Below are 121,563 nucleotides of genomic sequence, written 5' to 3' on the forward strand. Positions count from 1 at the left end.
GGGTCGGGGGGGGAATCCCGGTACCGCCCCGGGGTTGGGGGGGGGGGGTCTGCGGGAGGTGGAGGGGTGCTGGGAGCCCGCCCCCGGCTCGGTGCTGGGGTGGCGGTGGGATGCGGAGCTGCTGGGGTTGTGGATGGAGCCCGGGGGGGGTCCGGGTCCTGCGGGATCCTGGGGGGTCCTGCCTCGGGGAGATGCTGGGGGGGGGCAGGTACGGTAGGAACCGCTGGGGTCCCGATCCGGTGGGGTCCTGTGCGCCCTGACTCTGGCCCTGCACATCCCCTGCAGGGTGCTGCAGCCTGGGGGAGGAGTGGGGGTCCGGGGGTCCCAAGGGCGCTTTGTGTTTCCCTGCTGCGACACACCTTGTCCCCGTGCTCATGGTGAGAACCTCCGTGGGCAATGGGAGCCGCTGGGTCCACATCCCCATGGAGAGGTGGGACCCCAGTGCTTCAGCACCCTCGGGTGCTGGGGGGTCCTGGGGAGCCCAGCAGCCCCCATGCCATCACTGCGCCGCACGCAGTTCTCGGGGCTCGGTGCTGCGGCTGGGGAACTTGCTTGGGACAGGTCGGGATCAGCCCTACAGCATGCTTACAAATGTCTGAGGGCTTCACCCCGCATAGGCAAAGCAGGGGTGCAGAGCCCTGTCCTGCCATGGCACAGGTACTGCAGAGTTTGTCGCCGCGAGCTTTTCCTGACAGCATCACGGTGGCTTTTTCCCATCCCACCACTCACAAAAGCAATGCACTGAATTTATCCTGGCCTGCAGGAAAATTCTGGTGGTTGCTTCGGAATCGTGCCTGCCTCGCACGGCGGTGCAGGGACCTCTCGCTCCCGTGCCGGCTGCTCGCCTTTTCCACCCCCTGCGGCGGTGGGGCCGGCAGCACGGCGCTCCGGCTGCCCAGCCCCTTGGCCCTCTGCAGCGCTCCCAGACGTGGTCAAATTGCTCCGAGGTGTGGGGCAGGCAGGGGGAGGTCACCCCGTTACAGATGCTGTTGCTTTGTGTGCCAAAATAACGACCCTGGGTGCCGCCGTCTCCGTCCTTTCTGGCAGAACCTCGCTGGCGTATGCGTTTCCCTCCGGCACCTGGAGGTTGCTGCTCGCTGCAGCAGGTTACGAACGACGTGGGTCAGGCGGTGTCAGCGCAGCAGGTTTCCGGGCATTGTGGTCACTTGTGTGCGTATGGGGCTGTTACGAGCTGGAGAAGACCTTGGGAGGTCATTCGGTCCATCTCCTGCCCCTGCACGGTGTTGGCGATGCCTGAGCCCTTCCTGACAGATGTTTATCCTATTCCCTCATAAAAACCGCAACGACAGGGATGCCTGAGCTCCCCAGACGATCCGTCTGACATTTAACAGCCCCACCGTTGGATTTTCCTTATGAGCAAAGCCGAGATGCCTTTTCCTTCAGTTTGGTCCCCTGGTTGCTCCTTGCCCGTTTTTCGGACACGTGCAGGGAAGTTCCTTCCCTCTTTAGGGAGCTGGTTTGGGTATTTGGACGTTGCTGCTGCGTCTCCCCTTAGTCCCTGCCAGTATGGATCGTGCTATGCCGGTTCCTTTGACCATTCCTTTTAGGTTGGTGTGCTTGGTCTGTGGTTATTCTCGTTGCTCTCCTCTGGGCTGTCACCGTCCTGAGGAGCAGCACTAACTGCGGTACAGGACCGAGCCGCCGCCGTGCCTGTGCTCAGAAGCGCGAGGGATTGCTTTAGATCCTTATCTAGTGCCAACTGTTTGCTTTTTACTTTTGCCACAGATGACTCACGTTTAATACTTTTTTTAATCCCATCTGCCCCCCAGCCATTCTTCTCCAGAACTTTTCCTGCTTTTCGTCCCTCATCATGTGTTTGGCCGGTTAATTATTCTTACCAAATCGCATTACCTCACGCTTGTCCTTGCTGAACAGCGTCCTTATTTTTTTTTTTTTTTTCAGGCTTCTGAAGTGTCAGGATGGTTTTGAATTCTGATCTTGTCCTCCCGCGGGCTGGCAGTCCCTCTCAGCTTGCTGTCACCTCCCGGCACCATCGGCACGTCGTGTGTGCCGAAATCCAAGTCCTGAACGAAAGCGCCGGGCAGTGTCCCGTCTGGGATGGGTTCCCTGTGCTTCATGCTCCCTGTCCGTTCTCTAAATGCAGTCACCAATTCACTGTCGGGTTTCCCAGCAATGAGACACCCCCGTGAGGAAGCCCAGACCCCTCCTGCCTCCCTAGCTTTGTCCCGGGGATGTCGTGCCCAGAAACAAAGAAATGCGGAACATTTGATGTGATTTGGTTTGGATAAAGAGGTTAGCTCTTGCTCGAGTCCTCATTATAGTCTAAGTACTTCAACTGAAGTTAAGCTGATTATTTTATAATATCCTGGATCGTCCCCGGCCCCTTCTTCTCCATGACAGGCCCTGTGCTTCCCAGCCTTCTGCGGCGTCAGCTGGGGATGGCTCCCGGTGCCCCTGAGCTGTGGGATGCTCACATTTGGGGTGAGGCAGCGAAGGTGCCCGCGCTGCCTCGGGTGGGGAAAAAAATGATTTTAAAGCACAAGGAAAGCATCGCAGAGCCTGCTTGTCTCTGCTACCCTGCTCTTGGGAGGACAAAACAATTAAGTGAAAGAAAATAAAACAGGTCAGGCCAGCGCCGGAGCTGCACTTCTGTACCCAATTAGGGTTTGTTTCCCCGCTAATAGTGTTTTGCCGCGACGTGGTTCTTAGCCAAGTTTTGACCTCTTGGTCTGCAAAACCAAACTGTGCCTCTGCACAGCTGTCAGCAGGCTCGAGACGCGGCACCGAGCAGGGCTGAGCAGGACCAAGCCGTGGTGGGGCTGAGCAGCGGGGGGGACGCACGCTGAACCCCTGCAGAGGTGCCTGCGGTCCCACCTGCTCCCAGCCCCCCCAGGATCTGCGACCCTGCATCAATGTGCTTGCTCGTGCCCGGACTGCGAGAGGTCTGGAGGTGTCCTCAGGTCTGGAGGTGTCCTCAGGTCTGCCGATGCCACCGGTGGAGCGAAGGCAGCGGTGGCACTGGGAGGTGTCTCTGAGCACTTGTGGTGCAGCGCAGAAAGCCGTGAGCTCGGACCCCCTCCAGAAGCAGCAGTCACACCCTGGGGGACGGCTCCATCAGCCGTATCTCCTGCCGCAGCGCGCGGGGCTTCCCGTTTCCGTGCTTTCGCTTCTGTTCCTTGCTCCTGTACCCACCTGGCTGCAGGGCCTTGTGGTTTCCCTTGGAGGCCTGGGGGCACCGGCTGCGCCCACCGCGCACACAACAGCCCTGCCCTGAGCTGGGGGCTTTCCTTGCCGCCTGGAGCCTCCCTGAAGCGTTCACCAGCAATCGCAGCTGGCACTCCTGCTGGCCGAGGAGGTGCAGTTTGGGGCTCGGTGCTGGAAACTTGACGTTAAAATGCATAACAAATAAAAAAGATACGAGTGTTTCTGAGAGCCCCTGCTTGGTCTGTGCGGTGCTCGTCAAAAGTTGTGTGCAGTGCATGGCTGCAAAGCAGCAGCATTTGCAGAATTACCCTGCCTGTGGTTTGACCAAATTTCATCCTGCGAGCGACTGGCCCCATGCAGTCTGTTGATACGCGTCTATCAAATTAAATCTTTCATTGCCTGGAGTCAGCTGTATTTCCGCTTATACTGCTTGGCGGTTTTTGTTGGTTTTTTTAACTTAATTTGTGCTGCACGTGCACTTGTTCGCGTCCCTTTGGTGCTCCGACACGACGTGCTGTTGTCGTGTGATGGAGTTCAAATCCCTGCCGATGGAAGGGGCCGTTCTCCAGACTGGGGTAGTGGGACGTGGGGGATGTGGATGTGGCTCCAGCTGTGCCATATCCCTCCCTGGGGATGTCAGTCAGCTGCATTCACGGCACCTCCTTGTCACAGGGGTCTGGAGGGCAGAGCCGTGCTTCCTGGAACACCAGAGGCTGCGGCAGGATGTAGGAGAGGAGCGGGTTAACACTCCCCCCCCCATTATATCAAGTGCTTCTCGTGGCTTACTTCTCTTACAGAACAAAACCATTTCTAATTTGTGATTCCGTTTGATTCATCTGAAAGAAATCATTGATTTGTGCTTATATCCTGGATGTTCATTGATTATTCACTTAGCGTTTAAGGTAAAGCACATCTATAGCTTGCTAGTTTAAGTGAAGCTGCCAGTCATCTCCGGAAAGCTTTAAAGCCTGCTAAATTATGAAGAAATTGCTTTAGTGATAAATTGGGCAAAGCCGCTTCGCTTGATGAACTCCGGTTATTCGCTGCGGGTATCGGGTCTCCCTGCTGAGCACTGGGAGCCCTTTGGGTTGGTGCCGTGCCGAGGCTCGGCCAAACGCCCGTCCTGTCCTGCCACATGCAGCACTGGGTGGAGAAGAGCATCTCCTGCCGGGGGAAGAAGTGGACCCAGAGTCAGGGCTGAAGCCTCTTTGGGGCTGAACTGCAAGAAAACCTCTGCACGGGCTCGTTGTAAGGGCGTGAACTCGCTTCCGCAGCAGTCAGCCAAACGCTTACCCGCTGTTGGCACCGGCCAACGCTCGCCGAGATTTGCATCTGAGTTAGAAATGAGTTGACAGAAAATGCCCCAAACTCCGGGGTGTTCCAGGCAGTTCCCTTTGCTCTTCTTCTCTCTCCCAGCCCTTGGATTTAGGTGTCCTGCAGGCTTGGATCAAGGGTTTTCACAAGTGGAAGCCTGTGGGGTCAGCGGGGCTCGGTGTGGGGAGGGCAAATTATGGGGTTATGGAAACTTAAAAGAAAGACAGGGCTTCAGCTGGGGCTCGGAGGTGAGCCCTGTTGGAAGGAGAGCCTTTCGGGGCCTGGTTATCAAACATCTGCTTAATAGCTTCCTGATCTGGGGAGAGGATTGTTTCCTTCGATGGAGGGAAATGCGTTTCTCTGCCTTTTTTATTTTAATCGAGGTGTCGGGGGCTTTTTATTCAGCGATGACCTTCTTTGTTTTGCTTTTGAGCCCTCACATAGAACAGCTCGCGTCAGGCTTCCCTTGCAAAGCAAGAAAATCTGGGAAGGGCGGGTTTCTGCTTCAGGTCATCCCTTTCTGCCTGAGTTGTGGCATTGGCTGCTTTTCCTCCTGTTTTCCTCTCGGTGCCGAGCCGCGTCCGAGCCTCCAGGACCGGTGTGGTAGCGTGGACGCACCGCTGACGCGCAGACGGCACCGTGACTGCGTCTGCCGTGGGGTGACCCTGCCGTGGGGCGACCCCACTGGTGTTTCATGTCCCTCCCCTCCTCTGCCGCGTGCCCCCTCAACAGGGGGCTCAGCTGTGTGGTGAGGTGACCGGGCACGTTTGTGCAAGTTGTTTTCGGTTCTGCTTATTTCAAAATGGGCAGCGGAGGCGTTAACATGTAAATCGTTAGGTTTTAAAGAGGCTTGTGTGCAAAAAACAATCTCCACCTGTCTTTTTTTTCCAGTATGAGTTCAGTCAAGTCGTGCTGTCCATGTGACTTTAGCCATGCCTGTCACGCTCGTGCCTTAGGGCCTGCTGGCAGTGGGACGGGTGCCGAGCTGGGGCAGAGCCTGGCCCGCCTCGCACCTCTTCCTCCAGGAGGTTTCAGGCCACCCTGACCACATCCAGGGCTCTGCCCTAAGGAACACGGGCTTTTCTTCTCTCCCCGTGGTGGTGAGAGCTTTCTGCAAACCGGGTGTAACACGGAGACCTCTGTCACTTGCTGCCTGTCTGCTGTAGCGGATCCTGAGCGTGCAGTCACTGCTCCGAGGAGTTTCATGCCTTAGGTAGGAGGGGTGGTACAAAAACATCGCGTAGCCTTCGAAAGCCCTTGTAAACTATCAAAGAAACACTTCCAATACCGAGAAGTGACCTGCGATAGCAATGCGTGTTTGTATAGTCTGCTTTAGTGGAAACGTGGTGGGAACACAACCCTGCCAGGACAAGAACTGGTGCAGCAGCGGCCAGGGCAGGCTCTGCACGTCCCCGGTGCGTGTCACCACGTGCACGTGGAGAGCAAGGGAAATATTTGACTGCATCGATTGCCTGGTGGACGGATGGACTCGGGTGGCGTTATGCTCTCAGACTTAGCAGCTGTCACGGAAAAGCTGTCAAGTGAATCAGTCAATTAGTGCTGGCGAAAGCGGCGGTCTCCCCTCCCTCCTCTCGGTGTCCAGGCTGATCTTTTTGCTTTTGTTTGATCTTGCCTCTCCTGTTTTAACTATTCCTTTTTTGTGCCGGCTCTCATTGCGCTTTCTCTGGTGTTGTCTTTGACATCTTTTCCTCTTTGTCTTCCATTTCCCTCATTCTCCTCTCTCTCGTCTTCCTTTGATTTTGTAGAAAATGACCAGGACGGACTTCTCACGTATCTCTCCCTCTCTTAATCTTGTCCAGTCTAAGTTACCACAATCCGGGAACTTTCCCGGATGCCTACCCGAAGCAGAACAGGCTGCAGGGGGAGGAGGTGGTGATGGTCCTGCAGAAGTCAGGGCTTGCTCCGAGTCCTTCCAGCATCCGTCTCCTCCACCTCCAGTCTCATGCCTGATGGTCCACGTGTGCCAGTCTCCCTGTGTGAGCAGCACCAAAACCTCCCTCACAATGGGGTCTGGGACAAGGGCACGAGATGCTGAGCTCTTGTGTCATGGACTGCTGTATCACCCTGGTGATAAAGCCCCCACTGGTTCATGGATCCCACCCCAAGGCAGCAGTAGGATGGGTTCTCTCCTTGCATGGGTATTTAAGAGTGATGGCGGGGTCAGGTGCAGCAAAATTTCAGCAGAAAAAAAAAACATTATAAGAAAAGGAAATGTTTTAATGTCGTGCTGCAGCTGAGCTGAACCCTCCAGGTCCAAGCATGTCGCGTGGAGGGGACGCTCATGTCTGTTGGGTGGCCTGTGGGAGAGTTTATCCCATACCTCGCAGGTGGAACTTGAAGTAAATCAAAGGACAAGAAAGTGTCATGTTTAAAAGCTGATTAATTTTCTGACTTTGGGGATGGAGAGGTATTAAACTAAACAAAAAGAAAAAAAAAAAAAAAAAAGGAAATGAGCAAATTCTAGCTGAATGCAAACTTCTTAGCTTAATGGCTGAAATCCTCTGCCTTGTTGTTCCCGGGAAGAGGCACGAAACGTGTTTTCCCTGAGCTAAAAGGCTGACCTGGGAGGGAGGAGAGGGTAAGTAACCAGAAGGGCTGATGAGCGTAATTAGGACATGGATTGTGGGTTGGCTCCATATAGATCAGTTTGTGTTTCATTAACGTCTGGTTCCACCCTGTCTGTCAGTTTTATTAGATTAATTTATTACTTTCTGAAAGTGCCTCTCCAATGAGCTAAAATATCTATTTACTGGAAGTATTTGGTTACCATGAAAAAAGTGTATTTGGCATGTCCTCGGCAAATATTAACTACTTTCGTTTCTTTTTGCAATTTAATTGTCTATTTATCTTGAGTATTGATTGCTGAAGGCCTCGGTAATTATTTGCTGATTTTGGAAATAATGATTTTAAAGGATTGGATTACATTTGCAATATTAATCATTGCCGTGGTGTGCTCGTCTCGGAGGATGGGACCTCGCTGACGGCTCCGGTTGCAATGTGAACATTTACTGTCTGAAGCTGTGCTGCTGTCTGAAAATAACAAAATCGTTACTGGGGTTTTGCTCCTGAAACTGAGCAGATATTTGCAGAGAGGCAAACCTGGCGGTTGCAATTAGCCTATAAATCCGCCGTTCCTGCTGGCAGTAGGAGTGGTCAGGCTCTGTAGTCAAAGAAAAAGACGATTTTGTTTTATTTACTCCGTGCTGCTCCACTCTTCTCAAAATAACGTAATGCTGTGTTGGTCCCTCCTCTGGTGCAGGGTTGGTGGGCAGAGGGACTGCCCCTGTGTGCTGGCGATACAGCAGCGATGCGTCCTTGTTCTGGGGGGGAGAAGAAACACCCTGCAAGGGTGTTACGCTCGCAGGGGAAATGCGCTGCTGTGCAGCGGCACATCTTGCTTTGGGGGAAGGTGAGAAATTGGAAAGTCTCCGCTGGGAACTGAGTAATTGGCACCTGCTATTATTGTGTCCCTCCTCCCCTCTTTAATAACTTGTTTATAGAGATACATCTCCTACAGATCTCATTACAAAGCTGTAAAAGACGCTTAAAAAAAAAAAAAAAAGAGGCATTTTTATTCACATCAGGTCCGCGTACCTACTTTCTTATGTTTCTACAAGGGGGAAAGAGCTCTTGTCTCGTCCAGGAGTCTCCGTTTCCTGCCGTGGGTGCCCATGGGCAGGTGAGAAGTGTCCCGTCCATCCCTGGAAGGAGATGTAATGCCTCCGTTAACACAAAACGCCTGGCTGGGAGGGGAATGTTGGCTCGTGGTGGTTTGTGCCTTGATGCAAGGGATGGTGCTGGCTGCTGGAATCACGCTGGGTGTATCTCTGTCAGCTCGCACAGTGACGTGTGGCTGGAGAGCACGGACGGCGACATTTAGCATCCCCCCAGGGTCTCTCCTTGCAGCAAATCCCACTTCTTCCTGTTGCACACAGTGAATTGCTTACTTGCTTTTAAGAGTTTCATCCCTTTTTGTTATTATTATTGGATTCTGGTGCGAAAGGAAGCTGGGAGCATTTCTGGATCCCATCCTGGGTCTTTGGATGGCCAAGCCCCGCTCAGCTTCATCCCCATGTGGGTGCCCCCACCTCAGCCTCCTCCCGAGCAAATGCATGGGGAAGGAGGAGGAGGAGTCATGTCCATGGCAATTGTTTTCTGATTCTTTTTGCTGCCTTGCAGAACAAAATGATAAAAGGAGCCTCAGAAAAGAGGGCATTGCAGCAAGCCCCGGCAGGGATGTAATCTCTTTTCTTCGTACCAAGGTATAAAGATAATTCCGATCGGGATTGAAACAGCGGATGGCAAATAATTCTTGAACAATCCGCTTATGGTGTTCCAGGACGCGAATGAAAACCACTAATGGGATAAAGAAGGATCTAGATAATTATCTCGGCTACGTTAAATCCTGTCGTTTCAGGAGAGTGCTCTTGTGTGGACGCTAATTTCATGTGTACAAAATGCTAAAGCTGACTAGACGTTTTCAGAAGTTAACTCATCCGAAAATAGAGACATTTCTTGGTGATCATCTGTCTTTTATCTACCTGATTGGTCCTAATAAATCTGGTTTCTGGTCCCTGCTATCCCATTTCCTTTTTTTCCAGAGACACACATTTTATCCAGGGCAAATTTGAAGCCTCCTTTATCCTTATCCTTTTTTTCATTTGGGCTGCTGTTGTGCGAGAGTTGGGAGAGTTTCTGCTCTTTTTTTTCCTTTTTTTTTTTTTCGGCTGATAATGCTGTTGTTTTAAGCCTGACTGAGGAGCTGCTTGCAATATTAAGGTACGCAAGACATTTTTAAATTTGATCTATTTTTTTCCCCCAGCAAGAGCTCTGCCTTGCAGCGCGGAGAACTGTGCTGTGCTCCAAAACAAATCCGGTTGCACGGTCGGTTTAATGAGGCTCTTGTTGCAGGCTCTTTGCTCCCTTTGTGTCTGCAGCTAATGGTTGCCCCACGGACGAAGCAGAGGATGGCAGAAAGAGAAAGGAACAGCTTTGTATTGACAGCAGCCATGACGTTTGGGTGAGTTTGGATCCGCTAGCAGTGTTCCCAGCCCTGTGTTACGGAACAAGAAGTGTGGTCTCTTTTTTGTCTTGGCGACGTGCTTCTAGAGCAGGAGATCTCGAGCTGAATTGCTCACACAGAAGCTTCGGCACCAGGATTCCTCCACCGCCTGCTCTCGGTTCCTGTGGCTCTGGGAGCTGGGCTGAATGTTAACCGCTGCGCCTGGCACAGGCTTCGCCCTCCAACCGCTGGCATTCTGCAAGAGGAACCTGGCAATCCTGCCAGTTGACCCCTAAAAGTCAATCGATTGCTGTGTAAGGCAAGATACCCATCTTATCTCTGAGAACAGCAGCTCTTGAATTGCACAGAAATCTTAACGGGGACTTACCTGGGTCTTGGTGTCGCTCTGTGTCCTCTGAATGAACCACTCGTCGAGGAATCTCGTGACTTGCTCATCATGAAGCCTCCCTCCTTGACCCCGCACTGAGCTGGGGACGGTGTGGTCCCCGCAGCGGTTAGCTCCCGAGAGCACCCTCAACTCTCTGCCATCTCCTGCCGGGCCCAGCTGTCCCCAGGGCAAAACATCCACCTTGCTGGGTGTCTGCGCAGCCCTCAAAGCTTGTGTTTGTCCTGCGTGTCCCTCGAGAAAGGTGTCACACCCTGGCCGTTTGAAACGTGGGTCTCCTGGTCAACGTGGCCAGGATGGCGGGTCCCCAGCAGGAAAATGGGAGATGTCGGCAGCAGAGGGCTGGTGGTGGGCGAAGCCGGGACTGCCAAGCAGGGCAGAGCAGGTCGGGAACAGCTTCTGTTTGCTGGCATGTGGCACGGCACAGAGGTGTGAATGTTTTTGTTTAGTTTGGCTTTCAGCAGAAGTCCTTATTGCTTCTCTTGCTGCCAGCTTCCTCTGGGTTGCCCTCTTTCCCTCTGCTCTGCCTGCGTTTCGTGCTGCGATTTCAATTATTTATAGTATTTCATTTTCCCTTAAACTACTCCGCTGCGTGAGCACTATTTAAACAGCTGTCACTTCCCGAGCCCCTTGTACCGATAGGCGAAGTGACAGGCCTTCTGCATACGACTCGCTAAAAGCATCTCAGGGCTCTTCAGGGTGGGTGACCATGTAAATGTGAGACTGCAATTGGACCCTGTGCTGTGGACGGCTGTGCCTGCGGTTGGTGAAACAACGATCCCCTTATTGCTCTTGAGAAATGGGAGAAAACTGCAGAGGGTAACAGAAGGGAAGGGAGAACGGCATCGCAGTGGAACGTGCCCCACTTCTGAGGTGAAACTTAAGCAGCCTTAAACACGAGGTGTGTTCCCCTCTCTGTTCCATCAGTGTGCATCCAGAGGCACCTCATTAAAATAATTCAGTTTCATTTAGGCACAGCCTGGTGTAACAGAGAAATCCTCGGTGGCAGGGCGGCGCAGGCCTCTGAGCTGGTTTGAATTTGGAGGCGATGCCGGAGCAGGCATGGTTAGCCCTTCAATTTGCTGCTCCCTCATTTCTACCTCTGCAGCCTTAAGCTTAGAGAATAAGCAGAAAATATTTGTTTAAATCCCTTTCTTCATTGCTGCCGTGTTCAAACTGAATTAACTCCCTTCCAGAGGAAGTCTGCGCCATAGGAAACATCTGCCACGGCCCAAATTGCGTTTGAGGTCGGGATTAAAATGTATGTAACTGTTCAGCGGTGAACAATGAATACACAAATCCTGCTCTTCGTCAACAATTGTTTGCAAAACATGATTTGTACGCTCCTCTTGTACCTGTGCGGCTACCAGGATGTGCTGCTGGAATACGAACCAGCACGGCGTGCCTCGGGAAATAATGATCGTAGGGTGAAGTGGCTCGCTGGAATGTCAAATGGTTTCTTATTTCACGCGCTCGTTTATTTATTTATTTGTCTCCTATTAGCAGCGTTTCTGAAGTGCACCAGTAATTTATGTGAGGATGTAATTGTATTGATGGAGGATTGGTGTCACAGGGCAATATTTATGTGCGAGTGGAATATTTGTTCTCCTCTTGGCTTCCCTCTCCGCGGCGTTGACGTAAGCTCTTGTGGAAGCGCAGACAATTTTGAGAGCTGTTCTCGATAAAGTCCTTATGGGTTTTCTGATTGTGTAACTGAAAAGAGCTCCTGAAAAGATGTAACAAGTCACAAGTACAGACCGGCCAGCGAAGGGCTGTCGCTTTGCCGTGTTTGATGTGCTTTCAGTCTGCTGAAGTAAGGAAAACCAAAGCTCCCGTTTTATGGGTGATTGTTTGAGGACCAGGACTCACGGGGGGGTACTTGACTGCCAAGGCTTCCTTCTGGCTTTGTTTGGGCAAAGACTGCTCAAGTTTGAAAGAAAATTGCTGAAGTTCTTTAAATCGTGTCAGCGAATTTCAGCAAAAACTGCAGAGATACTTGCAAGACGAGCTGAGGAGCTGTTGACGAAAACGAAAGACACCAAAGTTTGAGCAGTGCCTGCTGGTGCCACGTTTCTGGTGCACGGCGTTGTTACCGCATCTGTCCGGTGCTATTACACGATAACGCCACATTCCTGATGGATTTGGGGACGTTTCAGTTCAGATCGATGGCTCCTGCAGCCCCAGAGCAGCAAGGTGAGGGTGGCGGCACCTGGCTCCTAGAGACGGAGGAGCGCTGGTGGAAAGCAAAGCCCTTCACAGGGTGGGTGCCGCTGAGCTCACCCCACAGAACGGGAAGTCACGGCACAGGGGCAGTTCCCAGCAGCACCGACCTGCACTGTTAGGTGCACAAACCCCTCTGAAACCTCCCTCTGACCGTCCCCTGCAGCCTCTCAAACAGCAGAAGCAGCAAGGCCAAGCATGCCGAGGGATGGCTTTGTATTTTTCTGCTGACACGTTTGCAAGCAGAGGAACAGCTTTGATCAGGGTGCTCCGGGAGGTCCGTGGTTGCACTGGGTCTGGAAAGTCTGCAGGGCTCGGGGCAGGGACCTCGAGAGCGGGCGTGTAGGACGGATGGACAAGCAGCCGCATACCTGTGGTGCTGCAGAGGGGCTCGTGGCAGCACCTCGCCCTGCTCAGCTGTGTTTTCTCCAAGAAGACTCTCGGTGCCAGACAAAACACGTGTACGGGAAGGCAGCCACTGCCAAGGCAGCAAAGGGAAAGCAGCAGCAGCACACTGCCAATGTGCGGGGAGTTTGGGCCAGGAGGACTCATCCTGCTGCTTCAGGAGGGTGGAGGGACAGCAGGACAGCACCGACGGATCCGCCAAAGTGCTGCTGGTGCAGGAGGGGGAGAGAGGCTTTTATGGTTCGTGGTGCCGCTGTTCCCACTTTGGAAAAAGCTCCCTTTTTATGTGGCCGTGTAAATAAATGAGTTATAGCCCGAGAGCTGTGACTCTGAGCGGTTCCTACAAATGGGTGGTGGGTTTTGACCACGTTCAGTCGGTGGCTTCAGATTGCTGAGGGTTCTGCTCTCAGTTGGTGCTTGGTTTTTACTGCATTTAAATCAGTGTTTTTGTATAACTTTGGAGTGTTGGCAGGCTTGCAATCACTTTCTCCTTTGTTTTCTGGCTCAGCTTGTTTTTTTTTCTAAGTGAATGAAGCTTACATCCTTCATCCGAGTCTCATGGTCTCACTGTAGCCAGGTTGGGCAGTGGTTTGGGACCCCCAGGGGTGATTAAAAATCCTCCAAGTATTTCTGGAGGTAGCCAGGAGGGCAAAAAGCAGAAGGTCTGTTAGTGGCTTTGCCAGAGAAGAGAATGAGTCCCTCCATCAGGCTTTGGCGAGTCTGCCCAGGAGGCGTTATCTTCGTTAAGCCCCAGATACAGGGGCTGCATCAATCAAAGCTTGCAGTCAACCACAGGATGCCAAGACATGGAGCTCCCTGGGGAGGAGGCCATGGCCACCACCGCTCTCCGTGCCTGCCAGCAGCTCAGCCGGTCCCTCGTAAAGCCCTGCCCAGCGCAGGCATTAAGCAGGGCTCTTTTTTTTCCTTCTCACACCCGCAGCAAGCAGTAGAAGTTAGCACAGAAAGAAAATGGTAATGGCTCCATCCATTTTGCTCTTCCAACCTGTGCCTAATGCCTCATTCTCTAATTTTCGTTGCTCCGACTGCTTTGTTTTCCTTCCTTGCAATCAAGATAATGCAGTACAATATTGCACTAAGAATTTCAGCTATTCAATTACCTTTCAGAAGTTGGCTTAATTGGCTCTTTAAGTGATAGCTCTCTTTTGTATGCAATCAGCACGACTCAAGGAGGGAACAGGAAGAGGGTAAGGACTTTGTTTCTAATCAATAAATAAAGGTCTTTGAAATAATGCTACTTGCAATTTGTACCACCGGTTAAATTACACCGAAGATGATAGTCTGTGCGTTCGATGCAGAGCGCGGCTATAACAGAGCAATAAACCTTTGCTCTCAGCAAGCGTGCGGACTACTTTCCTGTATGTTTCCAGCAAATCCAATTCTCCCCTTGGATTTTTTTCCCCCAAGTATTAGAGAAAAGCAAAACAAAACTGCTGCAGAGGCTAGCACAGATGGTTTGGAAGAGGCTAATATGTTATGACTAATCATTTATTTTGCACCTTATAAAGTATGCAAATGCATGTGATACCTGATGATAAATAATTCAAAATGGAGATGCAAGGGGAGGTAATGGACAGAATGAATGTGGGATAAACCAACTTTTCAAAAATAAAAATAAAAAGAAACAAAAAAGCCAAACTCCTTCAAGCTGTGATCCATAGGCACAGCTTCGTGTTGGTGCATGTTGGCCTCCAGTGCTTGAATTCGGGGGACTTTTGGCCAGCAGGATGTCCGCAGCATGCAGACAAACATCAGCAGGAATCAGCAGGCTCAGCCCAAGCTGGGTTTTTGTTGGTGAAGATGCTTCCTCCTTGCTCCCTTCCTATCCTGGTATGAGCTGTTGACGACCCTTTGGCACGGCGTGCCAGCTCCTGCTGCGGGAGGTGGTGGTGATGCAGATTTACAGCGCTGCTCGGAGGGGCAGCTTTAAGGCCATTGCACGTGCCAGCTTGTGGGAGCTTCCATTAAACCGTGCAGGTAAATTGAGCTAGAAACAGCAGTGCTATAGCGTCCTGGCTCAGCCCCGTGTTCAGCACAGCCCCAGATGCCAGCAACCTCCTGGCAGCCGCTGGGCTGCTTTGGTGGGCGCTGTGCCCAGATGCCCCGATGGGGCTGTGACTGCCAGCTGCGGGCTGTGCTTGTCTCACCTCCACGAAGAAGTGGAACTGAGTGCTTGCTGCGATGGCAGCCACCACGGCATCAGTGTAGTTTTGCCATCCAGGTGTTTTCCTGCTGATCCCCAGTACTGGGTTGAGGTCGCACTGACTTTGCAGAGCACCGTGGTGAGCATAAAGGCAGCGTAGGGGAGATGGGGTGAAAGAATAAACTTTTTTTGTTATAAATTCTCTCTGTGCCTTTTGGTCTGGGAAGGGGCTGCTAGGGTAAAGCCTGATATATTTTAACACCTGCCTACAAAGAATGTCGGATTTATCTTTGAAATGAAATTTGCCTTGCTGCACCGCCAGCAGTTTTTTTTTGGAGTAGCTATTTTTGTGAAATATAACCTGAGAATTCGTATTGGCTTAGCGCTTAAAACGCAGCCGGGGGAAGATGGAATATTCATCTTTATTGTATTTGTTTCTCCTGTAATGAGACATTACTGTCTGTCGTAAAGGCAGCGGTCCCTGAGCCCAGAGAGCATGCCCAGTCATTTTCTGCTTGCTCCATTAGCTCGTGCACAGCTCCCAATCCTTTATGTGCGTGTGCTTTTCTACTTGCTTGAGCCTGCCAACTGCTCTTTTCGTCTGAAATCCGTTCCTGTGAGGCTGGGTATTACACAAATTTGCCGAAGCTCTCAGTGCAGACACCGAAGGTGAGGGTCTGGTTTGCCCAAAGAGGATCTTCCAACTTTCTGGCTTTCATCAGGCATCCTAAGAGCTTCATAGGGCATCTCACCCAGGACAAAAAGTGCATGCAGTAACGAAAAATAAACTTTAAGGAACAACTAGAGTGCCATAAAAGTTGCTTGAATTCTGATTTACATAGTCAAAGCACAGCACAAACCACCTGGCTCACTGTACCCTATGGAAATACCTCATGCCTGGCTCTCGGTGCTCAGGGCTGCAGCCAGTGCTGGGCGAGAGTCTTTCCCTTGCTGGCTTCTGCCTGCGATCTGCAGCATTTACCGAGCCTCTTCCCGCGGAATTTAGCACATCCCTATCCATTGTGTTGCTCTGCTTGGTTTAATCTATTGAATTTATCTCTGGCACTTTGCCTGGGGGAGGCCGGTGGGAATGTTGCTAGCAGTGGCAGAGCAGGATGCCACTCTGCTTTTTCTTGTTATTTCCAGCAAAGCCATATAAAGTCCATCCAGGGCCTCATGGCAAGGCTTTCAGTAACTCTCAAGCATGCACGTACCTCCTGTTTAGGCAGGGGATGTAGCCAGCCTGCTCAGAGTTTAGTGCGAGTTTATGTGCTTGTGTTAACTTCTGACTTAACTGTCCAGTTCTATTAAAAATAAAAGGAACCGAGCCATTCTGGCATGCTTTGATAGCTACAGCATTTGGAAACTCGTCAGCTTCTCTCTCTTCTCTTTCCTGATTTCTTCCCAAGAATAGTTGCAACACTTTTCTGTTTTAGGACTTTGCCTTAGTAATTACATCTGTGAAGATCCACTGGGATGGGTTATCCCACAAGTGGGATTATGGCCTTAAATGGAAAATAAGCTGCCGCAACAGCCAAAGGTTGGGAAAAATATTATTGTGGGAAAACAAAGTTGTTAGATGTATTCCATGTTGTGGAGCTGCTCGGTCAGGAAATGCTTGTTAGCGTGGAGAGGAAATACTTGTGCTGTCTAAATGCTTGTTGCATTCTTTTTTTAATTGCCCTTAAAATAGGAAAACATACCTCTGTTGAAATCCATCTGATACACCCTCTGTACAGGGGACAGGAGGCACAGAAAAACATTTGAGGGAGAGGAGGAGGAGGACAGTGTGTCTTTATGAATACTTCAATTTATTTGTTGGCTTCTGTCCCTCCCCACGCCCTACATCCCCCCACCAAAAAAAAAAAGATGTTTACTATCAGATCCTTTAGCGTTACTCAGAGCACTCCAAGAACAGACAGTTTCAGTAGCCTTGGAAATTTGACTCTTTCAAACTCTGAAATCCCCAGCCTTGTTGTACTGAAGCAAGAAGCACCAGGGGGCTTAGGTTGCTCCTGTGCTCACGTATCTCTTGGGCAGCTGTAACTAAATCTAAAGCAGAAGCAGGGGTTTCATGGCATGCCCTGGGTGGTGACCCCCAGCCCCGCAGGTGATGGAAGTGCCTCGGCTGCAGGAAGCGCCTGGCCGCGGACACAGAGCACAGCTGGAAGCCAAGAGCTTGGCATGCTGCTGCAGCCCCAGCCAGAGCGATTTGGACAAATTTACTTGTTGTGTGCACGAGATGTCCTCTGAGCAGTGAGACCTGAGCGCACGAGCTTGTTGCTGAAGAAGTGGAGGTTAGAAAACGCTCGTATCCATAAATTGCTGCCCTCTCCAGGAAACTGAAGCAGCTTTTCCCTTTTCCCTTCTCCTCTGGAGGATCATGTGGCCCTTTCTCTTACGTGTTTGTACATAAATTGCATGTACTTTTATGTATTTCAAAAGTGGAAAGGGCCTCCAGGACCATTTAGCCTGACTTCTGATGTGATACCCGTCCCAGGACTTGCTTTATATTTAATCTGAAGTATAACCGAAGGTGTAACTGGAACACAGCTCTGAAGAAACCATCAGGATGTTTTTGGAGAATTCATTATAAAATCGGTAATTTATGCTAATGGTTAGTCACACTTACTATTAAAACATGAGCATTTTGCATCAGCTTGAGGCTCGGGGAGAAAGAACCCGACAGCTCTGTGTTTCAGGTACCGTACCGCTGGCAGACGCCTGTTCTCCTCGAGGCATCCGTTACCCTCGTTAGGGAAGCTATGGGCATTAGCAGCAGGATGAATTTCCCTTCACATGCAGCAATGTGCTCTTACAGCTTCATTTCCTCGTCTGCTGCCTGGTGTTACAGAACGTATTTGTCTTACAGGTGTGGAAGGCTGTTCTGGCACCCCGGCGTCCCGCTGGCTGCTGAGCGCTTGCACAGCTCCAAGGGCAGTGACTTCCAAGGCTGCCAGAACATCGCTTCTCTAAGCAGGCTGTGGGCACGGCCATCCGTACTTACCTCCATGCACAGTCATGATGTTATAATTTATACATTTTGCTTTCCCATGGCTCCCAAACTAAATAATTAAATCATTTGGGCAACCTTCCTGCTGCCAGCACCGCAGCCGTCCCCCAGAAGAGGCTGTGGATCCAGGATTGCTCCTGCCCACCTGGCAGAGCTGGGGCTCGCCCACCTGCTGTGCTGTGGTCTGGTGATGCCTGTGCAGCTCTGCTGCTGCGTTCGGCAGGCTGACGGCCCTGTCTCAATGCTTTATCCACGAAGATGAAGAAAATTGGATTAGGTGTTTCGCAGCAACGCGCAGCAGTGATCCTTCAGTGCGAAGCTGGTCTGCACATGGGAAGCTTTGGGGAGCTGCGTATGAGGGTGAGTTATTAACCCGGGGTGATTTCTCGCATGGATGTCTCCAAGGGATGAGCCAGCTGTTAAATGCTTCTGTGTGTCCTCAGGGGACAGCCATCGGTACCAGAAGAGGTGCAGTGAGGGACCATTGCTAAGGCAGCATTCGGGTGCACCCAGGCGTACCCACGGGGCGTGAGTGCCGAAATGCCTCCCTGGGCATCGCAATAACATGAAACCTCTTTGTACAGAAGAAACAGAGGCTCTAAATCTTTGTGTTGCAGGTTTTAAGGGCAGTTTCCATCTGGGTGAGCCATGCTGCTTGTTTTCCCCTTGCCAGGCCGAGCCTTGCTTCCCTGCAGTGGTGTTTTCCCTTGATTTTTGACCTCCTGGCAGCCCCTGGGACAGCGGGACCACAGCGAGCCTGAGCTCCTCGCAGCAGCTAAACGTGTCAAATTGAATCTTTCTGCAACATAGCTTCCCTCTGGGCTTAAAGTCTGGAAAACTGAGCCACAGCAGCCCACATAGCAATTAGTGTTACCTTATATATGCCACCAGTAAAGGTAACCGTGTGTGAAATGCTGAAAAACCGAATGCATTTAAATAGACGTGTTCTAAGGAAATGAGATGCGGGAGCTTCATCTCCGCTCACAGAGAGCGTGAGGTGACTTCGCTTACAAAGCCCAGGACTAAACTGCATTTTAAGAGAAGTCACGAAATTAAGCATCGGTGCCGTGGTCTTGCAGTTCTGTGCTGCAGGAAGGGAAACATCCCTGGTTTTGGAGGTTGTAAGCAGCCTGCTGTAAGGATGGGTGAATTGTCCTAAAGCCGCTAGGTAAATGTGACCTGGCAGGAGAGCCACGCCTCTCGGGCTGTGGTTTCACGAGCCATTTCAGCTGCTCTCCACTCGGACTCTTGTCCAAAAGGGCATCCTCACTCCCACGTCCTTTGCACCAGCATTCAGAACCGTGTCACCGGGATGCTCTGGCCAAACATTGAGCCCGCAGTTAGGATGCTTCGTTTTCCATCTGGACCAGCTCGTGGATGTGGCGGGCCATGGGATGGCATGCGTGCTGGCACAGCGTGGGGAGTGCTCTGCACGTTTTGGGATAATAAACATTTAATAAACAAGCCAGGGCCTAGCAGTAAGACACCCACGTAGTCAGCATCCTCCTCCCGCAGCTGTTCATTGTCTACCCTTGAAACGTCCTGCAGCCCCCCCCGTGCTGTGCCATCGCAGCATCTGTGCTGCCTCGCAGCGGAGCCGATCTGCTGAAATAATGCTGCTGCTGAGATAATGCTGGCATGGGGCTGGCGAGCGTGTAACCGAGGCCTCGTGGCTCTGCTTCGGTCCCTGCGAGTGTGAGCAGGGAGCAGTCGAGTGACCGCAGGCTGCTGCTCAGGGCAGAGGCCGCTTGGGAGCACCGCCTGTGCTTCTGGGGCAGGTTTTCTGCAAGGAGAGGAGAGAAGGGTTTTCTGCACTCCTTTGCTGAAGCTGGCCGGTGTGGCTTTGTGGGAGGTGGTGTCAGCAGTATTTGATAACCCTTTCTCATGTTTTCTTGGCTGCTGAATGAGAAAAGGGAGAAGCAGGTCTTCCTCATCTCTTAGCAGAATGTTTTTCTTCCCAGGAATTATCCTAGCATATAAAATGAAACAAGAGACCTCAGATAGCATCAACACTTATAGCTGGTCTGTGTGTGCTGTTTAATGGCAGTGTCTTGTTTTTTCTCCGGAGAGAAGGAAATGCACCCCATTAAGTGCTCATGTTACAAGCCTGCACCCCGGGGGACAAATACTTCAAATATTAATGCTGAGTAATTTTTAAAAGGTTCTGTGCGAGTTTTATTTTAAGCATTCTGCAAATTATTTAAGACCACTAAAACAAAATGCAATTCAGATCAGCTCATCCCGTGATCAGTATGTGATGATGTGAAAATCCGCTTCTTCCCACAAGCACCATCGTGCATCTGATCAGGCGTCGGTACAATGGGGAAATTGTAATCTGCTTCTGCATGTCTGTAGGTAGACATGATGTACAATTTACATAGGCAGTGAGTGAAGGGAACACTCTAAATATCCTTTCACTCTAATACAGTCGTATGCATTGCAAATGAGTTACTCTTTTGGAAAAAAGAAGTAAAACCTGACTTGCATTGAAGTTTGCTGCTATTAACATAAATGGAGCCAGGGACTCCAGCCAGAACTTCTGTGATTTCCTTGATATCTCTGCGACTTAGTACAGCACTTTAACTTTTCCATATGTGTTCTCTGATTTATAACACAGCAGTACTTTATTTTGCTCTAGTAAAACTCTTTCATACGCTCAGCTGTGCCAAAAGCTTCATATGTTATTGATTAAACAAACTCCCCGTGTTCCAGGATTTGGGCTTTTGTGAGGCTGGTGGTAACTTCAGTGGAGCAATGACTGCGATGGTCATTTTTGACAGGAGCTGGGGAAGTGCCCCATCAACCAGTTACCAACCAGTTAGCCTCCAGTTTGCAGAGAGGAGCCGCTTTTCTCACCCCTACGCCCGCACCTCGCCCGTCCATCAGCTGCCCGCGGCTCGTGGTCATCTGGGGGGGGGACACGATGATCTTGTTGGCTTGTGGTGGTGCTGGCAGGAGGATTAACAGGAATTTCATCTCGACTCCTTCACAGGCAATTAGCGACAGCTGCTGCTAGAGAAAGGGCGTGATGATTAACACAGTGACCTTTGCAAAGATCAGCTTGCCTTCTTGGAGGCATTCCTGTCGATGGACTTGTGAGGGAAGCAGAGCCATTAGCGCTGCGGCACGGAGCGGAGTGCGTGGGCGCTTTGGGTTTCGGTGGAGTGAGGCTTGTGCTTCATTAATAACACAATTAGGTTGTAATAAACAGGGGTTTCCTGTTAGACTGCGAGGCATTTGCTGTGGTTCAGGTTTTTCTGTTTCTTTAAAGCACCAAGGATCGGCCTTACCAGCACCCGCAGGAACTCAGTCCTGCGCGCCCGGACATCAGCTCTTTCCCTGGGGTTGTTTCAGCTCACGGGGTTTTACTCACTGGCCTTAGCACTTGTGAGAACAAGGCAAAAAGGAAAGAAATGCACTTCTGTACCCAAGTGTGCTGTGTCCCCTTAAAAATCCTGTGGAGCTGCAATTACTTTGAGGTTTAATGACCCCTGATTTCTGTAATGCCTTATTTTGTTCACTTTCAGCATGTTTTTATTCCCCAGTCAAATAAAAACTATTAAAAAAAAACAACAAGAACAAAGCCTTCGCTTTCCATTTGAGAGAAAATGCTTCGAAAGCTCTATTTGTGCTACGCAGGTAAATAATTAGATTGCTGATGAATTAGCTTCACTTTGAAGAATAAAGCTGCGGTGTGGCTAATTAAGTTGTGATACGGGAGGGGAGGCGTGGAAGTTTGGGGCAGTTTGGGGATGAAGGGCACTGCCAGACCAGGGGAGCACGGGACGTGGCGATGATGCACCCGCACTGCTCGCAGCCCCATCTCCTGATACCTCTGTGCTTGCTGCATCTTCCAGCTCTCCAGCCTCGTCTAAATTCCCAGTTTCTGTGTTTTTCCATGGCAGCGAGTTCAGAGAGAGAATACGCTTTTTCTGCATAAGACTTTTCCTTTTATCAGTTTGAAATTAACAATATTTGAATCAAATGGCCGCTTATTCCTGTATTTTGAGACAAGAAGAATAGAAGTCTGAGATATATTTTCATTATATCACTCTATTTTATATGCTTTTCATCATGAGCCCTATTATGCCCAATGTAAGATGAATAATCTCATATATTTTCTTTCCTCACAGAGCAGGGTTTTTTCAGCCCTTTGATCATTTTCATCACCCTCTTCTAAAGCCCCTTTTAAGTCCGTAATAATACTCCTTTTCAGATGAGGTGAAGACTATTCTGGGATTAGGCAGCATCATTTTAATAATGTTACAATCTTCGTACTATTATTTTCCGTCTTGTTCACCAAGCAGACCAACATCTCTGCCTCCCTCTCCATCCCCTTTTCCCCCTGGATTGCCGCAGAGCAGCACCAAGACACTCTGATGCTCTGGTCTCCTTCTGAGTAAATGTTGTTAATTAAGAACCCTGTGAAAAATACATTGATTCCCCTCTCCTCTCTGATTAATATTTATCTGTCAGCTTTGGTGTCAATTTGCCATTCCATTGCTTTTTCTCCTGTTCACTGGGTTGCTCTTGGCTTTGACTAACTTCTCTCTGTGTCACCTCTATGTTTTGCTACCTTGCAAATTCATCTCTTTCTTCAGATCCTTCCTAAATCAATGAGACAGTGGTTTTAATACCAAACCTGATGGCCTCCTCTTAAATCTTTTGCTATCACGAAAATTTACTGTTTTATACTGTGTTCTTTCTCTTTTGATCAACGGCAGTATTTGCCCTCTTTCCTTCTCTCCCTTCACTGTATTGCAGCAAAACGAGTTGCCATCTGATGGGTCTGCCTCGTTAAATCCCTCGGACGGGTTGATAAACTCCCAGACAAATGCAGGACTGGTTTCTTCTGCAGAAACTGATGCTGGTTTATGCCTACTGGGGATTTCCTCCTTGTCACTGCTTTTGTTTGTGGTGTGGCAAAACCCCGGGGGACTCGTGCTGATCAGGGAGCGTTTTGTCTCCTTCATCATGGCTCACCCACGGAGCTGGGCTGCGGGAGCAGTGCCCGAAATCTGCTCTGCTGGAGTCTGATTGCTTCTGGTACCTCCCCTGCCATCTGACATGGTGTAGGCACAGGTGATGGGCCCGTCCCCGGGTGGTTTGTTAGTGCTCAGATTTTGTGTTTTGCTCTTGGTGCCTGCATCCTCACCGGGGCTCCACAGGCAGCACCAGGGCTGTGTGTGTTTTAGACACGCTGGTTTTCTTTCATCCCATACTGTGTTTTTGATCGCTTCTTTGGCCACCCCTGCCCACCGCGGTGACTCTGGCTTTCCCCATCAGTGACCATGGCAGCACCATCACGCACGACACATTTACTTTGAGCTGGGGACCCCTGTGCTGCTTCCTTTCTTCCCCATCCCCTGCCCTGCCCGCCTCTCTCTGCACCTACAGCTGTTGTCCCAGTAATAAAGAGCTTTCTAGTGCTGCTAAGGACTCTGCTTTCTCTGGTACTCTATGTCTTGGTGTTAACCACAAATTAATAACAATGCTAATGGAAAATGAATAAAGAAACTTGAAGTGTATTTTTATAAGCAGTGGCTAGAAAACATCTGTTGTGACTCAGTACCCCGGTGGTTTGGTGCACAGTGGTGTTCTGTCAGATAATGTTTGTTGAAGAAAGCAAGTAAAGCACCTGCGTTTGCTGCATGACAATGCTGGGATGCTCTTTCTGATTACCCTGGCAGCGACAGACAGGGCTATGGCAGCACTGAGCAGCCACGGAGCTTGGCAAAAAGCCTGCCTGGGACCACGGGCTGTTTGCAACCATGGGAGCCTTTTGGGATGTTCATCCTGCCCTTCCTGGTCCCACCTGGCAGATACAGCTCCCAGAAATTTGGCCCTGAAGGTGATTTGTCCCACTGGGTGCGTATATCCTAAGCTGTCAAAATATTTATGGTTTTAAAATACAAGCTTGAGGCTGCAACTATTAGCCTGCTGGTCCATGGAGCAGGAGGCTTCTCCCTGGGAGCGGGATTTCAACACCTCGCTCATCGTGCACGAGCACAGCTGGTGTTTCTTTAGACCTGAAGGACAAGACCTGCTTGATCTCATCCTGCCCAGCAAGGGCAGAGACTTTCTGGGGGTATTTTGGCTGCTGAGCTCTCCTGTCTTTTTCCCTCCCTGCCACTGAACTAAGTTTTTTTACCGTCTCTATTCATGGGCTGTCACAGCTGTCACCTGCAGCTCCACACAGCCCAGCAGTCCCTTCCTTGAGGCAGTTGGGGTTGCTTTGGGATTCTGTTGATGACAAGTCTCTACAGCTGGTTTCTTCCTTCCACAGCCAAACAAGCAAACGGCAAAATTTAGCTTTTAATGGTATGAAGTGTTAATGGTGGAGTTACTGCTGATGGCTGTGTAGCTGTGCAAGGGCTGTCCCAGCTGTGTGCCACAGCAGGACCGACCTTTTGCACATCTCAGCAGCTGAACCAAATTCGCCGATGCGGCGCAGTCACTCCTGATATCCCTTTTAACGGTCCGGTGAAATTCCATTAGCAAACACCTAACGAATTCAATCAGGGCAGTCCAGAACGTGATGTGTGGAGCAGTGCCAGCATAATATAAATCATTAAACATCAAAATGTAAAATTGACAATCGTCACCTGGGGCCGAGGGTGCCTGCACCTCCCTCCAGATGAGGTTGGGATGCTCACTGTGCTTGATAACATCTACAGAGAAAGTTTAGCTTTCTGCTCTCACTCCCCCCGTGTTGTGACTGACTGCGCTTGCTTTTGGCTGCTTTGTCCCTGGAAACTCTGGTGTTTGTGTTGATCTCAGCACTCGCAGCAGAAGGGTCAAAATGCGCCGTTGCGTTCTCGAAGCCAAGATTTTATAAACAGATTAGAGGCCTGGGAGTTGTTTTTAGTTTTTAAGCAAAGTCTCTCAAAAGCCTTCCTAATGAGAGGCAAATCTGGCTAGCAGAGGCAGTGCAGGCTGAGCGGGAGGGAGGGAGCTGCCCATCGCAGCCCTGCCGGCAGAGGTTATCTGCACACAACAAAAGCACGGGCAAACGCTCCTGAAATGTGGGTGTTTGGAGAACTTGCCACCCGCTCCCCAGGAGGCTGAACGCCATATGAGGGACAGAACACAGGATTATAGGACTCTTGACTATATATGTGTGTACACATGGATGAATGACCCTGAGATTTCAGAGTGGGGGCTTTGTCGGCATTGGCCTGATTTTGTGCCCATCTGCTGTTTTAGGCTGAGATTAGGTCTTTTGCTTTGACTCAAAAACGAAGTGGATAAGCAGGGTGGATGCGGGCATCTCAGCCCTTCCCTCTGCTGACAAACCCACTTCACCTCATCGTCACTTCAGCAAGAGCAAAGCCACAACATTCTTCTCTCTCTTGGTGCTAAGTGAGTGCCTCTCGGATGGACTGAAACCTCTGGGAAGCCCACAAACCTTGGCAGCTGCTGCTGGGCACAGATGGGGAGAGATAACAGAGCCAAGGGAGGAGCTGATGCTCGGTCAGCGTGATGCTCGGTCGGCACGATGCTCTGCTGGTGTGAGGCGCGGTTGGCCTGATGCTCAGCCAGACTCCCAGCTCTGTCCTGCAGGCTCCCACCTAACACTGAATTCTATCTTTATTAAAGCAGTGTATTTTAAGCCCGAAGCAATGTGTTATCTCTCAAGAAAACACAAGATGAGTCTTTTTTTAATACAGTTACAGCGAGGAGTTTCTGTCCTGCAGCACTTGTTGTCAGGATATTTTAAGAGCTCGACCCTATTGTGCTGGGAGGGACTACGGTAAATACAGAGACAGTGAGCCATGCTGCTTGGAAAGGTCAGGAAAGGCTCTGTGCTGAACTGCCACTACCTGAAAGATTTGTTCAGCCTAATTAGCAGCAAATTGCTTCTGCGTCCAGCCTGGCCTGCAGATGTGGGAGCCGGCTTCGCCCCGTCCCCTGCTGCCCTCCATGGTTTTTCAGGGCCCTCCCTGGGTTAGCAGTCAAGGGGCATGCAAGGAAAGCAGGCTTGTATTGTAGTGTCATTGCAGCCTGACGAGTGCAAAATGGCATTACTGGAAAGTCGTGAGGAGCTGCACGCTCATCTCGGGCTTTATCTCAGGCTGTTCAAGCCGTCACCGTAACTGGTCACGATCGATCAGCTTTTAAATTTCATGAAATTTTAATTAAAGAATGGAAAGCCTTCTAAGACATCATAGGACAAGAGCACTGGAAACAAATACAATTTCACTTCTAACCATTAGCCGGAAAAGCAGCAAATGGTTGACTGCACATCACCATCGCAGCCTAATGAAAAGTACAGCTCTTGGCTTCGGTGGGCAGGTCATTAGTGCCTGAATAATCAGTGACATTTCCCTTCTCGGTCTGACACAAACGAAGTTCAGTGCTCTGGAAAAAGCCATTAAGCACAAAGCCCTGCGTTCTGCTCCAGGTACTGCAGAACGAGGCCTGATGCCTGCAGCGGGGATGCGCTCGCAGCCGCACAGCCCTAACCCTAAACCCGGGTGTGCCGAGATCCCAAGGCTTGGCGCTGCCGTGTGCAGGTCTGCCCTTGTTCCCTTTGACAACAAACCTTCCAGCAACTTAGAAAATGATGCAGAGAGGGCTGAAGGCTGACAGGAGACAGGGTGCCTTGTGTGGCCTTGCTGCATGGGGCGAAGCAGTGAGTCCCCAGGGTTGTCTGGGGGGAAGGGACCCCATGGGGGGCGTTTGTTGTAGGCAAAAGCATTAGAGAGCGCTTGACTCAGAGGCGTTGTTGTCTTGGAAACTCTGTGCTTTGGAGCTGTGTATTGTTTGATCTTCAAAACACACTTTTTTTTTTGCTTATGGACCCCAGAATAGAAATTGTTGATGCAGTCGGTGTATCTTTTTTCAATGGCTCTGGTTTATATTTAGCCCCATGCTGGAAGCTCCAGTGCAGTATTTTTGGTCGTGTTAGCTGTCCTGGCTGTGTTTGGGCTGCGGGTCTAATATTCAGTGGATAAACATGTTTTGGTGTAGTTCTGTGAGCTATAACCTCACTGAAAACACATGAACAACCACAGATAAATGTGTGTGTTTCCTGAGTGCACAAGTCTCATTAATAATGTGGTAAAAGTGACCCAGGGAAGTTCATTAATCGGTAACCAATTTCACTCCCAGCCATTGTACAGTCGGTTACGGCTGAAGGCACTCAATGGTTTTATTGTTTAAAAAGGGCGTGCCGATAAGATGTTGTCTTGAAATAAGATCTTTATTACCCTATCAAAAGTTACTTGTTTATTTATATTACAGTAATATGCTTCTTTAAGGTGTGTATCCAAACACTTGAATTTATATAAGCATCCCAGCCACTACTGCCACATGATATTCTGCATTTTGTTTCACTCAGGAGAGGTACAATGACCATAATTAGTTTTGTCCTTTAGGATCCCTTTGGGACTCTGCTCCGAGGTAGTGCTGGCAGGTCCCCACGTCAGGCTGGGCACCGGGCTTTTTGTGTCCAGCTCTGCTCCTTAGGCAGTTCTCTCCGTCCAGCTGTGCTACAAAACCCAGGTCGTTTTCCTGCTGGCATCACCAGCTGTTCACATGTGCCGTGGGAGGGATACCACTGCTCGAAGCCATGGTGTCTTCTCGTCATGCTTGCTTGCTTGTGCCCCCCACACAGCAAGGAACTTGGTGGTGGGAGAAGGACCGGGCCTACACGTGTGCACTAGACATGGACCTCATCTGTCCACCCGCTGTCAGGCCATCGTATTGCATCCATCTGCTTCCTGGGCAGCTCAATAAAGCAAAAGGCATTTCTGGCTGGTTTTATGTCTGCAGGAGACCACTGGGCTCTGCCTCAGCAGCCTGAGGCGGGTGTTCCCGGGGGCTGTGGCCATGCAGCATCCCCCCTGCCAGAGCTTCTCTCCCCATCGCTCGGTATCATGCAGGCCCTCGCCTGCTTCCAGCCCCCAGCACTAAGCCATGGGGCCCTGCGGGGTTTTGGGGTACCGAGTGCTTCTTTCACCATGAAAGAGGACAGCGAGCACGTTCTCTCTCACAACAGGCAGAATATGCATTCAGGGCTTGCATGAAGACGGGGAGGGCTGAATGAAATCCTGTGGGGTTTCCATGGGTGTGGGAGCAGCTGTCTGTCTGTCCACTCCATGCTGTGGGCAAGACCTCTCAGCATGCCAGGAGCTGCCTGCGCCTGCCATTCCTGTGGTCAGGAGCATCCCTTCCACAGCCGCTACAACCAAGCACTTTTAAAAGCCTCTCGAGCCAGCCTTGGCGGCTTGTTCTCCCTGGAGATGCCCCGTGCCATCTGGAGAAGGCCCCCGCGATGCCGCTGCCCTCGCCCCAATTATTCATGCCGGGCCATCTGCAGCAGCCGTGTCTGTGGCACAGCTGAGCACGTGGTGCCAGCTCCCTCCCCGCGAGCCCAAGGTTTGGCTTCTGCTCATCCTGCTGATAAACTGCCCTTTGAAGCAGGCCTTGCAAGGGAATTTTAGGGTCTTTTCTGTAGCAAGGATAGCATGGGGATGCAGCGCTGTGTGGCCACGGTCCCATCTGCCACAGCCTCAGGGCTGGCGTGTGGAGGTCCCCCAGTCGTGTCCTCTCTCAGAGACCAGCTCTCATCTTGTGCCCAAAGCTTTCGCTCTTAAGCTAATTTTTGTACCACACGGGAACCCAAGCAAGGTGCAAGGCAATTTAAAATACTTATATTCCTTGTTTTTATAATGGTTTTACCAGATCAGCTACACCCGTACTTCCAGTTCTTTTTCGCTTGACTCCTGGTCCCCGCTGCTCACTCCAGCAGTTGCCATCTCACACACCCAAAGTGCTGGAGCTGCAGAGGGGCACAGTATTGCTCTTAAAATTAACACCAGCAGCATGTGTAGCAAAGAAGAACTAACTTGCAGCATACTTTTTTGCTGCATGATTTAGTCACATAGCATCAGGTCATAGGTCTGTATGACCCAGGAACCCAAGTTAATGAGAAAAACAGAAGTTGCTTTTTCATTGTGGTTCTGTAACTTCGTGAAGGTAGGGAAGGGATGAATGCTTTTGCTTTTGCATCTTGAAACCCTTCAGAGCGTGGAAGAGAAAACTCCTCTCTTTCCCATCCGCAGGTGATGTTGTGGATATCTACCAACGGGAGTTTCTGGCTCTCCGAGACCGACTGCACGCAGCCGAGCAGGAGAGCCTGAAGCGCTCCAAGGAGCTGAACCTGGTCCTGGAGGAGATCAAGCGAGCCATCTCGGAGAAGCAGGCCCTGCGGGATATCAACCGGACCTGGAGCAGCTTATCTGGTGAATAGCAGGAGCTGAGGATCTCGGGATGTTTTGAAGGTTGCTAGAGAGGAGGTAGAGAGGTGCGCGTGCGTGCAGGGCTGCAGGTAGGACGGTGCTCTTCTCCCTCCTGGCACCAGCAAATTGTGGGGCTCAGAGGGCTTGATTTGTTCTTTATTATTATTATTTAATGCAATGGACTTGCGAACTCTTAAACTCCTGTTTAATTACAGGTGCATATACATCATTAAACATTGATATTTGCCTCTGCCAGTGATATTTGCCAACTTGCTTGCTTATAGTTTTTTTTTCTTGCAAGTCATACATACCGTTTCCTATGGCTGTACTGAATCCATATGGAAAATGGGTATCTGAAGACATGGGAGAGGAAGGAGTTAGACTGGCTGAGCACCCCTTGCCAATTTATTTGTTCATTTTTTTTAAGTTGCTCAGTTGAAGAAAATTGGATCTCTCCAGAAAGATCTGATTTGGCCTTCAGTTGATCTTCATTCTCCCCCTTCCTTCCCAAATATTCTGGGACTTTTCTAAGGCTCTCATGGCTCCAGCTGAACTTTAATTGGGTTTGTGGTAGTGTGTTAAAGGTTGGCCTGATTTTTTTATAACCCAGCAGTAGTCTCGGGTGGCCAGGCTGCTCTAAAAAGGCTGTTTGCCTTGCAGTCTCTTCCTACATACGGTTCCTTGCGTATTGATTCCCTTTTCCTTTTTAAGACGAAACCAAGTTAAAACTGTGGAATATCACCAACAAGAATGTGCTGCACCTTCCCACCATCTTCCATCATTTGCCACATTTGCTGTCAAAGGAGAACAGTCTGCAGCCAGCCGTGCATGTGGGACAGGGGCGCACTGGAGGTAAATGGGAATTAGTGCTGCTTCTGGTGCTCTTCCTCTCAGCTGGTGCCTGTCCCTGCCCTTTCCTCCGGGCCTGGCTGCGGTGCGGAGATGAGCAGGACTGGAGGAATGGCTGCATGCATCATGCAAGCTTCCTTGGTGCAGCGGCACATGGGGTGGGTAAGCCATGTAGCCTCTGCGAGCCAGGATGTCTGGAGGATGTCTGTGCTCTTGAAATGTTCTCGGTGCTTCTCTCAGACGTTTTTTGCTGCTTTCCATCTCCAGAGCGCTCTGGGCTTTGCCTATAAGGTGGTCAGATGAAAGCACAGTTTGCAGTGCATTTTGTGGAGACCGTAACCTGTCTTAGGAGACAAATCCCACCTGGAGTAGGACTTTGGTACCCAGACAATTCACACCCCCACTCCCAAATCCCAACACAAAGACAAGCAGCCAACTGGTCCCTCCTAAACTGAGGTGCTTCATCCACGAGTGGGGGTTGGAGAACAAGGGTGGTCTTGAAATTACCATTTATGGGCTGGAAAGGCCATTGGGAGGGGAGGGATTTGGGGCAATTCTTAAAGCATCAGTCTTTGGGGGAGAAAAGAAGGAATCTCTGATTCCTTTCTATTTTTCATAAAGCAGTACAAAACCAAGTTTGCTGGCTGAATGGGCTCACCCAGAGTTAGGCATAACTAGGCTGCTCATGGCCATGAACACCTTGACACTCCCACGCCCCACATTTCCAAAATCAAGCCTCAGCAAGGCTGCCGGTGTGGGAGAGCCCTTGGCCAACCACCCCTGCAGGTGCTTGCAGGGACCGGGCAGTGCGTGGACAGCAGGTCCTGGCTGTCCTGGAAACATTTGGCCGTGATGGGTGCCCTGCCAGCCGGGTGCACTGGAGTGCTACTGGTTGTTACTGGGCTGGGGCACTTCAGTACAGGAGTCCCATGTGGCCCAGGCACCCACCAACCTGCTGAGCACCTTTGGGTTTTAATGACGGAGCCGGGCACCAAGCAGGAGAACCACGAGGCGGTCATGGGAACTGCGAGAAACATCTTGTCCCAGCACACCCCCTCTCTAAAATCTCTTCTTGGCCCTGGGCAGTGTCCGTCGTGATGGGAATCCCCAGCGTGAAGCGGGAGGTGCATTCCTACCTGACAGACACCCTCAGCTCCCTCATCTCCGAGCTCACGCAGCAGGAGAAGGAGGACTCGGTCATCGTCGTCCTCATCGCAGAGGTAAGACGGAGCTGGGCTGGGCCTGTTGATCCTGCTTCCCTGGCCACGTCCCATCCAGGCCTGCCAGACTGGGTGCCAAACAGGACGGCTGCATGCCCAGAGACTGGGTCTTGCTGGGGCAGATAGGGCAAGCCTTGGGCTGCTGTCCCACCAGGATCATTAGGTGCATTCCGCCCAAAATGAAGCCATGGTTCAGGCAGGGAAGGTCAGGGTGTGAGCAGGAAAATGCCTCACGTCGGCAGCTGCCGTGTGCTTTGATCTGGTCTCAATCATGACGCCTCTTTTGCAGGGTGCTGGACTGGTTGTTCCCAAAACAAGCTGGAGTGGCCCCATGGCCACAATTTCAGGGGTTCTCAGACCTCTTCCGCAGCAGCTTGGTTTCTCAGCCATACTTCTGAAATAGCTCTAACGCCTCTCTCCAGACCCAAGAGCCCACTTATTTGGGGCTGAGACTAATACGCTGCTTTGTACACCTGTCTGGAGCCCAGAATCAGTTGCTGAATCCAGAGGCTAAAAAGCCTTGATACATTAATCCACAAGAGCTGCTTTTATCTATGGGTTTAGATGGTTATTTTTCTCCATGGCTTTCCCCTCAGGATTATTTTTGTGAGCCTGAAATGCATTTGTCTTAATTTCCAGAAATCCAGTGAGGATGATAAACCTCAGTGGCGTGTTACTGGGAGCAGAACAAAGATAAACGCCTGCTTTTGCAGCCTCTTTACCCGTGATTTGATGTTTAGAGTCGTGTTTGGCTGTCGGGTCCCTGGCTGGTATTTCCATAACAGAGCTTGAGCCTAGTTTGTCCCCTCGAGAAAACCATCCCTTGTCACCGTTGCAGCGTGGAGACGTTGGCCTTGGCTGGTGACACACGTCCCCACATCACCCGTGTCACCTCCACCCGGTGACAGGGCAGCAGCAGCCAACCCCAGCTTCTTCACTGCTGCATCTGCAGATCCACCCGGACCCGCGGTCCCGGTCCTGTGATCAATGCAACCTCTCAGAACAATACAGCCGCCAGGAAACACACACGTTGCTGCTCCTGGGTCTCCTGCCCTTTGTTCTGGGGTTTGTTTTCCCAGTCACCCTGCAAATGTTTTCTGTCCCGTGCAGATAGCGCCTCGCAGCGCTGCCGACCTTTGCCTCCGAACCGCCGCAGGTTGCGGGGTGGGTTGTAGGAAAAAGCTGTTGTTTTAGGACAAAAAGTGTTGAAACAAACTTGAAATGAAAATGCAAGCATGTAAATAACCACCTGTTTTTCACAAGAGGGGTGGAGATCCTTTTCTGCTGAGAGTATTGTTTGGATGAAAGCCAGTGTGTATGAAAAAAAAGCAAATAGCCCAGTGGTTAATGCTTTGTGCAAACACCGGCAGGGGCAGAAGCACCAGGAGAGCAGGGGGTCAAGGCACAGGGTCTTGCATTTTCTGGTGTGCTTTGGCTCTGTGGTGGCTTGGCTAACACCAGCCCCAAAGGAGGGCTCGCAGGGCCTGTCAGAGCATTAAAAGGGAAAAAAGGAGACATAAAGATAAAGAATGATGACACCTGAGGTGCTGACAGTATGCCCGGGGAATATTCCAGGTGATTTCTAAAACACAGGGCAGGACAGGCTGAGGCCGACTGATCTAACACTGTTTAACTTTTGTTTTCAGACAGATGCGCAGTACACAGCTGGAGTGGCAGAAAATATCAAAAACTTGTAAGCATTTCTGAATGACTACGCTGGTATGGTCTGTGCCTGCCATGGCGCAGCTCCTTTAAGGAGAAAATACACACTTTTTGCAACCCTTTTGTATCGCTGTTGTTGTTTGCTTTGTTTTCTGTTCTGGACTGCCTTTGCTTTTGCTGCTTCTAGTTCTGCTTGTTCCAAAATGTGTCCCATATGTAGCTTCCAGTAGGCTGCTTTGTGCTTGCAGTATTTAACACACATGGCCGTGCCATTCCATTTGCTCTTTCTGTGCTGTGGCGTCACGAGAAGATGGATTATTTAGATTTACAGTAATCCTGGCAATTGTTTCCGTGCCTTGTGCAGCCCTCTACCTGCTCTGCAGAGTCAGAGCAACTGGGCAGCATGGCAAGCACATCCAAATGCTAGCGCCTTGGTTTGCTTTCAAAAATCCATGTTTGGTTTTTCTTCCCGCTCCAGCCTGTTTGTTTTTCCCATGTGCTAGGCGACAGTAACATTTTTCCCTCGCGCTAGCTGCAATTCACATCCCAGAGCCTCAGTGGCTTTTGCAGCGCCGTCGTTGCTTCATCTGGGGCTGCTTGGGCAGCAGCCGGTGGTGAACCATGAGCCGTGAGCCAGGCCAGGCACTGCCAGCATCAGAGCACAGAGGCAAAAGAAAAAACAGTGAGCGAAGAGGCTCTGCCCGCAGTCCAGCTCCTGAGATTGCATGTTTCCAAAGGATCACAGGAACCATAACATAAGAAGGAGGCTCCGAAGGGCAGCGTATCCTACCAGTGCCCGTCCCCGAGCCAATGATGGGCGAGGGGCTGGGACAAGCGAAGGGTTGTGTGCTGGGCACCGGGAGCAGAGCTGAAACAGAGCCCTCCATCTTGCTGTGCAGAAGCTGGCAGAGCTCCCTCCTCCTGCCTGCTGGCTGCGGGACGCACTTAGCGGGGATAATGGGCTGATTGTCTGCTGCAGCCTGATGAAATTACTGGGCGCTGCTGCAGCAAGTGCTCTGCGGAGATGGCCTGCAACTTTAATTGGCTTAATGATTTTATTTCTCTCCCCACCCCTGTTGGCTTACATTGTTTTTCTTCCAAATTGCACCGAGGTGGTGTGGGGACAGGGTGGGCCGAGCTCATGTTGCAGGAGGGGGAAAGCAGCCTCGCTGCAGGTTTTGTCAGCTTCTGTTTCGCTGCTGCCTGAGGAGGGGAAGGTTCGAAAATAGTTGGAAGACTTGCCAGTTCCAGGAGGGAATAAGGAAGGGAAAAATAAGTGAGAAGTTTTTGGCATTCTCACTGCTTTGTCTCCCTCTGCCACATCTCCCATCCTCCAGACTCTGCACAAACAAAGGAAATCAACCTTGCACCAAATGTTCTCAAAAAGGGCATTATAAAAATAACTGGTTTTCCTGCTTATCTCTGGCAGTTGCAGTAATCTCTGGGTATTGCTTGCAGCTCTTCTGTAGGTACATATTTTTCAGACAAATGAGATTTTTTTGTTGTTTGTGTTTGACCCTTTGTAGGCTTCTTAAACACATTACAGGGAAAATATATGCTGATTTTACCAGCATAGGAGATCTAGGTAGAACTCCTGCTGGCTGTCCTAACTACAGCACGGTGCAGTGCTTTAAGTAACTTATCAGAAACACATAACATAGTCTCTGCAAAATGGCTTTTAATTACTAACACATTCAGAAAATCCCTAAATGCCGGTAATGTCAGCAAGTCCTTCCTTTGCTGTGCCAGTCTGCCGGGCCCTTTAATCCTGTAGAGAGAACTTTTCTCTCTAAAGCTGCCCCGTGTTTTAATAAGTGCCATAAATACCAGGCAGTGCCTCTGGGACAAACTGTGGGCTGCTTGGGCAGAACTTTGGGCCAGTTTCTCAGTGTTCCCACTTCTGTCCTTTATCTCAGCTGTCCTGGGTGCTGGTACAGACCGCACCATGCCTGTGTGGCCATCATTTAGGCACGTGCTGGGACTCTGCCACCCACCAGGCAGCGCCACTTCTCTGCAGACCCTGTTGACCTTTCCAGTGGTCCCCTGCTTTCTCAGCACGCCAGCTTTGTAGCACTGCAGAAAGCACTGAGTAGTTCAGGGAAGCAGGGAAAATGGTTTCTCCACCAGTACCGAAAGTCATTTCCTCCTGCTGGCATCTGGAGCAGGCGGTGCACTTCGGGGTCACCTACAAAAATGATCTGTGCCACCAGCAGTCAGTGTGCGTGCCTGCAGGAGGAGGCAGGGATGCTGGGGGAGCACATGGGCTGCCAGAGGCCACGGGAGGGAGCGAGCAGGTTTAAATCTTGGTGACAGTCCCCGCTGCTGTCCTTCGGTGAGGGTGGAGGTGCATCGGCCGCTGGGGAGGTTGTTCTTAGAGGCTGCATTTTGTGTTTGGTTCTGCGGCTCAGTGTTTACCCAGTGAATTGGTCAATGAAATGGTATGTCAAGTGTGGAGATATTCATTCTCTGCTGCCTTTTTCCCTCAGATTCCCAAAGGAAATACACTCAGGTCTCCTGGAGGTAATTTCCCCCTCTCCACATTTCTATCCTGATTTCTCACACCTGCGAGAATCCTTTGGGGACCCCAAGGAAAGAGTCAGGTAAGAATCAAGGAGCTTAGGAGCAAGCAAACCCTGAATGAAATAACTGCAGCATCTCCCCTTCAGACTCCAGCAGGGAAAGCTCTTCTGCAGGTCCAGGCAAGGCCCCAAAACTGGCTTTATCCAGGGCCTGGAAGGACGCAGTGTGGGGGAATACAAGCTGGTGGCTGCAGCATTTCCATCACCAAGCAAGGGGGTGGCCTTAACCCAGCGCGTGCTCGTTTTGGCAGTCCTTGAGTTGTGCAGCAGCTCGGAGCGGATCATTTAGAGTCCAAAAGGAGCGACTGCATGCCACCCGCTCCTCCCAGCTGCCACCAGGCCTCCGTCAGCTTCCCTTTGCCTTTGTTGCAGGTGGAGGACCAAGCAGAACCTCGACTACTGCTTTTTAATGATGTACGCCCAGTCCAAAGGCATATATTACGTGCAGGTAGGTTTGGTGCTGGGGGCAGAGAGGAGGTGGGTGTACATGTGCACACTGCAGCTTGCACCCAGCTGAAGAAGTGCATGTCCTGGCGTGTGATGGAGCAGAGCTCACAGTAAAAGCTGGCCTCTGTGTCAGGCCCTACATCCTTGTCCATATTTTACATTGAATTACGTATTTTTTATTTTTAAAAGTTAATCTTCCATTTTTCTCATACTTCTTGGTTGCTTCACCCATTCCCGTGCGTGGCTGGGCTGAGCATGCCGGCCCCAGAGACTGCTTTCCAATGGGAGCGAGGCCCTGGCCAGTATGTGGCTGTGGAGGTGTGAGTCCTCCTGGGGCCTGCTCACGCACGGTGTCATGGTTTGTGGAGGAACATCTTCTAACCTGAACCTCTTCCAGCATTCATTCCTACCATCCATCCCTCCAGCTGACAGGAATAGGTGCTGCCAGACACTTGCTGTGTGTGAAGCATGGCTTGGCAGACGTGGCTGCTGAGCATTGTGATGGCCAGATAGTTTTCTAAGATGCTTCACACTTGGAGACCTCTTCTCTAGGGAGGGCAGGAGGCCTTGTTTTGTTTACCTGTTAGACTGGGTGAGGATCTGCTTGGAGAACCTTCCAAAACAAACTAGGTCTGCCAAAGCTTTCCTCTGCTCTGCAGCATGACTGCTCTGCGGAGAGGCTCTTACTGGAGCTTGGATGTGTCATTGGCACTGAGTGTCCCTTCCTCTTGCAGCTGGAGGACGATATCGTGGCCAAACCAAACTATCTCAGCACGATGAAGAACTTTGCCTTGCAGCAGCCCTCCGAGGAGTGGATGATCCTGGAGTTCTCTCAGCTGGGGTTTATCGGTAACGTCTCCCCCACGCCCCCATCCCAGCAGGCACAAACACCTGCTGGGTCCTGTAAGAAGTTAAGTTACTGGTCCAACACGTCTTCCCCATGAGATGGTCATGTACTTGGACTCAGTTCCTCCTTATTTTTGCAACAACACTTATTTTTGCACAGCGAAAAGGGCTCCTCCAAGTCACAGCTGATGCTGCTGATGCTCACTTTTAACAAAAATAAACCTGGTCGGTGGCCCACCAGACAGCCTGACAGCTTCGACGTGAGCAATAGCTTTTAGGCTGGATGGGATCTAGTGTTGCCTAACAGTGTACAAAAGGAAGTTTACATCAGCACTGAACTATTTTGGGAACAGCAGTACATGGTTGCAGTAGCAGCCTGATCTGTTATTCTGGATACTGGTTTGACTGGCTTAAAACTTCCAGTTTTCGGGGCAGGAAATGGTCTGTCCTACAGCTGGCTGAATGTTTTTCAGCCTTATTTCTCTCTGCTGAATGGAAGAGTTTTAGACCTTTTGGTACTGCTGTGACCTATGAGACACTCATGCTTTCTAGTTCTGCCATGAACATTAAATCCGGAGCTGTACTAGCAATGCCAGCAGTACTGGTACATAAAACAGAGCTGCATGTTATTTCGTTTACGTAGAGAGACAGACACATCTGACCTCCACAGCCCAGTCTCCCAAGTTTTTTCTTCCCAGCTCTCATTCTTGACTGTCTCCTGCAACAGCTGCTCTCTCTTCTCCCTTTTCTGTGCTTTAGGAAAAATGTTCAAGTCTCTGGATCTGAGCTTGATCGTGGAGTTCATACTGATGTTCTATAAGGACAAACCCATCGACTGGCTGCTGGATCACATCCTTTGGGTGAAAGTCTGCAACCCCGAGAAGGACGCAGTACGTAAATAGCCTCCATTAAAGAGAAAGCTCCTTTTGTGCGTGGGCAAGCATACCCTTGGTCTGTCCCTCCAGAGGTCATTTCTGCGAGCTCTGGAGCTAGCTGACTTTGCACCGAGCCTTGCTGCTCCTGTGGGCATCCTCGCGGATGGTGTAGGCCCAGGGAGTTCAGCCCTGTGTGGTCTGCAGCTGTCAGAAAAGGCGTTATGTCTGCGTCTGAGCACCCACAGGCTGATCCAGCGGTCCTGCAGCAGAGCAGCCGTCCTGGCACGCTGTACCCCAGAATAACCCTTGGCTGGGAGCTCACATACCATACCTGCCAGGAGCACGCGCGGGCTGCCCTCAGCTGACCCGCAGCCAGCCGCCCTGCTTCCTGGAGGTGCAGTGCTCACAGGCATCTCACTTGGGCTCCTGCTGGGGTGTGGAGCGGTGAAACGGGACCTGCTCCGTGCTCTGCTGCAGGCGGAGCAGGGTCTGTGTGACGCCTCGTGAATGGCAGCAGGAGAAACCCCTGTGCCCCGGGGGCGTTTGAAGCCAGAGCAGCAGCAGCAGGGGATGAAACTGAGTGGGAAGGGCAGAGGAAGAGTGAGAGCGAGCACGAGTGAGATGAGCTCACTACCAGCTCCCTCCCGTCTCCTCCCTGAGCATACTGTATTCACTCATGCGCTCTCCAACAGATAGTGAGCAGCTGAGTCGCAGTGGCCCGGAATAGTTTTAGTGCTTGGAGCCAGCAGCGTGGGAGGGACCTGCTGGCACATGCCAGGGCAAGCGGTGGCTCTTGGGACAATACTGCATTTATGCAGGAGGGTGGCAGGGCACCCTCAGGGTTCAGGGCTGTGTGCTCAGGTCTGGCAGAGCAGTCCCCAGGCATCTCTGGTGGCCCTTGGTGTCCCCAGAGCCACCACGGGCAGGATCAGGGCTTCAGGGTGCTGGGATGGAGCTGGGAAAGGTGCTGCTCCCTCTGCCCTTCCTTAAAGCCCCTGGCCCGAGCACTGGTTAAATGCGGGTCCTGCCTCACGGCCAGGTCTGCTCAGCTCCAGACTGGCAAAGTCCTCGTGAGGTTTTCCCAGGGGAACCTGCAAGCCTCTTAAATGTGTTGCCTTTTTAAAAATTAACCTACTTTCCGTGTGGATTTCTGGCTCCTTTTCCCCACTGTTTGCATGATTAACTCTGCACCGCGCCCTTTCAAACACTACTTTCACTCCTAAGTCCTATTGTGCAGAACCAAGTCGGTAGCGGTAAGGATTTGTCTTTTTGATTGAAAGTTTGTTTGACCTGAGCTCTCCCTAAGTGCTTTTTCTGCTCTGGATGTAGCCTGCTCTTTCTTTTTTCCCTAATTTTAGATTTACCTGGGGTAGAGCTGTGTGAAAGGATGACCTTGTTACCACCAGCTGAGCCATTCCCCCTCCCAGCTCCACTGGGGACAAAGTTGCTGCCAGCAAACGCTTCTTTAACAGTAGTAAAAGGGAGGAGGAGAAACCAGGGGATGTCGTAGCCCCCTCCTGTCCCCTTCCTCCTTCTCTGCCCACCCAGGGATGAGACCTGATGGTCTGGGGGGTGACGTTTGTTGTCACTGGCAATGAGCAGGGTCTCTCCTGTGAGCAGGGCTGGGTTTAATTTTCTAAAGTAACGTGAGCTGATTAGGGGATTATCTGCTGGTAGCTCGCAGGGGTGTGCTCGGGTTTTCCTGGCTCTGGGGCAGCTCAGTGTCACCCCCTCCCCACTATACCCAGCAGTGCCAGGCAAGTGAGATGGGGAAGGGGGGAAAAAATCAGCTCTATAGAAACCCTGGGCTCCCTGCTGCCGTTCCCCTCGCTGTGGCTCTACTCCACACTCTCAGGGCTTCCCCCCTTTGTCCTTTATTCCCTCTCCATCACCGCTCTCCCCATACCCCACGGAGAACTGCTGGCTGCAGCAGAGCTGCCTGTCCGGGTTCATTTGCGTGGTGGGATGGGTGTGAAACAGCCAAGGGCTTTCAGTGCCCAGCAAAACCTGCCAACCAACTGAAAACTGCCCAGCTGAGGAGAGACTGCAGCTGCTGCCTGTTAGGCTCTAAATACCCCAGCTTAGGCTCTAAGTATCCCAGTACTTACTGTCACTTCAGAGACCCTGGGCTCTGAGTCATAGAGAAAAAGCTTTCCAGATAAGCCAAGGACAAAAGAAACTAAATTCTCTGGCTGTCCCTACCTCGAAGCGCCCAGAGATTTGCTCATCGCTTGCCAAGATGTGCTTGGCGAGGAGATATTTGGCACTTGGGTCTGTGAACCCCAGTGATGACCAGCTAAGAGCCAAGGACAGGCTCCTCCAGAGCGCAATTAAAAGCCCTGGGGCCAAATTAAAGCCAAAATAACACAGGGAGCTATGCAGAGGGAGGGTGGGGTTCATCATCATGCCTCTTTTCTCTGAGGTTTGGTTGTGTGCCCGTCCCTTCCTCCGGTGGTGCTGGAGCATGGGGAGGTTGACACGGGGGGCACTGGGGGGTTTTTCCCGTTTCAGAAACACTGCGACAGGCAGAAGGCAAACCTGAGGATCCGCTTCAAGCCCTCGCTCTTCCAGCACGTGGGAACCCACTCCTCCTTGGCTGGGAAGATCCAGAAGCTGAAGGTGGGTACCAGGGCTGCCTGAGGACATCAGGGACAGCACCGTGGTGGCTGGCTTTCTGTGCAGTAATTGTATTTTATCCTGAATCACAGGGAGCTCAGCTAGCTCATCTAGCATTCTCAGGCACTGTGTGCCTTGGTGTGCTCCTGCCCTTCAGGGTGAGGAGGCACCAGCTCCTCTGCTCCTGCTCCCTGCCTGCTTCTCTGATACCATCAATAGACGTCACCTCAGCTGCTGCAAGCAAATAATGTTTTAAGGCCCTTAATAAGCTGCCCTCTCTTTTTCTGTCCCTCACTTGGCAGAGAGCTGTTGGGATGTAGGCTTCTGTGAAATTTTAGAGTTGTGTGTGAGTTCCCAGCCAAGAAGCAGAGACTGCACTGGGGGACAGGGAGCATTGGGCCGAGGAGCGTGCTGCAGGCAGAGCATGACCCTGTGTGTGTGTGTGCTTACACGTAGTTCCTCGTGGCTGAGAGCAGCGTATGACCCATTTCTGCCCTTTTGCTTTGTGTCCATCAAGGACAAAGACTTTGGCAAGCAAGCCCTGCGGAAAGAGCACGTCAACCCTCCTGCAGAGGTGAGCACCAGCCTGAAAACCTACCAGCACTTCACCTTGGAGAAGGCTTACCTGCAGGAGGACTTCTTCTGGGCCTTCACACCCACCGCTGGAGACTTCATCCGATTCAGATTCTTCAAACCACTCCGCATCGAAAGGCCAGTGTCTGGGGGGGCACGGAGCATGGAGATACTTCCCTTCTAAATTTCTTGTCCTCCCCCGGTATGGGTGTGCTCCCCAGGAGGAGGGCACAGTGATCTGCCAGGGGGAGGCAACTTCACCCTTCCTGGTGGGTCCACAGCTGCCAGACCCCTTTGCTTTCCTGAACTTCGGAGCAATCCACAATTTGCTAGTCATACAGAAGCTCTCCATCCCAAGCAGGCGCCCATGGGCTTTCCGGGAAGGTGCCTGTTCGGTTGGGATGTTTGATGGCTTGCCCAGAGTGAAAGATGTCACGTCTCTGTGCTCAGTGTGGTCTTCCATGGCTTTTGTCTCTGTCACAGGTTCTTCTTCCGCAGTGGGAACATCGAGCACCCAGAAGACAAACTCTTCAATACGACTGTGGAGGTTTTGCCGTTTGACGTAAGTGTTTTATTGAGAGCTGAGGTGGGGGTGGAGTGGGAAGGAAACTTGAGAGAAGGAAACTGTTGAAAGCTGTCAGGAAAACCTTCCCAAGACTTGAGTGCCTTCGGGAGGTGCTGGCGTCCTGATGGGGGTCACCCCTGGTGTGATGCCACCTTGGGAGCTGGGATGGGGTTGCCTCCAGAGGAGCCATCCCTGCCTGCAGAGAGATTTCCACATGGATGGGATGGTTGCAGAAGAAGGGACGGGTCAGGATGGTGCAGCTGAAGCAGCAGCAAACATCCTCTTGCTTTTGGGTTGCATGGTGCTGGGTGAGGGGCTGAGGTACCACGGGATGCTGTGGCCTTCTCAAAATGGCTGAGGGTGTTGTGGGGACAGCTCTGGGGTTACTGCTGTTGCTTGGGGCTTTGGGGTGTCTCTTGCCTCCAGCCCTGAGCAGAGCACTCCTCTCCATCCCGCAGAGCCTGCAGTCGGACAAGGAAACCTTGCAGGAGGGAAGAGGTACAGCTGTCAAATACCGCAGGACGTCAGATGGCTACATCCAGATAGGTACAGCAGGTGGCGGGGTGGAGAACATGCATCCCCTGTGCTCATCTTCAAGTGATTCAAGGCCATTATTTGTTTAGAAAATAAAACCAGCATTGAGCATAATTTCTGTGAAATTATCTCAACTGTACTTTACTGACAGCCACACTTGGTTTCAGCCTCTCCCTCTCATCTGGGTCCTGTGCTGGGCACAGAGGGGCCACAGTGTCCGTTTGTGGTCCCCTTGGCATTCGGGTCCAGCAGCCTCACTTCACCCCCTGTGCTCTCCCACCAGGCTCCTTCTCCAAGGGCGTTGCGGAAGGTGAAGTGGACCCGTCCTTCGGGCCGCTGGAAGCAATCCGGCTGTCCATCCAGACTGACTCCCCGGTGTGGATCATCTTGAGCGAGGTACGGGGCTGCTCCTCCCTGAGCGTTCAGCCTGGGGAGCCCTCAGTGCATCCACCCCAACCCCACATTCTCCAGCATCCAATGTGCACCACCTTATGTGGGTACCGTGCTGCAGTTGCACAGATGTGATTTTAGCCTTTCCTCTCCTTGCAGATTTTTATCAAAAAAGCAGAGTGAAGTGGGCATGACGAAGGATGGACATGTGTAGAGCCCGAGTCCTTCTCCCTCCCTTCCCTCTCCCTCCTCCCCGAGTCGGCCGTGGGTGTGCAGCGCCTCGCCGCCTGCTCCTGCCGAGACGTGGGGACCGCGATGCCAGCGAGACGTGTGCCTGGCTGCCAGGAGGAGCCGCACTCTGACATGCGGGTGCTGGATGGCCCTCGACACCCTGGCTTCAAGACCAGCACCAGTGCATGGTGCTGCAGGGCCAGGACAGACCTTCCTCTGGAAGAAGAGCAAAAGCGAAAACCAAGCTCTGCTGCGAAAGAAGGGTTGGCTTTGCTCTCCTGGGCAAGCCCCAGGTGCTCACTGCTCCTCCTGTGGGTGCATCGCCGATGTGCGCGGTGCCGCAGTCCCACCAACACGCGGGGCCATTTGGTGTCAGGATGAGTTTTAGCAGGCACAGAGACTAAAAGCACCTTCAGCTCAGGAAAGGGGCTGCTGGTGGCTGTATCTGGGGAGGAAGGGGGCCTGGAACAGTTTAGTCCTGCCCCTGCTTTGCAGGCTGATGCACAGGGTGCAGGATCACCAGGATGGAAACAGCCAGGGACTGACATCTGCATCACCTTGGTACAGGCACTGGTCCTGGCCACAGCTGAGGATTACACGAGGGTGAGGGCTGACCCTCCTGTGGTGGGGGAACGAATCTGAAAGGGGGTTGGAGCTATGAGTATGGCAGGGAAAAAAAAAATATATACGCCACACTGTGCCTGCCAGCATTGAACACAGCCCCTTAACTCATGGTGAAGTCTCCAGTGTCTTCATGCCTTGAGATTGAGTGCAGAAAACAGCTTTTTAAATAACTATTTCAGTTATTGATTGGTGTGAATTTTTGAGAAGAAAAAAAAAAAAAAAAGAAGCAGAAGTAGCCCAGTTCAAAAATAGTAGGGATTAGTGTAAATCCCAATGTCTCTTCAGCTATACACTGGAATGCATTATACTACTTTAATGTGCTGTATTTTTTATTATTGGATACATTTGATTTTTCAAGTACATCTCTCTATATAAATATATAAAATAATGTGCACTGTAATAAAAGCAAAATTTAAACCTTTGGTGCAGTGGTGAGAGTCACTCGCAGGGGGAGGCTCTGGGCCTGTGTCCTGTCCAGGACCAGTGGCTGGCAAGGCAAGATCATTCAAGTCAGGGGCAAGCCCTTTAGATTAATGTAAGGCTTTTTTTCCCTTCAGTTGTGGTGAGGTTTTAGACAAGTTTACGCACATTTTCCAATTAGTTTTATTCACAGTAGCTTTTCCCATACAACCCCCTGCCCATAAACCTCTGATGTTCTCACACCCAGTCCCCCCTCAAGCAAGTTTGAGGATCACAAATGATTTCTGTAGAGAAAAGGCATTTATTCTTTGTATCTCCATGGCATGACACACTCTGACAGGGATGACCACAGCAGCGGTGAGGAGTGATGACAGGGTGTAGGCTGGTTCATGAATCGAAGGCAGTTCAAGGCACAGAGCAGGATGGGGGGCCCGGGGGAGCTGAGGCCTCTCTCACCAGGCATTGAGCAGCTGGAGAGGCCATGCCAGTGCCCACGGGGAGGACGGAGGCAGCAGGAAATGTGCCAGGAGCCCAGCCACCGCCAGGCCCACCAGGAGCCACAGCAGCCGGGCACTGGCATAGAGTGGCCCCAACCTGTGCAAGGAAATGTCCCTGTTAGCCCCAGCAGGAAGGGTTTGGGCACCACGGGGCAGCATCTGAGGGGATGAGCAGCCCACACAGGGGTGGTGGCGGTATGGGGAATGTACAGGGTTGGGTTTGGGTGCTTGCAGCCCTGGCTGGGTACTCACCGTCCCTGCGCGGCCAACGCATAGCCTTGGAAGTAGCGGAATCGTGTGTAGAGGTACAGCATCCCACAGACTGCTGCGAGCCCTGCAGGGACACCAGGGATGGAACTGCCCCAAAATGTTCATGGAACACAGTGGGATGGGACTCAGGCACCAGGAGTTCAAATGGGGTTTCTTCCTTCACTTTCTGTGAGGGATGAGCTGCTCCATCCCCATGATAGCCCAAGTGCTTTCTCCTGGAACTTGCCTCTGGCTTCGGGTTTCCAGAGCTTACCTCCATCCTTCCTCCTCCATCCTTCCTCGTACTTTTGCTGCAGCTGAATCCCCTGCACCCACCCCATGTCAGTGAGAGGCTGGATTTTGGTTATTTACTGACAGAGCAACTCACTGGGAAGCTGCCACTGAAGCCGAGCAGCGTGCTGCTCCCAGCCCTGGCCTGAGTTTTCCAAGGAAAACACCACAGGGCTTGGCTGTGCCCTAGCAGAGGAGCAGGGGCTGCCGCTGCCACCACAGGAACGTCTCCATCCCACTGCATCCCTTCGGGTGAGGGGGAACTTTGCTTTCCCTGAGCAACAGCCTCTCGGTACAGAGAGGGCACCTCTGAGTCACAAGGGGATTTAAACTGGGATTTGTCCAACTGCACATGCTTTTTTGTTTGGTTGTTTTTGTTTTTTTTTTTTCCCTTACCTTGATGGAAGAAGATCCCAGCAACCCAGAGGAGTGAGATGAAGATGGGGAAGTACTCGGAGCAATTCACCCTGTGAGAAGTGGGGGGAAGTTAACCCGGCACCTGCACACATCAGAGACAGAGGCAAGCTTCACGTACACATGTGAGCAGGCTGAGGGAGAGGCCCCTGGCACCATGGTGCTGTTCCAGAAGAGCAGCAGCTGGGGCCATGCAGGCACTCACTGCCTATCCCGGAGGAGAAGCCAGGCAAGAAGGGACTGCCGGCTGCTGGGAGCTGCGCTGTGAGAGACGATGCCTTTTTGCTTCTTGATTTTTTTTCTACATTTTACAATGCCCTAAGCAATCTAATTTTAAATTTGGCCAAGAAGTCACTGAATCTCAGGGAATGGAGCCAGACTGGGAGCTGGAAAGTCTGAAGAAACCTACACTGCAAATGTAGTTAGAGCCTGAGCGAGAGGAGGCTGCCAGGTTTCCATAAGTAATAAATCAATACCTCCCACACACACACTTTTTTTTTTTTTGGAAGATATAAAAACAAATTATCCATTTGCATCCTTTTCCACAGGGAAAAGAATGAAGAAAGAAAAAATAAATAAATAAATAAATAAACACTAAGAAAAAATACCTTCTCCAGCCCCAGTTCTGAGGTCGCCTCCACCACAGACCGTAATGGAGTTTCTCAGCATTCCTTTAAAAGCTGCACCAGCGGCTACCCAGCTAGAAGAGACTGATGCTTCCTGCACAGGTTGGCTTTTCAGTGCATCACAAAAGGCCCAAGCGAGTGTTTTTGCCACTCCACAAATGTTTCCTGCCTGCTGGCAGGGAAATGCATCGGCTTTGTTCAGAATTTACCGCCGTGCTCAAACTACCTTTGAAAGCCACTCCAGCCAATTCCTTTCAGCTGCTTACGAAGCAGCATGACTGAGATGAAAGATGGAAGCTGGTGCTTGCTGGAAGCCAAAGGGATCTGTAAACGTTTCCAGTTTAGCCCCAGCATTTCTCACTCCATAGAAACAGAGGAAAAAGAAACAGCCCTCAGCATGGGCCCACAGGTGCTGACTTTCACAGTACAAGGGCTTTTTTTTTTTTTTAAAAAAAAAAAAAAAGGAAATAATAATAAGAAAAAAAAAAAAAAAAAAGTTGGTTCTGCCAGCGGGACCCTTTGCTTCAATTCAACAGCAAAAACATGCAAGCAAACACCAGGTTATTAATACAGCTTCAGCTATTCTCATTTTGGAGCCAACATTAATATTAAGCTTAATGATTGTAATGCATTGATGCTCAACACCTCTTCCATACAGCCATTAATTTTTAATTTGGCTGCCTCTCATGACAGCAGAATGAGGATTATCACAGACAGAAACACTCCAGCCGAAGTGCTGAAAACAAAAACCAGCCCAAGCAAGGCACCTGCTCGCTGCTTTGGCTGTCATACTGCTACATCTGCATGCAAAGCGTGAAAGGCAGTCTAGTATCAGCACAAATATGTGAAAAAGTGACTTTGGTCTTTCCTGGTAGTCACATTTGACTCAAGCCATATCTAGATGCAGTCACTGCAAACAAGTCGAAATCTTACTGAGCCCTGAAGATCCGCTCGAATTCAGGGTGACCTGTTGTCTCAGGAGGAGAGACCTTGTACTTCCGCCGAGCATAGATCACTTGCAGCGTAAAATAGGCTAAAAAAAAAAAAAAAAAAAAAAAAAGAACAACACACAAAAGGTAACAGTTTGGCAGTGTTTCATTTAGCCAGGCTTTATCTGGTTTGGAATCAAGCAAGCGGTTAGAGGAAAATGGCCAGTACCAGGTTCAGAGTCCAGGGCTGTCACACCTGACTGGAAATAAGAGTGCCATGTACTTCCTGCTTGATCTGGATGTGAATCCAGATTTGGTTAGCCACACAAAGCGCGTGTGGCACAGAGCTGATGCGCTGCCTGGCACTTTGCATAGCATCACACCCAGCCAGGCCCCGCAGGAAGGCCGGCACATCAAAAGCTCATGGACCCCCCTACCCCATCACAGAGCTATTCTTATTAAATCTTGCACTCTGGCTGAGGGTGTACTAATATCCTAAATACAATCTCACAGGAACATATAACACTTCCTGAGAGGCACAAAGCTTTTGTACAAGGATGGCACCCCACCACAGAGCAGCATCCAAGCCAGGAAGCACTGAAATGACATTAGGTCAACTGGGGATGCTCGTAATCATGGCATTATAAGGCAATGGGCAAGGGGGCAATTATTTCTTCCACTTCATTCCTGCAGGGTAGCCCCAAGGCAGGAGGCAATTTAAGGAGTTTAAGCACTGCCAACTACCACCACGAGCCTGCACCAAACGTGGGCCAAGGTACCACCGTGGTGCCTGCTACATCGCTCCTTTGCACATTTGTCGGGGACGTCAAAAGTCACTTCACAATGATGAGAAGTTGTTAACATGAAGGCTTGGACCGTTCCATTATTTGATGGATGTTATTCTCACAGGGGCTTGTTATGTTTCAAGTATTTTTTTTAAGGTGCACTACTACATTTTGCTTTTATGGAAATTGAGGATTTTCATATAAGAGAAAATTAAATTATAAAAACAATTACTTTGGTGGCTGCGGCAACATGCTGCTAAGCAAGTCACTTGGATTAGCAAGGTCCTGATGTTGCTTATGCTCACAGGGCACTGCAAAGACAGACAAGGAGTCTGCAAGGACTGTGCTGTGGACTGTCTTGTTCTAAGAAAGAGAATAAAAGCAGAGCAGCAGAATAGAGAAAAAAGAGACAGATGTTGCAAGATTAAGGATGAGAGATCCATGCACGCCTGCAGAAAAGCATTGGAACATATGTAGAGGAAAAGGGAATGAGAAATGTAAATAACCTGATGCTCTGAGACCTGAGTATTAAACAACGTATTATCCATTTCAGGATATGCACATTCTAGTGTCTTCCACACAGTATGCGATGGCACAGCCCTAAACACGAGGTGCTGGAAAGAAAGGCAGAAGAAACAAAGCCACTTCCCCACCCCCCGATTTGTTTGCAGTATCTTGGTAAAGGCTGCAGGCGAGGACATCATCCTGCCTCTGAGATACAGGACGTGCAACACCATATCCACCCTGCAGACCAGACAGATAGGGCTGCAGCAATGCAGAGAGTCAGCGGTGGCTGGCGGAGTGCTGATAAACGATTATGGAAGCGTGATCCATCTCGTTACCTCTTCCCATCAGACAAGCACACCTCTCCTACACAGATATTTTATGCTTTTGGTGACTTTTCCCAGACACCACCAAGGTAAAGGTACTGCACCCCATGCAGCTCTGCCATGGGGCATAAGCCTGGCTGTGCTGGGCAATGATCTTCATCCTGCTTTGTATCATCTGTGCTCTTCTTAACAGAGCATTCTTCAGACCCACGAGCACTTTAGGAGCTATTTAAAGCCCAAACTCTCCATCAATTCTAATCTTAACATCTTGTTTGAATATTTGCCCCTGTAGACAAGCAATTCCTGCAAGATCCCTTATGCTTGGAGATGGATAACACATAGAACACCCAAGAGGAGCAGAAGTTTTTTGGAGCCTGGCTGGCTGTCTTCCAAACCAGGTGTATGGCAGAGTGCAAGGATGAAGATTCACCCTCCGAAAGCAGCAATTCTCAGAATGAGGTGCTGAAAAAACACACCGCACAAAACCTCTCAGAAGGGACTAATAGGAAAGAGTGATCGGTCTGTTCTGCAGAAGCCTTCAGACAGGCTTTCTATGATTCACGTCTTCTAATTAAACTCCTGTATGGATTCCCAAGTGGCTCAGAGGGGCTTGAGCTCTCCCTTCACATTATTCACACTGAGAAACGTCAACAAGAGCTCCGTTCTCTATTTGATTATGTCCACAAACTTGTCTAACCTTATTACGGCTGATATCTCTATCACATTTGAATGATCCTGGCAAAACAAGCTCTATGGGGACTGACAGACGGTGACATTGCATAAGCTTTATTTCCTTTGAAGCCATACTAAAAAGGGAAAAAAAGAACCAAGTCTGGCAGCAGCGTTCTCATCCCAGGCACAGCGCTCAGCCCAGGGCCAGAGCACGCACTGATGGAGCGCTGCGCTCAGAGCTTTGCTAAATTGATCCTAACTAAATTAAAAAGGGGAAAATTAATTAAAAGAATGTGGAAACTGTGTGCTCTCAGAAAAAAAATGAGGGGGGGGAAAACAACAAATCGACCAGTCCTTTACTAAGCCCAGCTATTAAATTAAGTCTCCTACATAACCTGTGACAGAAGAACATTTGTATGTATCGTGTGTGTCACTGTTCCACTTCTCTGCCTTCCCAAAATCGATCTCAGATCTGTAATCCACATACAGAATAGCCTTGCAGAAGAAGCAGGGGAAGCTACCGCACAGCTCTGCATCGAGGTGATGTTAGCACACACATTTCTTAACTGTGGAGAGGAAGGAAGAAACCCTCTTAGTTTGTAATTGCTCCCCGGCTTCCCAAGCAGAGACGGTAAGCTAGGCTACTTTGTCCGACCTAACGAAGGTGGAGGGTGCCCTGCTTGCTATTTGTCTGCTGACTTCACACCGACCTGTGGTTTGCATGGTGTGGAAGTGTGAAGTGCCAAGGGCTGCAACCTTTCTTAAACTTAAAGTTCTCATAAAACAAATGTATTTGAGAGGAAGCTGCTATATAGGGGTCAGCTACCGAGTAAATTTTTTGAGGAAAATTAGTGATGATTCAGAAATCAGAAATTCTTTTCTTCAAGCAGCATATTCATGTTTTAGATAGTGCTTAGCCTAAGAGATGTATCACCCGGCAGCTAAATCAGGCTGCTCGGAGAATCACATCCATCCCTCTGTGAGCAAAGAGGTGCAACAGCTCCAAGGTGAATGAATTCAGTAACAAAAAAACAACAGTAGAAGAACAACCACCTTTCCATGTAGAAAGGTGAAGACTTGAACGAAAGGGGGGCACCGTCCCCAGGGCAGGGTGGGTGTCCCCCTCCCGCAGCCCCAGGGCCACCTTTGCCCCCAGCTAAAGGCACGGCACGGACAGAGCCCGGCAGCACCGCTGAGACAGGAGCAGCTCGGGCTGCTTCTTTCTGAGCGGGCTGGAATGGACGCGTCTACTCCAACTAAGAAAATTCACTCTGAGTTTCTTTGAGGATGTTTGCATCTATTTCTAACTGAAACGGCTCATGTTAGTTTCCAAATGACTGTGTAGCATCAGCTCATCTTGTCAGCTGCTCCTCGCAGGGAAGGAGCCCGCGTGCACACGATGCTCTTTCCACACACCTGATACTGTCTCGGATGCTGACCTCAACAGTGAGCCAGCCCACCTTTAGTTTGGGCTCCTACCTCCAGCCAATACAAACTTCAGGTGTTAAAATTCCATCACAAAACATTTCAAACATTCAATTGTTCCAATTGTTCTACGTTTAAAAGTAAAACTGAGGTTTTGTTTCCTTCTAGAATGCCGGCTGCGAGGTTTGCACATCATTTTGGTCCCTAATAAATAACGAGCTTGCTCACGCGTAACACTTCCACCTTGAACAGCCAAAAGATCTGCATCATTTTCCCCTGCTGGGCAGCAGCACCTTCCATCCCACACAGATTGCGAGCGAAATACAACCAAGTTCCACCCAGTTCAGCACAATTAGCTGATACCTAACCGATCCGGAGGACATTTACCTTGCTCCAGGACTCCCAGCACCGTGACAGCGGCCAGCAGGTCAATCTCATTTCTCATGGTGCTCTCTGGAGCAGAGCAGGGATGGAGCATGAGGAGCACGGCTGCTCGCTGCTTCCCTCTTCCACCCTCCCGCTAGTGCACGCTCTACAGCGGAGCCAGCTTCTTGCCCTGCAGTGACACATTTCCTCCACAGCCCGTTAACTCTCCCCTGGCCACAAACCCTCCCGAAGCACCCATCCGACACTTCCTACGAGTGCCATTCGCTGAGCCATGGAGCAGCACGAGTTTTGTTGCACTCAAACTGAAATTCTTGCAATTACCGATTTCGTACCCAGGTCGCTTTGTCTATTACCAGCGATTGAAAGATTATGGGAAAACTGCCAGGCCATTTATTGCTAGCTTTAATCAGTTCCAAAGCAGCTAAATTACGTGCAAGGGTGTAAAAATATTAACAAGGGTTTACAAATTCATGACTTGGCCTGCTGCTCCTATTCCAAGTACTAGAGTTGACCACATGAAAGATTTTCAAGGCTTTAGCTGGAAAATTATTTTAATTATTACTGGATTCTACATGCAGATGAGCATTCAGATGCTTAGCTTATTAAATATTAATATAAGTTTACACAGTACAGCCCTTTTCTGTTACTTTTTTTTTTTTTTTCTGTAGTTTTCTGGTGTTTTTAAAATTCTGCAGTACTGATATTTTTCTGGCTAAAATGCAGAATAGAAGTTCTGAGTTCAAAAAGGGTGGCTGCACAGGATAAAGAAATGCCTAGCTCAGAAATATTACAAAAACATCAGAATTATAAATGTGAAATGTGAAGCTTGAAGAACAGCAGTGTTTTATAGCCCTAAATAATCTCTTCTTGGGTGAAAAGAGCAAAATACACATTGGCTCAAAAAGTTATGAATGTGCTCTAAAACACTGAATATAGATAAAAGGCTACTATGATTTTAAATACCAGCTTTAAATTTTTAAATACCACTTTAAATACCAAAAAGGAGGGAAAAAAAAAAAAAAAAAAAAAAAAAAGGTTTCATTCATTATCAGCTAAAGGTTTTCCTTAATTTTTAACTTTTTATTGAGAGAGGCTGCAGGAAAGGGCTGAGCTGTTCTCTCTGCACAGCCACACGCTCACACACAGTCTCAGCACAGAATTTGTGCACAGCACCAACAAGAAATGAACAGACCTGCCGCTTCCCCCAAGCAGGATGCCACAAGTTCTTACTTCTGCTTTGGATCTTCACCTCCTCAAAACCCCACTGCGACAGTTTATCAAGTTGATAACTTCCAAGTCAGCTTATTCGAATATGCAGTTGGTACTCTTCTGGCAAAACACGTAAAATACAGCAAAACCACTACCTCTGCAAAACATGGTAAGATTTTTGACCCTGCAGGCTGCCAGCAGACCCAGACCGAAGGTTAATTTTTATACTTCTATTTAACAGAACCTGCTGGCGATCCTTGATTTCATACAGGGTGTCTAATACAGAAGCCGGAGCGGAAATGTCAATAGAAGCCTAACTTCCACTTACCTCATTTTAACAAACAGTTCGGGTTTTAGAAAACACTTCCATTATGGATTGACGCTAGCCTTAAGAAAAACAAATCAATAATAAAACAGATTGGTTTCTGAGCAGAGGTTGATCCCAAGCTGCCGCTGACTCTGTAAAATCTTTGGAAAAACACATACACGCACTGAACAGGATGACAGTTTGGGAAACTTGATTTCCTCAACATTAAATTCAGCAAAGTACTTTTGATGGGAAAATGAATCAGAAGTTACAACTTAGCAGTTCCCCGCAGGCCAGGAGCAGCCCAGCTTGGTATTATTATTTAACTTCTTCTTACTTTTGCTTCTCTATAAGCATCTGAAGTTACACGTTTCCTCCTCCTCCAAACACAACCCAAAGGTGTAAAAGAATAGGAAATACACTCAAGCAATTCAGAAAGCTCCTTGTGAAAATATCTGATGGCTCTGAGCTGGAGCCTTAAACACAACGGCCATACAACGAGACACCAAGTTCAATGCTTGGAGAATTGTCCTTCGACGTTTAAAGCTGACTAATTTTTTTCCTACACAGAAGGATGCTTGAAATTACTGTAACCTGTACGATGAACGCAGCCTTAGCAAGAAGCTTGTCACACTTTTCAGATTCTTCTTTATCACTACTGCTACATCCGTGGTTGTGGAGAAAGATCCGAGATGGTAGTTTAAAACTTAAGATTAGATATAATCAGTTAAAAGGTACACTTGACAAACAGGAAATAGTACATCACTGAATTTGTGTGTTTGCTGTGAGTGGCATGATTCACTTTTAAGAGAATTGCTTTGAAATGTTCAAGTAATTCATCAAGCAATAGCCGGTTAACAAGAACACACCAATACCCTAACACACTTCCACTGAAAGCCAAGACTCTTCCGGATGCTGATGGAGCCACAGATTTTTGCTTTGCTTCTAACCATCACATGTAAACGTCCAACTTTAGAGGCTCAGCCCAGTAGGGTCTGAAAAAAATATTTCACTCTTACTTTCCACAGACTCACCAGCTCCTGTTGGCTTCGTGACCTTGCCAACTTGAAGCCGAAATCTTCATGTAACTTGCGGCCAGCATTTTGGTCCTTGTTCAGAAATATTAACTCATGCTTGCAGTTTGTGTCTCGTTTCTCAGGGTGCTTTTGTTGGGTTTTGTTTTGGTTTGGGTTTTGTGTGCATACACACAATCTGCCTACTTCAAAGGAACACTATCCTTTCACAAGTCTCAAGGAAACTAACTTCAAGGCCTGTTATTTTGAGGGAATCTGAGCACACTCTCAGAGCTCTGGGATTTTCACAGCTGAGTAGTTAACATCTCCACTTTCAAATTTAGAAACAAGAGTGAAGCAATGCTAATAACCACCACCTCCGCAGTCACATTCTCTAGCTTAAGGCCTAAAACTGCATTACAAAATAAATAAATAAAAAGATAAAGGGCCAGAAATGGTGGTTGTAGCTTAAAGCCTTGTTTTCAGAATGGCTTCCTAAGGCCTTTATCCAGTACTGGCCAAAATTGACTTTCTAAAACCCTAAGAATTGGTAAAACAGAGTAGAACAATCTGAGCCTTTGCAAGAGGCTGACCAGCGCTGCGTGCTGGGACGAAGGGATCCATCTCACCAGGAAAACAACACTGAACCCTCTGCTGCTCAGCTCACACGAACGTATAAAGTCACACCAGGTATGTTTAATACACTAGCAAAATATTTATTTTATAATGATAAAACAGAAGTGAAGGATTTCTTTTTGGTGTGCACCAGTAATTGTAGTAAAAGAATAAGGGGATTAATGGACTCTTTATACATTTCAATGACAAAAATTCATAAAGGTTAGCATCAAATTCAACTGTTCTCCATTTACAAGCATAAAACTTACCATAATACCCCCCAAACACATATATAAAGAATTATAGTTTTAAAATCTATAAAAAGTAAAAAATATACAGTCAGAAGATCTAACTCTTATTCAAATCTTTAATATAAAATTGTAAACATTTATTTACACAAAGGAAATGTGTATAACAAAATTTTGAGCACCCTTTTCAATTGAATTGTGGTTTTTGGAAGGCAGTGGATGTTGCACAGTGACACTCTCACCTTTCCTACCCAACCAAAACCGCAGTTTATAAATAAAGCCATGGGCGGCTGGCTAGGTACAGTTCAGGGGAGCTACATTTTATTGCTCTGAAGCTGCAGCAAATGGAAAGCCCAAGTGCATATACAGACAGCTACATGTTAAAGGGCGTAAGGGCAAAGCCCAGCCCTCCCCATGCACCTCTTTCATCCAAACCGTGTTCTCGTTTCCATTGAACTGTTTCAGCATTGTTACAGTGACACCAGATTTTAACAGTCTGATCACATTACGTGCACAGGGACCAAAACCAGAAGCAAGGGCTGTTTCCTTCTACCAGGTCAAATGCTGTTTGGATCCAGTTCACATATGAAGGCCAATGGGCATTGTAAGCCAGTTTGCCTAGAATCACACTTAATTTTAGTTCAACAGTACCGTGAAAAGGCCCTGTCACAAAACTCGACACCTTCCTGAACAAACCCTCTGGTCAAATGGGGCAATATCCACCTTAGCTTCCAGAAACAGTGGAGGAAAAAGTACATCTGCATCTTCCTGGACATTAAGCTGGACTGCCTTTTTGGTAGTAATAACGCAAACAGCAGATGTTCTCTTCCTCTGATTAAGAAATTAAAACTGGATGGATTGTATTTTGACTTATTCAGAACAAAGTCTGTGTGCAAAACCTACTGGAGAATGTAGCAGATTTCACCACACTCTAAACAGGGAAGAAAGAAGAGCTGAATCCTCCTACCCTGTTATTTCTCTCAAGTGTTTGTGGGGGGGGGGGGGGGGGGAACGGGAGGGGGAGGGGGGGGAGGGGGGAGTAATTGTAAAGAAGGATGTCACTTGAAATTATGAGGTCCCAAGCACCCCCAACAGGAAGGGAAGGCACACTGGTGCAAAGTTAACCCTTAAAAAAAATACAGCAAACACTTCCCCTGCCATTGCTAATTTACCTATACTCTAACGACACTTACCTTGGACCAGCGTTTGGTTTGACAGCAAACCAAACTCACCAGCTCTTTGCTTTGATTGCCAGTATAAGAAAAGTTAGCATCAGTTATTTGCATCTCAACTACTTACTCTAGAAAATATCCGAAGCGTCAACAACCAAAGTTGCTAACACTTTTTGTCTTCCCATCCAAAGACAATCTTAGTTAAAAGTTCTACCAGGGATTAAGCCTGCTTCAGTGAAGTTTTATCCTCTATTCAACGGTGGGATCCACTGATCAACGCACATTGTTCACTGACAGTTCAACATGACACAAGATCAAATCTGTTTAACAGAGCGCAATTCATCCACACTAGATAAGTGTGCTGGACAAACCATGTTCCATGCATATTTGGAAAGGGTTAAAGTATTAGTGTTAAAAAGCAGTTTTTAAAAGTGCAAATTGTCTGATAAAGAAGCTGCAGGTACAGTAAAATATTTTCCTTCCTGGAATTCAATGTTATCCTTCACTTCTCCATCACCCACTCTGGAAAAAAACCCTCTCATGCATCTCTGCAGGGCAGAAAACTCCCAGAGAAGCCGGTCCGTTGAAGGAAAACGCTTTTAAAACACAATGCTGGGTTTGGTTAGAAAGTTTAAAGGAGTTCTCAAGGAAAAAAAAGTGGATTTAGAAAGGGAAGAGGTATTTGTGCATTTAAAACAAAAGCTTTCAACTTTATTTTCATTCTAAAGTAAAGGTTAAGGCAAGGTGGTTTGTTGGTGGATAAGGGATTTTTTTTTTTTTTTTTTTTTTTTTTTGGTAGAAAGTGAGGACTTTGGAACACTTCCTGCTCCCATTGTGGTTTTTGTCCTTTCTGAGACTGACCCCACCATGGATGAGGTCTCCTTGGGCTGAGCTGAGGAACCAGCATCTGCTTCAAGGGACATTAAAGGAATAAACCCACCTGTTTATAGAAGGATTATCAAACTCATAACCCAGTATTTAAAAAAAAAAAAAGTATTTAAAGGGGGAGACTTCGATATTGGAGCAACCCTGATACAAGTATTCTCCCAGGCTGCCTGTGCTATTATTGCTGGTAAGGACTTCTCACCTCTCAGCCAAATTCCTTTTTTCCTCATTTTACCCTGAAGTGACAAAGTCTTGTGCTCATTGTGTCACTGCTAACTTTGGGGAATGAACTGATCTCAAAAGTTAGTTTTACTTTTTACAACAAAGAAAACTAGATGAGCTGTCATGAAGCAAAGCCTTCATTTAAATACAACTACCTTTGGAAATAAGTTATGAAGAAACAGGTGCAAAGTAAATGGCTTTACAATTCATGTTAAAACTACTATAGTTTAAAAGTTCTCCCGTAAGAAATTCCCCCTTTAAACACAGCAAGGTATAAGCCAAGAACTGTGCCTCTCTACAACAGAGTGCAAACTGCAGCTTAAAAGACTACAATCTATTAAGAAGACTACCTAGACTAACTGGCCAGGTTTTAACACTTTCTTTCATCTATCACCAGCATCTAGAAATATTTACCGTGAAATATCACTTGCTTATTGAGAGTACAGGCACATGCTTCAGCGATGGAAAAAAAAAACAATTCAAAACATCTTGCAAGCGTACTCAGGTGCATACAGCCTCTTCTCAAATAAAAAGTCAGCCGTTTGATGACAGTACTATAATAGCATGTCAAGCTATGAACAATAATGATTGCAAGTAATAGCTGTAGGAAACTAAGCCCTAAACACAATTTCTGCAACTACTTGCTTTCTTTCTGCACTATTTCTGTGGAACATTATCTTTAAATAATTCAAAATTTTAATTTTAGAACACTGCAAGTGAGATTTCTGAAAGGCTGGCTAGGACACGCACAATTTTGTTTGACCTGTTCAGACATGCGACTCGCTTAAAGACACCAGGGTAAAGCGCACTGCTCCTGCAGACCTGCTTGGTGTGCCTTTACTGGGTATCAACACTCATCGAGAAGCAGCTCCAGTCCCTTTACCAACCATTTACCTCTAATGCCTGCAACTCTCCTCAATGCCACAGGTTTTTTGGTCCAAGTGTTGTTTTCTGTTTCATGAAATAAAAAAAAAAAAAGTAGAACCCCCACCCCAGCCCATTTTTAATGAGTTCCCAACAACTCATCCAAATCATTCATCCACTCCTCTGAAGTCCTGTTTTTCAGCAAAGAGTCTATCAGATCTGTGTCACCAGTTAAGTTCTGAAGTCCATTATTGCCCGACTGGCTGCTGTACGCAAAAGGCAGCTCCTGACTGGTTGTCCTCACGGGGTACCCTTGACTACAGTGCATGTTACCTCTGTTGGGTATTTGCTGATTTGGATTCTGGTTGAAAGCATTCAGATCCGGAACAGTCTGGTTCATGCCAGGCAAGACTTGCTGTGAGGGTACCTGCTGTTGCGTAGGTGCGTTTGTCCGCTGCTGTGAGCCTAAAGATGACGACAGCATCTGCCCAGAGACGGCAGCGTTCATAGAGGTCATTGGTCTGCTGGTGCTGAGGCTTACCTGAGGCATTCCTTGAGCAAACTGTTGGTTGGCCATCTTTAGGTGAGTTTGCTGCATGTGGAAAGAGGAGCTGGCAGTAAACGGTCCTAAGCCACTGTTTCCTTGCGTCTGGTTATTAATATTAGGGATACCTTGGTGTTGCCAAGATGGATTTTGAGCTCCCATAGCACCCGGTACTCTTGCCATCTGTGGCTTTGATAAGGTTGGATTCAGTGCGCCTTTATTGTGCTGTTGAGAAATACTTGAGTTCGCTAAGGTGTTCTGCCCATAGCCAGCAGGAACCGCAGCACCCTGGCCCAAACTGCCTTGTCTCTGCATCGGTGGCTGTCCATTGGCACTTTGATTTGCATGCTGGGGAACCATCTGTGTCATACCCGACGCCAAGTTGTACAATCCCCCTCGCTGAATGTTTTGCATATTGGTATACTGAGTCACCCCCCGGTCCTGCTGGCTGGAGCCCGACTGGAGCGGAGGAACAGAACTGTGCCCAGGTCCCATCTGAATCATGTTCTGGGGCTGAGGAAACATCCGTGGACTACTGGAGCTGGACTGTCCTAAATTACTGACCCCAGGCATGGCTGAAGATGACCCTGAAACACAAAGAAATATTTTGTACGTTAACTACCTCGGTTCAACCAGAGACAATCTAGGTGTGTAGGCGCTATAATCAAGAAACGAGGTGTAGCCGCATTTGTATAAAGCAACTTATGCAACCATCACACAGACAGCAGTACTTTAATTAAGTAAAAAAGGGTTGTTAGCACTTCTGCCTTGATCTCAAACACAGATATGCCAACATCCTAAAAAGTCTGAACGCCACTTCTAAGAGTTCAGAATCATCACCTTAAAAATAAAAAATTAGGCTTTAAAGACAAGACTGTGGTTATTCGTTTGTGAACAGAAATATATGCACATACTTTTACGTACGTGCACAATTTGCTAGTCTGCTAAAAAATCACTTACTGCACACATGCGTTGTCAGTTATTCTGTGCATACACAATGAGTCTCTTATTCTACAACTGTAGGATTTCCAGTCCTGTGCTTTCATAGTTCCAGAAACGTATTTGCTATAACTTTCAGATTTTTTTGGTTTGGGGTGAAACATTCAATTCATTAACATGCAGTGCCGATAACCAAGAGGATTTGCAAAAATAAGTCTTCTCAGAGTCCTTACTTCCTCTACATCTTCTTCTAAATTCAGTAAAAAAAAAAAAATCCCTGTAGAAGAAACAGCCCCCTACTTAAAACAAAACAAAAAAGAATAGAAAAGCACCATGAAGTGTAATTCCTCTAATACATCCCCTCCCCACATTTCTTAGTCAACCAACTAGGGGAAACTTACCCTAACTAAAACCTTCTCTACTTCCAAACCAAAGAGCTGCAGGCTTTTTTTTTTTTTTTTTTTTTTTTTTAGATAGGTAACATTGGCTCTACACTGAATTAATAATTAACTGGTGTTATGGGGCAAGGAGGGAGGTCTTACTGCAACAGTACAGCAAAGAGACAGTACACGTATCAGGATTTAAGATGCAGAGAACAGTTAGAATCATCACAACAAGGAAAAAAAAAATATGTTCATTATAGCAGCACATACTCTACTTCTACCAGTTGTACTACTGTACAGAAGTGGCAGGAGAAAAAATATTTTTGTTCCTGGTATTTCATCTACCACTACTCCAGCTCCCATGTTTGCTTACCTGTGAACTGTCCAACCTGCTGCTGGTACGGGTTCTGTGGCTGATCCTGATACTGGGGAGGCGGTCGAGTCAGGTGCCGCTGCAGCTGCTGCTCTTGCTGCTGCCGCTGTTTCTCCTAGGAAAGGTCCAGTGCAAGACAGAAAGCAGGTCAAGCTTTTTCCAAAGGTGACTATCTCAGATAAAAATCTGAGATATCAGAACTTTAACATGAAGCTGGTAATTATAGGGGATTCTGCAGCCTTAAAGATATTTCAGACCTTTGTTCTTAAGGTTCAAGCACTCAGTTTAATCTGATGAGTGACAAGGCTAGGAACTCAGAGACAAGAGGACAACTCATTAGAGGAGTTATTGCAATGCATGTCTGGAGCCTTTAGACTAACATTCCTGACTTCCAGTTATTTTTTTAACGAGTAATACATTCAGACATTTTCAGCAATATTCTAAAGACACTAACAGGTACAAGGAGAGGAAAAGCAAGCAAGTATAAAAAATTCAAGCATACTTTTTTTTTCACTCTTTGCCCCCAGATGATTTTTTTTTAATTGCAAAGAGATAGCTAAAATAGAAGTCATAAGTATCAGCATTACACAGAAAAGTAAAAACGTGTAAATGTTTTCCAGGCCTAGTTTTCCAAACCAAAAACATATACAAACCCAAATTATTATATACCACAGGTTTTCTACAAAGATTATGGAAAACTATAGGACTAAATTTACAACAGGAACTATGCAAGCTTTGTAACAACTGTTCAAAACCATTTTCTCAATAATTCTCTTGTTCATTGTAAGAAACCCTACGAATGATTCGAAACCATCTTGCCTTTTAAAAAAGTATCCAGCCTACTTTATGATAAATCCGTTGGAAAAATAAAATAAGCAGTTTTTCTATTAGGAGTATTTTGGGAATAAAGGCAATTTAAAGCCACAGGGGAAAAGGAGAGGGCATGTGTAAGTACATGCACTAACAATACACCTGGAAATCTTGACAGTGTAAACAGCCAACAGGCTACTTTTACAATGGAAAACACAACCACGGGAGCATTTCTGGCTCATCTTCCACAGGTACCTTCAACCAGACCGAAATTTTGAGAGAATTAGGAAGCGATACAATCCACAACTACCACTTATCTAAAAGCTTGCACATGGCCCAGGAACGGACAGAAATTCCCTTCCAAGAGTTATAAGGCAACGACACAAGCAATAAAAAAAAAAGAGAAGAAACTAGTGCAATGTAGCAAAGGGGCAGATACACATTACTACCGTTGTTTTGAAGCGTCTACAACTACGAAGCTGTTCAGACATGCAGAGGGATGAAGAGGGCAGGCTGTTTGACAGAAAAGACCTGCTGCTCACAGGACCAGTCAAACCTGAAAGATGCTGACCACAGAAGCCAGGGAGAGATGCCACAGCTCTCAGAGAAACCAAGAGCTGCAAAAGCCTGGCTCAGCAAAAAAATAAAAATTAAAAAATGCAGAACACCAAACACAAAGAAAGCTTTCGAGTGGCAGGGAAGTTACCTGAAACTACATTTCTTCTGCAAAACAGGAATCGACCTATTCATAAACCTTTCTGTAAAACTACATCCAGCACCACACGTATCTGAAGAATTAATTATCAAACTAGAACGCTAACAAGATGTAACGTCTGGGCAGCACAGGGCCAAGAAATATGGCAAATACAGCATCAAAGCCTTTTCCCTTCCCTCCGTACCAGACACTGATGATTTCTCTGTTCATACAATGCCAATGCTTGGAACACGCCTGCACGGGCTTTGCAAAAATGCAGAAAAGCACAGATGACAGGAATAAGGCCCTTTGGGCTGATTCCCAACTGAAAGACTCGCAAAAGGTTTAAAGCTTTGGAAGGTTCACACAAGGAGCCTGTTTCCCTGAGAGAGACTAGAGCAGCTTTCTGCACAGTCTGATGGATAGCAGAGTTAAATTCTTTTGGTAGGATAAGATGCAGTTGGATGCAAATGTCTAATTATTTTCCCCAAATAAACAAATGAAAGATGGTTTAAAATTTGAAACATGAACTGTTGTTGCACTCACTAAGAAGAAAGGCAGAACACAACCAGCTTACAGATCCCTTTGCTCATTGTTTCCATTTTTAAAGCTCTCCCAAAAAATCAAAGGTATTCCAACCTTTTATTATTTTGCTCTGATTTCACTTGCCTTTCTTCTTTCACAAAGAATTACACCATCACTGGTATGATACCTTCTGTTCCTGTAGGTATTATCTCACACTTCAACACTATGAAATTCTACCTGTTTTATTCTTTTTGTTCACAACTGTGCCATGTGAAGAAAAACTAAGACACAGTCAGCAATCAAATGCTATATTTTGCAGTTAATTTTATATAAACAAAAGAGCAATCTTGTAGTTTACATCCCCTGTTTTGTAAGTTGAGAGCATTTCTGCAAGATCTCAAACAAGTCCACCAAAGCAAACAAGTGCAAAGATGGCTGCTGGCCCCGCTTACCTGCTCAGCTAGAAGATGTTGTCTCTGCTCCAGTAGGAACTGCTGCTTCTGTTGCTCCATGAGCAAGTGCTTTTGTTGCTGCTCCCTCTGTTTTTGCTGGTCCATCAGCATTTGGTGCTGTTGCTTCATTACTGCGGCTTGCTGCTGATTGCTGAGATAAGGTGTGTTGCTGTGGTTGCCTGCCATGGTGACATTGGGAGCTTGAGCACCAACCCCAGGGCCCGGGACAGAAACAGGGACGCGAGGAACATTAGGAGATGGGTTTTGATCCTGCAGAATATATATATATATATAAAAAGATGTGAGTTACAGAAGGAGGTCAGCCTCCAGAATTTAGAAACAGTGTGCAGTCACACAGACGAGGAGACACTTTCATAGTGATGTCCACAAATTGTATTATCTTTGTGAAGGACAAGGGAAAGAGAATTTATAAATGAAGTCTACACAGAAAGGGGAATTATAACACCTCAGAAAACCAGAAATTGACAGTTATTGCTTACTTGTGCATTTACACTATTTAATAAAAAATAGAACAGTTTCTTTTATCTTCTCATCTTTATGCAATCGCTTCTTCACTTGTGAAGCTTTTAATGGAAAAAGCAAAGTGTGACACAGTATTCAGTTCAGCAAATCAAAGACAGCCAGACACAGAAGTGAGAGTTTGGAGTTACAGCCAGAAGCTCCCCAAGATTCAGGAACAGAGGATTTAACTTCAGCCTCACTTGAGGCACTTTCCAAATTCCAGCTCAGATGGGTGAACGTGGCTTTGCGTGCTGCTGCTCAGCCAGAGGAACAGCGCCAGTTACAAACAGCACTTCAAATGCATCGACCTGAGCTTTGGTTAACGTGGTTGCAGCTTTACAAATGCTGGTTTGAATTGTCATCACACAAAACATTTATTTATATCCTGCCTCTTCTGTCAACATTTAATTCAGCAAGTTTATGCCTCTCTTCCTAAAGTTGCCTTTTTTAAGTATCAGAGTTTAGTATTCACAGGCGAATAAAGATATCATTGATCAAAAATGAAGAGACCTAACATTTTTTTTTCAACAATCCAACCACCACATTACACAGGAAGAAATACTACTACGGATAATCCTATTTTTTAAAAAAATAATTTTCCATAAGTCTGCTTTTTTGGTTTTGTAGATGGGAAGTTGGGAAAAGCACTTTACCACTAAGCAAAAGTCATATATAGAACGATTATCATTCAAGACCTGATACTGCCCTCTTTATACGAGTGAATCCATTTGAAATTTGACATTTTTTATCATCTTCAAGTACTACTCAGCCTAATTTCTAATTATGCAAACAGATACTACTTTCACAGTCAGAATTCAGCTAAAGGTCCAGGCTGTTGGCTCTCACTTGCTGCAGTTCTGTAAGAAATCCTAAGCCAAATATAGGTAATGCTGTGCTAAGTTTTCTATATGCAAGCTTTTGAGAAATTCTCCAGAAGCATGCATTAGAATTTGTTATTTCAATGCAAGTGTGACAGCATAGATGAAAGGTCATCTTCAAGTTTTGCAGCGAGAGAGAGATACAACCATCAGCTCTACCCTTTCCCTTCTTCCTCCATCAAAAATATCATTAGATAGTTACTTCAGATAGTTTTTAAAGAGATTAAATTTGTGCCTTATGAAGCATGCATTATTGATCTCACATTTTTATTTTTACATCAGTGTGGTCTTTACCACAGACTAATCAGATCTTTCTGTCCCATGTTTCTCGTTTTGCTGTACTGAAGAAGCATGCTACTAGAGTTGGAGCTCCACCAGCTTTTGCAAAAGTAGTTTGAATTCGTGTAACAAAAGCCTTTTTCTCAGCAAGTCCTCTAGCAAGCACGTTATTGGGACTCTAATATTAGTGTGCCTACAAGTCACTTCCCCTCCATCCACTGTACAAATTTCTACCTGCAGCATACCTGTAATATCAGCTATATGTTATCCTTTTATTGCAAATTTCTTATATCTCATAAGGCAAAGAAGTGCAACCTGGAGTTCTCCTTTACAGGAAAGCCTGAAGCGCATTGCTTCAAGCAGACAAACATTACCGTTATTCTTGAAGATATATTTCTCTATCCCATGCTTCCCCGATTCCCAGAGACTTAACCAATAACAAATACTCAGATTTAAAAAACCCCAAGGAACACCCAAGAAACCAGGAATGCAGACTCCACCCCCATCTCTCTTCAAAAAGCAGCAACTGAAGGCGTATCTGTTTATAGTAAGCCAACTCTGACAGAAGTCAGGGACTAAAAAGAAGGTAAAGAAAGCAAAGCTTCTTTGAGAACACAGTTTAACACTGCAGTTTTATGAGTTATTTCGGGCAAAAGTTTACAAAGCATCCATTTATCTTTGTAAGTAGAACCTTCTGTGAAGTGTGACATAATTTGTTGCCCACGAAGTATATTAGGCTGGAAGCCACACATTAACAACATGACCTAGAATTGCATATTAAAACTGTCCTGAGTGGAAAATATAGTTCTTGACTCTTGCCTCAGCATACTGTGTATTATCATTTTCTCCTTTAAAAACATGCGGCAACTGTTTTGAAACACCACCAAATAATCTGTACCCTTACTCTAGCCTTACCTATCCAACAGCATCTTGCAAAACCGTAAGTCTGCTGCTAAACATAAGTAACAAAAATCAGAACATTTACCTGACTGTGTGGTAGCCGATAGGCAATGTTTCCAGACTTCTGTTTCAACAGAATCATTCCGTTTTGGTCGTCACTCACGTGAGCCAGCGGTTGCTGCTGGCGCTGCTGTATGTATGCCAACATGGGAGTCTTGTTCTGACCAGGTACCGTAACCCCCTGCTCACATTCTGCTTTGTAATGTGAAAGAGGTTTGGTGTTCCCATAGTCTAGCATCGAGCCTTGACTATTCACAGGGTTCTGGTTCATGCTGTTTTGCTGGTGACCCAGTATGTTCACGTGGTAATTGCCTCCAGCTCTCGGCGAGCTTTTATTTCCCATACTAGGCATCATGAGCTTCTGATTGTTGAAGTCTGGCTGGTACACTGAAGGGCTGGTGGGATTTTCCATGGTATATGGAACAGCCAGCGGACTATGAGAAGGCCCAGACTGCTGCCAGGTAGACATCTGATTTGTTTGATGGACTTGTGAAGCCTGTTGCTGGTTCTGCAACATCTGGTCTCTCTTCTGCTTGGCAGCGATCTGCTGGAGCTGATGAGCGGAGGACATTTCTTTGGCACTTCCTGCACCCTTCCCAGGTAACAACACATTGGGGAGAGGTCTCTGGACATTCTGAGAGTGGTTTGATGCCTGCATCATGGGCTGATTAGGATTTTCAGTCATCGACTGACTAGAAGGCTGAAACATAGCCTGAGAGCTACCAACTGCTGGAGAAGCAGCACTTACAGGCACAGAAGCAGCACCAATAAACGCTGAACCTGCAGAAGTAGATCTAACCTGGGGAGACCCCATCTGTTCCTGTTCAAAGGGTGCTGGGGAAAATTCTGTCTTTATGTTAATATCCTGCGGCAAGGGAGTCTGTGCAGCTGAATTTGAAGAATCTGCATCTTTCTTCTCTTCAAAGTCTTCATTAAAGAGATCCTTCATATCTTCATCGGGCACTGACCTGTTAAGCTCCTCAATAAGCTCCTTCCACTCTTGTTCATTAAGATTAAGATCAGGCATCAAGTTGTTCTGAGATATAGAACCCCCTGCTCCAGCAATCATACATGGAAGATCATCTACAGGCTCCTGCTTCAGCTCTTTGTTCAAGCTCGGAGGAAATGAGTCGTCAGCATCACCGCCTCCATTCATTTGCAGGCTGGAATCTGGAAGACACTTCTTGCTAATGCCATCTAGTCCCATCGGATGTTTTCCATTAAGCTGCAAGGTATCTCCGCTGCCAGATTTCTTGTCAAGATGATGGAGTGGAGACACAGGGGGCATTCCATTGGAAGAACCACTTGCTCCACCGAGACCGTCATCACGACGCAATTTCTTGGACACAGAAAATACATCGCCATAGCCGTTTTGCTGGTCTCCGTTCTGAGGGGAAGAAGCACTATCGAGCTTTCTTTTCACAGTCTCATGGAGCTGCTAAAAAAAATAAAAAAAAAAAAAAGGAAAAGTTTTAGATATGTAGTTTCATGTCTCATAGATTATTTCTTACCAGAGCATTGCCTCGGTCTGACTATGGAAAAAAATGAATAAAACATTTAAGGTGAAAAAAAATAATAAACCTTTGCTTTGATAAGATTTGTTTTACAAGTCATCATATGAGATATAAAAATCTGCTAGGGTAAACCTTCAAAAGTAGGTGCTAAATCAAACAGTCTCTTCCTTCAAAGACAAGAGCTGCCAAATACTGCCAACAACAAAAAGTTGAGAAACGGCATTGAATTGGATTGTTATATCTTTCCTGTTCAAAACGCAGCATCATTGCAGAATATTAAGACTCAAATTTTAGATGAGCATAACAACCTGTATTTACCTGGTCTGTGTACACACTGTGTAATTGCCCTGCAAGACTGCTTGATAAAGCTGTCTCTCATTTGAATATTTAGAAAAAGGGAGGACCTTTTCTCTTGTGATCATAATTTTTGGAGGACAGATATGTATATAAATTTTGTACAGTCACACTTCTGGCATTAGGCAAGACCAGTTTGTCACTCAGCAACCACTGTTTCAAGCTTATGCAAGAAGCATTAGGAGGAATTGGTTTGATTCTATCCTGGAAGAGTAAGTGTATTCCTTTCCTCTTTTCTCCTAGAAAATCTGCCCCCTGCTACCCTCTACCATGACCACTAGAGCAGCAACCAGCCGGTGAACATGCATATTCTTTTTCTTGCAGTGCCACCTAGAAGCAACCAGAGAGTACAGCAACAGCACCTCAGCTCTAGTAGTAGGGCTTGGGACCTTTTGTTCAACTTCTCCTTTCTGGCAGCATTATTTCCAATATTCTTCTCAGTGACCCCCAAAATACCTGAGAACAGAATTTACGCACACATCAAAGATGACTGGGAATTTTTACTTCCCTCAGGTACAACTGGTACGAAACTTGGGCTTTGGAATCAGTACACCAACACAGACAAACCTGCAGGGCAGAGACACTGCTCAGAGGGAAAGCCTCAGCCTGCAGAGGGAAAGCTCTGTCAGCTCCCCTGACCTGTAAAAGATGCCTTTGTACATCCCAGCAGGACACATGAGGAGAATCCCCACAAAAAGCCATTCGTCTGAAGTGTGGTTCGCCGAACAATAGTTCTCTCAGATGGCAGAAAAGGAGCTCATTAAACAAACCTCAAGACAAGTACGCTTATTTTAATACGCAGTCTCCATAATGCAGTCCACTGACCCCTGGGGAAAACTGTCTCATCCAAGAACAAACAGGGGAAACCTCAAAATCCCTGCACTAAAGCAAAAGGTTGTACGTAGAGCCAGCATAAATTATCAGAAGAATTTTACAGCACTTGCCTGGGCAACAGCATGCTTTGATTTAAGGATAGGACTGGATCATAGCGTTTTAGTTTTATTTATTTGTTTATTTAAATAGTCCACAGTTAGCTGATTTCTGGAAACAAACACTGCTTAATGCTTGTATAGGTAGTGGCAAAACCTCCTTTTTCTAAGAGGAATGGACTGCAACTTCCAGGAGACCATGATCTTTCGGCTATTTCATGGAAACGGCAGCCAAGTAGTGAGATCGGCAGAAGACCTACTTAGAGGAGGTACCCATTTGGAGAGGAGGCTGGGTCTTAAATTCTCTTCATTTCAACATTCAAGTAGCAGACCTAGAACAATTTTTTCAATTAATGAACGAATAAAGGAAATTTACTTTTTCATAAAAAGGTGAAACAAGCAACAGAAAGCAAGGAAGCTTCAGCTCCATTGCAGCATTTGGCTTTCAGCAGGTTTCCTGTTGTTTACACTCCAACTGGGAAAACCGAAGCTCAAGGTGGATGAGTAACTTGCCCAAGGTCATGTGAGTCAATCAGAGATTGGGAATGAATCCTCCTTAATTCTAAATCATTAGGAAAAAAAACACTCCCTGAAAAATGACATACAAATAATAATTTAGTATTGTGCACTGAATGTTATTTTTCTCGTAGTTGAAGCAAATTTCTCTGTTAATGTGGGACTTACGGCCCTTGGAGCCATTGCTGGAATCGTAACTCATGCAGCCAACACCAGGCAACCGGGACTGTGGTAGTGTTACAGCTGTGACTGCACACAGCCACGGGCTGCAAAACTCACCTGGGTCACTGGACAAATATTCCCCACGTTAATTCATGCTAAGGTCTTTGCTTTGCTGTTGTGCTACACCACTTGCAATATACGAAAGACTAAATCATCCAGACTTCTAAGCTAAACTTATTGTAGTCTAGGTAAAGATACAGACCACCTAATGTCCATCACAGGCTCTTCCCTCAGAAGACCTACGATCTATCATATCTGCATGGGTTTCATTGGTCATCATAGTGCTCAGATACACAATTTGTAATTTCTTGGTGCAAGTTGCTCTAAACAAAGTCCCTTCACCTCAAACTATTAAAAAAAAAAAAAAAAAAAAAAAAAAGATTAAAGTAATATAACTTCAAAGGAATTCAGTAATGAGGTAAAATTTGGGGGTGACTACTTTCCAGCCTTGCTTCACCTCATCTCAATGTAAGATTAATTGAAAGATATCCTACCTGTACACAACAACCAGCAGAAAAGAAAGAAGAAAATCCATGTATCTTGTATTTGTACCAGAAAAGACTGAGCCCAATTTGTAACTAGGACAATTAATTTCTCAGTTTTAGAAACTATTAAACAGCTGCATTTGCAACCTAGTTCACTTTTCACATTAAAAAAAATGTGGAAGTGTACTTGGATAGAGCAGCAGTAAGTCTCTGCTGAGGTTTGTGCTACTGCAGTTACCCTGCCTGCAACACAGCCAGCTAACCAGCTGAAATTAACCTACTAACAGTGCTCCATTTTCCACCTCCATTCTTCCTCAAGAAAGGATCATGCTACAAAAGGTTGCAGGCGTCAAGAGTTACAGGTTCCCTCTCCTGTCTCATTTGTAATACATCCTGACACCTTCTATGTATTCACGTTTAACTTTCTGAATAGCACAACCTGAAATTCTCACACCAATCATATTCATACAACTGCTCTGCCAGTAACGTAACCTCCTCTTGCGAAATACCTCTCTTATGCACCACCTCAGCTCTTGATTTCCTAACAGAAGGAGAAATGGTAAATTCAGTTCTTCCCATTTGTCTGTCTCTGTATAATTAAAGCCATTTTTTGTGGGGGGAAAAATAACAGGGAGCATATGAGATACGAGTCAGACGGCAAGTTATCTACATATCAAGCTGCCCCAACAGAGTTCTCAAGGCAAGAAAAACCTGTTCTCTTCTGCCAAAAGTCAAACGAAAAAAAAAAGCAAACAAAAAAGCACCAACAAAAATAAAATGTGTCTTGCTACTAATAAAATCCCTTTAGCGTTAATTTTCTGTCTGCTACCGTTTTGTAAAGCATGGTGGCCCTCCGGTATGCTGTTCCCAGTTTCCTTAGGAGCATCAACCCACTTTATTTATAACACACAAGCCGGTTTCCACTGTCACAAGATCAGACAGAAATGTATTCCTACTTTCTCAGCCTGCTCAACTTCCCAACAAAAGATGAACCTCCAACCTCTCTGCACCAAGCCCGTTTAACTTTGCCTAAAACCATCACCCCAAAAGCACTTATCCAAAGTATTTAAAGCAATATAGCAACATTAAAAAAAAAAAGAAGAAGAAGAAAGAAACGGGCATCAGCCTGTGCCTTTGGCCTAAGACAGGGCAGGGGTAGTTAAAGCAGCACTGTCCACAGGCTGCCTCTCTTCAGCATCAGCCAGAGCCGCACTTCAGTCACAGGGCCACAACAGCCCACAGGGGGGAACAGATAAATCCACTTGGCAGGGAAACACACGCCAGTCAGACCGTAACTGTGGCTTCCCCGTGTGCCCAGCACAAACAGATAAAACCCAGGTATCAGCCCTCACAACAAAAGGGGTACCCAACACAGGCAGTCTCTGACCCCATAGCCCCCAGTACATCCACGCCCCGCAGGACTAGGCCGCAGGGGCCAAATGACAGGGCTCCCGTCAGAAAACGCAGAGCACAGGGTAGGCCACAGCCATAACTGTGATAAGCTGCACTCGACATCCACCTTAAATCCCCAGTCTCGTTTACCTCAACGATGCTAAGCCAGACTGGAGTCTTACTGCACAGGCACGTCGGCAGGCTTCATAAAACTGGCCACACACTAACACTTTTTTTTTTTTTATAATACCCCACAAACTTTTTTTTTTTTTAAATGAGACCGATTATTCCAGAAATTAACACACAAGTTTCAAACAACCAATACCTGAAATTACTTTCAGATAATCATCTGAAGCCAACAGCATTTCAATACCTTAGAACTTAAGCAGAAACGTTCAGTTCACATTATTCTCTTGCAAACAAGAAATTTCCTACTGTTGAGTTTTGAATTGACTAACCACAATTTAAAACTACTTTTCTAAAAATGCTGAAGACAGTAAATTTTTACATATATATAGTTACAGAAACTGCATGCGTTCTGAAAAATACCTAGTAAAAATGATAGAAACAAAACTTTAAAAATCTAGCTTGTATGCCCTACCTTTTAGGCTTGATAATGATGTGCCTGTTTATTTTTTTGATGCATCTGTTACAGATATTAAATTGTTCTTACCAGATTCAACAGAGCTTTAAATTTTTCTATCTTATTTCAAGTAAGCTTACAGTTTCAGTCTTAGAATTGTGTCTACAAGGATTTGTCATGACATATCAGCAAGAGACACAGTGCTGGCCATTTTCATAGAAGACGAGCTGTATTACTCTGCAAACTAGTAACAGTCTAGTTGCAACATGCCTTCCAGCTAGATACCGGCATTCTCACCTAGGAGGGGAAACCAAATTAGAAGGCATGATTTTATCTTCAGTGGAAGCGGTGGCACTGCAGCACAGATAAGCTCCCAGGGACCAGAGCTTACAGCAGGGCCTCTACAGACACAGCTGGATCCTCCTTTCCTGCCTGGCTGAGGACAGAAGCAACAAGGATGACAACCTCTTAAGCTGGAAGAGCAATGCAAAGATCAGGAATTGCAATGCAAGGATATTGAATAGAAAAAAAATAACACTGTGGCCACATGCTGTACTAAAAGCTCCTCATTTACTGTGCATCAATACCCAGCTTCCAAAGTCGTGCTCTCCCTGTGAGGAAAGCATTTTATTACCAAATGTGTTCCTGCATTCCAGCGTGTTGTCAGAACCAAACTGCTGGACTAATTTTAATTTTGACTTTTACTTTAATTCCAGAAGTCTTTTGTATTTGGGTGACTGCCTGCTGGAGTGAAGAAGGGCTGTGGATATGCATGGCTATAAATATCCCAGCCTGCATTAGTCACAAGGGGCAGCTTCTGCTACAGGAATTGTTCTGCTGAATCAAAAAAATGCCGTGCCTTCAGCTGCAGTGCCGGATCCTCCACCTCACTTGAACTTCAACAGCAGCAGCAGCAAAGTCCCTCCCAGATCCGTACAATTTAGAAAGCATCACTGCATATCTAACCAGCCTGAGAGGGGAAATGTTTCAAACCTACAACACCTCACGCAGAATTAAAAGGAGACAGAAAAACCTGTCTGAGTTGTTGGGCAACAAGCTATCAGACTTGTCAGCAAAACCAAACAATGGTGGCAAGACTACACTGTACTGTAGTTATGTATAAATAATGTGGAAATAATTTGCTATTTTTGTGGTAAAACATAATTTCACAATTTAACACCCATATACCACAGCTTACACAAAAACGAGGTCTTCTGAATTGTTAGCATGCTGGCCTGGGCTTCATTATTGCCTGACAGTCCAGCCCAGGCAATCTGTTCCCTTTACATTATTACTTCAAGTCCTTTCAACCACGAAACATGTCTTCGCTCTCCTTATACTTGAATTTCTTTCTGTACTTTTTATCTGGTGCCTTTGCTTCGGCTAGCATTTAGCTATTTTCACTGTACAAACTTCAACAGCTCCCAGTCAAAGCCTTCAGGTTTAACACAACGCAACCCCAAGGCAGGCCAACGACTGGACTTCTCTGTCCATTCCAGAAATACCATCTGCAGCAGTCCTGGGCAAAGCAAACCATCCATTCAACAACTGTGCTCGGGGGGAAATGCAGGAAGAATCACTGAGTGGGACTCCTTCCAAAACGCTACATCATAAAAAGATAAGATATATATAAATAAATAAATAAATAAAAAGATGGAGATAAAAATCCAGCTCTCAATATTCTCTTTGCTCCTGTGTCGAGGAAACACTTGATGTTCAGCTCAGTGAAACACTGCGTTATAGCCTACCAGAGAAATACAAGGCAACCCTTCTAGAAGGCAGAACTCAAACAGTATTAAAATGAACTTTCTCAAAACAGAAACTGGCAAAGAGGAAAAAACATGCTAGGTGGCAAGTCCTTTCTCCTTCCAACTTCTCTGTTTCTCAAAAATATAAGATTAATACAAGAGATGATACATTATTCAACTACTATGCATCTCCTGCTTTGAACATCATCTTCAACAATGAAAGCATGAAGTAAATTTCAGTACTGAACTGTCCATTAAACTATTGTCTCTCTTTTTTTATTTTTTTAATAGGGAGCTAACATTTTTCATCTTTTTCCTCAAATGAAGGACAGGCCTACATGGTGCACAAACCATCCAGAAGGATTTCTGTATTGATGCTATATTCTCTCTTATTTCTGTGCACTCACGTTCTAGCACTGTTTAGTGAGAAAACAAAGGATGAAGCCATCCCTTATTTCTGCTTGTAACTGAGACCCATCCAGTTTCAGGACCTAAACCAGAAAAAAACTTACGGAGTACAAACTTACTTTCTGAGTTGGGCCATGTGTAAAACCACACAAGACGTTACAAAGGAAGTGGTAGTGCTCACCGCGCTCCCCGTGACTAGTCTGGGTTTGCCAAGGAGAGCCTCTGGGAGCGCATGCACCGGGCACACCTGCGGCACTGCAGCTTCAGGTCCTTCTGCTCCAAGCTCTCAGGTGCTAGATCACATTCCCTTTACCTTTACACGATTTGCCTTCCTTTCAAGGATCAAAATCAATGCTTTGAATACAGAGTACCAGTCTCCAAGAAAAAATGCATATGCAGCTTCATGGAAAACTGGACCCCAAGAGCAGCGATAGCTGATACAAAGCACGTTTCACTCATCTAATGGCATTCTTTTGAAAGGAATGTGTCCGGGATATTTTAAAACAATATGATTTTGGTGCTAATCCAGAGTTTATTGAATATTTTAAACCATACCCATGTCCTTCCCGTACAGAGTACATGCTTGGTCTTGGTAACAGAGACAGGTTACAGGTAAGAGGTACAGCTAGAGGTCAAGTACCGAGTTAGAGATGTACCTTTTACACCAAAGGAACGAAGCAAGCAGCAGAGGCTTCTTGTTGTTTTTCTTGTTTTGTTTTGTTTTTCAAAGCTTGAATTACTAAGCAAACCAACTTTATACCCTAGTAACGAGATGATGAATCAGCAGCTGCAATTAAGCTTACAGTCATGTATCCTAGGAAGGAAACAGCAGGCCAGCACGAGGAAGAGTCATTCATACACTAAAACCCTCTTCTGTTGTGTAAATTGGCCACTGGCAGCAGCTTCCTGAACAAGAAGGGCTTCCCCAGATGTGCAGTGTATTTCAAAACCACACTGCTGTTGAGAGTCCTCATTATAATGGATGCTAATTAGATCAAATCCACATCCAAAGCAATTGAAGAGAAACAACACCAATGAATCAAAGACATCTTTCTTTTAAAGGATCAATACGAAGAAGCAGCAGCGTGGTGGCAGTTTAAGCAACAGGATTTGACATGCTAAAGAGCTCCGCAGAGTGCGCAACGAAAATGTGCAACGACGCGCCATGAATGGATACAGCCCCACATGAAAAAGCCGTAGAGCCCAGACAGGAAATAAACAGAAATCCCATCGAGTCTTTCAAAACAAAATATGAGTTTGAGTCATTTGTATTCTGACACAAACTTACATTCAAGCTGAGCCTACTGAACAACAGCTACCTAAAGGATCACTGTCCGACATGTGTATGGTTTCCTCTCGTCCTCAAAGACCCTAACAGCCACCTGAAGTGCCCTAATTACCACGAGTGCTGTGGTCTTCAGAAAAGTCAGTGCGTCCGAGATTCGCACGTGTGTATTGGGAAGAATAACAACAACTCAGCTGAGTAATGTTTGCAGCTCATGTTGCAAACCCTACAAGCTGCATGCATGCTGCCTAGCGCTAGGTACGTTAGCGCTGACATCGATGTGCCATGTTTCACTGCTTCACACCGTGTTCACTCATACCCGAGAACACAGTAAGCTCTATGGCAATTCTATTTTAAAAACTGCAGCTAAATGAGGTCCAAGGCAGCAGAGAACCGTGTCCTCCTCTTCCTCTAATCTGATCAAACACACAGACCATCTTAAAAATTGGATTTAACACGTACATTAACTTGAAAACACATCTGGTTAATCCAGCATCCCCTTTTAAAGGCACCCAAAACAGCACTATATCATTTTCATGAAGGCCACCATTTAGAAATACCTGTTTTGGAGAAAGACTGGTATTATGACAGGCACTCTTTACGAGGTTATCCTACTAACCTACATTACTGACACGTTAGAGCACAGCAGTACGTCTGAAGGGGTCAGAATAAGTTAAGCCACAGCTATCTTAATATACAAACGTGGCTGCGTGAATATGTCCTGACAACCAGAAATGCTAGAGAGGCCAGAGAAACATTCAGATTTTGAGCTAGGCCAGTTTTTTACTGGGTGGAGTGGGATTCCCATAGTGTTCACACCCACTGCAGCGAGCAGCAAATAAGCAGCTGCCTCCCTACTTCAAGTGGAGCTCTTTCCGAGATGCAGCAAAACTCTTATTTTTTTAATTTCTCCTCGGTAATAAGCGTACGCTTATCGAGTACCCTTAACAAGTGACCCGATTAAACCCTGACAGATTACATGAAGGCATAAGCCGAGAAAAAACACCCCCCCGAGCCTCCACAGCACCGCTGCTCCCCTGACAGATCCTGCAGGGACATTTGGGGTGAAACACCCCGCAATACAGACCAGCAGGCTGTGTGTTCCCCTGAAGGAGCACAGCCACGGACCGTAGGAACCGGTGAGCGGTTCCTTAATCCCCTCCTCCCCCGGCAGCACCTTTCAGCACCCTTCCAGCAGCCAAGAGAAGGGAACCAAGCGGGGCCGCAGCCACCAGGAGCTCCCGGAGGGGGGCTCGCTGCCAGCCGGGCACCCACCCCCCGGTCCCCCCGGTCCCCCCGGTGCTCTTACCGCGATCAGCGTGCTGCTGCGGCCGTGCTGCTCTCCGCTCGCCGCCTCGGCGTCCAGCCCGTTGGCCCCGCTCCTGTCGGCGCTGCCCCCCGCGGCGGACGGCGGCGGCGGCGGCGGGGGGGGAGCGGGCGGCGGCGGGGCCGGGGGCGGCTGCCGGTGCTTGCCGGCCCGCTTGGCCTTGGCCTGCAGGCAGCGCTGGTGCAGGGCGAAGGTCTGCTGGCGTTCCAGCTCCAGGCGCTCCGGGGACACGGCCTGGTAGCGGGACTCGCAGGCGCTGTGGTGCCGCCGGCAGAGCTCGATGCGGCGCCGGAGCCGCTCCATCACCGCGCTGTGCCGCGGCACCACGAACTCCGCCATGGGGCAGGGCGGCAGCACCATGGGCCGGGAGGGGAGGAGAGCGGCCGCCGCTCAGCGGCTCCGCGAAACGGCCCCCGCCATAGCGGGGCTGCCCCTCGCCGCCCTTCCTCCCCCTCCTCTTCCTCCTCCTCCTCGGCCCGGCGCCCCTACGGCTCCCCCCGCCCCACTTCCTCCTTCTGCCCCGCGGCCGGCGCCGCTCCGCTCGCTCCCCTCTCCCTCAGCCCTGCCCCGTTGCCCCCGGCCGGAGCCCGCTCGGCTCCCTCCCGCCCCGGCTCGGCTCGGCTCGACGCTGCCCGGCGGGCGCCGCTCTCAGGCGCGGGCGGGCGGCGAGCCCCGAGCCCCCATTGTTAGCCGCGCCGCCGCCATCTTGAAATTGTTTTTCCCCTCCAGAGCCGAGCGGAGGAGCAGGAGGCGGGGCTTCCTGGGTGGCGGGCGACGTCACGCCGCGAGGCGAGGCGAGGGGGAGTGACGGACGGCGCTACCAGCCAATGGGGAGAGGTGGGGGAACGGGGAGGAATGGGGCGGGGAGAGAACGGCCGGCAGGAGGCGGCCCGCGGAGGGTTTAAAAGGCAGGGGCGGGGAGGAGCCGGGTGAAGGGGGCGGTGCCTATAGTGATTGACAAGTGGGCGTGGCTCCAGGCGCCCGCCCCGTAGGGCCGGGGAGCGGCTCGTGGAGGGGCCCCTGAGGTGAAGGCTGAGGGCGAGCTCCCCGCCCCCTGGGAGGAGCAGGGGAATTAATTAGACAACAGAAGGCAAAATCGAGGTTATTTATTTATTTACATCCTCTTCGTGCGTAAGCGCGCAGTGCAGCCGTAGGTAGCTGGGAACGGTGCAGTGCGGCCACAAGTAAATAACCCCAGGAAAGGTGCAGCTCTGACAGAAGGCGCAGCCCCCAGAAACTGCTCCTATGGGGCCAGGCCAAGGAACAGCTCTGACAGCCCTCAGCCCCGCTCCCTACCTGCTCCCAGAAGTCAGCCTTAAATCAACCTCAGTACGTTTTAATAGGCCCTGGTGAATTATGAATTAAGTACGAGTTACAGTTCCCATGCAGTAACAGTTCTACAGGTTAGCAGGTCATCAGGCTCCAGGTTTGAGCACCGCTGCTAGGAGAAAAAACCCAGACTTTAGCCTTTTCTACTCCTCTAGCCCTGCTAGAAAGCACTCCCCAGCCCTGATTTAGCTGAAGCATCACACCTCACCCTCTCTCAGCCCCCTTGAGTCAGCATCCCTCACTGAGTCTGCTCACGGACACCCAACCCACCGTAGCTTCAAGTACTTGCAGCAATTTCAAACCTAATTCACAGATCACCACCAGGCAGAGCTACACTACTTAGGGAATACAGCTGTACAGGTATTTTTTTCAAGTAGGATAAGCATATTTTTTTTTTTCCTTCAAGGCTTTAAAAGTAATTCTGAAGTTAAACTGAGCCACCCAAGTCAGAAGGCAGGATAAGAAGTAACTTTTGAGTTGTCTATCCGTTTTGGAAAGTCATAATTTATTGTAGTGATTATTTAAGCATACACTATGGTATCAAAAAAAAGCCATAACATGCAGACAGGAGACCTCTTAAGGAGATTTAGCAGAAGCAAATGTAGATTTACATTTCACCTTAATATAATACTATTTAGAAGCTGATAGCTGATCTTAAGTTCCTTTTTGATGCTTGGAAAGAACATGTATGCACATGAATCACATGAATCGTTCAGGAATTTAAGGCAATTTGCATATTGAGATAAAAAACATTGGATTAATAGATTTATGTTGTGCCCAAGATGTTAGCTGAATTGAAACCATTTACATATACTTCATCTCAAAGGACTGAGTCATAAATAGCAGCTGCTCCTTGATAAAAATACAGTCCTGAGAACAAGCTAATAGCAATGCTTAAGCTATGACATCTTCCATGTCAGAGTATAAGCTATTTTGGCAGTAAGGAGCAGCAGTTACCAGGTGTTCAACAGGCAAAGGCATTCTAAACATGCAACAGCTCCCAACAGAAGTCTGAAATTACTTCCAGTATCTTGCTTACAATAGTTTATTTGCACGCTGCAGAAAAGATCAAGAAATCCTGCTATGCATTTGTGGTCACTAATAGTTCAAACACAACAACCAAGGGATACAACGTAAGGACAGGCAGCAAAAGATGTTTCTCCAAAAAGAAAAAAAAAAAGAGGCTTCTAGTAATTGGTTAGATTGTTTGCAAGGTAATTGGAACACCCATCCCTCCCCAGCCTCTGGGAATTACTCCCCATACTATACCTATGACCAAACAACACTGGAGTGTTTAAATTCAGTGCAAGAAGAGTAATTTCAGGACATTTAATTTCACTCTAAACAAAAAGAAAAGCTTATCTATATAAACATCCGAACTCCAACATATTTGGTACAGTGTAATGAAGTTACATAGATTTCACCCTCAGAGGTATGCTCTTGTAGTGATCACCGGCATTCCACAAGTGTTTGAAACAGTATAATATGGTAGACTCAACACTTTAAAAAAATTTATTCAGCTGGAATTGGAACTCCCTAACATTCACAATATAATTTAGGATGCATTTGTTACATGAAGAGCAGATAAAAGACTTAAACAGTTTCACATACCACTTAAGATATTCCACATGCTCCTTCCCCACCTACAAATACTGACATGTTGGTTTTGTGTTTTTTGTTTGTTTTGCCTTAAGAAATATTCAGTTCATCTTGTCTACCTGACCACCTCCCCCATTCCTACAGGAACAGACATATGGTGATAACAGTGAGAGGATATGGGACACTGTCCTATCCAGTGTTTGGACCCTGGAGTAGGCCTAGCTATAAAAATAAAGAGTTTTGACAATGAGCTGAACATGAAGCACTTCCAGCAATTGAGGCAAAGCTGCACTCAGAAAAAAAGCTGTACAGTCAAGAAAGGAAAGCATCAGTGGGTGAACAGAGGGGAAAGGGGATAGTCGTCTAACCCCAGCCCACCCCAATGACCCATTAGCTTTACGAAAAGAGTTCAAGAACTAACAAGAACTATTATCTGCAAGGTCTGCAGGATTAAATGCCACATTAGGACAATCCACTCCGAATCCTAGATCATTTATCAGCACTTAACTGGGCTTTAGCCATGCACAGAGTGCATATTCCAGAGACCAACTAATTCCTTTCTTGCACCCCTTCCTCTCTCCCGCCCCCCCCCCATGACCCCCAGAAGAACAGAGTTGGAGAGTTTAGCTACTGGTTTCCTCACACATCCCCCCTTCCCATTTTTTTTCCTTTGTGGGAAGAGGTATTGTCAAATATGTTAACAGCTTTTCTTTAAACAATTATTAAATTTTAAGGGATATATATAAAGACATTGGTGCATTTAGGAATTTACATGTTTGTAAAAAAAAACTAGTTATAAAACTGCATTTTTATCATCTAGCACTTTCAAGATTCATTGTTATTCCTCACTAATTAATATATTAAATTAAACCAAGGTTTGAGACTGGTAAAGTTCTACCAATCTACTTAAAAACAGAAAAGAATATTTAAAACCAAAAACAAAAAGGTTAGTTATGTTACATTCCAAAATCCACAGCCCATTATATTAACTGCATTCTTTCTACAGGAATGATGTTCTTTAAAACAGATGATTGCAAATATTGTACTGCTAGACACTCCATTACATTGGATAGTGTGACTGGAACCTGTGGATGGTGAAATCTTGAGGTTTGTCCAAGTTTCAATGTAAGGTGTCCAAGGTCCTCTCCCAGAACCATGTTTTGAAAAAAAAAAAAAGAATCACAGATCAAGTTTATGATTTTTTTTTCAATCTTTCCTTGGCTTTCTGTTTCTGGGTGATCTATTCACAGTTTCTTCCTCCTGCAAGAAAGTTGTAGAAACATCAAGGAAATCTAATCTAAATTTACTCCTGAAAACCTTTTTGAGCAAGCCCACAAAAAACGTTCAGCTCTGTGTTACCAATTTCATTTTTGGAAGGACCTACTGCTGTTACTACCCCTTCCTTTACATACATGGTAGACATTCTTATTTTCATGGTGCACGTACAGATATTTGCTGAGAACACTTAGATTCTGCTGCTGTGAAAATCTATTTAAGCAACACTCCACCCATTTTATTTTTTTAAGTTAGTCATTATATGTCAATGTGGAGCACTTAAAAGGTCACATCCTGACTGCACACAAAGCTGAATAAGCCTTTTGCTTCAAGGAGATGCATTCCACGCAATCCTACCCCTCTCACAATGCAGGGTCTATGGCAAGAGCCTTTAGCAAGGTTTCCTGCTTTGCTGAGGTTGGCCACAGCAATTCCTATTCTGCATGGCAATTAAGTTCTCTGGAGTTCTGACAGTGGAAAAGGGTATCACATGAGCCAGGTTAGCTTTTAACACATTAGTGAGGCTTGTTCTATACCAAGAAAAAAATCCACAATGCTTCCCTCAAAAATTAAGTGTTCTCATACCTCTGATGCACGTTTCCTGTCCTCTTCCTCATCTTCTTCCTCCTCTTCCTCTTGACTAGCACTTCCTATATCAGCATCACTTTTTTGCTTCTCTTCTAAGAGAAATTAAAAAAACTCATTCATTCTCTTGTCATTAAGACTTGCCACCTTCAGTTCACCGATAACTTGATACGATGTCTGCCAATCCTCTTTCATTCTTTCAGATAATCTTGAGATATGAAGTTATATCTAAGTTTGCCTACCTAGCTTCTCCTCGTTTATTTCCTCCTCCTCCTCCTCTTCTTTGTCTCCTTTGTCCTTTTCTTCTTCTTTCTCCTCACTCATCACATCAGGCTGAGGAGCATCAGTCTTTTTGTATTCTGCAGCACTTGGCTGCTTCTAAAAAAAAATTGCCAGAACCAACCAGTTATACGTGAAGCTAAGGCACGTTAAGTAGAATGTTTAAAAGGATTCAGTGTATTCAGAGGAAATGCATACCTTCCCAGAACAGCAGAAAAGGACAACAAGGAACACCGGCAAAGCCACAGTGAGGATGTACACTACCCAAAGCCAGGGACGCTCTTCAGCAGCTGCCATCATTTGACCCACAACACCAGGCTAGAAGATAAAATGAACCATTAAAACTCAAATTGCAACAGTTAAATTTGAACTACAGAATTTTCAAAGACTTTCTGCAACGTTGAACATATTTCATACCTAAAAGAATTAAAGCTAGCCTGCACAAGTACTTCCTCCATGGTTTATAAATTAATAACTAGTCTACAATTAACAGCACAACTGTCAGAGCAAGAACCTCAGAAGAGCAGTAAAAACTCACTGCCATTTATAGGAACTATTACATGCTGTAATTACAAATTGAGGTTCTGAGGTTCTAACGAGGATTATCAATCCACAGCCTTGGTACACATAAGTATATATTGATAAAGACCAAACAAGAATAGCAGCAGTGCTCCTACTGTTCCAGTAGGAAGCACACAATTAAGCCTTTATTTCTCACCTCTGCAGCACCATCAGCTGCCTTTTTCAGTCCCCATCCATCATTAGCCCAATCATCAGCCACAGCTCTTTCAGTACAGATGATGAAGTTGTCAAAAAAGATGTCAGAAGTCATTGACCATAGCTCAAGTCCCACAGCACTGAAGGGGGTCATCTTGAAAGGCTCCAGGTCTTCAAAGAAGTCTGGGTTTGGGATCTTCCTGGGTTTCCAAATCCCCTAGGAAAGACAAGATATTCAAGCCTTACCTACTAGCATACAGGTTGGATATTATTTTTCAGCCCATTTCAGCCAAAAAGACCAATGCAAAGAATCTCAGAATCATTCATGTTGGAAAAAAAAAAAAAAAAAACTAAGATGATCTACTCCAACCTTTAACCTGGTACTGAGAAGTCCACCACTAAACCAGGCTACTAAGTTCTACATCTACACTTTTCTTGAAGACCTCCAGGGATGGTGACTCAACCACTTCTCTGGGCAGCCTATGCCAATGCTGCACAACCCTCTCAGTAATTTTTTCTAATAGTCAACTTAAACTTCCCCAGCACAACTTGAGGCCATATCCCCTCATTTTATTACTTGGTGCTTGGGAGAATAACCAAATCTCCACCTCGGTACAACCTCCTTTAAGGTAATTGCACTCAATTACGGTGTTTATAAATGTGACTCTTCAGATTCTGGGAATCAATTTTTATTTGTGCTACAAAAGAGTGAAGTCAGGTTAAAAAGAACTTTGTCCACTTGAAACACAGGAAGTCCATTACAGTATTTTTATTCTTAATTACATCTGCTGAACGTAAATCATTCTGATTTTTGGAAGGAAAACCCTGCACTGCCCAGAAGTTTACAAAAATGAAGAAACCAACCTGATAGTTCACGTTATCAATCATAGGAGGCTTCCATTTGCCTTTGTAGTTTGGATTGTCAATCATTGGTCGCTGCCAGGTACCACAGCCAGGAGCTGACTCACACTTAGGATTTGCAATTTGAGGTGCCTCCCATTCACCATCCATATCCTCATCCCTGTAACAGCAACTCAGTTTTGAAGTCTGTCCCTTGTCTTCACCCAGAAGAAAGCTTATAGCACATCTGATTTCCAGGAAAACTAAGATTCCTACTATAAAACATAAATACTGAAACTCATAATAGCATAGGTCTGAAAAAGATACTGCAGAAGGGAGAGGTGTTTCAGGAAGCAGCTTGAAAGCACAGAAGCTCACGAAAAGCCAGTCCCTGAGCACAACCCCCTCCCACTGCAGTACACAACTACAAGATGAACATCCCTGACCTATTCAGCTTACAGTCATAGGAAAGAACAGTTGACAAGTACATAGATGAACAGAAGAACACAGGATACCTACTAAGACCAACTCTGCCTCCTGCTTTTGAAGCAGGATAGCTTGAATGGACAGCAACTTTGATAGTGAGCAACAATGAACTAGCTATTCTCACACTTGTTAAAACCAGTACCAAAACCATGAAATTATTGCTGTCATTTGCAACAGGCAGTAAACTTACCAATCTTCAGGCTTCTCAGCATCAGGGTCTGCTACATATTCTGGCTCATCATCCAGCCAACCCTCTGGTTTCACAGCATTTTCATCAGGTATTTTTGCAGGAGCATCCTCATCCCTTGGAAAAGGAAGTCAGTATATTAACACACAATATGCAACAAGTTCTCAACCCCAAGACACGATTCTACAGATTCCGAACATGCCCACTGATCTAGATTACCAGCCACCAATACCACGTTTTAAGAATGAAGTTGCCTTGCAGCCTGTTACCTATATACAGTGCCTCACAGCACAGTCATGGCTCTAAGATAATACTCATTTTTAAAGCCAATCTAGAAAGTAGAAAGGGCACATTGCAGTAAATCCCTTGGCCTAGCAGCCACTGCAAGCATGCATACAAGCTCAAAATTGAGTCTATGGTTCACAAAACACAGGTTCAAGCACCCCCTCTAACATCTTACCAGTCATCTGGCTTAACAGCATCTGGATCTGGGATTTTGGGTCTCTCATCCCAGTCCTCAGGCTTCTGGTCATTCGGGTCCTCAATCTCTCGGGGTGGATTCACAGGAGGCGACATATCATTTAGCAAGTTCCCACTGTTGACAACCGTTTGATCAACCAGTATTTCAAAACTATTATCAGGATTCAAGACTGAAAGGAAAAAAAAAGTCAATGCAGCCATTGCACATATAATACAAAGCATGCTTCACGAAGTATCACTGATCCCCACTGTACCCTGTACCCTCCAACAATCCAAGCTACCATCTACCTAACAACTGTTCTTAAGACTCATTAAGAACCTTTCCCATGTCTAAGTGTACTTAGTACTGATATAACACATCTCACCTTGTGAAACTAAGATTTATTGAATAGTGCTTTAGCAGTAGAAATAGTATTTATTCACATCCTGCTCAAGAGTAAGACCCCCATTCATAATCCCACTGCTGACTCACAGGGTTTTAATTTCTTTATTCCTTTCTGCCTTTGTAATGGAACAGACACAGATGCTCAAGTACTCCCACAAAACACATTTAGGCATAGCTATTGCCAAACACTGTACTTTAGGAACCACTGATTTTGTCTGGTACTGTGAAAGAAGTGTGAAGACAAACACTATCCCCTTGCCCTCTCCTCTGCACCTGGAACTGTGCTATCCAAATCTAAAGTACAGAATTAATCAACTAAAATTAAAAGCTACAGAAAACTGACTTTAAAAGTTAAGTACTAAAGCCACTGTTCCCAAAGAATGCAAGTCTGTTGGAAGTGGTAGTGATTTAATCTCTCCTCTGCATCTGGAGTTTATTAATATCCCAAATTACTAGAGGGTAGCATTCAAGCATTATACAGAGGTTGCTAATAATTCTGGATATACTTAGCGTATCACATTACTTGTAATAATTAAAGAATAACTGAATTTCAGAAACAGTTAAGCTCAAGGTCTCATGACTTCCTACATGAATCAGAACTTATTGCAAGGAAGAAGCAAGCGTTTATACAGTAAGACTAATTTTTGCATTCAGAGCTTTCAAGCTGTATGCTGATACAAAGATTTGTTTGTTCATCTGGTTTGAGTTTTTGATTCAGAAAACTTAGTAGTAGTTATTAACATGCATAGTTAACAGTCACCATACCCAGAGTATAAAGGTGTGTCTTCTTATCAGTAAAGTAGGTCTTTAAGTCTGCATCTGGACGCTTCGCATGCTTCTCCTCATATTTGCCAGTCTTTGGGTTTTTGTGTCGGAAGATGAAGTGCAATTTATAGTCCTCTCCACATTTGTCAGGGCCAAACATGATTGTATATGGAGTTTTGTCATGGAACTGATCCTTTAAAAGGAATGCAAAAACAGTGCCATTATTTTGATACAGCTTCAGCCACTTCCCACCATAATACCTCCTGAATCACTAGAAACTGATCTGCAGCTTGGATATCAAGACAATGAAGTAGCCAGACTAAAACTTGCATCACAGCTACAAGCTTCTAGAGAGAAGACCAGAATTAGCCTAAGTTCTTAATTTTGCACCTTCCCTCAACTCTAGAGGGAAAACAATAGCTATTCAAGTGTTATCAAGAAGGTAAGTAATTCATTAAGTTGTGACAACAGTATATATGTACATATTTTTAAACATATCTCTAAACTGCAAAAATATTTTATGAAAGTTATTAACATACATATATCAGGTACTGCTAATAATGAATTAATAGTGCGGTGAGATGCTTCCATATAAAGGGATAAGCAACATTAGAAGTGAGGCCAAATTGTATTTAGTTTATACACTAAGCTGGTATATCGTTTCAATTTAAGACTTAAATGAATATAATAATCTCACCTTTGAACACTGCAAGTCTATTTGTTTTGGACAATGTTATCTTGAGATTCAATGCACATATGAAACTGGCTAGACAGCTTTAAGTTTGGAATCTGTTTTAGTAATGAAGCTCTAAAAAGAGCGCAGAACAAAAGGAAAAGGAAGGGTGATAACTCTTAAAAGGTACTTCCCATGAAGTCTAGGAAAATGACTAAAAGAAAATCCATAGTTTATAAAAGCCTAAATATATATACACTGACCCAGCAGCAAAGCTTTGTCTGAACAGGCTAAAACACTCAAGACAACTGTATTACTGGGAGGAGGGGAAGTGACTCTTTAATTTTTAAAAGATGCAGCACTGTCTCTTCCATTGAGGGCACTTTTAAGACAATGAATTCACAGGCCTTTTACACAGCAAATTCTTCTATGTGTGTTTCTGAATATACAAGCTTGTATCTAGTCCAACCTCAGATATATATATATGTAAGTATATCCAGTAACTGACAAGAGAGTTCAAAGACACAGCAATAAATGCCAGATATATTTTTAGTTACTTGCATGAATCTGTTTTAGAAGATAAAACAATATTCCTTTTAGACAATGGCTTCCAAGGAGGTTTCTACACTGGCTACTCTGGTAAGGTACCTCTTCAGTTCTAGAACCTAGGGAAATCTGAAGTGCTGTAGACTTCCAAGCTCTAAGAAATGCTCAGCTATGGGAAAACTCTGAAGTTGTCACTCAAGAAGCCAGGATATTTCAGTATTTCTCATCTCTGACTGAAAAGAGTGGGAAAATGCTGAGTACAAAGGTTGGGAGATCAAGCCCAAACTATGCCCCACTACATTTACTGAAGAGGTTTCTCTAGGAAACAGCAAAATAAAGCAAGCTTTATTTCATGGATAATGCTTAGAGTAACGGCACTCACCAGGTTCAATTCAGGGGTCTTAGAAAGCAACTTCACATAGGCCCCACCACACTCTATTCCATTTTGGAAGTTTACTTCATACCTAATTTTAGTTTTGGACAAAGAAGTAGAGAACATGTTATACACCAAGAAAACTTGCTTCCACAATACATGATTGCAACTTTCAAGTACAAATTCAGAGTAAGACTTCTGTTGTTTGTTTTAAATCAAGAGTCAAGTGAACATTAAGAACACATGCTGCACTCTAAGGACTAAGCAGATATTCATAAGGGCCTGTAAAACAAGAAGAATCAAGGATTTAGAAGCCTTAACCCAACAAAAGATTAAAGAAATTGAGTGCTAGTCTAAAATATTATAATCTAGAAGTAGAGAGAAAATGCTTTTCCATATGTAAGAGACTGCAACAGAGATTAAGGCAAACCGTATTTCCCCACAACAACTACAGCGGACAACTCAATTTGCAAGATGACCAAAGTGAGAACAGTTGGGTCCTAGGAAGACGCCCTTTAGGGTTATAAGCATACAACAGTATATTTAGAGATGCCAAGGAGTCTGAAAAAGGCAAAACATGTCTGTCAGGAATAGGCTAAGTATGCTCGATCCTCTCTCAATGCCAGCAGCTGGAGTGGGTGACCACTTTATTTTATTTTTAGCCTTGTATTTTGAGCCAAAAGCTAAACAGTAATGCAATGCAAAGTGACCGATTCATTACCTTGTACAAATATGAATTAGCTTACTCAGTTTAAAACTGATAAAGTAATATCCCACAACTCAACTGTTGCCACCGAAAGTTTTTTTTCCCCTGCTTGCTAGTCTAACATGCATGCAAGTAGAATCTTCTACATCACTCATGGCCCAATAGGGCTATAACTATTCATCTTCCACAATAGATGGACTAAAACAAAGGAAGGAGGAAACAAGTGCACCTCTACTACACTGCCCACCTTCGAAATGGGACAGTTTACTGAATAAGTACACTGAATTTCATACAGATGAGGTCTCGTCCAAAAAGACAAAGGACTTCTATGATTAACAGTAGTAAAATCAGTTGTATGTCCTTGTTAACGCAATAAATCAAATGAAGTCTAGAGACTGGCTATCAAGTTTAGTTTTCAGAGACTACCTTCCTTTACGTGCTTCAGAGGGAGCCATGCTGTTCATAACTTTTACACTTTGGTTATCTAAATTACTATTTTATACTCTTACACAAATAGTATAATAGGTTATTATATCTTGTGTCATTTAGACTTCTAGTCAACAAAAGCTCTGTTATGGAATAAACCTCAGCCTACTATGTCACCCTTGAAATAACAGAACACCAAGTTATCTTTTACTTACTGTATAATAAGGGGCTTGGTATCAAATACAAAAGGCTTTGAAAGTTTGGATGAAATTGCATGATGTTTGGCTCGGGTTACCAGTACAAGCCCTTTGTCTCCTGGAAGCTTGGTGTCCTTCATGTCTTGGACTTCCCATTTACCTGGAGGGAAATTATCCAAACTCACTGGATACAATCTTCACTTAGCCCAGTTCCAAGCATGAAAAAAATCAGCACTTTTGCCTCCTCAAATTATTAGTTTAACACCTTCACTAAAATTTTAAAACTACAAAATGGCTATTTTATTTGAATCTTTTATCTGCATCAGAACCACACTTCATGTTGTTAGCCACGTACACAAATACCCCCCAATTTTCTTCAGTGAATATAATTTCAGCAAGCAATCAGAAAACAGACTTGCACCTCTTCTTCACATATGACAAAGGACACCAGAAACATCTATCAGTCAGAAAAACTGGGTAGTACTCACCATCATACTTGGAGATTTCATCATCTGTATCATCTTTCTTGGCTTTGGAAAGGATCCATCTGGAAGACAGACACCCAATGGTCAGAAACCCATACTTTTTCACCACATGCTAAAACTGCTCTTAAAGCATCCCAGTGTCCTGATCCCCTTAGGAGTTCTATCCCCAGGCATACAAAATTTTCTGCATTTTCCATTTCCCACCCCACCGTTAAGTAGGATCACTGCCTCAGTGCATGCTCTTCAAAAATTCTTACTATGGAAATCCGTAGAGCCTCAATATCTTCACATTACCTGAGCTACAAAAAGTTAAATGAAAATCATTTAAAAGTTACACAATATATGGCTCATCTCCCCCCATTATTAGTACCTAAGGATATATTAATTTGCTTCAGCACTAACAACCAGCATCATACAGTCACTGCCAAAACCCTCCCTAACCACTGCCTGTTAATGTGATTTTGAGTAACAGGGTCTAGAAAGAATTTTGTTCCCTTTCACAGAAAATTTTGGTTTATTACATTCAACCATCTCTCAGATCACACTCACCCATCCAGAGTTCCTTTATCAAAGGACTCTACAAAATACACCTCGCCAGTTGGGACGGGAGCCCTGTAGGTTACCTACGGGAGAGGAAAAGGGATTTACACACCTTTCAAGGCACATTTTCTACCTTAAAGAACAGGTACATACAGCTCATGTTCCCCATCTACACTTCAGCACATTACCTGGAACACTCTGGCAGCAGAAGTACAGAAATTATGTAAATACTGCTGCTTCTGCCAAGCCATTGTGCTCTTCTCCGCATCTAAAACTGAAGTATGTATTTAGCTGGAAGCATTAATTCCTGATACTTCAGATTTCAAATCCTGATATAAGTCTTCAAGGAAGGAGATAGGGTCAGATGAGAAAGAAAGGGAACAGCTAAGCTTAATCCCAAACATTACTCCCAGCTAACACCTTTAATAGCATCACAACACATTAAACATCAGCAAAGTAGAGAGAACTCGCATCAGATTCGCAGTGGCTACAACACAAGCAGTAATTGATTTTTTAAGAGAACTTCCATGCCAAACCTTTGGAGTTGGAGGAGGACTGCTAGTTTCAGGCTTTGACTCTTCCACCTCCTCAATGCCATCATCCAAATCATCCTCGATATCAACTACGTCATCACCGTCATTGTCATCATCCATATCATGCGCCTGGACGGCAAGAGTCCCAAGAGCTAACAGGGCCACGTACAGTAACCATTTCAGCTCCATGATCTGAATAAGTAAGGCAAGGGAAGAAGTCAGGCCAGCACCGCACGCAGAGCAAGGCACCAGCTCTCAGTTCAAAACCAAGCTTCGGGGACAACAGGTGAAGTGCCTCGTCACACCACTGAAGGACAGGTACAAACTTACCTTCTTATCGCATCTGGCTAGTTAAGACAACTCAAGAAGTTGGAGAGGAATACAAGATAAAAGTGAAGTATTCAATACAAAACAGATGCTAACAGACTGGAGGAGCCTGTGGACAAGTTGTTCACATCCCGCTGCAGAAATGTCAGCGCAGCTCCTCCACTGCCAGCCCACAAGCAGAACTGCACATACCCAAGTCTGCAACACCCCAACTCGCACAGCTACAAAAACCTGAACAGAAAAATCTTGTTTCTGCTTGCGAAGAACTCTAAATGCATCATGCTGGGTTATTTCCATTGAGTTCACGAGTTGAAATACAATTATCTACCTCTTTCAAGCACCTATGGAACAATCAATCTTTTATCTCCTGTTCAATATTTTTCTTCCTTTCCTATGCAGAACACTGGCACTTGCATTCATCGGTTGCCTTCCCCATGCTTTATTCTGGAATTACTGCCAACAGCCATCGATATTACCGGCAGATGTCTGTAAGCAGCTGGACACTGAGGCAGACCCAGCAGAGAAATTGTTGCTGTTCAATGGACAGTTAATTTGATCTCTAACTTAACAAAACAAACAAAAGAAATCTAATACAGAGACTTTACAGAATTAAACTACCACACCAATTAATTTATAAGGTGCCCAGCACATTATGCTGCCTAAAAGGTAGTGGACACCTTGACAATCTGTAGCTCAAAAAAATCTCTAAGTAAAATAGGCTTCAATTTGACTTTCCTGCTAAAAAAATTACTTGATCACTGCACCTTTATGCTGATACAGAAGGCAGCACTCCTTCCATGCTGCTTGTAGTTTTACCCACATGCATCAACCAGGAAAGCAGCCTGCTCTTTTGAATTACATTCCAGATTTTTCTTCCAAAGTCAAAGTTTTAGCTAATTCTTTTTTTTTTTTGTTGAAAGTCATTATAAAACTAAACATCCTCTCCTTCCCCTACATTCCTGCCTCAGGCTATAGCCCCACAGATTTACAAACATAACTTAAGCAGAGTTATTAAGGCCTGTAGGGGCATAAGTTCATGCTAGAATTTTTTTAAAAACTTTCCAAAGCATGTTTGGGCAACTAAAAGCACTTAGTCTTAGAAGCTTATCAGCACTACCCACTATACCAAAACTCCACTGCATACCAGATCTACCATTCTTAGATTACTCTTTAACTTGCTTCTAATGCAAAGGATGTTTTTTAATTACAACCAAACTGTATTTTAGGACCTGTCGACGTTATGTCCAGTTTGCCACTAGAGCAACGTGCAATCGCAGCCCGTTTCCGACCAGTGATGCCCTGAGGACCACGGGCTCAGCACCCAGCCCTCACAGCCCAGGCAACTGCAGCAGAACAGCCCTGGGCCAAAGGACACAGCTCACAGCATGAGCAGCTGACAAAAACTAAGTGTTCCTACATATAAGCAAAGCCTGTTATTAGTGTTTGTTTTTAACTTTAATGCTGGGTACAGGCAGAATTGAAAACAGTTGCAGAGCACATAGCAGCTCATAGATATTACAAATTTGGGAACCACAACACAAAACCAAGAATAAAAACTGTCAAGCAAACATCAGTGCCACTGGAAGTTCACATTCCTCCTGCACAGACAGTACACTCTCTGAATAAACCCACAGCCTACAGCAGAAACCAGAAAGATCCTGAAACCTCATTTGAAAAAGCGATCCTCAGAGCCCCAGATGTGTGCTGTGACCAAAGCGACTACAGACGAGATGGCACAAGGACACCTCTCCAAGGGAAGGGTTGGATTTTCTCTTACCTTGCTAAGAGAGCCTCACCAAATATATTCTTAACAGAGCTAAATTCAGGAAGATTTTGCCCCAAGTTCTGTAACCACTTTCACATTACATTAGAGCGATCACTGCACTGCTCATAAGGGTGATATGAGCAAAGCCACCTTAAAAGCACAGCAAAGTTAGAGGTAAGCCAATGCCTTCCTCTTTTTAAGAGGACGCAGTTTTTCCATACCTCCTCCCAAGCGATTTAGCATGCAAGTCATCTCTTCAGTAACCTCACCAAGAGCAATGACATTTTGGTGAAAGATACCAATCACCTCCCAACCTTCCCGGCAGCACAGGCTCCGTACTGAATTCACACCTACTTGGCAATCCCACCCCAGCCAGAACCCTTCAAGCTTCTGTCAGTGGCAATGACCTTTGGCAAACGCTAGCACTTCTTGTTTAGTAAGTGGCAAACCACACAGCCTGGTATTACACGCAAGGGCATCCAGAAATCCTCCTGTCAAAGCATTCTGGTAAAACCAGTCATCACCACCAGTATCCCCCACAGCAAGCACCATCACAGGCAGAAGTTGATCCTGAGACACCCACAGGGATCTACCCAGGGGTCTGCATTTACCAGTTATCCCTCTGCTTGAATTTGGGGCTTGGGGAGCCTCACTTGAAGCTTCAAGTACTATCTGTGCAGGATCCCCAGCAAGCTTTTCTTTTTCCAAAAGGTACAAGCACCAAGAGAAGCTAATCCAGTTTCGTATCCTTGCTTCTTTATAATCATTGGCAAGCAGTTTTCGCAAGTTTGTATTCCTATAGAAAGCTGTTTAGAACACCTCCTACGTATTAAATCATTCCCAAATTGTACATAAGCTCTCATTCATACACCCCAGTATGGACTGGTAGCACGTTCAGCAACTAGCAGTTGTCACGGCAAGCTCCTTATTCTATTAATCCCTAACAATACGCAAACTAAGTTATAAGAAATAAAAGACAGCATGTCTTTTAGACAAGAGCGATTTAAGTAAAACACACATTTGGGATAAAGAGCTACATCTGTCCATAACACGTATTGCTACATGAGAAGGTTTCAACCACAGTTAATCCCTGGGGACACAACAAGCAATTATGTCCTAGTAAATTGCATTACTCATAAATAGGGGACAGTAGAAAGGGAGAGGAGGGGGGAGAGAAAAAAAGACTCAGTTTTTATACAAAACAGGCTTAAAACAAATTTTAGGTGGAGCTTTGAGTTGCTAGCAAGTACAGGTGCTCAGCCACCTAAAATGCTAGCCTCCAACAGCACAGCCACCTACTGCGTGATGGCCAGACCCCTCCTTTGAAGAAGCGTCCAGTTTCCAAGCATTTACCAGCAGCTATTTCTGAATCTCTGCCTGAACTTCCTTTCTGTAGGTTTCACTGCATAATATTTCTGAAGGTTAGCGTATTTCTGACCATGCAACTGCCACCATCCTTAACAAAGGAAGCCTTTCGTAATAGGTGAGCTTCTAAGTCTCCGTTCCACTGCAGCGCAACTCACCTTCACCATACCACTGTCCCAAGTTGAAGATTATTAGAACTTCATCTACCTTTTTTATAAATGAGGTCTTCTAGACATTGCAGCAGTTTTCCCATCAATGCTAATAGTGTGCCAACGTAATAGCACAAAGCACTGACTTGGGAGAGCTTTCAAGAGCATCGGAGCTAACAAATCACTTTTCTGTCTGCGTGCCTATCCACAACCAGCTTCTACACGCTGAAAAGGATAAAGGACATTTAAGCACTGTTCAACTCCTGACTGTCAGAAGGCTGAACGAAGCGTTTTCCCCTGGAATTTACGGGGCAGACACCAGAACATTGGAACAGCTGCACTGCAGAGTTTGATTTTTACCATGGTAAGAATTAAACCAATTGGACACAAAGAGACAGGATCAGCTTCTTGCCATAGAAGCAGCGCTTCCAATGCAGGATTAAGTGATTGTTGCCTTCAGGTTCCAATGCTTTCAAGACTGGCAGCTTCAGAGATTTATTCTTACTTGGAACTCCTTTTCTGAGGAATAAAACCTGAAGTTTTGTGATTATTGGCATGACCCTGGAAGCACTTGACCCCATACAGCAGCTGATTATCACCACAAACGCGTGGGGGGAAGGACAGACAGTAGGAAGGGCCCCACAAAGGATATTCAAGTCCTTCACTATCATACTTCCAGAACATACTATTTAGAAAGTTTCTTCCCTGACAGGTTAAGCAGAGCCTGCAAAACCAGTTTAATCATCTCCTTGGTTACAAGTCTATTTGAGTGGTTCATCAAGCCAGCTCTTAGCACTGCATATTTCAGAATACAGAACCACACCGCGATTGCTACTACATATACAGCTGACTGAAGTGGCTTTCTCCTTTTTTAAAGAAATTAACAGTCAGATGAAACGCGTGTTGCAAAAACAAGACACTTGCTGCAGAACTAAGCATTGAAGGGGGAAAACTGTCTGCATCATGCAAGTTGTCATCAGCTACACCTCAGCAATTTAACCGGGAGAGCATCACTGCCTTTTATTTCATCAGTCTGAACTGACAGCTGAAACTGGCCTAAGCATGTACAAGCAGCAAAGGTTACTAGCTAAGCCCCGTGTTCCAAAAACTGGATTTCCACATGGTATTTGCAGTGGAAGCACAACTGAAAAAATAAGCACAACACATCGTCATGCAAGAGAAGAATCATGAAGAAGAGTTTAGAGGCATAAGAGATTCATCTCAGCACACAAAAAAAATGCAAAGAGACCAGAACAGGAAGGCAGAGAGACAGATACCCATTTTTTCCCTCCTCAAACTACATTTTTATCATTTCTGAGCAAGGACTTGGCTCCCTGCTTGATAGCACACCAGTTTCCTAAAGTTAGAAGCACTGAAGCAAGAGGTTCCTCTTTGCCATCTCAAGATGCCTCCACCTTCACGTCCCGGCTCTTCTGCTGTGCCACAGGAGGTGTTCACACAACCCAACAGTGAACCAGCAGCTGGCAATCCTCCTGCTGTGCTGCTTTAATTCTTCATCACTTCCCCAGCCTAGCACACAAGAGCAGAAGGTGTTGCAGGCCAAGTGAAAGCACCATGAAGTAAAATGAGCAAGTGGCCAAGGATAAAGGAAATTAAGCTGCTAGGCGCGGTGTCAGCTCAACGCCACAGCATCACGTGCGTTTCTGTCAGACAGGCCTATCTTTAGGCAGACTTGGGAGACCCACACTTGAGGGCAAAGCTGAACCACCAACTTCATGGCCAAGCACCGTAATTTCAGCAGCCAGTGAATTACCTCACTGCTGCTCTGAGAGGGACATAATGAAATTACGCTCAAATACACGCAGCAGCTCATACAGTGCAGGCACTATTTTCTCCCTTAAGTGCTTGGTTCTGCAGTTAGACAACTTCCAGCATCGCCTTGCTTACAACAGGCCAGAGGCTGAAGCTACATGCGTGGGTGGGTGTTTTTTTTTCCTTTTTTTTTTTTCTTAAAGTGGGGGGTGGTTAGGATATGCTGCTCCTTAAGGCTTGAGGGAAGTCTCCTAGGAAGGACTGGCCAAGCCCATGGAGACCCAAAGTCCCACAGAAAAAGGGGCCCTCTGTTTGGGTTGCAAGGAGCACAAACTAAGTAAGAGATGAGGTGTGAAAGGCGACAGCAAAGCTTACTTTTAATAAGCATTTTGAATATGCCAGTTTCTAAAAATAATGTACAACAGTGCACAAACAGCAAGGGAGGAAACACCATGTACTGTGTGTCAGCAGAGAGATTCCCGCAGAACTGGAAGTCCTTGGAGGACAAACACAGAACTGCAAGGCTTTCTGGCCATAAAACAGATGGACTGCAAGGGAAATTATGGTAGGTGGGGAAAGATCTGGAGGTGCCCCAAGATCCTTCAGACCATCATGCCTAGGAATCAATTCAAATTCGCCTTGCTACAGAATTGACTCCAGCAAGAACAGGCTGCCATTTCGATCACTGCTGGAGGCAGAAAAATGAAAGGCCAGAAAAGGAAATAAAAGGAAGGGCTGAGTACAAGTCACAGGGTACTCTCAGTAAAGGATTTATTCATTTACTCAGGAGGAAGTGCTGCAACACCAAATGAAAGGGTAAGCTTGCAGCCTCTGCTAGATTTCTTACTGCTTAGCATTAGGCTTCCCATCCTAGGAGGACAGCTGATACCAAGAAGCAGTTAACATCTTATACTCAGCTTGGCATGTGGTGCAGAAAGTGTAGAAGCATTCCTTCCATTATATATATATATATTTAAATGTAAATATTCTGGTTACTCTGATTAACTTAGAATAACTTTAGCATAACCTGTATTTTAACCAGTACCTGTAACTATGTTAACCTGTACATTATTATAGTCCTGTTATCTCCTTATAATATTTTAGTAACACCTCAAACCACAGTGGATGAGATGCCCCATAAAACCTGTACGTTAGCTACGCTTGACAATGTTAAGTAACACCTAACAGATCCCAATCAAATTTAGGAAGGAGTTTTCCACAACGCTCTGCAGAAACATTGCAGCGTTAATTACATTAACAGCTTAACGCCCTATTATACTAACACTACCACTATGAAAGCCCGGAGCTTTACCACTACTACAGCCGCCCGATGCAGGGCCGCTTCCCTTCAGGCTGAGCTCCCCCGCAGCCCTTCCTGCAGCCTAGAAAGTTCCCGGCCGCAGGGCTGCACGTGAAAGTTCATTCTTTGAGACCGACACTGACAGGGGAGCAGCGGACTAGAACTCAAGAGCTTTTTTTTCATGTTACAAGCCCGCAGAAGGACCCCTGGACAGCGGCCCGAGCTCAGCCCTCGGCCCCACACCGCTCCGAACGGAGACGAGCTCAGGAGGCCGCAGCTGGAGCTCTGCGGCCCCACATCTCGCAGGGTCGTCCCCCCGCCCCAGTGCTCGGCGGCCCCATTCCCCCCGGGCCTCGCTCCCCCTTCCAGAGCCTTCCGCTGCCCTCCCGCGGCTCCGCGCCGCCCTCCCGTCCCCCCCCACTTCCCCGCGGCGGCTCCACCGAGCCCGGGCCCGCTTCTCCCGTAGCCCCCCCCATCCCCGTACCCCTCCCCATCGGGGCCCAGCCGCCACCACCACCACAGGCCTCGGGGCCTGGCCTCCCTCCCGCAGGACCCCGGGGGTGTCCCGAGCCAGCCACCGGTCCCCCCGCGCCCCTCACTGCCCCTCCCCAGTAATCCCGGCTGGGGGAGGGGGGGAGGGGGTCACCCGCCGCGGGGCAGGGCCCCCCCGCCGCTCACCACGCCCAAGGCCCAGCACCCAGCCGGGGCCCGGGGAGCCGGGGCCCGGGGAGCCGGGGCCCGATTTCCAGTCACGGAGCCGCCCGGTCACCGGAGGGGAAGGAGTGGGGGGAGACACTCACCAAGCGCCCCCCGCGCCACCGCCGCCCCCAGTCCTCACCTCCGTCACGTGGCCCCGCGCCCAGCGCCGCCGCCGCCCGCCCGCCTATCTGCCGCCCGGCCCGCACCGCCCCCCGGCCCACCTCTCGCCTCTTCTCCCATTGGTGGAAACAACGCCCGCCCGCCCGCCCCGCCGCCGAACCGGAGTTTCGATTGGCTGAACGCGCCGCCGCTCACCCGCCCGCCCCGCCTCGAAGCCCTCCCCTCCGGCGCTGCCCTTCGTGGAGCGCGTCTATTGGTCGGTGCGTTGCAGGAAGTGCGCGGCGGTTGGCTGCGGGAGGGGAGGCCGTTGGGGTGTGGGAGGGGTCCTCAGCTGAGGGGGCCGAGGGGGCCGAGCTCCGGGGTCCTCGACCAGTGCAGGCCTGGGAGGCCTGGGCCCCGCGGTGTGAAACAGCAGAACTGCCTTTCCCTTGTCCTTCACGTTTCTTTAGCCCCTTTGAAGGGGTTTTCAAGGTTTTCCACACATTTAGAAGATTACGAACATCCAGCACCTCTTGTGTGGTTTGCAGTGAACATCACCACAAAACTAGGAGTTAGGAACGTCACAAAATTAGGAATGTCACAAAATGAGGAACTAGGAACATGACAAAATTAGGAACATCGCAAAACTAGGATTGAGGAACATCACAAGACACAGCCCATACTCAGGCGTTGGGAGCGTGGGAGTGCCGCCCAGTCCAGGCAGCCTGGGGCTGAGAGGCCTTGTGTAGCGCCAGGAACTTCAGGCAATGCCATGTTTCCAAAATAAACGTGTTTCTGAAGGGGTGAAGTGCTGTGTAAATATTCTGCTTTTATAGGGCCAAACAAGGACGGAAGCGCGGGGAACGCAGAAGTAACGGTCCCCGCTGCAGTGACAGGAAGGGAAGGCAGGAGGAGGTGGCAGCTCTGCGCAGGACCACAAAAAGGACTGCCGGAGTGGCTGAACCTGAGGAGCCCCTCTCCTCTTCCCTTAGGGCAGTGTGGGACGGCGAGGAATGAGGCCCTATGATGAGTGCAGGCTCCTGCCGCCCTCTCAGTAATTCTGCTTTTAAATTCCACCTGACCTGCTCCAGATGAGAATAGTTACGTTTGGAAGCTGTATCTGAACTACCCAGTTTAAAGCAAGCCCCTGTGTGTTCTGTGGGCTGCAGCCTGCTCCAGCAGGTACGAGGTTTTCTACAGCAACGCCACGTTCAGTACTGCTAGGAGGGGCGGGAAGAAGAGGGGTTTTCTTTGTAAACATAAATCTGTTTTGAGTTGATGCAATGAGTCAGCAATATAAGTCTCCCCACAGAGAAAATTCCACCACGTTAGGACAATGCAAGCAGGGGCCCAGCGCTCAGAAATAAGGCTCAGCATAAATGAAATCAGAAAATCCCTGTTTACACTGAGGTTTGGAATCCAGTGCTCACATTTTTCTAGAAAGTCACCAAGCTGGCTCCTAAACCTCCCCGTTGACTGAGCTATACTAAGAGACCAAACACAAGATACAGCGAGACAGGCAGGGGAATGGCCACAAACAACAGGCAGCATGTGAGAAGCGTCTTAAATAAGAAACTAAAAACACCACAGAGGAATACTCTAAAGAGTAAAAAAGAAATGTAATTCAGCAGGCTTCCTCCCCAGTCTAGGTGAAGTCCAGTTTTGCACCAAGCATCTTTCAAGTCCCTCCTTTGAAACAGGTTATTAACTTCTGGGTAACTCAGAGGATAGCAAAATGCTACACTCCAAACACACAGGCACCAGGAAGTCAAATACAGTCACACACACGCCTGTCACACAAGCCTTTTCATTCTCCCCCACCCTCTCCCAAAAAAAGAAGACATTCCTTCCTTTTACAACCTGCTGAATCATGGCACAGGCAGGCAGCCGTGAAACCCATTCCTGCCTGTGCTGCTTTGTCATTCAGGGGAAAAGAACAGTCCTAAATTTAAAAAGAAAAAAAAAATAAAAAATAAAAAATAAAAAAGAAGCTGCTAAAAGTGTATCCTGCACTGTGATTTTCAAGATGTTTGAATTTATTTACAAAAGGAATACAAAATCAATGCAAGGTAGATAAATGATCAAGGAAAAAAAAAAAAAAAAGAGGGATGAAAGGAACAGAAGAACCATGCACAGAGATTTAAGTGCTTTGGCAGCCGACCAGGTGGTATTTTTAGACCAGTCTATGGAGTGCCAGGGCAGGGGCGATAAAAGAAAGGGATGGCAGACACTGCACCACAAACATGACATTGACAAGGAAAACCATTTAGGTTTGCCCAGGCTTTGCCACAGATTTGCCAGTTTCCACTAATACACGCCTGGGGACCATGCTGTGCTGCTCTCTGATTTTAGAAGGAAATTCTGAAAGGCAGAAAAAGGGCAGTGTGGCAAGGCTGGAAAAGCCTGAAGTTCTCAATCCAGAATAGGCAGAACTCAGAGGTGACAGGAATCTTCAGTTTGTGAGCAAACCATGGGTTTGAATAATTGTATTTTGGGGAATTCTTCTTTTCCTGACTGTTACCAGACAGAGAAACCTGCTGTGCTTTCATCTGGTACTTTCTATTCTTAATTCCCTCTAACCTCAATCTCGGAAGAATTCCTGCTTCCTTAATCCCTCCAAGGCATTGCCACATCGCTAGCACTCTCCTTGCATTTCAAGCATTAGCCCGAGATCTTTTCAGATCTCATTCTCCTCTGGAAAACTGGCAAGAAGTGAGTGGAAAATCAGGCAGGTCAAGGCTGCAGGACATCAGTGACACTATGCTGGCAGATAGCAGGCAGTAAAGGCAGATGACCAGCGGGAGAACAGTGACTTTTGCTCTTTCAAACTTTGAACTGTGGGAGGGAAGACAAGCTCACATCTCAGTACGGGGCAATGTCCATGTGCTCTGTTACACTTTTCATGGAAAACATTTCTTTACAATGATATCTCTGGAGACCACTCCTGAGAAGGAGACCGGGAAAGATACACTGATATTAGCAAAACAGAGGGGCCCAAGTGCCTACAGAAAAAAAAAAAAAAAATAGTCCTGCCACTTTCAAAGGTAATAAATGTGAGCATGAGAAACGTTATGAATTAATAGTAACAAGTGAAGGAGGATAAACAGCAAAAGGAAGAAGCACTGGAGAACCAGAACCAGAGCATGAGGAGATAGATGGCAGGAGACAGGGAGGCACAGTAATCAGGTGGAAGATGATAAACAATCCATCTGGTAGAGTAAGTGAAGGAGGTAGGAAGTGCCCTTAGGAACAAGAACTTTACAGAAAACTTCTGGGACCCAGAAGCTCAGAATTATGCAAGACAAGAAAATAGGTGCAAGTTTGGTCTGGACATAGGTATTGAAATCATGACTTTCTTGGGTTGTATAGAGCTTTGGGAGCTCCTGTAGGCATTGCACCAGCTTGCTGGTCACAGTTTGATCCTGGTTGTGCTGTCTTCTGCCAGATCTTTCAGAGAACAGATATCTATATTGCTTGAAAGTGGCCTCAAATGTCCTCAGGTCTGTGTTCTCCCTGAGGGTCTCACACTTGAGGCATTTTTCTCTGAGCATTCCTGTGACACAGGCAGCAGGAGCTGGACTTCAGGTGTCTTCTGCTGCACTTGGGGTTGTGTTGTTACTCCCTCTCTAGGGAAACACTGCCTACCCTTTGGGTGCAAACACCGCAGTGATATCAACAGGCTGCCACCTCGGTGCCCTGGGTGCACTGGCAATGCCCAGAGCTTTTCACAGAGGCCACAACGATCCATGCACGCAGCTCCCTGGGAACCAGGCGCAGGGAGGGACTGGGGCTGTCCGTTAGGAACGAGGCCACAAGACAACACCGCGGTGATACAGTCCTTCTTTAGCTCACACTTTCCGAATCAGCCAGGACTGACTATGGGTGCCAAAGGCCACTCTCCCACAGCTGCTCGGCAGCTCCATACATTACCTGCGGCCGATATCTGCTGCCCCTTGGCAGCCCCCTGCCTTCCCTTCCTCATCCTCTTCAAAACCGAGCAGAAACGGCGCTAGAGCAGCCACATTCCTGGCGTGCCTGCAAACAGCACCTCGAGCTGCTGGCCTGCACTAATCCTGCCTCTCTGAGGTCAATAAACAGAGAATTAGCAGCACTTAACTCGGTGACCTCTGCGGAGCTGCCACTCTTTTGCTTGCAACGACTGGCTCCTGGAGCCGAAGGGGCTGGACTGCAAGAGGCAGATATTTCAGTCATTTGGGGGGTTTTTGTCCCAGTCTGACCAAAAAACCTCACTGGCCATTTAAGGAAGACAAACTGAGGTGTGGCTCCTACTCTGTATGCTGGCTTCTGACCCTTATTTTTTTATGCTTGACTTCCTCACTGTTTTTACTTAAATCTCACATGTGGTTTCATGCTGAGCCCGTTTCTCTTTGCATTACCCACATGTCACCCTCTGTGTCACTTCCTCCTTCGTGCTCACATGGCTGCTCTGTGGCTGGAGTTGGGCACCTGCCCCAGCTGAAAACAAAACACAAAAAAACACGAGGTTTGATTTCAGCAGCATTAACAGGTTGTCCTTTATATGAGCACACGGATGGAGGTAAACCTGAACGACTTGTGAAACTGAATCTCTAACTCCCAGTTTAATTGCTGATGAAGGTGTAGGTGTGTGCTGAAGTGCTTCACTCTGTGCTATCACAATGGCTGAGGTGGGATGGATGTCTGATGCAGCTGTCCTTGCTGTGGAGCAGTTCCTTCTGGTGCATGGCCCAGGTGGACAGTTGAGCTTGGCAACCTCTTAAATCACCATCAGAAGTTCTGTAATCCTGCAATGTGCAGGAGGAACTTGCTTCTGAGAATCAGCCCTTGCAGGGTAAAGTCTTCATAGGACCAGCTCGTCCCCCAGAGATGTGAGGACAAGCACGTGCCTGTAGGGACGGCAACAGCCCAGCTGCACTGCGGCCACAGCAGCTGCAAGCGGCCAGCAAGGCCTTCATGCACTTAATATACAGTGTTTTTACCCTGAGAGCCGCTCGGCCATGTGTCACTGAGCTGCAAGGCAGAGTGACTTTGCACCTTCCAAAAATAACAATGGTGGTGGAGAATCGTGGCTTAAGGGGGGGGTCCATGCATGTGCTCACCCCAGGAAGGTGCCAGCTAAGTCTGTGCATGCTGAGGATTTACGTCCATTTCTCAGTCAGAACTTAAATTGGCTGGTAACCAGGTGAAAATTTTTCCCTAAACATGGAAGCTTCTTAAGAGCCATTTCCTGCCAGCTGCTCACTAACCTCACAAACTAACCAGAAGCTGGAGTCCCCGTCAGCTCTGGTCCCTGCACCTTCCACGGCCCAGCCAGTGCTGCTTGGCCCTGGTGCCTTTACAGGGCTCGTCCCAGCTCCCTGAGCTGCCGGCAGTTCTGGCACCATGTTCTGCTGTCGGGGTGTTCCCTTTCAGTCCTAAAGAGCAGGCAGAACCCCGCTCATGTTTGCCCAGGCGGGGTTCCCATTGCAGGCAGGGCAGCACCCTAAAAACCGCACCACCGCTGTCGTGCCCTGTGGCTGCTGGTGCAGCTCAGAGCCTGGAGATCATCCCAGCCTCCCAGTCGGGTGGTGTTATTTCCCTGCCTCGTATCGCTATTACTCAGAAAAAGACGATTCACAACTTTTTCCAAGGAAAATGATAACAAGGCTCTCTTGGTGAGCTGGAGTCCTCTGTGCTTTCCTTACGGGCAGCAGAGGGGCCGAGGGCGAGGAGCGGAACCAGGCACGGCGCAAGGCTCCGTGCAAGCATTTGCAGCTCCCCACTGCCTTCTGGTGGCAAAAATGCATCCACCTCGCCCATCTCCTTCCCTCTGAGCCCAGCTCTTCTGCAGGGCGAGCGGTAGGGGCTCAGCCTCACACCTCCCTGGCGTTATCTCCCTGCAGAGCATCACTCAAATTCCCCGTGGTTTCGGCCCCAAAAGGCTCCATTCTGTGCCAGAAAATAGGGTGGAGAACAACAGACCCTGTGTTCCCAAGGGTCCTGCTCTGCCTCCAGGGATGCAACACGTCCCCGTCACGGTGAGTGCCGTGCCCCGGTGCATTCCTTTGGGCAGGAGCAACGAGAGGGTTTCCAGCCTGGGTTGCTGGGAGCAAAGCAGCCAGGAGTGAAGGCTTGATAGGATTTTCTGCTGCTTTTGTGTGTGATATTAGTCTCCTAGGGAAGGATAAGCTGCTGCGTCTGGAGGTGGTCCCTGCCTGCCTGTCCTCTGACAGCTGGAAGGAGCAAAGTGAACTTGTGTGTGGTGAAGACCTCAGCGGGTCTCACCTTATGGTCTGTCTGCATTTTCTGGGGGGATACGCTGCATTTTCTTGCATTGCTCTGGCTGACAAAACCAATATAACCTTAAGGTGCTGTAAGCATTCCCTCCCTGATTTCCTCCGGTCCTCTAGTTTGCATCAGTCTACGCTCTTAATTGTGTGTAGAAAGCATCTGGTGACAGGAAAAAGGCTTTGTTGTGCAGACCTCCGTGCACTCCCTGGAAGAGGATCCCTGGGCCTCCCAACGGGAACTGCACCCCCTCAGGCCCACACAGTGAGTGCCCATGGGGGCTCCCAGGCTCAGCCCTAGGTGTCCCCAAATGGGTTGGCCAAGGTCACAAGGGTGAGTTTGTGTTGGCACCGAACATTTCTGGTCATCTGGGCTCAGGCCGAGAAAATGGCGGAGCCTTTCCTCCAGGTTTAGGCCTGAGGCGGAGGCTTTCCTCCAGGGTTTGGATCTTGCTGCTGCTGCCGTTTAAATGATGGGGGATTGAAAGGAAATGATGCTTACTGGTATTTCAGAAATCAAAGAGCCTTTTTTTTAAAGCAGAGTGTGTGAACAAAGAAGATGTAAGTGAGGGCCTGGGGTCCACCAGATCTCCGCTGGTTCGAGGAAGCAGAGCGATGAGAGTGTCCCTGGGGGTGTCCTTTCCTCGCAGTCCTTTGGTGTCCTCCCGCGGGCGGAACAGCCCCTGCCTTTAGCAAAGCACATTCAGAAGCTGGCAATTGTTAAAAAATCCTAAATGTAGCCCGGCTGTTCTGATATCATTTCAGGGAAAAGGGTGAGTCATGGATTTAAAAGCAGCACGGTAGCGGTGTGCATCGAAACAAACGGTGTAGTATTCTCTGCAGACTTAGAAGACGCAGAAGCTTTCTCACATAGAAACCCATGAGGGTGTGGAGGTGGAGATTTATTTCAGAACTGGCTGGCTATTATAAAAGCAAACAGAAACTGGAGAATGAGAGGCCTCCTTCGGTGCATCGGCTGATAGGGAAATGAAGACAGTCTGGAGGCAGTCAGAAGATGTCTGCTTGGCACAAGGCTGCGAGAGATGGTTAAGGTTACACAAGTGAACCATGACAACCTCTGCTCTCTTTTTCAAGTCAAATAGCTTGGAGTTAGATCTTATCACTTAAGACTTGAATTAATCATGGGCTGAGTATTATAACTGAAAGAAATAGATCAAATTATAAAGGCAAGCTGCTACTAAGCTCAATGGAAACTAAAGAATGAAGAGGAATGAAGAGAGAGGTCTGATTAAGATTGTATTAAAAATATCAACTATGCCTCAGGGAATGGTGCTGTTCTCAAACAGATTCCAGCATTAGAAGTACAGTGGTTTAGCTTTCCATAAAGAAACCAGGCTAGGTAAAGAGCGTGAGTTCTTTCAGAGCATGTTAACCATGCCAGGAGGAATAGACTTGCAGCTGACCTGCCTCCCTTGCTTGCCTTCTTAGAAACTGTGGATTATAACAATCAGTTTATGTCAGATAAACTCTCTTACACTTTCACATTTCCAGTTTATTCCTTTTATTTATTCTAAATGTTTTCTCTATTAGGCTCTCCTGTTTTGTAAGCATCTATGTGTAAAACTTGAATTGGTTACTGACTGACTTTCTAAAAACACATCCTTGGCTTTGTTTGTTATCTTGGGACATTTCAGTGTGTCCGATGGAGCCTGGCCCAAATGGAGGCTCACGCCGAAGACTCCGTTCTCTCAACCACTTGCAGTGATTAGGAGGGATTTTTACCTTTACGTGGTGGGCTGCAGCCAGTCCCAGAAGCTCTCTGGTTGCTTCATAATGGTTCTCACTTGTAGCCCTGCCCGCACTGGGATGCCTGGTAGGCAGGCAGCCACACACAGCAGACAGTCACTGGGCTGGGGATGACAGTGAATTAAAATCCTATTTGGTTGTCTTTGCCCAGGCAATGTCCTTATAGCATTGGATTATGTTAGCATCTGAGCATAATGAGCAGTCATACAGGTTAATGTTCATTCTTTTTCCACGGTACGTGGCTTAGTGAAAGATCTTTACAATGGATTGTGAGAAGCCATTGCTCATCTTGGGCAATTTCAGGAATGTGGGATTGGGTTCCCTTAAATCCCTTTCTTATATAATCTACTTTTCTTTTTAATTTCTAGTGCTGTTATTCCTGCTGCCAAGAGCTTAGTTGTCACACAGGTACCGGAAACCTTTTGCCTGCTCAGAGGGCAGGGCAAATTATTCTTTGGTATTTGCAGAACTACAGCAACAGCCAAAAAATTAAGAGGTGTATTCAGGATGAGAAGATCAAGACAGTGAATAAAGCAAGCAAGCTGTTACATGTAATCACTAAACTGTACGGGACATAGCATCAGCTGGGGTCTGGACCCAGGACCAGCAGGACCAGACTGCAATGTGAAACTGTGATGAGCAGCGGTAACACCAGAACTTTCCAGAACAAAAGCACAAGCTCCTGTGTGCTGTGTTCAGTGTTCAGGTGCAGGAAGGTGGATAGCTGTCACTGGCACCACTGTCACTGCCGTTCAGCCTCCCAGTGGTTAAAAGCAGGGGTGTGCGGGCAAGTTTGGTATTTAGTGCTGCTTCTGGTTGTTCTATTCTTTTACACAATTGCATCGTGTGGCCATTTCACATCCTAAAATAAACCCAGCTGTTTTTAAAGCTATTCCTTTGTCCTTGTGTGTGATCGGTCACTGCTGAGGGACAGCTTCTTGCCTTTTGTGACAGCTCCCTGTGCCTGACATATTTGTCAGCTGCTTCTAAGGCCTCTGGGAAGAGCACGATCTCCTCGCTTACAGCCAGTGCCCTGCAGCTGGAGAGGACAACGTGGCTCCGAGGTGGGACCAGCTGGCACTGGAAGGAAAAGCGATGCCCTGGTTGGTCTCTGGCACCTCCTGGGATTGCCCCTGCCCAGTTTTGCAAGGTCACCTCGGCCTCCTCGCCAGGCTCAGACGAACAAAGGCAACAAGAAGTCACAGCTGGTAACCAGAACCTCGGCCCCTCCCGGCTTGCCTCTTGCCCTCGTGACGCTTGACTGCTGCCGGCTCCCTAGTCCTACGCCAGCGGCATTCATGGACAGCGGCTGTGTCCAGATTCTCCCTGGGGAGTGGGGAAGGGACGGCACCCGCGTTCCTCTGGCCTGGCAGTTTGGGCAGCCCAGGCTGGTGTCCCCCTGGGGAACATCACTCAGCACATCTCGGCAGGGCATGAGAGCAGCAGAGTTCAAAGGATGACGGTCCGAGCAATGCCCTGCTGCTGTCTGCAGCGCCTTTCTTTCTGGGAAACATCCATCCATCCCGCCCACGTCGTGCCTCCGCTGCCCCCAGGAACTCCTCCTTCCCCCTGCGGGATAGGATTTGGTGTGAAAAGCCCTGTAACAGCACAGTGATCACTGCCCTCCTGGTGGCCATGTCCCAGCACCACCTCCCCAGTCTGGACAAACTGCCCCGGCTCTTTCCCCATGCCTGGCAAGCCCGGGGCCTCTCTGCTGCAGGAGACCCATCAGAAACACCAGCTCCTTCCTAAAGAGCACCTCTGTATAGCTGCCCTCGCTCAGCCCCTCACCTCTCCCCCGGCTCCATCTCGAGACCGGGCAGAGCTGCTAGCACTCCCTTCCTGGCCCAAATGAGACAGGGCAGCGAGAGAGCTCTGCTTCTTCACCCCTGTAATTCAGGAAAGGCAAGCCGCCCTCCACCGCTGCTTTATACCCTTTGATGCATTTTTATGTGGCTTTAGCCTTGTCATTTTTTTTTCCACATCATTATAGGATAACAGTAAGTGTGTGTTAACATCAGAGCTGCCAAAGACACTTGAAAGGCTTGTTTGTCCCTCTGCAAGGCAAAATCATTCCCCTTCCTGCCATATGCACTTATCACGCCAGAAATTCCTTCTTGCTCACTCTGGCCAGAAGCACAGTTGCCTTTTTGGTGTTGTTCTTCGTTATTTATGTGCTATTTCTGACATTCTGCTGAAAAGGGAGTAGGAAAATTGGCAAAACACACGGAAAGGAGTTGCTTGCTCCATGTGACAACAATATGAGACAAGGCAGGACAAGAGAGGGGCTGAACTTGCATGTTTGAATAGTTTTAACAGATGTTGGCCGTAGAAGAGGGATTATTACTCATTTGCATGTATCGATGCCTTTTGATGATGAGTTAAGCAAGGGTAGCATCTTGGCACTGCTTTTATAGTAACATGCCCTCTAGACAGATTTAATATGCGCATAGATAAAGGTCACCAGACTCCTTTAGAAGAAAGCTTTAAAAAATGCCTCCAAATTATCCCTGACTGAATGAGTATCATGCACTTATTTACATAGTTTCCCAAAGGCTTTAAAGGGAGGCTTCCCACCCTCGCTGCTGAAGCATTTTATCTCTGCTGAGATGAAAACCACTGCCAGCAGGGCCAAAGGTTGAAGCAGCCCATAGAAGATTGCTTTGGCCCTTAAAAATTCTGTGATAACCAATCATTTGAGAACGTTTGTGTGACCTCTTTGATACGGCACAGACACAGAAATCTTGGGAATTACAACCAAAATCAGTCCAGCTCAACAGGCTAACATGCTTCTCCAATATCTACCCAGCTTGTACGCTGAGCGACACTTTGCAGGATGTCACCCTGAACTGGCAAAACCAACCATCTGTTGCCTTCCTTTGTGAAAAGAGGAGCCTCTGTACAGCTCTGCATTTTAGGAGGCTGATTCTTGCCACTTCTTGCAAAGTTTTCAAGGTTATTGCAAAATGCCAGGCCCTGGACACATGTCAAAACGCCCAGGAGGTCTGAGCCAGTCTGCACCTTCCTGGGAGCCCTGGTGGGAAGCGCAGAGCAGAAACTGGCTGCAGCTGCCCCTGTTTCTTAGGAATGGAAGAGCCTGGCCAAAGCTGTGTTAACAAGTGATGAAATAATGAATTGCTGTCTTCTTGCCATGTTTGTCTTCTTGCCTGCCCTTCCTTTTACAGCTGCAAAATCCAAGAATTCAAAAGGAAGTCTCAACACATGTTGATCTGAGACAATGGAAGCTCCCCGCAGCCGCGGGAGCACAGGAAGGCGTTTTTGCCCCCTCTGCTGCCCCAGCCCAAGGGAGGGGTTAGCTGAGCAGCCCGAGGTGCTCGGGGCTCTTCTCTGATTCTTTAGAATCAAAAAAAAAAAAAAAAAAAAAACCTATTTCTGTGCAGCTTTGAATTCTTTTGAACTAAAAAATCCACCTTTTTGAATTACCCCCCTTTTTATTTTTATTTTTTATTTTTTGGGGGGTCTCTCTGGCTCTTAATTCTTTTGAACCAAAAATTCTCTTTTTCTGCGTGGCTGTTGGAAAGACACTAACTGCTCCCGCATGCAGTTCCGCTGCCACAGGTTTGGTTGTGCTCAGTGGCTGCAGAAGAATTAGAAACGAAAGGAAGCACGAGTGCCAACGGGGTTAGAAAATACTTCTATATTTTTACGATGCGTTTGGAAGGACGAGGAGCCTCAACGCTTCGCAGCTGAAGGGTAAGTTGCTCAGAAGGAAAATGTTTCTTTTTCCGCCAACAGAGCACTTGGCCTCTTGCAGGCTCATGAAATACATTTCCAGGGGATTTTGCTGCATGTAATGTCTCTGAACTCTGGGCTGGCTTTTCCTTGCCCCCCTGCTGCCGGGGAGCAATAGGTACTGCACACTGTGCTGCTGCTGCGAGCTCCCCCAGGCCTTCTGTGCCACTTGTTTTTCCTCCCAATATTACTTTTGATCCAGATAAGCATCACAATACAGCTTGCAGAGCAGCCCTATGGTTTTAATAAGGAGGCAGAAAGGATTAATGACTACAGGAAGAGGTGGCAAAAGCAACACCAGCTTGCGTGGGCTCAGAGAAATGCCTCCAGAGATGACTCAGGGGGAGGTGTGATGGCTTTGGACCATCCTCACGTACACGCAGCCTGGGGAGCAGTGGGGAGCAGCACGCAGCCAGGGGAGAGCAGGAGGAGAGGGGCAGCGTTTCTTTAGCTCCCACCTCAAAAATCCATGCCTGGCCTGGGACTGCAGGACTTGTCTTTGATTAGGAGGAAATTCGGCCGTGCCAGCCTTGGAGGGTGAGGTCTTGCAATATGCTCAATCCAGTGGCATCACAGGCGGCTGGTGACAGCGGTGACATCCCGTCCTGTCCCCTTCCCCTTTTGACCTGCGCAGCCCAGGGATGCGGTGGCCATGCCAGCAGCCCGCAGTCCCTTCGTTGGGTGGCATTTAGGGTGGGAAGAAGGTGCTCCTGGTGAGCACCCAGTGAGGATGGAAAATAGAGGGAGTTCTGGTGGTGACAAAGAGGGGTGAGATAAATACGATGGCCCACAGGAGGTAAAGGCAGCTTGAAAAGTCATGTTTCTGTGCGAGGGAGGAGGGGAGACAATTTTCTGCTTGTTTATTCATTCATGTTTCTACTGACCTTTGATATATTTAGACTATATTAGATGATACTAGAAATATTTTGTTTCTAATGATGATCTGGGGAGTGGGATTGCTCTGTATGGTTCTTTACAACTTCTTCTGGCCGAGGCTTCCTTACACACGTCTGACTCGGGTCATGCTGCACTGTCGTCTGACCGAGGTGTACGCACAGATCTTTTTGTTCGGTTGTTGTACTTTGTGTTTTCTTTTGCTAGCAGGCTGTAATCAGCCAGGCGCTGGGGGAAAAAACAACTGCACTTTGCCCTTTCTGAGCTGATGTGGGAAAGTTCTTCATTTTTCTCACAGCTAAGCCAGAGGAAACAAGACACCATGCCCCTCATATTTCTAAACAGTTGCTGTTATGGAAAAGCATCAGTCCTGATGTGAAACAATTCATCTTAGAGCCGATGCTTGAAAAATGGTGGTGTCTGCCATTGGTATTTGGAGAAATAAGTTGGGACACGTTGTAGCCTCTTCGAGTCTTTAGCTGTTAGAGAGAGGCGAAAAGCCAGCCCCGCTTTACTGTTTCTTAGAAGGTCCATCGAGGGCACCAGACTACAACGTAATTCTCTTGCATAAGTCTGATCTTGTTTTCTGTAATAATGAAGTTTGATGATCGCTTTGTCCTAAACCTCGTTCCCTGAGCCAAAGGGAAGTTCTTCAAATGACGGAGAGGAAGGAGACAAAGCCAGGGCTTGGCAGCGCGGCTGTACCAGCATGGTGCTGATGGACAGGAACTGGCTGAGCGGGCTGCACCATGCACACACATGTGAAAACGTTGGTCTCTTGCTATATCCTGATGGATTGTGCAGGTTTTTACTCCCACAGATCTCTCACTGATGTGTTTCATGAGAGCTATTTTGGCTGAGGACTGGGCGGGAGGCTTAAAAGCCCCACTCCCAACCTTCCCAACATGAGGCCAGGCTCTGAAACCCATGTCTAACCATAGTGCAGGTCTCACCCACAGATCCAGCAAAACAGTGCAAGGCAGACCTGTGCCTTCTGTGCTTGTTCCCATCCTGTCCTGCAGCTGCAGTGGGTTCTCCGTGCGGGGGCTTTATTTGGCTCTATACCTGTGCCATGAGTTGTACCCAACGCATGCCCGGGAGCTGCTGCCTGGGGTGCTGTGTGCCACAAGGCGCTGAGGTTCCCGACGTGTCAGCTCAGGTGGGGGCTATGGCTCCGTGTGCTGCATCAGCAGGAGGGATGCGCCTTGGCTTGCATTAGGAGAGCTTCTAAACCAGACACACCAGGGGAAGAACCAGCTGGGCTGCTGAGATCTGTGTCCCGTCCCCCCCCTTCCCCTCTCTTATCTCTCCCATAAGCTTTCTACTGGATTTCTCACTTCCTCATCTCAGATTCCTGGAAAAGGGAGGGTGGGAACGGAAATTCTCCGTTAGAACTTTCTCTACCGCTTTACACTTCTACTGTGCATACAATAACGGGCGAACCAGAGAGCTCTTGTTTTTAAACACTGCTTACAAATCTCTCCTGTTTGACTAGAGCCGCCAGCCTATGCTGCCAGCCGCCACCACCGACTACCACATCAGCAAGGACTGAACCTGGTCAGAAGAGCTCCTGCTCAGGAAATCAGGTTTTCTAGGCTGGAAGAATTAATATGTTGGATCAGATCCATCTGCTGGCTGCCGTGACAGTCCTGGGAGTCCTGGAGCAAGGTAGGGAGTTTCACATTGTGTGACCATTTATTTCAGCATCTGGGTGGCTTATCTGTGGCATCAGTTCCCTCCCTACTCGGCTATTTAGAAGGGGAAGAAGGTAAAGGTCTAGGGGAAAAAAAAATGGCAGCAACAATGTGTTCTGAACTGCATAACTATTTGTACAGATAATAGATGATATGTTAATCGTGCGAGAGAGAAACCAGATACCCACTGGTTGTACATGACCGCATACTCATACTCCTTGCTTCACTGTTGCACTGGTTGATTCTCTTCTTCTTGTCTGAAATGTGTCTGGGATTTTCAGCTGGCTTTACTCTCCAGGGCTGCATGGTCAGGGGGAGGCTGCAGGACTTTTTCCTCTATCTCTGACAGTCTCCTGGCCACCAAGCCCACTCAGATGACTGACCTGTGCTACTTTTCTCTCCTCTACTGCAGCCTACTTCTTCCTCCAGGTGATCTACGCCAGGCGGAAGTTTGGTGTTTCTCCTCCCAATATCTCAGGCCCACCTGAATTTGAGAGGATCTTTCGAGCACAGTAAGAAACTCCTCTTATAAGGTGCTTTGTAGATCTCACGTCTGACAGCACTGCCCTTTCCCTGCTTTGCCCTTCTGTTCTCGGGATGCCCTGCAGCACTGCAGCAGGTACCCACCTCCCCCGGGTCCAGTTAATGGATATAAGAGTCAGTGTCGGGACCTTGTTGCCTCCTAAGTCCTAAACACAACCACCACTGCTGATAGAAACCACAGAGGAATTTGTGCTGTAGAGCAAAGGCAAAGTCTCTGGTGCCTGAGCCTTAGGCTGATTTTCACCAAGTAGAGACAAAGCCTCAGGCAGCTTCATCACTGCTCTGAACCCCCCTCGCTGGGACATACGAGCTCCCAGAGAGCTCTCAGTGGGGCTGCGAGGGGAATTGCCCAAATATAGACAGTCCGAACAGCCAAGTGCTCCCTCCTACTCCCGTGCTGCGATGGCCTTGTCTGCACACATTGCATGCTGTCCAGGACATGCACACAGCCAGCTGGGACAGACCTTGGTTGTGGCTTCTGGGCTTTCACAGCAGGACTTAAGCTGCAGTGGTGAGACAGTTGTTCCCAGAGACTTTCTGTACATGGTCAGGTCTGGGCATCTCTTAGTTCCTTGCAAACAGGGACTGTCCTGGAGACCCAGATCCTCCCACTGCTTAATTTCTGTGAATAAAGGTAGGACAGGAACTGCAGGGAAAGGTACAAGCCCGGTGGCTTTTATGGAGACATCATCTCTAAGAAGCAACAGCCTACAGCATCCAGAAACTGCTAGGGAAACCAAAAATGGAAGATCTTCCTCCTTTCCCGTGTTTATGACTGTCCTCCTTTCCTCTAGGGTGAACTCCTCTGAGTATTTTCCCATCTTTGTGGCACTTCTGTGGCAGGCTGGACTCTTCTTCCATCAAGGTGAGAATAGCCTGCTACCTACTTGGATGCTGGGTCAGCTGTGTTGGCTCAGTCCTCACTGAGCTCACTGAGTTGCTCACTTTCTGACCAATTAATTAGGCAGTAATTCTGTCTCTGCTGGGAGGGTGGAGCCAGAGGACACACAGCCTCTATTCCTTCCCTTTGGGCAATCTGCTGGGCCCAAAGTAGCTCTAAAAAGCCTTTGGAGTTGGTCACTGTGATCTCTCTCACCTGCAGGTCTGGCTGCAACCTTGGGTTTGCTCTATCTCTACTCCCGCTACTGCTACTTTATGGGATACAGGGCATCGTCCTCGGAAAGGTAAGCACCTCCCGCCAGCCTCCAGCAAGCAGTGACCCCCGGGGAACACAGAGTGCTTCGGGAAAGCGAGAGCTCAGCACTCCCTGGGGCTGCTTCAGGGTCAGCCCTGCCACAGCCCTGGGCACAGCGTGGGCACAGGAATGGGGCTGGCACCAGACATGGATGCGGGGCGAGGCTGGGGCTGCCTGAACCCCTGTGGGTGGATGTGCTTGCACGGTCCCTCCAGGCAGGAGCAGGGGCAGGGGGCAGCTGGGCTGCCTTTCCAAAGCCCCCTCCGGGAGTAGGGCCGATCCCACGCAAGGGCAGTGATGCTGATGCTTGGTCTTTCCTTCCTCCCAGGCTCGCCCCCATCTACTTTAGCACTGGGGTTCTCTGGATCCTTGTGGCAGTGTCGGCTCTGGGCCTCCTGCATTTCTTCCTCTCTCACTACACGGGGCTGAACGTCCTCCAGCTGCTCACAGCATGATGCCCCGTCCCTCATCCGTGTCCTCGCCTCTGTGTCCCACTGCCTTGCACTTGTGGTAGCGGATGGCTTGCACCAAGTACAGCCCTTGGTGGCAAATCCACCCTCACCTGAGCTTTAAACACCTCCCCCCTGCTGCCCCGTGCTGGCAGGAGCCACAGAGCTATTCCAGAGGTATTTTTCCCTATGTGCTCTTTGTGCCAAGCGCTCCATATCTGGCAACTCTGTCATGACTGATACTGAAACAACAACAATGCCCTGAAAAAATGAGAATTTTAGGAAAACACGACAGAAAAGTGAGCTCATCTCAGCCCCACCTCCCCAGCCAGGACAGATGCCAAGGCGTTCCCGTTCTCCCTGTGGGTACGTCCAGCCCAGGCACCACTGCGGTGTCAGTGCCAGCTTTCCGGGGCCCACACCTAGGAAAGGCATTTGTCTGGAACCACCTGTGGGCTGGGGCAGGGTGAGGGGCGAGGGATAAAGAGGAGCAGCCATAAACATGCCGATGGCTGCGCTGTGCGATGGTCTGCTCCGAGCAGCTTGCAAGGCAGCAGAGCCAGAGGGAGAGGGAGCGGACTCACAACCACTGCTGCACATGTAACTTTGAATACTGCTGAGCAACAACGTGCGTGGGAGCTACTGCCAATAAAAAGGCGCTGAGCTTGCTGTGCTGTGCTCCTTGTGGGACCGTGTGTGGCACAGGACAAAAGCCATGTGTTTTGAGCTCGAGGCTACTGCCTCAGTTTCGCTGCAGGAGGGGTGCCAGTAGTGAGAATACAATTTTCAGTGGTGCAGAGCCCCTGAACTTGGGTCTGAGACACCCAGAAATGATACTCAGCCCTGCTGGGTGCTTTGGCTGGTGCTGGGGTCTCCCTCTGGGCTCAGCCCCCTGTGATAGGGAGGGCTGGGTTTTCACAGGAGCTCAGTGTTGGATGCACTGAGCCTTTTGCCTCTCAGTCCCCCTTGTTAGCAGTACTGCTTAGAAAACACCAGAAGTGCTCTGAGCCCTCGTCACGGGGGGAATTCTCATCAAACCCAGGGAACAAAACCAACTCCGTTAGTGTGCTGCCAGTTTAACCAGGTTGTAAAGGCTGCCATACTCCCCTCCCTTCCTTAGTGACAGACATATCTTACACTGTAAGAACATTAGGTTTTTTTTTGTTGTTGTTGTTGTTGTTGTTTGTTTGCTTGGTTTTTGTTTTTTTTTTGGAAGGGATGAACTTTTCACATTGCTTCATTTCCTTCCCTGCACTTTAATTGGCTTGTCCAGCAAAGCTCCCAGTCCGTTTCCCTTTCAGGCTCTCCTGCCTTGGATCAGTGCACACACTGCACGGGAAGGCTTAAAATCAAACAGAAATAACTGTATAGCACTCATCTGTGCAGAGTTTTCAGCACAGCGAGGCCCCATCCTCACAGGAGCCCGGGCTGTCAGCAATGTGAAAAGACAGAATAACTTTTTCTAGAAGCATTGACAAAACCCTTTGGCATAGGCAGAGAAAGGTTTTACGCTGGCTCTGCCTTAGGGGGGTACAGACACATCACCTGCCCCAGTGAGATTTTAGATAGCCTTCCCATTAAGGCCTCCCACCACCTCCTGATGCATTTTCTCTCCTCACCCTTTCACCAGCACCACCAGCACCTCGTGGCCAGCCAGCATGCTCCGGGCATTGGGTTTCTGCCTCCCCTCCAACCCCATCCGTGTGAGCCCAAGTTACTTCACACACCACCTCCATCTCCCACCCCACAACCCATTTCCCATCCCCACAGCACCAGCCTGGGGCCGCTGCCCATCTCAGGCCCCTCGCCTGGGTAAATATTTAACCCTGCCACAGAAAAGAAGCCCAGGGCATCGTCCCTTGGAAACAACCATCAGGGGGACGCCGCAGGTGCACCCCCCCCGCCCCCGCCCAGGGGTGCTGCCACGGCTCAGCTCCTTCAGACCAGGGAATGGGGGAACGGTCTGCTCCAAAAACCCGGAGGCCTGGCCCCGAGGGGGGTGTCCCCTGGCTGCCCGGGGGTCCCCCCGGCGGTGCGGGGAGCCGAGGCCGGGCCGGGCCCCACACGCGGGGCCGCTCGGGCGGGCGGCGGGCACCAGGGGGCGCCGGTGCCACGCGGGGCCGGGGCCAGGCCTGGTGTTAGGGTTAGCGGGGGGGGGTCCTGCAGCCTCTCAGAAATCTTCTCGACACATCAACGACCGAAGAGCCCCCTGAAAGTGTTTCACAGATTTCTGGACTCCTTTCTGTTCCCTCCTGCTGCCAGGCCCGGCCTGGGGCACTTGGGAGCAAATCTGCTCACACACGGCTGCAGCCTCTGAGGCCAAGCAGCCAGCACAGCAAAGGAAACCTGGAGAAGGAGTGAGATCTTTTCTGTGCTGTTACCAGGCCTCCCTCCCGGTGGGCTTTGTCGCCCCTGGGAGGTGGAAGCACGCAGCTCTGCCCCTCTGAAAGCCTCTGCCACCTGCTGCAGGGATCTCCATGCGCATACACGCTGGGATTCCTGCACGTGCGGGGGAACTGAGGCTCCTGTAAGGCTTTCGTACTGCCATTAAGTTTGCAGCATATTATCTTGAGAACTTCAAGGGCACGCATGTGTACTTTCCTCCCCTTCGTGTGACGGCCTGTGCAGGGTACGTGCACGGACAGGTCTGGTGTGCGGGTTTGCACACAGCGCCCGGCACACGAAACACCGTGCCTGGGACCAGGGGTGGAAACGCAGAGGAGCAGGAGGAAGAGCGACACGCTAAGGGCTTGCTGAGCCACGGGGAGCAGCCCCTCGGCTTCCCGCAGCAAGCAGCGCTAACTTTTTTTGGGGGGTGTTTGGGAGAGAAAGGGGCTGGGGGAGGAGGGTGCAGCTGGTGGCCCTGGCTTTGTGGCGCTGGCATGTCACCCAGGTTTCCATAGCACCAGCATCCATAACACGGGGCCGAGGGGAGGGAGAGAAGTAGGTCAGACTGGGCTAACAATACCCAGACGGGTCCATATCCACAGCTCAGGCTGATCCGGGAGAGGGGGCGAAGCAGAGGGGAAAAGGAGAGGGGAAAAAAAACAACAACAAAAAACGAAAACACAAAGCGTCCCCAGTTTGAACAGCGCGTTTCTTTCCTTCAGGGAGAAAAAAAAAATAAAAAATAAAAAGGAAAACCTTTTAAAGCCACCTTTGTGTATCAGTACTGAGAAACCAAGACTAGCACCCACCTCCTGCCCATCTGACAACAGACTACAAGGGAATTCAAATGCTAATTTGGAGCCAGACTGCTCAATGGGTCTTTATTTCCGCAGCAGCTCCAGCATCGGAGCTCCCAGGAGCCAGGCTGCTGAAGCAGGGAGGAAGCTCATCTCCAGATCAGTCCTGAAAGAAGCTTTCCTTCCCCTTCTCCTTTCCTGATTTTGTTATCGACTTGTCTTAGTTTTACTTGTTTACATTCAAGGGCAAAGAAAAGGAAAAGAAGTCACACTGGAGTTGTGCAGCAAGAATAACTAACCGCTGTAGTGACCCATTTTATGTGCTGAGTCTGCAGAGGCTGCACTATCAACATAACAGCATTTTGGTGTTTGCCTGTGTGCAGAATAATCGTTTTGAATTATGTATCGATCAATGCCAAAAGTGCAGAGAATGCTCTGGTTCAAGAGCAAGAAACAGAACCCTGCTGATCTGAGAGAACACACAGGCAGAGATATCTGCTGGGTTTGTAACAGCAAGATCAGAGGAAGGACTGCCTTGCTCAGGGAAACTGGGGGGTGTACGTGCATGCAACAGCAATGATACATGGCCAGGAAAATGCACATGTAAAGGTTAAAATTTGCCTTGTCTTCATCAGCTTTATACATCCCAGTAATTACCGCTTGTAAGAGACCACTGAGAATTCATCTTTCTCCTGGTGAGGAGAGAGCCATAGTATACACAAGTTAAATGGGGCTTAACACACCCTTTTGTGAATGCTTTCCCTCCAAAGGAAAACTTGGACATTTGCTGCAGAGGTGTAGGGAACAGCACGACCCATTTCAGCCTCCATCGACACTGAGTCCTACTGTGTGTCCAGGGATTTCCAGGGTTTAAAACTAGCAGTAAAAGTTAGGTCAGAAGAGCGAAAGCAGGGTCAGCTCTTGGGAAGACTCATGGAGCACTCCTGGGAGAACAGGAGAGGATCTGTGCCAGCGGCGCATGTGGCCTGTGCACCAGCTGCATGGCTTGGGCGTTGTACCACTTGACAGGAGAAAGCTGGGTGACCCCCAGCAGCTAGGGCAAGGTTACCTGCAAGGGGTAGGAGTCAGGGATCATTATGTCAGCAAGTGTGAAAACGATGAGCTGCTGCGGTCACTGCTCCTGGGCTAAAACTGGCTCAGTTTAATGACTCTGAGTGGCTAGATCTAGGTCCAGGCTAAGCTCATCGACTGCAGTGAGATTCTGATGGCTCCTCTGTCACGGCAGCCAGCAGCCCTGCCTGCTTTGGAAGCTGCCAGGGTACTGGGGCCTCGTGGGTCCTGGTGTTCCTGGGAATAACAAGAGCTCAGGCACTGCCTGCATGCTGGAACTGCAGTGTGCTATCTGTCCTGATACAGATAACACGGCACTCTCTCCCAGGACTAGACTCAGTCACCCCCACAGAAAAGTATTTACAGTTTTACAGCTCATCCTCCTTCTGGGAGGGAATGAGGAAATGCAGGCCAGGCTTGCTGCAAGGGATGCAAATGGACACTTGCCCACCTCCCTCCTGGCGGGGCGCAAGGCTCAAGTGCCAAAGAGCTGCAAATGTTCTGCCTGAGCCCAGAAGGAACCTTCTCAGAGATCAGCCTTATTAGCTCACGCAGCACTGCATGGCCAGATGGCTTTGGGATCAGAGCTGACTCATGCCCACCTTACTCGGAGGCAGGTAAAACATGCAGGTAGCTAAGGCGTGCTGGTAGGAGACACCTTCTGCTGTAAGTGCATTCACAGCAAGGTAGCAGAAAGTGAGTAGTATTCTGCCAACTGCCTTCGGTACGGTGGTACAGGCCTGAGCAGAAAAGCATCAGACGTGAACATTCAACTGAGCCACGAGTGGATGTGATCACAGAAGGAGCAGAGCAGAGGCAATTCTTCCATTCCTGCAGTGACAAAGGATGCTGAGTGTAAGCTGTGCATAAGCTGGTAGTATAAAGGGGAGGGTGATGGATTCAGAAAGTACAGCAGTGATCCCAGAGAGAAGGAGGGACTTGGGGATCTGCTTCAGCCTCTCAGATTGTTTTTGAGACAGGCTTGGCTTCTTAGTAAAATAGATGAGGAAAACTGGGAAACCTCTGTGGTAGACCACCGACCACTGTTTCCAAGGTAAGGACAGAAAAGGTGAAAAGGAAGAAAGTAGAGGTGAAGTATAACTAAAAAGCCTCTTAATTTGCCCAGAGTAAAAGGGGCTGGCTTAGCAAAGCTGAACAGGCAGAATTAGCAGGTCACGAATGTAGCCGTGTTATCTAATATGGTAGAACACACAGCATGCATATTTAATAGCGTTGTTTAGCTTGTATTTGTCACAGCTGGAAGCTGCCATAGGTAGCAACAGAAAGATTAATAATCGAATTATAATTGAATTCTAGGGCTTGACTAGGCCACATAATACAGAGAAACCTGCTAAGTTTTAATAGCATGAGACTTCCATGCATTCCCCATTTCAGACCTCAGGTGACAAGGCAAGTCAGCTGCTAGCAGTATTTGTCGAGAGATAATCAGGTTTGCAGATTAACTGTTAGATCCTGAATTATACATGCTTATATGCAAACGTAAGGAACATGCAACACATCTAGACAGCTGAGCTGTAGCCGACAGCTGAAGCTGAGACATGAAGGATGAAGCTTATGATGGAAGCAGAAGAACAAATGGAAAACATCTAGCTAGGAAATAAAGGTATGGAGCATAGAGCAGTTGTACCAGGATGATGGATAATGACTTCTGTCATCATTTCAAAGCAGGTGTTTAAACTCTCATCACTGTTCTTTTTTCCCCTGAAATGTCAGATGCTAATCCATAATAGAATTATTGGCAATTACTTTTTGCTTTGCAATAGTATCTCTAAAGCCTAGTCAGAGATTAGCATCTGCATCACTTCCAGCAATGCAGTGTGTCTCCATGTGCTTAGATGCCTATAAACCCCATGAACCACAGCTGGAGTTTCTCCATTGCTTTCTTGCCCAGGAAAGCAACTGAAGAAAGCCAACAGAGAGCAATTTATGACTAGTACCAAACAGAAATGTCTGGAGCAGGTAGCAGACTTCAAGAAAGACTTTTACTTTGGTCCTTCAGTTTAGTTTAACACTTAACACACCTACTTGGCCTTCTGCATCTCTCTGCAGGTTGGACCAGAGCTCACGCAGTCCTGGTGTGAGTTGCAAACTCCATTCTCCATGAACTTCACTGGAGATGTTGCACAGGGACTGTGTGATTTTCGTGCAGATCATTCTCCAGTAGTTTTCTACCCAAGAGCCCACCTCTTTGCCCATTTTCTACCAGATGGACTACAAAACCCAGCATGCTGAGCCTGTCTTGAATTATGGCCCTCCCCATGTTGATTTGTACACAGCTATATTTATCTTCTGTGAACTTAACCAGGAAAATGAGAACAGCTCCTCTCCCCAGCAGTCAGGGCTGCAGGTATGCCTTCTGCCTTTGCAGGAACAGGCCAGTGGAATTCTGAAGTAGAGCAAAGCCACTTTAGCAGAAAACAATTACACAAAGCTGAAGCTTGAGTTGCAGGCAGACATGCTGACAGATGTGCCACAGTTAGCTGTTACGGTTGGAGAAGGCGCAGGTCTCAAGCTGGCACCATAAAACAAACAAACAAAAAAACCCACCCAGGTAAAAAGATCATGATGGAGACCTAGAAGAGATTGTGGAAGCAAGACCTGGAAGTTTGCATTTGTAAAATACATACATAATTATTTCCTTGCTTCCAGAAATCTGAGAAAATTCTGCATCAAATGTTTCTAGCAAGATTTTGGCCCCCTACATAACATTAGTTTTGCAAGAGCTCACATACTATGGGACTACCCTTACTTACAAAAGCATTTACCAGATTTAGCCTGTCAGGAAAAGGGCTGCTGCTGTTAACAATAACTTCACTTGAACTGGTAATTGTTTTCATCCTTCAAACACCACATATACATAGGCTAATTATAACTCTTCTGATAACTGTTTAGGTCTTAGCTTGCCTGTCTGTATGTTCTGCTGTTCACAGTTGCATTCTTCTAGAAGTGGCTATATCCAACATCCTGTTGGATGCGTCAGCTTCCAAGGCAGGCAAGTATTTTGCCTGTGTTTAATACCGATTATGTGGTTACAGGAAAGTCATATGACATTTCTAACACTGGAAGAGGATGCGTGCAGCAGAACTCCTTCCCAGTGTGAACACAGAAAAATTTCCATTTCCTAGGAGACCTTCAATGAGAAAAGTCAGAATGTTGTTTGACTTCAATAAATAAAAGGTTGAGAAAGTGTTGGGCAAACTAGGCTTTATTTATCACTGAAAATTAGAGTGCAAGAAATCAGGCAGCACTGCTCACTTCAAAGTTATGAAGTCACGTGCATCACGATGTGTAAACAACAGAGAACCAGTTTTCCTTCATTATTCAAATGCAGTAATGGAGACTAAAAAGACCAGAGCAATAGAATAACACTTAGTAAGCGTACCCCACTCTGTGGTTATTAATATTCATTAAAGGAAGACAAAAATTATTAACTAAGTCAGAAATGCAAATGATTCAACAGGGATTAGCAAAGGGATTCACTTTATATTAACCACTCAGTGAGAAGCAAAGTTGTAAAGAGATGCCACACCTCCACGGTGCTAAGGTCACCACTTATTTGTTCAATCATGCTGGCTCCTTCGCAGCTATTTAGCTCCAAGTTGTTTTAGCCAAGCATTCTTTGTAACAATACTTTGCACAAGGAATTGGTCTGGTTAGGTGTAGGGCAAATGGACTGCAGGGGTCTGGGGGCATGTGAGAGAGCCCTTATTCATATCGCCGTCAGGGTGTGTGGAGATCTCAGGTTTGAGATCCAGAAATAAGCCAGCCTGCTTTTAAACCTAAACAGCCGAACAGCCACTGTGGAAGCGCGGCGCGGACAGCTCGGCCTTGGCAGACTTTCAGGCTTTCAGCCTGCGCCGTTCCCATCGCCACCGTTGGCATTTCCACGCAAGGGCTTGCCAAAAACCGGCCTCTTGACGGCCTTCCCTCACACCAGGCCCCGGCCTTCCGGGCCCAGGCCGACGCCATCCCGGCGCTGCCGCCCCCTCAGGGGCTGCTGGCGGGCCGGGACTCCGCGGCCAGCCCCCGGTTCCGCGCTCGCCGTCTCCCCCCCGGCGCGGCGGGAGGCGGAGCCCAGCGCTGTGAGGGCGCCGCCCGCAGCGAGCGAGCGAGGACTCGGACCGGGCCGGGAGGTGTTTTGTGTTTGTGTGAGGGACAAAGCCGCCGCCATCTTTGTGCTCGTGCGGACAACGAGGCGGAGCGGGCCCACGGGGGCCCTCTCAGCGCTGTGAGGCGGGGCACGAAGCGCACAGAGGCCGCAGCCCCCAACCAGCCGCCACCGCGGCGGCCATTACAGGACTGCCCCCCCCCCCCCCCCCCCCCCCCCCCCCCCCCGTCCGCCATTTTGTCCCCCCCCCCCCAGCAGGCGGCCGGCCCTGACTGGCTGCTTTCATTTGTCACGCCGCCATTGGCTGGCGGGCGGCGGGGGGGACAGGCCCGCGCGGCGCGTGACGTCAGGACGCCGCGCAGCGCGGCCGGCGGTTATTTAAGGGCGGTGCGCGGCGCTGCGCAGGAGCAGCCAGCAGGCGGGTCGGGCCCGGGAAGGCTGGCGGCGGCTGCATCGCGCCTCATCCCCGCGGGAGCGGAGCGGCACAGGACGGCAGGCCTCGGTTCCACACCGCCGCGGCAGCTTCTCGGCGCCCGCTGATTTTTTTTTTTTTGTTTGTTTCGGAGC

The 121,563-nt window shown here is 47.7% G+C and overlaps 5 protein-coding genes across 8 annotated transcripts; 2 read left to right on the top strand and 3 right to left on the bottom strand.

The window, feature by feature from the left end:
* The first annotated feature begins 27,609 nt into the window (after positions 1–27,609).
* MGAT4B (alpha-1,3-mannosyl-glycoprotein 4-beta-N-acetylglucosaminyltransferase B) lies at positions 27,610–43,402 on the top strand. Its single transcript, XM_035338951.1, has 15 exons — positions 27,610–27,672; positions 28,716–28,977; positions 29,686–29,826; positions 30,910–31,043; positions 32,690–32,736; positions 35,192–35,305; positions 35,657–35,732; positions 36,466–36,580; positions 37,337–37,467; positions 39,964–40,071; positions 40,586–40,779; positions 41,125–41,203; positions 41,665–41,752; positions 42,024–42,136; positions 42,290–43,402. Exons 1-15 carry the CDS (start codon positions 27,610–27,612, stop codon positions 42,311–42,313), a joined length of 1,689 nt encoding a protein of 562 aa, XP_035194842.1. The 3' UTR covers positions 42,314–43,402.
* A 15-nt stretch (positions 43,403–43,417) lies between these two features.
* LOC118173776 (leukotriene C4 synthase-like) lies at positions 43,418–51,413 on the bottom strand. The gene is made up of 5 exons (XM_035338630.1): positions 50,511–51,413; positions 46,416–46,515; positions 44,839–44,909; positions 44,155–44,236; positions 43,418–43,999 (listed from the first exon to the last, which is right to left on the bottom strand). The coding sequence occupies exons 1-5, from the start codon at positions 50,599–50,601 to the stop codon at positions 43,858–43,860; spliced, it is 486 nt and encodes a 161-aa protein (XP_035194521.1). The 5' UTR covers positions 50,602–51,413; the 3' UTR covers positions 43,418–43,857.
* Positions 51,414–53,730: 2,317 nt separating this feature from the next.
* MAML1 (mastermind like transcriptional coactivator 1) lies at positions 53,731–75,924 on the bottom strand. 2 transcript variants are annotated; one of them, XM_035338694.1, is made up of 5 exons: positions 75,150–75,924; positions 64,430–65,839; positions 61,766–62,035; positions 59,285–59,399; positions 53,731–58,176 (listed from the first exon to the last, which is right to left on the bottom strand). In XM_035338694.1, exons 1-5 carry the CDS (start codon positions 75,525–75,527, stop codon positions 57,185–57,187), a joined length of 3,165 nt encoding a protein of 1,054 aa, XP_035194585.1. In that variant the 5' UTR covers positions 75,528–75,924; the 3' UTR covers positions 53,731–57,184. The 2 variants fall into 2 exon arrangements, with proteins under 2 accessions (XP_035194585.1, XP_035194584.1); XM_035338693.1 differs by having other exon boundaries at positions 64,430–65,842; positions 75,150–75,923.
* Positions 75,925–77,525: 1,601 nt separating this feature from the next.
* Positions 77,526–96,160, bottom strand: CANX (calnexin). Of its 2 annotated transcripts, none has more exons than XM_035338424.1 (15): positions 96,091–96,160; positions 88,577–88,765; positions 88,050–88,123; positions 87,504–87,562; positions 87,034–87,175; positions 85,696–85,777; positions 84,095–84,287; positions 82,925–83,114; positions 82,468–82,581; positions 81,816–81,972; positions 80,953–81,168; positions 80,433–80,552; positions 80,198–80,333; positions 79,956–80,050; positions 77,526–79,355 (listed from the first exon to the last, which is right to left on the bottom strand). In XM_035338424.1, the coding sequence occupies exons 2-15, from the start codon at positions 88,760–88,762 to the stop codon at positions 79,302–79,304; spliced, it is 1,818 nt and encodes a 605-aa protein (XP_035194315.1). In that variant the 5' UTR covers positions 88,763–88,765; positions 96,091–96,160; the 3' UTR covers positions 77,526–79,301. The 2 variants fall into 2 exon arrangements, with proteins under 2 accessions (XP_035194315.1, XP_035194316.1); XM_035338425.1 differs by having other exon boundaries at positions 96,053–96,159.
* Positions 96,161–107,199: 11,039 nt separating this feature from the next.
* LOC118174017 (leukotriene C4 synthase-like) lies at positions 107,200–113,280 on the top strand. Of its 2 annotated transcripts, none has more exons than XM_035339016.1 (6): positions 107,200–107,797; positions 110,226–110,398; positions 110,837–110,936; positions 111,762–111,832; positions 112,070–112,151; positions 112,491–113,280. In XM_035339016.1, exons 2-6 carry the CDS (start codon positions 110,341–110,343, stop codon positions 112,615–112,617), a joined length of 438 nt encoding a protein of 145 aa, XP_035194907.1. In that variant the 5' UTR covers positions 107,200–107,797; positions 110,226–110,340; the 3' UTR covers positions 112,618–113,280. The 2 variants fall into 2 exon arrangements, with proteins under 2 accessions (XP_035194907.1, XP_035194908.1); XM_035339017.1 differs by lacking the exon at positions 107,200–107,797 and adding an exon at positions 108,069–108,373.
* The last annotated feature ends 8,283 nt before the right edge of the window (positions 113,281–121,563 follow it).

The sequence above is a fragment of the Oxyura jamaicensis genome, chromosome 13 (genome assembly GCF_011077185.1).
Source record: "Oxyura jamaicensis isolate SHBP4307 breed ruddy duck chromosome 13, BPBGC_Ojam_1.0, whole genome shotgun sequence".
Taxonomy (NCBI): domain Eukaryota; kingdom Metazoa; phylum Chordata; class Aves; order Anseriformes; family Anatidae; genus Oxyura; species Oxyura jamaicensis.

Excerpts from the sequence above, each read along its gene's own strand:
- LOC118173776 (XM_035338630.1), bottom strand. The coding sequence starts at position 50,601 with ATGCTCCATCCCTGCTCTGCTCCAGAGAGCACCATGAGAAATGAGATT. Across the intron at positions 46,516-50,510 it reads GCTGGGAGTCCTGGAGCAAG|CCTATTTTACGCTGCAAGTG; the intron begins GTAAATGTCCTC and ends TTTTTTTTTTAG. Across the intron at positions 44,000-44,154 it reads GCGTTGGCCGCGCAGGGACG|GTTGGGGCCACTCTATGCCA; the intron begins GTGAGTACCCAG and ends TTCCTTGCACAG.
- MGAT4B (XM_035338951.1), top strand. The coding sequence starts at position 27,610 with ATGCAGGCCCTCGCCTGCTTCCAGCCCCCAGCACTAAGCCATGGGGCC. Across the intron at positions 36,581-37,336 it reads CTCTCAGCTGGGGTTTATCG|GAAAAATGTTCAAGTCTCTG; the intron begins GTAACGTCTCCC and ends TCTGTGCTTTAG. Across the intron at positions 40,072-40,585 it reads GGAAGATCCAGAAGCTGAAG|GACAAAGACTTTGGCAAGCA; the intron begins GTGGGTACCAGG and ends GTGTCCATCAAG.
- CANX (XM_035338424.1), bottom strand. The coding sequence starts at position 88,762 with ATGGAGCTGAAATGGTTACTGTACGTGGCCCTGTTAGCTCTTGGGACT. Across the intron at positions 87,563-88,049 it reads GATAAAGGAACTCTGGATGG|ATGGATCCTTTCCAAAGCCA; the intron begins GTGAGTGTGATC and ends TCTGTCTTCCAG. Across the intron at positions 83,115-84,094 it reads GACACACCTTTATACTCTGG|TCTTGAATCCTGATAATAGT; the intron begins GTATGGTGACTG and ends TTTTCCTTTCAG.
- LOC118174017 (XM_035339016.1), top strand. The coding sequence starts at position 110,341 with ATGTTGGATCAGATCCATCTGCTGGCTGCCGTGACAGTCCTGGGAGTC. Across the intron at positions 111,833-112,069 it reads TGGACTCTTCTTCCATCAAG|GTCTGGCTGCAACCTTGGGT; the intron begins GTGAGAATAGCC and ends TCTCACCTGCAG. Across the intron at positions 112,152-112,490 it reads AGGGCATCGTCCTCGGAAAG|GCTCGCCCCCATCTACTTTA; the intron begins GTAAGCACCTCC and ends CCTTCCTCCCAG.
- MAML1 (XM_035338693.1), bottom strand. The coding sequence starts at position 75,527 with ATGGTGCTGCCGCCCTGCCCCATGGCGGAGTTCGTGGTGCCGCGGCAC. Across the intron at positions 65,843-75,149 it reads GCAGCAGCACGCTGATCGCG|CAGCTCCATGAGACTGTGAA; the intron begins GTAAGAGCACCG and ends TATTTTTTTTAG. Across the intron at positions 59,400-61,765 it reads AACATCTTCTAGCTGAGCAG|GAGAAACAGCGGCAGCAGCA; the intron begins GTAAGCGGGGCC and ends GACCTTTCCTAG.